The 121,896-nt window shown below is 35.5% G+C and overlaps 2 protein-coding genes and 1 long non-coding RNA gene across 4 annotated transcripts; all 3 read left to right on the plus strand.

Annotated features, from left to right (window-relative positions):
* Positions 1 to 27,094: 27,094 nt before the first annotated feature.
* On the plus strand, positions 27,095 to 99,797 carry LOC113514763 (uncharacterized). The gene is made up of 6 exons (XM_052899633.1): positions 27,095 to 27,356; positions 27,538 to 27,683; positions 68,096 to 68,188; positions 90,629 to 90,779; positions 96,026 to 96,147; positions 96,471 to 99,797. The coding sequence occupies exons 2-6, from the start codon at positions 27,612 to 27,614 to the stop codon at positions 97,620 to 97,622; spliced, it is 1,590 nt and encodes a 529-aa protein (XP_052755593.1). The 5' UTR covers positions 27,095 to 27,356; positions 27,538 to 27,611; the 3' UTR covers positions 97,623 to 99,797.
* Positions 99,798 to 100,386: 589 nt separating this feature from the next.
* On the plus strand, positions 100,387 to 101,986 carry LOC128201767 (uncharacterized). 2 transcript variants are annotated; one of them, XR_008253421.1, is made up of 2 exons: positions 100,387 to 100,664; positions 101,603 to 101,986. It is a non-coding gene; the product is annotated as an uncharacterized LOC128201767 (long non-coding RNA). The 2 variants fall into 2 exon arrangements; XR_008253422.1 differs by lacking the exon at positions 100,387 to 100,664 and adding an exon at positions 100,734 to 101,129.
* A 2,065-nt stretch (positions 101,987 to 104,051) lies between these two features.
* On the plus strand, positions 104,052 to 119,472 carry LOC113518693 (formin-binding protein 4-like). Its single transcript, XM_052899634.1, has 10 exons — positions 104,052 to 104,462; positions 107,496 to 107,630; positions 108,273 to 108,459; positions 109,126 to 109,402; positions 110,681 to 111,577; positions 113,639 to 113,772; positions 115,740 to 115,857; positions 117,510 to 117,632; positions 118,316 to 118,534; positions 119,064 to 119,472. Exons 1-10 carry the CDS (start codon positions 104,276 to 104,278, stop codon positions 119,157 to 119,159), a joined length of 2,373 nt encoding a protein of 790 aa, XP_052755594.1. The 5' UTR covers positions 104,052 to 104,275; the 3' UTR covers positions 119,160 to 119,472.
* The last annotated feature ends 2,424 nt before the right edge of the window (positions 119,473 to 121,896 follow it).

Consider the following 121,896-nt stretch of genomic DNA (forward strand, 5'->3'; position numbering starts at 1 on the left):
CTGGAAGTTGATTCCAAAGAGTGGTTGTGCGTGGGAGAAAGTGCCTTGAAAAACGCACGGTGGAGGACCGCCACTCGTCCAGATGGTTGGTTGGTTGATTATTTGCAAATTGTTCTTAGTCATTTGACGAGTTTTTAGCGAAATAAAAATTATTAATATGCAGAAATGATTTATGTCAGGATTCTAAATATTACGTACGACATATAAATAGTTAATTAATTAGATTGACAGAAATATTGTATTAATTTTTGTATGATCAATATGACATTAAAATTTTTTGAAATTTTTACATTAAGTCGAATGTATTGCATGACAAATATATATAAAAACGAGCAATTATTTGTAAATTTAATTAAATGTAATCTAACATCTCAATTGACATTAATGTATTAGCTACCTATCGTTTAAATTTTGCTACATCCAAATAGCGTTCATGTACTTACTCTTCAAATAACAGGTTACTTTAAGGTTCTTTGACTCAGATTGAACTGGTTAAAAGTATTTTTTTTATACCACTGAGGTGGCAAACAAGCATACGGCCCACCTGATGGTAAGTGGTTACCGTAGCCTATGAACACCTGCAATACCAGAGGTATTACGCGTGCGTTGCCGACCCTGAAGAATCCTCTTAACTCCCCTTTTGAAGAACCCCATGTTGTAGTCTCTTGGGAAAACCTCGGCAGGGAGCTCATTCCACAACCTGAGTGTTCGTGGGAGGAAACATCTCTGTGAGTGAGTAAATCGAATTCTGTACCTAGGTTACATCTAGACTCGTCCAGCAGATGATTACATGGGCCGCAGCCAGCCCCCGAGCCCCGGGCCACCGTCGCGATGATTGCTACGTTGTGTAATCGATTTTTCAGTCATTCACTTTCTAATTACACATTTGGAATAATGCCTGATTGACGGTATTGTTAGTTAACGATACTTCTCGGGGCGCTGCGATGGTATTTTGTGTTGAAACTTTCGTAATATTTGATCTAATTTAGGTATTGTGCAGTTATGTATCTATATTAGTATAAAGGTCGCTGTCTACCTTATCAATAATATAGTATGAAGATAGATTAAATGCATATTATTATTATTACCAGAGGGAGACTTTGTATAAAAGTCGATTGCTTGGGTACCTTTGTCCTATTCGTGTTTCAACTGTAAAACAATTGTGTTTACATGGCTATGTTTCGGTTTGAAGGGTGGGATATGGCGTGAATTTACAGAGTACAGAAAAATAACATCTGAGTCCTCAGGAATGGCAACGCATGGGGGGTATCATGGGCGAAACAGTATGTGTGTGTACTGTTATGTCTATGGTACTGCTCATGTCTATAGGCGACGGTTACCACTTCGCATCAGGTGGGCCGTCAGCTTGTCTGCCATTCTAAGTTGTATAAAAGAAAATTATTTTCGAAGTCGTTTGGAAACAAATCCACGTGTTAAATAGAGCATGAACGTTTAGTTCCGAATGAATTTTATTGCTCATACACGTCCAATATTTTTATATATTTCAAAATAAAGCAAATATTAATATTCGCTGAACATTATTCTTTCGTCAACTATCTAATAGCAGACGGTAAACGATGAAATATATTTCTTAACGTGCACCCAGAATTAAATTAAGAAACCATTTCTTTAGAACGTTTTGCAACCAATAATCTTATAAACAAACTGCATTGTATGTTTGATTGTTCAATATTTACAAATACGTACCACAAACTCGGTATTTGGATGGGACCGGTACACTTTCGTAACGGCCATTGAGTTTAGCAGATCGAACGGTGCAGGGTTGCCGTTCCGTGTTTGTACCTAAGAACAATAACACAGAAGGAATGATAAAATAAAAATTGTAAACCATATGGTTGCCTCCTTTCTTCTTCTGCATATATAATTAGTAAAAAGAGGACGAAAGATACACCATCAGTTGCTATTTTTCTCGATTCATAGCAGGCTAGTGTGTAGAAAATGTTTGATATGTCAATTATTTGTCAATGACAAATTTTACATTACTAGATTATATATTCGACACAGTTTATGTAGAAAGTACGCGAGCGGGTTGTATCTGAATTTGGTAGGGTTATACGGCCGTATAACATTTTCTATACACTAGCCTGGCATGAATTGAAAAAAATAGTTTGAGTTAAAAAGGTCTTGTTCAAATTTTGTTTGAACAAACTTTTTGACCGATAATAATGGATTATTATTTGCCATTTGTTAAGTCACGTAACATCTTTATACATGCTGAAATCCGAGACGAAAGGTATTGTAAAATGAGTGCTAAATTTGTTATGGAAAATGTGACTCTAGTGACGGAGAGTTGTCAGTAAAGTTTTTATAAGAGCGTTATAGTATTTCCGTCATTACTGTATGAGTTAATGACATATTGGTAACGGTCAGTATTATTGTTTGTGGGTCAGTATATCATAGTTTTTTTTATGGGTGAAAATGGTATGGTACCCCGCTTGCGCTAACGGGATACGGTAGCGGAGCACCAGTGAAGGGTGATCGATGAGAATGAAAACAGGCCAGTTAGCCCATCATGATTAATTCATCAGGAATTAACCATGATAGTTTCCAGGGGGAACCGCGGGGAGGTCGACCTGGTTGGGTATATTGCTAGCAATGGGATTCTCAGTCTCCATTACTAACAATCCCTTTCCCCCCAGTAATATCATAGTCATATACAATGATATATTTTAATAACAAAAGTATTTTATATGAGAATGTAAAAAGACATGATGTAAAAAGGTACAAAAATTTATTAAAATATTAGTTTTTTTGTACGTGTGACTGCGATAAGATTTTTTTGTCATTTTTCCACAAATTTTACAGAAAACGAGCAGCCGTATAAATAAAAAGACTATATATGTACAAATGCATACGACGTATAACATTCTTTAACTTGTGGAAGATTGGATCCTAAACTAGATAGAAGATATGCATCTCCAGAACCCAGGCTATGTTCATTGAAACAGAGGTCGCTTTTATATGGAATAAATGTATCTAAATTTGGTAAAAAGGACACAGTTTTTTTTTTATACAACACATGTTCTTTATACCAAATTTCGTAGTGATCGGTAAAGTTCTTAGCATTGTTATTACGTAGTCCTGTTCGTACAGATACAGGTTGCTCTTTTTTCATAAATTTATATTTTATTAGTTTTTCGTTTTTTATAGCCCCATAAACGAGTATTAATATTAGTTTTAAGAAATGGGGGGGTTTAATTATCTTACTGTATTATGAACTTGTAATACAATACTATGCAAGAAACTTACCTATTTGTTAATGGAAAAAAATTTACTTATCTCTAAATTAGGGTTTGTTATTTGGCAATATGACGTTCCATTGCTGCTTTTTTGCTTTCTTTTTTTGTAATCAATTTTCAAATTATATTTTTGAACAAAACATAGTTATTTATCTGAGTTTTTAAATAACTGTTTTTTAAGTTTAAAATTCTACATTCAGACATATCACGTGCTTGTGAATTTTAACATAAAATATATTATATTAAAATTCACAAGCATGTGATGTGTCTAACTACTTTATCTAAGATTATAGTCGACAGCATATTTTTTATACCTAATGATAATTTAACATATAAAAATGTGAGTTGCATTCACAGCTCTATAGTATAGACTAAGGGGGCTCATATATTTCAATGCATTTCTTGCAGGGTTGCATGCATTCTATCAAAGTTTAGGAGTTTTTTGATTATTTAATAATCAAAAGACTTGTAAACTCTGGTAGAATTCTAATAATTATTTATATTTCTCAACAAACAATCGGCTTGTTGGCAACCCTACGGGGTTTGCAGACGCGACCTATTTGCATCGGTACAGATACAACCAAGGTCAATAGATTTCAGCTTTTTCTCCTATTGTATTGGTATTTAAATTGGCGGAAATGAGATGTATTTAACGGTATTGTGGAACGAAAGTCAATTGTGAATTTAAATTAAAGGCAAGGATTTTGTGCTAGTGTTTTGTTGTTCAATGAAATATATAATACAGTTATTTACAGAGTTCCCTTGGACACTGTACTACATCATAATTCTTACTCCGCCGTGTGGTCCCGGCATAGAATGAACCAGCTCTTTCTTTCCCGTGGGTGTCGTAAGAGGCAACTAAGAGATGGACAGCAGTGTCCCTTTTAAAACTGTTAAAGATAGTCTAGTAATTAATATATATATATATATATATATATATATATATATATATATATATATATATATATATATATATATATATATATACTCTATGCTGATAGCTATATATTTCTTATATTACTACTCTGTGGTTAGTTAAAAATAATATACGTATCTAAACCAATGTGTTGTGTTACATTTCATTTAAAATATTGTAAAATTATAAATAATAATAATAAAACAACAGATAAAATATATATATATATATATATATATATATATATATATATATATATATATATATATATATATATATATATATATATATATATATATATACTCTATGCTGATAGCTATATATTTCTTATATTACTACTCTGTGGTTAGTTAAAAATAATATACGTATCTAAACCAATGTGTTGTGTTACATTTCATTTAAAATATTGTAAAATTATAAATAATAATAATAAAACAACAGATAAAATAAGAAAAAAAAGACAGATAAAATAGATATAAAAGATTTAATTCCACCCCTCAATAGCAACATCACCAAAAGCCTAACTGTGGTTGCCAACCCGCCTGCTAAGCGTGGCAACTACTGGTGTAAACCCCCAAGGAACTTTTTTTTCTGTTTACTGTAATAAATAATAATAATTTATTGTATGACTAAGGAAAGGAAATATAATGTAGAATATATATATAAATTTATTATATTGTTAAAAATTTGCACGCCGACATAGAGGCAGAATGTACACGGGAAATATAAACCTCTATCATCTAAAATTACCTGCATTCTAGCAAAATAAATTCATTTCATTTCATTTCATTTCATTTCATTTCATTTCATTTCATTTCATTTCAAGGATATCCGCAAAAGAACTAAAGTAACCAATATAGCCCGAAGGATAAGCAAGCTGAAGTGGCAATGGGCTGGTCATATAGCTCGAAGAATCGACAACCGATGGCGAAGAAAGGTTCTTGAGTGGCGACCGCGTACAGGGAAACGCAGCGTAGGATGACCTCCCATTAGATAAAGTGACGACCTCAAATGCATTGCAGGGAGGCTCAGGACAGTTCCTAATGGCATTCTATGGGGGAGGCCTATATCCAGCAGTGGACGTATAATGGCTGAAATGGTAATGATGGTGTACGTGTGACCAGTAGGTTTTAAGGTGTGTCACATATAAACAATTAGCACATAATAGAAACGAGTAAAACCACAGGTAATAGAAAGTTATTAATAAAGTGATACGAAGATAGACGTGGAGCGATTCATATCAGAAAACATACACGATCGATAAATAAATCGAATCATCGCCAATCGACATCGCACAATACACGATCATCGATCCAATCAACTGGATTGTAATCGAACAACGTGTTTAACTCGAACGATTGCTGCGAACCTGATAAATGTGATGTGTCGAAATTAATGCAACTATATGTATGTATATTATGTTAATGTAACGCCGTGTTTATTACGAAGGCGTCACAGTGTATATAGAGGTCGTAACGTCCGAATCGATTTACGTTTATGACTGGGCTCATGTTTTTTTTATAAATGCTAATGGTCATTTTGCATTTTACAATGTCACAAATATTATGTATATGAATGTAACGAATGTCGTATAGTAAATAAATGATGGTACTGTTGGACTTCGGACACTCTGTGCAGACTGTGCGGGGAGAAATCGGAATCCGTGGAACACTTGATGTGCTACTGCGATTCGTTGGCAAGCATGCGTATGAGTCTACTGGGAACGGCTTATCCAGAGCCAGGGGACTACAGATATCTTAAACCGCGGGATATCGTTAGGGTAACACATAGGATCTATGAAATGATGGTATAAGGCAGGGGGAAGCACAAAAGATCCCGATTGGTCGACGTGCATCGGCTTAGCTGACCCCATATGCGAAAATAAATCATCTGGACGAGTGGCGGTCTTCCACCGTGCGTTTTTCAAGGCACTTTCTTCCACGCACAACCATTCTTTGGAATCAACTTCCAGCAGCAGTATTTCCGAACCGATACGACAACATAACCTTCAAGAAAAGAGTATATTCCTTTTTAAAAGGCCGGCAGCATACCTGCAATGCCGCTGGTGTTGTGGGTGATCATGGGCGGCGGTAGTCACTTACCATCAGGTGAGCCGCATGCTCGTTTGCCCCCTGTGTTGTAAAAAAAAAAAAAAAAAATAAGATAAGATTGTTGGATACGAGGAATGAGCAGCAGCGTCCCTCTTAAACATCTTCAAAGCCTAATTGCAGTTGCTAATCAGCTTGCCAAATGTGGCAATTACTGACAACATCCCCTAGGTTAAGGTTTATATTCAGCAGGGGTCATTTAATGGCTGATAGAATGATTATTTATTATATATGTATTGTGACACATGTGTTATTCCTCTGTACCCTATAAATTCACGTCATATCCCACCCTTCAAACCGAAACACAGCCATGCAAACACAGCTGCTTCACGGTTGAAACACGAATTGGACAGAGGTAGCCAAGCAATCGACTTTTGTACAATGTCTCCCTCTGGTATTAATTAATTTATCAATACCTACCGTTAAAACCTTAATGGAAACAATAACAATGACTCTAATCTAAAATAACTAGGAAATATATAAAGAATTTGATAAATCAAAGAAAAAAAGAGTATAAAAATGTGTGTGTGTATATATATATATATATATATATATATATATATATATATATATATATATATATATATATATATATATTGTTAGCTTTTGTGTAATGTGTTACTAAACAAATTATTTTTCTTTTTTTTTCGATACCGCTCGCAACCCTGAGATCAATGACAATTCTCAAAAAATGTGACATCCGACGTGTCCTTGAATGGCGACCGTGTCACTATACCACTTTATATCGCTCTGCAGCGAAACAAGTAGGCAGGGATCTCAAATATGGATGACATTCTAACACTAATGTGACAACCGGTGGCCGCGTGGGCGAACAGACAATATATAGAGAAATAAAATCAATAGATGATAAATGGAACACCTATTTATTATGTCAAGGACAACATTTGATATTACTCAGTTTTACAATTTCGCGCTGCATATTTTATGTTTTATAGGAGGCGGGAATTAATGCGAACATTCGTGTAAACTATGTATGATAGTTTATTTGAATTATTTAATATAATTAATATTTTATGTTATTATTATTATAACACAAGGGGCAAACGAGCATGCGGCTCACCTGATGGTAAGTGACTACCGCCGCCCATGATCACCCACAACACTAACGGCATTGCAGGTGTGCTGCCGGCCTTTTAAAAAGGAATATGCTCTTCTCTTGAATGTTTTATGTCACGTATATTAAGTATATGTATTATATTAATATATTTTCCAGTATTAATGATAAATTTTGTTTTTAAATTCAATAAGAGGCACTTACAAATATTTTCCATAATGTTTAAGGCTGTTATTTTAAACTTGCTTAATTATACAATACTATCATGCCTACTTGTACAACTATTAGTCCGTTACCCTAAGGTTGTCTTGAAAAGATTGCTCTCAGCAATAAGGCCGCCTTACTGTACTTATGCAACTGTATCGTTACATTTATTGTCTTGCTTATTTTCTATATTGTATAATGCAAATAGAGTATACTCATTCATTCATTTAGCAAAGTAACTTGATATTCACAGTGATAGTCACTCTATATTCATGGCTAAATTAAAATGTTGATGTACCTCCCCATTACATTATATTTATTTATAATTTATAATAATTTAAATACAATTTCCATTATTTATATTATTATTCATTTTGTTAATATCTCATATAATGACATTTAATAATTTAATTCTATTTTAATGTTTATCAAACACAAGGCACGCTGTGGTCGCCTATAAATGTAAGAACAGTTAGATCTAATCTACCAGTGTACTCGTATTGTATTGAAATGTTTCGCTGTATCTTATGTTGGTAATCCTATAAATAAATTAATAAATAAGTACTATGTTCATGGTTCACTGTTAATTACAAAAGTTTATTGGTAGAGAATGCTGCTAGCATTAATTTCTCCTTTTGTACCATATTCCTTATTGGTAAATAAGTTATTTAAATAAATAAATAAATAAAAATTATGTCAACGTTTCGACCAGGTTACAACGACCGCGGTCATGAGTATACTCTTTCCTCGAAAGCGAAGACAGCGCCTCATCAGTCCGTTCGTAACCGCGGCCACAGGGGGGGGGGGAGGAGGAGGGGAGCGGATTTTTAGTAATATGCCCAGTCAAGTAGATCTCCACGTGGTCCGCCCTGGAAATCATCGTGTTGAATTCCAGATGTATTCGTCACGGTGGGCTAACTAACCTGCCTTTTTATCCTCACCTATCATCCCTCACTGGTGCCCCGCCAGCGTATATCGTTAGCACAGGCGGGACTACCATTCTATTATCATACAATAAAAAAAAACCAGGAAAATTATCATAGTTTATCTACATAATCACGTTCATTCCCGTCTCCTCAATATACCTTATTAGGTCGACCTCCACGTGGTTCCCTGGAAACCATCGTGAACAATTCTTGTTGAATTTGTCACGATGGGCTAACTGACCTACGTCATCCTCACCTATCATTCTTCACTGGTGCCCCGCCGGTGTATACTGATAGCGCGGATGGGGTTACCATTCCATTATCATTAATTTAAAAAAAAATATTCCGTCTCCTATAAGACTTTTGATATTATCTTGAAGTGTGGGTAAATTATTTAATTAGCATTTTGTTACATTCCCATGCCGATGATCCTCACAAACAAATCACACCCGTGCGCTAAATACATAATATTCACATGCGTCAAACAGTTTGTTGAGAAAATGTTAATCGGATTATAACTTGAATGAAATACGTATAAAAACAATAAATCTATTTTTATAGGAGTGAAAATGGCAATCAAATAGCTTGATAATTGGTTTAGAGAGCATTAAAAATTTATTTATTTATTTATTACATCCACTGGGTGAGCCTTACAGTCTTCCAATACGCTCACCCAGGAAAGCATGAGTACAATAACATATAAAAAGGAATATTACATATATATAACAAGAATAATATAAAAAAACTTAAACAAAAATGTCTGAACACAAATACTCTGTGGTCACCCGACGAAACTCCAGCAAGTTGGAGGCAAATACATCCAATTGCGGATACTGGCTCAAAATATCATTGAGTAGTTTCAATGCAAGAGATAGAGGATAGATAATCTAAAAACTTATGCATAAATTACATTTGCCATTGCTAAATATTTGATGCCGTTTAATCCTGGCATAGAATGGGTCATCCCTTCTATTCCCGTGGGTGTCGTAAGCGGTGATTTAAAGAACTTAATGGTCGAGGGTTGAGTAGCAACAACCCTTTTAAAACATATCCAAAAGTCTAACTATGGTTGCCAACCCGTTTGCCAAGCGTGGTAACTACTGGTAAAACCCTCCATGAAGGGGAAACCTATATTCAGCAGTAACAGTCGACGGATGATATAATGATGATTATTTTATGCAACTTAGAATGACAAAGCTGACGGCCCGCCTGATGGAAAGTGGTAACCGTCGCCTATAGACATGAGCAGTACCATGGACATAACAGAGTATACTGTTTCGTCCATGATACGTCCCATGCGTTGCTATTCCTGAGGACTCAGGTGTCATTCCTCTGTACCCTGTAAATTCATAGCCATATCCCGCCTTTCAAACCGAAACACAGCTAAGCAACTGCTAAAACTGATGAAGAATCATGTGAGAGCTACACCTTCTGTTAATAGAAGTTTCCAAGTCATTTTAGTAATATACGAAGATCTCTCATGTGACTTACCGTGCGATAGATTACGTCGGGTCTGGCTAATCTGGCCTGTGTCCCCTAGTGTGTTCCTAGTTTCTCATGACAGAAACTAGGCAATCTGGGGACAATAGGGCATCCTAGCTTGAGGCTTGAGGACCAGTAATTGTATGCCACTTATAACAATACATACATTCATACATAATATACATATCTGTCACGCCCGTCTCCCATTAGGGTAGGCAGAAACAATGGAACGCCAAATGCTTCGATTAGAAACAAACCTCTTTCGCTTCTTCCACATTCATCAATCTTTTCATAATAATCTCTAATCAAAAGATTGACGAAAGATTATAACAATAATATTGTTATTATTAAATAACTCTTTTACTAGACATGTGGCAATGTTTGCGTTGCTTATTTAGTTGTAATAACATAAGTTAAATACGCGACACCATCGTGGGCGGCTGTTGGGTAACCGCCGCCGATGCCATAAAGGGACATCTCAGATCATCTCGAGTGTGATACGGCGCACGATAAACACATATGTAGTTGTATGAGTAAATTGAATGACTACATTTGTGTATGAAGGTTTTTAGTATTATATATACTTATTTTTTATTAGACACATATATTTAGACATTTTTGTTATACATATATAAAACTAGAATGAGGTATATACAAGAATTAAAAGGGTGTCACATATATCAGCCCTTAGCTGTCCACTGCTGTACATAAGCCTCCCCTTAGGGTGGTTTTGCCAGTAGTTGCCACGCTTGGCAGGCAGACTGGCAACCGCAGTTGGGCTTTGGAGATGTTTTAAGAGGGACGCTGCTGTACATCCCTCGCCCTCCTTTAGTATCCTCTTACGACTCCCACGGGAAAGGAAGGGGTGGCGTATTTTATGCTGTGACTACACGGTATTAAAAGAGTTTTTTTATATTTTATATTAGTTCCTGGTGAATTGATCATGATAACAACGCTGGCGGTAAGTTGAAGAGTGTGCCACTTTTATAGATAGTTAAGTCCATTGCTATCCATTTTATTTCATTATTATTTAAAAATATCACGTCATTTCATCTAGTGGGAGGGGTCGTCCTATACTGCGTTTGCTCGTATGGAGTCGCAACTCAAGAACCTTTCTTCCCCATCGGTTGTCGATTCTTCGAGCTATGTTACCAGCCTATTGCCACTTCAGCTTGCTTAACCTTCGGGCTATGTTTTTAATAGGTTGATTAGCACCTATTGAAAAACATGTACATATTGTGAAATGTTCAAAGTCTCATCAGAGGGAAACTTTGTACAAAAGTCGTTTGCTTGAGTACCTCTGTCCCATTCGTGTTTCAACCGTAAAGCAGTTGTGTTTGCATGGCTGTGTTTCGGTTTGAGGCGTGGGATATGGCGTGAATTTACTGGGTACAGAGGAATAACACGTGAGTCCTCAGGAATGGCCACGCATGGGGAGTATCATGGGCGAAACAGTATACTCTGTTATGTCCACGTTACTGCTCATGTCTATAGGCGACGGTTACCACTTTCCATCAGGTGGGCCGTTAGCTTGTTTGCCATTCTAAGTTGTATAAAAAAAAAGAGTGGCAAGTAAATTTCAATAACCTGCTAATCTCCTGCGATATCATTACATAATTTTCGTGAACATTATCTGTAAGTGTTACAGATAATGTGGTGTGAACATTTACTCAAATGTCAAGCACGATTCACAGACAGACGAGTTAATGGATTTACATATTTATTATACATTTCACACGCATTAGTTTCACCGCATATTAATATCAGCCGAGCGACCGTCTGAGTGTCTGATTGATTTATCCAATTTAATACAGTCATAAGTTTATAATTTTGTAATCTAACTGATGCACTTTTTTGCAAGTTAGTTAAATAACACTTTTTTATATTGATTGCTTAATTATTGTAGTTGTAGTAGATTTCAGAAGTCGAAAAAACAGGGAAATAGACCACTTTTGGACAGGGGTGAGTAATATAATATATAGTAATATTTATATATTTTAGTTACAATATCTATCTATATACTGGTCTAATAGAAACTATGTTAAAAATCTGTTATCCAAAAAATAATACTTTTAACATAATCGAAAATAGATATCCGACCGATATGCGCGCGCACACATAGTCTGTATTTTGTTTTTTTGTTAACTTTGCCTAAGTTATATACTTGAAATAAGTTTTAATGTTAAGTTTATTCTTGCACTCTATATCTTATTATTGTTATCTGTGTATTATAACACTAATTGGTTGCCTTGTATTTGTGTAGTCCATGGAGATGGGGCACTGGTGACTTGTAACACAGGTTCTTCTAAACCTACCGCAAGCACCAGTCTCTCACAAAACTGGTCTTCATTTCAAATTGTACCTCATGTTGTTACTTTGTTCCACCTTTTGTGAAGAGAAAATAAACGTTCATTCATTCATTCATTCATTCATTCATATGCGCGATATCGAAATGGATGATAACCTTTCGTCCATTATCGATGTCCAAAGGAATCTAATATATAGATATCGGATCGGTATCCATATTATCCACGCCGATATCTGGATAGCATATTAAGAAAAAATATAATACATTTTTAATTATACCTTCAAGAATAAAATTATAGAAACGTCTTTAAATTTGTTGCATTACTTTTCGCGTAAAGTCGGAATAGACATTTTTTTTATGCAACTTAGAATGGCAAATAAGCTGACGGCCCACCTGATGGAAAGTGGTATCCGTCGCCTATAGACATGAGCAGTACCATGGACATAACAAAGTATATTGTTTCGCCCATGATACCCCCCATGCGTTGCCATTCCTGAGGACTCAGGTGTTATTCCTCTGTACTGGTTTGGCATCTACTGGTCATCATCTTGACAACCTTTTTCATCATCTTTTATAACTTTTTTTTTAAATATATCTCATGTACATGCATTGTCTATTTAAAATTTTATTACAATAGTAAGATATTGTATTGGAAGTATTGTGAAGTGACCATCCAAGATGTGTAGTGACCATATCAAAAGCCTTGCAGAGATTTGATGGATGTAATAATGTTTTGTCATTAATAAGTCACAGTCCAAAATGACCATTGACAAAAAACGCTTAGACGTAAATCGACCAAGGACACAATAGCTAAGAGCTATTTAAACATTATTTTCCACACGCAACTAATTTTTTTTCCAAGAGGAATTTATTTTCATTTCCGATGATTTTTAGCTTTACCGGTGTAAATATGAAATTTAGTTTAAAGTTACTCAGTTCTTTAGGCGTAATAGAGTAATTATTATTATTTTAACATTTAAATATTCATATTCTATAAAAAAAAAAAAAAAGAGTAGAAGACTGCGTTCGGAGCACCTCTTGGAAGAGATCTAAAGATTGCAGTGGACTGATGCAATAGTAAAAGAGGATATAGGCTTATGCGGGAGTCACGTAACAATCAAGACTTCTCTGTAATTAAATTTAACGACATAATTATATTTCTTTACTACTTAAGTACTGGGCAAACTTGAAATATCAATAAATGCTGTCAAATGATTAACAAAAACCTATTTGTGAGTCAAGGGCAGCGGACTCGACGTAAGATCTCGAATCATGCACACTTTTGTCTCGAGAGCCATCGTTGTCTATCTTGTCATATCATAGACAAGAGAGTGTGTCAATTTTAACCGTGCCTCTTGACCTGGGGTTAACGATGTCGTTAAAAGTTAATTGTTAATAAAGTTCCTTCAATTGTATAGATTTCTATTCATCTTTTCAATCTGATATTTCTGCAATTCGGATCCGCTATGTATTGTGTTTTTTTTTTTAAACAATAATAGCTTCTAGAATTTTTTTGTTTATGGTCAGTGCCTCTGTGGCGCAGTAATGAGTACATTGCTTTATATAAATAAATGTCTCGGATTTAATTCTCATTCGGGTCAATTAAAGAAATGATCTTATTTGAATTGTTTCGGTTCTGGGTGTTCTGGGCTGTGACCTTAGAAGTTTGTTGCCCAATTCTCTAAAACATAGGGTATCCCAGCCTGAGAAGGGGGCAATTGGTGTGATTATACTTACTACTGTTTTCTCTTTTTTCAGTTACGAGTTTGCTCTTGTCAGTACAACTAATTCATGCATTTTCTTCCAGCCTGCTTTATCCCAGGCCATATCTTTAATCTCCCTATACGATATGACACGTAGTGTTTCCTTTATCTGTCCCATGTAGTTATACCGCGTTATTCCCCTTCTTCTTGTGCCCTCTATTTTCCCTTCAATTATGCACTTTAAAATATCGTCATATCGTATAAGGTGGCCCAGCTCTTCTATTCTCTATTGTTTTTATTAATGTTTTTTTTGTCATTCTTCCTTATCAAGACTTCCTCATTCGTTACTTTTTCTGCCCAGCTTATCCTTTCCATTCTCCTCCATGTCCACATTTCGAATGTCTTAAGCATCTTTCTTTTTTTTGCGTCATTGTCCAATTTTCACATCCATATAATGCTATGCTCCAATTGCTAGTTAGTTATACTATTAAGGTAAGTTTTTACTGTTATATTATTCAAAATGCCCATAATCAAACATTGACATCTGATGGACATGACTCACGGATCACACTCTTCTTCTCTATTAATGAAAATTCCCAAAGAAGACAACAGAACTACCTTACATTTATGTATAGTTTACCAGAAGGACACTTTGTACAAAAGTCGTTTGCTTAGGCACCTCTGTCCTGTTCGTGTTTCTACCGTGAAGCAATTGTGTTTGCACGGCCGTGTTTCGGTTTGAAGGGTGGCATATGACAGTGAATTTATAGGGTACAGAGAAATAATGCCTAAGTCCTATTTCTCTGTACCCTATAAATATACATACTACCTAGTAATACTTACCTCAGGAATAGCAACGCATGGGAGGTATCATGGACGATACAGTATATTTTGTTATGTCCCTGGTACTGCTCATGTCTATAGACTGTTAAGTTGTATAAATAAAAAGTGATTTATTTGTCCAACTTCCTTCTTCTTGAACTCGATAGCAAACAAATAAAGCAAAACTTTAATCTCGTGCGCGTTTAAATATATAAAAAAAGGTTTAGAAAAAAATATAGTAAGTCGCTAATATGATGTAAGTTCATTAGTAAATCCAATTAATAAACTCGTGAGCAATCTGACACTGCAAGGTATAGTTTTTGGGAACCACAATGTTTTTTATTATGTCTAATTTATATTATCGATCGACAGTGCCGTAATCTTGACCTGCTATTTCCAGAAATCTGTCGATTATAAACAAATCGACGTATTTGTCTATGTCTATGAATTTCTTGGTTTTATTCCGTTATTTTCCTGTTAAGGTATATTTATATAACAGATATAAATATAAATGTTTATGTATGTTTGTGTATATATATATATGTATTTATGTATGAAGTGTGGCCATTTTGTATTACTGTGGCACAAGCATGAAGAAAAAAAAATTTTACTAATTTTATACATTCTGATTTTGTTTTTGTTTTTTTTTTATTTTTTGTACATGTATCTTTTTTTTTATCTTTTTTCACTTTGCATTTGTGTCTGTTGCTGTTTGTGTGCTGTAAGTGATGCAAATAAATTATCTATCTATCTATCTTTATCTAGTATATCTAAGACATTAGTTTATGTATACACATATATTTGTTAATGTATGTTATGTCTTTTTATAGGGGATACACTGGGCCTTTGTCGATAAAGGGGGAAGGAATTGTTAGTAATGCGGACTATTAGTCCCATTGCTAGCAATATACCCTATCACATCGACCTCCACGTGGTCCCCAACTGGAAACCATCGTGTTCAATTCCAGTTATATTCTTCACGATGGGCTGCCTTTTCATTCTCACCTATCATGCTTTACTGATGCCCCGCTAGCGTGTATCGTTAGCGCGGGCAAGGTTGCCATTTCATTCTCGTCCCTTATAAAAAACCGTCGATATTTCGTCTAGTAATATGGACTATGGACGACCATATCTGAAACATGCTTGTACACGCAATAATCATGACCTGAAACCAGCTAACGACTCGTGGAGGGTCGAAAGGGATTGTTAGTAATGGGGTCAAATAGCCCCATTACTAACAATACCCTATCAGGTCGACCTCCACGCATGGTTCCCCCTGAAACCATCGTGGCTAATTCTAGTAGAATTCGTCAGGATGGGCTAACTGACCTGTTTTCAATCTCATCAGTCATCTATCACTGGTGCCCCGCCAGTGTATACTATGATAGCGCAGACGGGGTTACCATACCATTATCACACATTAAAAAAAAAATTACTCGTGGAGTGAAGAGCATGCAAACGATTGGTCGTGTTTGCGGTACACTCTGGCGGAAACAGATGCACGAAGGAGGTTAGTAGTAAGAGTGGGTAATATATATATAATATATCTATATATATCAGCTACAATATCTATACATATATTGGCCCAATAATAGATATATTAAATATTAGTTATTCAATATATAATTGCTAAAGTATTTAGTATGTACATATAATAGATTATATTTTTTACATATTTGTATATAATACATACATACTCGTATATATCTGTCACGCCTGTCTCCCATTAGGGTAGGCAGAAACAATGGAACGCCAAATGCTTCGATTCAAACAAACCTCTTTCGCTTCCTCCACATTCATCAATCTTTTCATACACGCTCGCCGGTTACGGGTACTTTTAATTCGGCCCTTTTTCAGCACGTCGCCTATTTGGTCGACATACGTCCGTCTAGGGCGGCCCCTACCGACATCTCCATTCATTCTTGCTCGATAAATCTCTTTCGTAATTCTTCTTTCATCCATCCTCTCCAAATGACCAAACCTACGTTGGTTTGGTTGGTTTGTATATAATGTATGTATAATTTTGTATATAATTAATATATATGAATAATTAATAATATAATTCGTAAAATATGTAATAAAATTTAATATCTCAAGGAAGTAATAAAAAGATATCTGAATGGTTGGGCAATATGGCGCAATGGGTGGTCATTTATGCATCATTTATGTATGTATCTATATAGTACAATTTTATCTTTGGCTGTTAAATTGGCTACACAGGTTACACTCTGGGTTTATTGTAGGCGTCCGTGTAGCTTTACTTCAGGTTGCAGCTGAAAATCAGTGCTTTGCTTTTAAGCAAAACTATCACTGAGCTGTAGCCTATTTAGGTCACTGCGACACACATGGCGAAACCATATTTTCATACTTTATCTTTTATTTTTTATTTAAAAAAGTGTAATTAATTTGATTGTATAAACTCATTTGTAAATTTCCATGTGTCATAAATGGCTCAAAAAAAAAAAGGTTTATTTATTTATACTTTTGCACACATTGAAAAATGTCTACAGGGCGGACTTAATGCCTGATGGCATTCTCTATCAGTCAACCGCCACGCCAAACAGAGCAAATGGCGGTGTAAAAATTTAATAAAATAGTAAATTAACTAAATATTTTAAGAGATAATAATTTATAATAAATAAACATACAAACATATAGAATAATATACTCACAAAAGTTTATCTATCTATCTATCTATTAATGCCTAGAAAACTCAATATATCAAAATATCAGATATGGATAATATCTGATATTCGTAGTCCGTTGTTAACAAAATTAAAATAATATATTTCATATTACATTGCACTAGTTTGTACCCGGAATAATCTCGATACAGTGCGGAACTAAACGCGGCATAACAAAACAATTTTTTTTTTGTTTTTAAATAAATAACACTTTGGGGGCAATAATAATGGCTAATTTACTGGTAGACAATTAAATGGATGCTAACAATTTTATTATTATCCGGTACAATTTATAATTAATTAGTCCTTACTCCGTGCACAGAATTCATGCCCTACATAATACACGCGGTGAAGTCATCTCTTTTAATTAAATAGAGCTTAACATCTTTTGACTTCGATTTATTATAGGTGGAAATATTTTAACATGTATTTATGGAACGGAATGTATATATAAATCACTAATGAATGAAATCGTCTATTTATTACTTAATATCCAAATAACAAGTTTTACAGATGCTTGTATAGGATCGTATAGTTTTTGACATCCTACACACTTTTTTTCTTCATGGCAACACCTGTATCACCTATAAATAGTAATAAAATATTATTTTTTTGTAAAATAAATTTAAATTAAATCCAAAATGGCTTGTTCGTTGTAGATCGAGCTCGTATTATATTGTATGTAGGCAGTTTCGATTCAAATGATAGATACTGTTTTAAGAAGAACGCAGTAGCCCATACTTCGACCATTAAGGTGCCTTAGTCGCCTCTTACGACACCCACGGGAATGGAAAGGTGGAATTCATTTTGTACCGGGACTACACGACGTCAAGTGTGGAATATAGCAGTGAAATTACTAGGCACGAACAGATAACGTCTAGACATGAAGACTTTTTAAAGGGACACGACATACCAGATGGCGTTAGAATCGAGATTTGTGGTTTTTATTGATTATTTTGTAATTAAAGATGACTTAAAGCAAAATTTCTAAATTTGCGGACGGTTATAATAATTTTTCACCAATATAACAATAACTTATCATCGTTTTTATTCTTATTCTCCTGTGTTGTACATTTAAAAAAAATACACACTAGCATGGAATATTGCGAGTGTGTGCGTTATTATTCATTCAAGAATAGGTCGCGTATTATTTGTCATTTCACAGAAGTCCAATTGCTTAACCACTTGAAAGGTGCAAGATAATTTTCAATCGAGAGATAGAATCTGACATTTGTATACCGTGGTGTCAATTTAATAATACACTATGCGCTCTCATATATTCGTAGGACACCACATAACACATGTGCTAGCTTGAGCGCCAGGCGTTTATTGTGATTCTGGGCATTTATTGTGTATGTATTTTAATCTGATTTCTTACCGAGGGGGGAAAGGGATTGTTAGTAATGGGTAATAGCAGCCCTATTGCTAGCAATATACCCTATCAGGTCGTCCCTCAACATGGTCGCTCCGGAAACCATCGTGATTATATCTTCACGATGGGCCAACTGACCTGCCTTCATCTTCATCTATCATCTATCAATGGTGCCCTGCCAGCGTATACCTACAGTGCAGGCAGTTTTAAGGGGGGTAAAGAGGTTTCATCGGGGTCGGCAACGCACGCGTAATACCTCTGGTATTGCAGGCGTTCATGGGCTACGGTAACCGCTTACCATCAGGTGGGCCGTATGCTTGTTTTCCACCTCAGTGGTATAAAAAAAAGGACGGGGTTACCATTCCACTTTCAGCCTTTAAAAAAAGATTCCTTTCCGAATGATCATCGAAACTTCACGACCACAAATACAATGCACGGAGTCAGTGGATGCAGGTGGCTCGCGGCTGTTTCTTAACATGGGAGAGGTCTACATTCGATAGTGAACCGTTGACGACTGGAATGACGATGATGAATAAATCCTTAAAAAGTATGACTTCATTTATAAACTGGGTGGTAAATCAGTAGCTTGTGAAGGGAAACCACTTCAATAATTATGTATTTAAACAGTAAAAACTAACTTGAATAACAACTGAGATGAATAATTAAAACTGACACTGTTTATTACATAAGTGTCTACCAAAGTACTGCTACTGATGTGGAAGATCGAGAGACTATCTGAGATTAGATATCCTCTATGCCAAAGGTGGTCACCTGCCCCATTCGTGTGTCTACCGTGAAGCAGTTGTGTTTGCATAGCTGTGTTTCGGTTTGAAGGGTGGGATGTGGCGTGAATTTACAGACCAACAATTTTTTTGAACAAAATATAGTTGGTCACTTTAAATATATCTAAGCGGGGGGAAAGGGAATTGTTAGTAATGAGATTTAACAGCCCCATTGCTAGCAATACACCAGGTCGACCTCCACGCGGTTCTCCCTGGAAACCATAGTGGTTAATTCTTGTTCAATTGGTCACTATGGGCCAACTGACCTGCCTTCATCTTCACCTGTCACCCTACACTGGTACCCCGCCAGCGTATACCGATAGTGTAGACGGGGTCACCGTTCCATCTTCACTCATTAAAATATGTATGAAAAGATTGATGAATGTGGAAGAAGCGAAAGAGGTTTGTTTGAATCGAAGCATTTGGCGTTCCATTGTTTCTGCGCTACCCTAATGGGAGACAGGCGTGACAGATATGTTTGTATGTATGTATATATATATATATATATATATATATATATATATATATATATATATATATATATATATATATATATATATATATATGCTCTATTGAAATATTTATCTCGTTAAGTTGCTATTGATAAAAATAAAATTATATAATATACATTTTTTTTGTTTAATTAACATATACCTACCTAGATTGTAATAACATACGAATTATCCGTTGACCCCGCAATGTAAACATACAATGTAGTCTGACGTGAAAAACAAGTTGTTTTGATTAATAACACCACTTTAAATTCACAGGAAATACAATTAAAAGTACATTATACATAATATTGCATACCTTGAACCTTCTTTATAAATTAGGCTTAAAGTTAATTAGTGAACAAATTAATCGACTTTTAGATATATGATATATAGATAGATGACCTTTCTTACCATTGGTAAGAAAATAAAAAATTAAAACAACAAAAAGAAAAAAGGAACAATTAATGTTGCTGGTAATAGGAGCCGCCTCAGCTGTTGCTATATATATATACATATATATATATATATATATATATATGCAGCTCCAGCGAGATGTACCTATTAGCGCTGATTTTCAGACGGCCACTTAACTCCTTTACCTTTAGCATGCGTGCGGGCCGCCAATACCTATATGTGAATGAGTTGTGCAAGAAATGGAATAAATCCTTGGCAGGATGCCTTTTTAAATTAAAATTAGCATTAAATAGTTTATTAGGAGCACTATTGAGTTTATAGAGAGCATTTAATTTAACTGAATATTTATTTATTTATTTAAACTTTAACGCACAGTAAAATTATATGTACATTTGGTGGACTTAACATCGGACGGTGTTCTCTACCAGTCAACCATTGGGTAAACCAGAGGGAGACTTTGTACAAAAGTCGATTGCTTGGGTACCTCTGTCCCATTCGTGTTTCGGTTTGAAGGGTGGGATATGGCGTGAATTTACAGGGTACAGAGAAATAACATCTGAGTCCTTAAGAATGGCAACGCATGGGGGGTATCATGGTTGAAACACTATATTCTGTTATGTCCATGGTACTGCTCATGTCTATAGGCAACCGTTACCACTTTCCATTAGGTGGGCCGTCAGCTTGTTTGCCATTCTAAGATGTATAAAAAAAATTCATCATGGTGGGCCGACTAACCTGCATTCATTCTCACCTATCATCTTCCACTGGTGCCTCGTCGATATACCGACATGGCATTTTCACCCATTAAAAAAATGCTTGTAGTATTTGTATTTTACGAGATTTGAACCAGTAACAATCGAGTCGGTTTAACCCATTATTAATCTATGTTCCAAATCGCTAGATGAACAAGGCATATCTAATAAAAGTATGTAAGGCGTGTGATCAATGACATTTTGCTACGTAGATGTAATAGAATAAGCTCGAAAGGAAATAAAACTTGTCTATAAAGAATGTGGAGCAATTTTTATAATGTCAGCAATAAATGGGCTGGCTTGACATTTGCGTGAGCTATATAGATGGTGATATAATGTAAATTTTAAGTTTTTGAACTGTGCGTTTACTTATATCAATTTTTGTTTAACCTCATTTTGTTTACCAGATGAATATTGGAGAATTACGCTCCGTTCATGTTTCTATAACTAAGACTGCCTGATATTGATAAATATTTGAATTGACATATTCATTTGCGTTGCAAAAAAAAATACAGTGACATTTCAAACCATTTCGTAGACATATTGACAAAATATTTGATTTAGAACGAAGAGAATAGTATGTCAAATAGATTTTGATTCGCAACAAACGGTTTTTTTGCTCAACAAAGAAAAGTGGAAGAGTCATTCGTTACACAATTAATATAAAACCAAAACGACAGTAAACTTAATCATGTAAAAAGAAAAAGTGATTTAGAATTTGAAACGTAATTAATTAAAAATTAATGACTAATTAATGACAAATAAAAAAAGCGTTTTATATGTTACATAATAATAACAACGTATCTCTGAAATAAATTCGAAATATTTTTCTATTGTAATATTTCCCATATAAAAAAAAAAAAAAACTAAACAACAGCCCTATCTCTTCAACGTCAATGTTAGTTAAGAATAATTGCTGATACAACATGAGCACAAAGAAAATTGTGATAAATAGCATAGAGAATAAAGTTGAATTTCGGTTGAATATTGAATATGGGAGGTAAGCAACTTGACACCAAAGTATATTTAAATCCAATCAAAATTAATATATAGAAGCCATAATTAACGCCAAAACTGCTAATGACAGTACAATTATGCATTACCATTTGCCACTACTGAAGTAAACGTTAAGGTGGTAATGCTACGGTAAATACTCGTAACTAGGGGGGAAAGAGATTGTTAGTAATGGAGACTGAGAATACCATTGCTAGCAATATACTCAACCAAGTCGACCTCCTCGCGGTTTCCCCTGGAAACTATCATGGTTAATTCCTGATGAATTTATCATGATGGGCTAACTGGTCTGTTTTCATTCTCATCTATCACCCTTCACTGGTGCTTCGCCAGCGTATCCCGTTAGCGCAGGCGGGGTTACCATACCATTTTCACCCATCAAAAAGAAAAAAAAAATACTCGTAACTTCCAGCAGCAGTATTTCCGAACTGATACGACAACATAACCTTCAAGAAAAGAGCATATTCCCTTTTAAAAGGCCGGCAGCACCTGCAATGCCGTTGGTGTTGTGGGTGATCATGGGCGGCGGTAATCACTTACCACCAGGTGAGACGTATGCTCGTTTGCTCCTTGTGTTGTAAAAAAAATCTACAATAACTTGTTCGTCTGACGTTGAGATTAGCACAGTATAATATTTTTGGAAAGTGGTAACCGTCGCCTATATATAGGTCGACCTCCACGCGGTTCCCCCTGGAAACTATCGTGACTAATTTATCGTTGAATTTGTGACGATGGGCTAACTGACCTGCTTTTTCATCCTCACCTATCACCTCTCACTGGTACCTCGCCAGTGTATACCGATAGTGCAGGCGGAGATACCATGCCATTTTCACCCATTAAAAAAAACTTCTATATATATATATATATATATATATATATATATATATATATATTATTTATTTATTACATCCACTGGGTGAGCCTTACAGTCTTCCAATACGCTCCCCCAGGAAAGCATGAGTACAATAACATACAAAAAGGAATATTACACAAAAATAACAAAAAATAAATAATATAAAAAGATTTAACTCAAACAAAAAATGTCTGAACACAAATACTCTGTGGTCACCCGACGAAACTCCAGCAAGTTGGAGGCAAATACATCCAATTGCGGATACTGGCTCAAAATATCATTGAGTAGTTTCAATGCAAGAGATAGGGGAGCTTGCTTAGTCAACTCTGTTCTTCGTAATGGAACATCAATGTATATATACATATGGTCGTACTCCCTCAACTATTTCCTGTCCGTGGAAGTACACGTGGCCTTAAGCTGCCAATATCTTGCTTCCATTGAGTCTGATGGAGTTTTTGTGGCGAGCGCAAGCCATCGGGCTTGTGGGTTATTCTATTGTTTCGTACTCAAATGCTGTGCGAACATGTTGACTTTAATTATGCCACTGCATATAATTGGTAATCAGACATTTTTACCCGACTGTTAGAAAAAGGAGTAATATTTTTCAGGTAACATACTGGTCGGAATAAAAAACGTTTCAGAGAGCTTTAAATAAATAAATCAATACACATAATGAAATCGTAACTGGTCGCTGCACGCTAATCTCAGAAATGGCTTAACCGATTTGAATACGGTTGTCACTAACGCGTTGCAGTTTGCTCCACTTAACATTTAGTGTTTGTTTCATTTCAAACGGTTCATAAATAAAAAAGTTATATCAATCTAAATAATCACATATAAAATGCTATAAAATAACCGATCAGTTAAATTGGCTTGGTTGGTTGGAATTTTTATTCTAACCAACTGTGCGAAGCCGGGTTGATTCACTAGTAATAAATAAAATAAATAAATGTAATTACCGGAAGAGAACTCTTTTTTTATATACAACTTAGAATGGCAAACAAGCTGACGGCCCACCTGATGGAAAGTGGTAATCGACGCCTATAGACATGAGCAGTACCATGGACATAACAGAGTGTACTGTTTCACCCATGATATCCCCCTTGCGTTGCCATTCCTGACGACTCAGGTGTTATTCCTCTGTGCCCTGTAAATTCACGCCATATCCCACCCTTCAAACCGAAACACAGCCATGCAAACACAACTGCTTCACAGTTGAAACACGAATGGGACAGAGATATCCGAGCAAGCGACATTTGTACAAAGTCTCCCTCTGGTAAATAATTATATAAGGTATATAAAGATACTGGTTAAAATTGTATTATTGTTAAGTAAACGCTAACCAAATACGGGAGACGACAGTGATAATCGTCCCCAGCGAGATGGCCACAGGAAGTGCGCCATTAGCCGAGAATGTCACGGTATCACTGCTTCACGTCGGCATCGTGAGAAAATTGCTCTACACATGTCTCGATGTAATAGCGTTTAATTAACATACCTTCAGTCAATGGATGCAGGTGGCTTCCGTTAACATCATCATCATGTTCATCATCAACTGATGTGATGATGAACATAAAACAATGACGGCTTTACACGCGTTTTAAATTCTCGACTAGTTTAAAACTCGATAAAAGCCCTTATTCATGGTACAATAATTACGATGAGTCACAACAGAATAGGTGACTCAGGACTTCTTATGGCGGTCTATGGGGGAGGCCTATGGTCAGCAGTGGACAGATAACGTCTGATATGATAATGATAACTCACGACAGTTATTATTCAAGAAAAACCTTTAGTTTAATTCACTGATAAAACTTTTTACTTTGTTCATTTATACTTTATTATATACACTATGTAATGCGTAACAAATATGACAGAGGTAAGTATATGTACAAAGGCGAGGTTAACTCTAAAAGAACTAAACTAAGAAACAAAAAAAAAAATTACCAGAGGAAGACTTTGTACAAAAGTCGATTGCTTGGGCACCTCTGTCCCATTCGTGTTTCTACCGTGAAATTGTGTTTACATGGCCGCGTTTCGGTTTGAAGGGCGGGATATAGCGTAAATTTACAGGGTACAGAGGAATAACACCTGAGCCCTCAGGAATGGCAACGCATGGGGGGTATCATGGGCGAAACAGTATACTCTGTTATGTTCATGGTACTGCTCATGTCTATAGGCGACGGTTACCACTTTCCATCAGGTGGGCCGTCAGCTTGTTTGCCAATCTAAGTTGTATATATATATATTTACTAATATTATGAATGTGTAAATAAATTTGTTTGTTTGTTATTTCTTAGCATCTTACCGGATTAACTAACTACTAAAAAAGGGGGGAAGGGATTGTTAGTAATGCGGACTACCACTCCCATTGCTAGCAATATACCCTGTCAGGTCGATCTCCTCGTGGTCCTGGAAACCATCTTGCTGAATTCCAGGTGTATTTATCACGATGGGCTAACTGACCTGCCTTTTCTATTCTCACCTATCATCCCTCACTAGTGCTCCGCTAGCGTATACCGTTAGCGCAGGCGGGGTTACTATGCCATTATCATCTATTAAAAAACCTTCATCATTAACGTCTGCTCATGTGGCACTTTCTCCCACGCACAATCACTCTTTCGAATCGAATCGACTTCCAGCAGCAGTATTTCCGAACCGATACGCTAACATAACCTTCAAGAAAAGAGCATATTCCTTTTTAAAAGGCCGGCAGCACACCTGCAATGCCGTTAGTGTTGTGGGTGATCATGGGCGGCGGCAGTCATTTACCACCAGGAGAGCCGCTTGTTTGTTTGCCCCCTGTGTTGTAAAAATCTCCACTTCAACCTGGACACTACTAAGCCGATATCTTTGATTATAGTACGCTTTCAGATTTTTATGTTTGGAATGTGGTCTATGAGCGAGATACCCAACATAGCTCGTTCCATCACTCTGCACAACTTGGAGCTTCCGTACATGCGATGGGGACTAACCTCCCCATTACTAACAATCCCTTCCTTCAATACAAGTTTAGTTATAAGAGTTCAAGTCTACAAGTTATCACAAGGAGAATGTACCATTCATAGGGAGAAAGGGATTGTTAGTAATGGGGTCAAATAGCCCCATTACTAGCAATATACCCTGTCAAGTCGACCTCCACGTGGTTCCCCCTGGAAACCATCGTGACTAATTCTAGTTTAATTCGTCAAGATGGGCTAACTGACCTACTTTCATCTTCATCTGTCATCCTTCGCTGGTGCCCCGCCAGTGTATACCAATAGCGCGTGCGGGGTTACCATCACCTATTAAAAAAAAAATGCACCATTCATATTAAAATTATTATTTTAATAAGAAACATGTTTGCTTTGTAGGGTTTGCTTTACAAATGAAAAGTTTTAAGTGATTCAAACATAAACATTGAGGGGGGAAAGGGATTGTTAGTAATGGAGACTGAGAATCCCATTGCTAGCAATATACCCAACCAGGTCGACCTCCTCGCAATTCCCCTGGAAACTATCATGGTTAATTCCTGATGAATTCATCATGATGTGCTAACTGGCCTGTTTTCATTCTCATCTATCACCCTTCACTGGTGCCCCGCCAGCGTATCCCATTAGCGCAGGCGGGGCTACCGTACCATTTTCATCCAATAAAAAAAACACAAACATTGAAATTTCCGCAGAATTAATAAGTATGCAGATACCTAATATGCATCAGGTAAAAATAGATTGATTGCAAAAACTAAAAGTCATGTTAGCACACTTTATTTGAGCATATAATATTTAAATGCAATGCTCTTAAAATTAGTAATAAATATTCAAAATCAACGTATTAATATATTTAAAACTGTCCGTGTCGAATCTCTAAACAATATACGATCAAGGCCGGTCGCAGGAATCCACGTGGGGTAGGGTCGCGAGCACTAGCGGATCCGCACGAGTTCAAATGCCAGCCAGTATCACGCGAAACGCAGTGCAAACTACTCGTTCACCGCCCGCATGCTTGTGAAACGAACACGAAATTTAAATTACGAACTCGAATTTCATATTTCGAACTTGATGACAGAAAAAAGTTTTGATCGATACCGTAGTGCTGTGCTACTGCTGTTAGCGAGCGAACTTTAATCGATGCACAGTGAAATCGATTAAATAGTGCAGTTGACATTTGCCGCGTGCTGATAATTAAACTGTTAAAGGTTGAATCCAGTAAGTGAATGTCTCATCGATTTGTATATGATCCTTACATGAATTATGGGGGAAAATTTTTTTGTCAAGCACTATAGAGTTTTTATTGGCGAATTTTTTAATGTTTGACTTTTTCCGACAAGTCAGTTGTTGCCAGCAATTAACTTGATTAATTCATTGTTTTTATTGTTTTTTTTTTCAGAAGTTAAGGCGCAGTGTAACAGTGAGTTATGACAATAGAGTTTATGATCCGGTAGTGCGTGAAATAGTGTCGTCATGAGTTTTAAACGTTTTTTGTTGGTGTGTGCAACACTATGGTGTTTTTATTGGGCCGCGGCGCAAGCGCAGGTGAGAACGATTTTATCAGCTTATTATAATTTTTATAGTTACGCTTTTCATAATTATGTACTGATATCTAAATATTAAAAATATTGTCTCATTTTATGTTTTCATTAGCAGTTGTTGTTTTATATATTAATGAAATAACTAAAAATCTATTATTATTTGTTTCTTTTTTTTTTCATACAACTTAGAATGGCAAACAAGCTAACGGCCAACCTGATGGAAAGTGATAACCGTCGCCTATAGACATGAGCAGTACCATGGACATAACAGAGTGTACTGTTTCGCCCATGATACCCCCCATGCGTTGCCATCCCTGAGGACTCAGATGTTATTTCTCTGTACCTAGTAAATTAACGCCTTACTCCACCCTTCAAACCGAAACACAGCCATGCAAACACAACTGCTTCACGGTTGAAACACGAATGGGACAGAGGTACCCAAGCAATCGACTTTTGTACAGTCTCCCTCTGGTAAACAAAGTTGTTGTTTCGGTTAAAACGTATTTCGAAACAGTCAATAACACTGCTCTCTGTGATAACCTCTTGTATCAAGTAAACAATTCTCTTATCATTATTATGTTAGGGTCTTTGCCTTGATTACAGACTTTGCTCTCATTATTTGTCTTCACCGAGGGGCCCTTTTTTTAATTAACAATAATAATATATAAATATAGGTTTTTCCAGGGTCGGCGACGCGCATGTGACAACCCTAGTGTTGCGGGGGGAAGGGATTGTTAGTAATGGAGACTGAGAATTCCATTGCTAGCAATATACCCAACCAGGTCGACCTCCTCGCGGTTCCCCCTGGAAACTGTCATGGTTAATTCCTGGTGAATTCATCATGATGGGCTAACTGGCCTGTTTTCATTCTCATCTATCACCCTTCACTGGTGCTCCGCCAATGTATCCCGTTAGCGCAGGCGGGGTTACCATTCCATTTTCACCCATAAAAAAAATACCCTAGTGTTGCGGGGGGAAAGGGATTGTTAATAATGGGATCTAATAGCCCCATTGCCTTGTCAGGTCGACCTCCACGTGGTTACCCCTGGAAACCATCGTGGTTAATTCTTGTGAAATTCGTCACGATGGTCTAACTGACCTGCTTTCATCCTCACCTGTCATCTATCACTGGTGCCCCGCCAGTGTATACCGATAGCGCAGGCGGGGTTACCATTCCATTATTATTCATAAAAAAAAACTCTTAGTGTTGCGGGGGAAAGGTTTGTTAGTAACGTGAACTACCAATCCCATTGCTAGCAGTGTACCTTGTCAGGTCCACCTCCGCGTGGTCCCAACTGGAAATATATATATAAATATATTCGGACCTGAGTTTGTATTTCGATCTGAGGTAGTATTTGATGTTATAATAGTAAAATTGATACATTATTGCTTGTTGCAATAAGAATAAAGCGAGTCGGTAATTGAGGAAATGTCAGAATCACAAATGGTTTTCGGATTACATATTTTTATGCAACCAAGTAAGTAACTGATCGTTAGATATCCATAAATGGCGGGTTATGGTTTGATCGAACGACGAAAATTGGGTTTTGCTTACTATATTTGTTTACGAACCGTGAAATTTGTCGAAAATGAAGTCGCTGTTTGTTTGTTTGGGGAACATAATGTTGTGTGAAGTTTTGACGAAGTCGACTTCTTTAGTCCTTACTAATCTTACTAATGCAATCATATTATATATATAGTTAAAGGAACACAAGCAGCATATTGCATTATAACATATATAACAAACATTAAATACAATACAATATTAATGCACACGCCTATTATAGGTATTCACAGCATTTACTTTAACATATGTAGTTATACAGTGCGAGAAAATGAAGTAACAATTATAATGAATTAAATAACACTAGACTACAAATATTTTAAAAGTTGCGTTATTAGTTATAGAAATATACATGTAACCTGAGTTGTGAGCAATATCAGAATATATATATATTATATTATAGTGCTTTATATATTATACTAATGAGCTTTACCCGCAACATCGTCTGAATGTAATTTGGCCTATATCCTTCTCATAAAATGGGCCATCTACGAGTATTTCTTTTCCGTTGGCGTCGTAAGAGGCGAATAAAGGAATACACTAAGGTACAGATTTTGATACGGATTTTATTATTTTCATATTTTTTTACAGAAGATTTTTATGCACTTTATATACTTATTAAAGTTCTGTGAGTAGATATATGTTCTTTTTTTTTTTTTAAATGCACTCGTGTGAAGTCGGGGCGGGGAGCTAGTAACCACATAAAGTACAAAGTAACAAATGCATTAGGCAGCGTATATTTAAGAGGGTAGTAAACATAGTAACATAAACGAAGCACCGTTTGTATGAGTAGGTGTATGTATTTAGCATTCAAGTTGTCTTATAAATTGGTTTACCAAACGAAGACTGAAGTTGTATTCGGATTTGAATGGTCTATTAAATCATTAATGTTAGTTTTTTTTTTCTATAAAGCCCCTTTTTTAAGTGTCCCACAGCTGGGCAAAGGCTATCCCTTTATCTTGCCAGAAATCTCTATCCCCAGTCAAAGTGTGCCGTTCCTTTTCAAAGACATCGAAGTCGTCAAACCAGCGTCGGGTTTCCTACGTCATTATCCATTTATGGGGTCCCATATCGCGTAACCTTTGAATTTTGTTTATGGTAATTTAAATTTCCGTCGGTATCTAGTTAACTTTCCGGTGACATTTATTAATAGCCCAATATTATGTTAGAAGTAATGGGCTGGGAATAGGATGTTGAAAGATATCTTAGAATGATAAGACTCCTAAAAAAACTAAGACATGAAGAAGGGAATATAGTAAGAAATTAAATGAATCCGAACGGCGGTCGTTTGTATTGGATTTTAATACACAAACATAAATTTTAGTAGGCAAACAAGCTAACGGCGCACCTGATGGAAAATGGTAAACGTCGCCTATAGACATGAGCAGTACCATGGACATAACAGAGCATACTGTTTCAGCCATGATACCCCTCATGCGTTGACATTCCTGAAGACTCAGGTATTATTCCTCTATACCCAGTAAATTCAGATATCCCACCCACAAAGCTACAACTGTTTCACAGTAGAAACACGAATGGGAAAGAGGTGCCCACGCAAACGTAAGCTTTGTACAAACTCTCCCTATCATGACAATATGGACATTTCGTTTGTTACGTTCACCATAATGTCATAATTCGATAAAAGCTTTCGATTACCCCATTAGAGATTATAATCGTGAGCGTATTTTTATTATAATATTATTTTGCTGCCTGCAAATTAATTCATAAATATGATAACAAATAATAAAATATAAAATCAAATGTCCTACAATCGTATAAATTTACTAGGTCAAGTTTTTTGACAAAAAAAAAAAAAAACAAATATAATATTTAAATTATGTCTAAATTATATCTTATTTTTATCTCAATTTATATTTATATCTTATATATTATAGTTATTATGGATACTTGTGACATTGTGAAATATAAAATTCGAAGTCGTCAAATTTACAATAGATTTACCATAATATATTATTAATTTATAATAATATAATGCTTTTAAAGTTCACTATTAATATAGTAATATTAAAAAAAAAACACAAAGGTTTCTTTTATATAAACAGCAAATTTATATAAAAAAAAACCGTTTAGTAAATATTTTATTTTTATAAAAATAGTTTGTTCATTGTTGCAACAAATATTTGAAGCAAACAATTTTCAAAAATATCAAAAGATGGCGATTCTCAATCAATAATCATTATAATTTTGTATCATTTTTTTAAGGGAATAATAAAGAGATTTCATTCATTCATTCATTCATTCACTGATCCATTCTCAATTCGGTTATATATTTTTTATGTTTGTTACCTCATAACTCCATCAGTTTTTTTTTTCGATGGGTGAAAATGGAATGGTAACCCCGCCTGCGCTAACGGGATACGCTGGCGGAGCACCAGTGAAGGGTGATAGATGAGAATGAAAACAGGCCAGTTAGCACATCATGATGTATTCATCAGGAATTAACCATGATAGTTTCCAGTGAGAACCGCGAGGATGTCGACCTGGTTGGGTATATTTCTAGCAATGGGATTTTCAGTCTCCATTACTAACAATCCATTTCCCCCCAACTCCATCAGTTATACAGTGATTTGGATAGTTGTTATTTTATCAGAAACGATACATTTACAGCTTGGTCTCATTAAAATATTATTAAAATGGCTTTAGTAATCTAGCTTTTAATTCAAAATAACTGGTCTATACTTAGGTCACTATTGATGTTAATTTTTTTAACATAATCTTAAAAAAATTTTGCTTCTGTAATTATTATAAAAGTTACTGTCTTCGTCTTGATCTCGTTAATTACACTAAAATGTATCCTATTTTGTTGATCTGGGATATAATAACTATCTGTATGCCAAATTACATTCAAATCTATTCATTTATTTCGACGTAGTTGTGTAACATACATTTAAGTGTGTTTACAAACTTTCATATTAATTATTTGTATAATATATTGGCGACAGGCCCATGCAAACTCTTTACATTTTATTTAATATATAATAACAATATTTTATTTGCATAAATGTGGTTAAAATAAAAACTTAATTAGTGTTATAGAATCGCATATTTAGCCACATTGTTTTAATGGCGTGCAAAATGGTAAAGTTTTTAATATTTCGGTTTGAAGGGTGGGGTATGGCAGTGAATTTACTGGGTACAGAGGAATAACACCTGAGTCCTTAGGAATGACAACGCGTGAAGGTATCATGGGCGAAACAGTATACTCTGTTACGTCCATGGTACTGCTCATGTGTATAGGCGACGGTTACCACTTTCCATCAGGTGGGCTGTCAGCTTGTTTGCCATTGTAAGTTGTATAAAAAAAGTATTATTTACGTGCATGCGTGCGTGCTTAAATGTGTGTATGTGAGTGCATGTGCGTGTGCGCGTGTGTGTGCGTGTGCGTGTGTGTATGCGTGTGCGTGTGCGCGCTCGCGCGTGTGTGTGTGAGTGTGAGCGAGTTTAACTCCATATTATCTATTGTTTTATGTTTATTAACGCAGTTCTGAATCATAAAACTTAAAATCAAAATTAAGCTACTAGCGTAATCTGTGAAAATCAATAAAACTATAATATTCGCAATTATAACGTTAACCTCGACAGAACTTCTATGTTTAATTAGTTAAACATAGAAGCTTGTTAGATATAATGAGCGGATTTAACTTGTTGTTATTAATATAGGCAGATTTGCTCCAAGTTATTTATAGTATTAATAAATTTTACAGTCACGTACATTCACTTGATATAAATTGATGCTATTAAAAAATATACTTAGCAACAAGTTTTGTATCGCAATTGTAAAATTTTACACGAAACTAGATTTCGTCGTGACTTCGTCGGAGTCATCAGTGGCTATAAGACACCTAGAAGTTTAAAATAATAAAAAAATACATTTATTATTTATTTATTTATACTTTATTTTATTCAATAATAGTGAACAAAAATATGACAGTGGAAATCAAATGTACAAAGGCGTGATTGACTCTAAAAGAGTTCTCTTCCGGCAAATCCAATGTGGAAAGGAGTATGTGGGAGTAGTCAACGGGTAGAGCGGTCATTTTCACATTTAATATAATATTACTAAGGATTTTTTCAATATTTTTGTTTTCAATGATTTCTCAACAATATCACTATGAACCACTTTTACCAGAGGGAGATTTTGTTCAAAAGTCGATTGCTTGGGTGCTTCTGTCCCATTCGTGTTTCTACCGTGAAACAGTTGTGTTTGCATGGCTGTGTTTCGGTTTGAAATTGGTGGGATATGGCGTGAATTTACTGGGTACAGAGGAATAACATCTGAGTCCTTATGAATGGCAACGCATGGGCGGTATCATGGGCGTTGCCATTCCAAACCCAAGCAAACGACTTTATTTTGTTTTATTGAAAGTGGTTCAAATGAGTTGCTAATGTAGAGCGTTCACTGTATTTATTAAACAAGGTTTTTACTATTGAAAGAATTTTTATAAACATACATACATACCTGCTATTAAAGTTAACATAACTTATAAGGTTGTAAACTATTATTTTTGATAAAATCTATTTAGTGACTCCGGCCATTTATTAAACTTGTGTCCATCTATGGGGTCATGAGTCTCGATCTAAATCTCGGATCTCACGATTCTCTTGCCAAATACCAATTATAAAGATTTAGAACAATAGTTTTAGCATTGTTCATTTCACAAGTGCATTATGTTTACATAATTCCGAGTCGTATGGACTTGAAATTCTCTCTGTAGTTTTTTTATTAGTATTTCTTTGTGTTATATACATTAAAAAAACATAAGATTAAAAAATTTAAATGTCATTATATCAGCCGTTAAGTGTCCACTGATTAACATAGGATTCTTCCATATGGGAGGTTTTACCAGCAGTTGCCACGCTTGGCAGGCGGATTAGCAATCGCAGTTAGGTTTTAGTGATATTTTAAAAAAGGCCACTTACGGGAAAGGAAGGGGTGGCCTATTGTATACAGGGACCACACGGCCTATAGTGAATACTATCGACTGGGGGGAAGGTATTGTAGTTCCTATTGCTATCAATATACCCTATCAGGTCGACCTCCACGCGGTTCCCCCTAGAAACCATCGTGACTAATTTATCGCCGAATTCGTCACGAGGGGCTAACTGACCTGCCTTTTCATCCTCACCAATCATTCCTCACTGGTGCCCCGCCAGTGTATACCGATAGCGCAGGCGGGGTTACCATTCCATTGTCATCTATGAAAAGGGTACTATCGACTATTTCTGTACAAAATGTTAATTTTGTACAGAAATAGTCTGTCCAAGATAAATAAAATGATTTGCCTTGCCTTACAAGCTGACAATTAGGTAATTTGGCGTTTAGAGTGTGTAGGTAGAGTTCTATAGAAAAAAAAAACAAGCATCGTTTGTAATATTGCTCAATGCGACAGACCCACACTTACCTGAAGCGCCTGTCACAGGTTAAGAGTATGCAAACAGTCTTGTGGAAAATAAGCATAATAAATATTGATGTACCGTATATATCGATACGATACCGTACGATTTTATCGTCACGATATAGTAGGGGAGCACTGTTCGATATTGGTTCGTGAAAATATTAAAGTATTTATTATTTATTTAACACTTTATTGCACCAACATAACAGGATTTGTTGAACAATTTTCGATAAGTATAGTGTAGTACAAAAGGCGGTCTTATTGCTAAGCAATCTCTTGCAGACAACCTTTGGGTAGAAAGAATTAAAGCATAAATAGGTAGGTGGCGCGTTAAAAAAAAATAGATCTTTAAAAATAATAAATATCTGTAACAGCATAGTCATATACATATACATAAATACATAATATTTATAAATTTTATGGTCGCATATATATTGCTCTCTTAACGGTAATAGCCTAAGATCCCACCGCAAACTTCTGCAGCTTTTTTTATGCAACTTAGAATGGCAAACAAGCTGACGGCCCAACTGATGTAAAGTGGTAACCGTCGCCTATAGACATGACAAAAAAAACCCACAGGAAAGGATGGGGTGGCCTATTGTATGCCAGGATTACACGGGTAATAATGAATAATAATAAGTCAAAATACAATGATGGAAAACTTATAGGAATCATTTTGTTTATATTTATGTTTATTGATGCAGAAAGTGGGGTGTTGTGAGTTAGAAATAATTGTCTTTCCTTTAGTGAAAATTTATTTGATTTTTATATAAATACCATGTCTGTGTACGTATGTAATAGGAATTTAATGAACTTACTGTGGTTTTGTCGTTACCAACAAATTGTTTTCATTTCAGTTCATTAATTTCCCGTTACATATAACTATATATATATATATATAATATAATAAAATAAAAAATAATATAAAAATAATAACGCCCGCGTAATACCTCTGGTATTGCAGGCGTTCATAGGCTACGGTAACCGCTTACCATCAGGTGGGCCGTATGCTTGCTTGCCACCTCAGTGGTATAAAAAAAACTTTTAAAAATATAAATATCATATTTAAATATAGTTAGAGCATTCATTTTTGAAAATTAAATAGTAGTATACCTATTACATAGGATCACACATTTTCCTTATATTAATACGTTTCGTGTATTTACAAAAAAATATGAGATGCAAGTTTGTTTTGTTGTAATATACAAAGAATGCGGTTTGGAGTTATGAATCAATTAATAAAAACAAAAGTAGGATCTGTTATTCAGTCAAATGATGGCCAAGGTTAGATAACAATAATTTAATATATAATATAATAATAATAATAATAAACAGATTTATTTCTCTTCACAATTCATTACAGTGAAATACAATGCTTATATTAAACAAATTATAAATATAACTGTGAGAGACTGGTGCCTGAGATAGGTATATTCCGCAGGGTTACTTACTATGTACTTGTAATATAATAAGTGAATTCAATGTAATAAATATAATTTATAGAAAGAGATATTTAATTATAATTTAATCTGGAAGTTGTGTGTGTGTGTGCACGTGCGTGTGTGTGCGTGGGTGTGTGCACGTGCATGTGTGCGTGGGTGTGTACGCCGCGCGCGAAACAATAGTTTAATATATGCTAAAATAATATTAAAATAGATTTACAATATCTGGACACGTGGTACTGAGTCCAGAAAAAGGAAATGGCGACGCAAAAACACGAATAGGACAGAGGTGCATAAGCAATTTTTGACCTCCATACAATTAGAAACCTATTTTTGTTTTTGCTGGATGATAAAGGAATGGTCACCCTATCTGCGCTAACGTTATACGCTGTCGGGGCACCAGTGAGGAATAGGCGATGATGAAAAGGTAGACCAGTAATAAACTTGTGAAATATTAGAATGTACTTACCAATTTAGTTACCACCGTACTGAAAATTATGAATGGTATATTTTTTTAATGGGTGATAATGCAATAGTAACCCCGCCAGCGGTAACGGTATACGCTGGCGGGCCACCAGTGAGGAATGATAGGTGACGATGAAACCAGACCAGTTAGCCCGTCGTGATGAATTCCACAAGAATTCACCACGGAGGTTTCCAGGAGGGCACATGGAGGTCGATCTCGTAGGGTACATTGCTAACAGTGAGACTGGTAGTTAGACATTTATAACAATCCCTCCCCCCTATTCGAAACCCATTTAAACTACATACATGAAATTTGATACAGTTATTAAAGACCCATAGCTCGTTTTATTTACCAGCCCAAGTGTATCATTATCGGATGAAATGACTTAATCAGAAGATTTCATATCAGATTGTTCATCTCCATGGGTACAGGCTTGCTTGGAGCCTAAATGGTGCCGAATTTTGTTGTCACAAATTATCTTGCGAATGTTTTTGTGAGTCACGAAGTCAATTTCAGCATTGGTAACGTGGTTGAGTATTGGTACCTTGCGTAACTCTCACCTCACGATATACAAATGAAGTGTTTAGATTGGAACAGCATATAATTTTTTTTATACCACTGGGCTGGCAAACAAGCATACGGCCCACCTGATGGTAAGTGGTTACCGTAGCCTATGAACACCTGCAATACCAGAGGTATTACGCGCGCGTTGCCGACCCTGAAGAAATCTCTTTATCCCCCTTTTGAAGAACCCCAATTGCAGTTGAGGCGTGTATCTGAAAGTTATGTTGGCTTTTTATCTATTTCAGGGGTTCTGTAATCGATGATTTTAAATGACATTACTATGGTTATGACATACCATTTGGTCCCGGCATAGAATAGGCCATATTCCTATTCCGTGGATGTCGTAAGAGGCGACTAAGGAAGAGCGAGAAATGGGCAGCAGCGTTCCTCTTAAAATATCTCTAAAGTCTAATTGCGGTCGAATTTGTCTACCAAGCGTGGCACTGGCAAAACCCCCAAAGGGGGACTCTTATGTTTCATCAGTGGATAGTTAGAGGCTAATATGATGACGATGATGGTTACGATGGTGGTGGATGGTGACAATATTTATTTTTGTTTGACCTTACTGTTATCTTAAAGAAGTAGGTTGCTTGCCTATATCATACCATACATTTTTATCATTATTTCTTTTTTTCCTTTCAGATGAATAATAATTTTTCTAACCAGTATCAAATGTAAAAAAAAATAAATAAAAAAAAATACGATCGAATTATGAACTTTCTTCTTCTGGAAGTCGACCGAAAATACGCATCGTGCATCAGTTGGTCGAGGGAGGGGGAGGTTTTTTTGACTATTGACATTCCATCTACATATTTATTATGTAAACATAGACATTTCGATCAGTGACCATCGTGAATCATGAGAGTTCACATAAGGTTTCGTGCGTGACTATCAATTGGAAAGAGCTAACTTGATTAATGGCCTGTCAAAAATACTCTGTTTTTTTATGCAACTTAGAATGGCAAACAAGCTGTCGGCTCTTTTGTTGTAAAATGGTAACCGTCGTCATCAGTTTAAAGGGTGGGATCATCATCATCTCAGCCATTATCTGTCCACTGCTGGGTATAGGCCTCTCCATAGACTGTCATAAGGAACTGTCCTGAGTCACCTGCATCCACTAACTCCCCGCAATGTATTTGAGGTATATCTAGAGGGGGGGGGGGTCGTTCTACATTGCATTTGCCAGTACGGGCTCGTCACTCAAGAACCGTTCTTCTCCATCGATTGTCGGTTCTCTGAGCTATGTAACCAATCTATTACCACTACAGCTTACTTTTCCTTCGTGCTATATCGGTTACTTTAGTTCTTTTGCAGAAAGGTGGGATAATGCAGTGAAATTACAGGATATGGAGCCATAACACCTTAGTCCTCAGAAATGGCAACGCATAAGGGGTAACATAGGCAAAACTTTATACACATTCTGTTATGGTACTGTTCATGTCTATAGGTGACAGTTACCACTTTCCATTAGATGGACCGTCAGCTTAATTGACTTTCTAAATTGTATAAAATACAAATACAAGCAAAACAATGATATTTAACTAAATTTTAACTAAAGGTTGCCTGTAAGAGATACCCCCAGCGATAACACCGCTTTTTGTACTTTTATGTACGTATCTTTGATCTGTATTTTATTCCGCTAGGTTTCATTTGAATTTTAATTACTAATTATTTTTTATGTATATCTTTTATGTTTTTTGGTGAAATAAAGTATTAAATAAATAAATAAGTATGTAGCTATGTAAATATGTAATGGGTATGAGAACTATTTGCAATAGTGATTCCTTGATTTATCATACTAAAGGCCGTCTACCTCTAACGATTAGGGGTCACTGAACACAGAACGCTCGATAGGAACGCAGCGTAACACTTGACTAGGTGCTTTGAAAAACTGTCTAGTATACAGTCTAGGTGATTCATAGCATCGCTGGCGGAACGCTTCGCTTTTTCCCCTTACGCAGGGTTGCCAAATGTCAATTTTTTTTTATTTTATTATAAAAAAATTATTATAAATTTTAATGGTAAATTTAAATTGTGGTAATAAACAAACAAATTCATTTTCAAATTTATAATATTAGTAAAGATTTTAAGATGTATCGAATCGAATTGACTGGAAGATATTAAGAATAAGTCTATCTTGACAATTTCTTCTGTTCTACATTTGTTATGTATAATAGATGTTTATAAACAAACAAACGAACAAATGGTGATATAATTTCTGACCGGCGGTCACTGGCATGCCATAACTCGTCGTGATATTTCGCGACACAATACCAGTCATTAGTCTGAGATGAAAGCACCGTAGTTCTATGTAGTTTTATTGATAGTGATCTAGATAGAGCGATGACCTCAAATGTTTTTCAGGGAATCAACAGAAGAGCTTTAACAGAGGTTTTCTTTTAATTGGTGATAATGGAATGGTAACCCCACCTGTGCTATAGTATACCAGTGTATACACACTGGTAGGACACCAGGGAGGTGAGGATAAAACAGGTCTTATCGTGAAGAAATCATATAGAATTAATCAATTTCCATGGTTCCAGGAGGAATCGCGTGGAGGTCGATCTGATAGGGTATATTGTTAGCAATGGGGCTGTTAGATTCCCAACACTAGAAATCCCTTTCCTTCCTTCGACAGATGACAGAGCTAAGTAATGGCTGAAATGATGTTGATGTTATTTATCAAGAAATATAAGTAACAATATAATTTAAAATCGTTCATTTTGAACATATCTGTTGCAGTGTTTATGTCATTATACCTAAATGCAAAAAAGATTAGCTAAAAATTATATATTGATAAAGAGAAATGAATACTTATTGAATGAACATAATTAAAAATGAAGCAATTGACGTAATTTGTATAACTGAACACAATATGATGAAAAGTGATACAAGCCTATTAAAAATACCCAATTATACATTAGTCACTCACTATTCTAGAGGTAACAGACATGGCGGATCGTGTATCTTGGTACGTAAGAATCACAGATACAAGGTGATGAATGAAATAGAGAGCTTAAGTATCAGTAATATTATCGAATGTACAGGGATGGAATTGACAGATTATAATATTTTAATTATATGCATTTACAGACCTCCAAAATTGACCCAGGAATCTTATGAAACTTTCTTTGAAACTTTAAACAATTTATTAAGCATGTATTGCTTCAAAAAAAGAAAGATAGTGTTATGTGGAGACTTTAATATTGACATGTTGAAAGCCGATAAATATTCTTTCAAATTTAAACAGTTATTACAAGGATTCAACTTAAAGTTAGCAATCAACGATCCAACGCGTCTATGTAGTGGTACATGTATTGATAATTTTGGACATAATATGAAAGACTGTAAAACTCGAATACTTGAATTGGCTCTCTCAGACCACACAGCGCAATTATTGATGTGTCCGGTCTCAGAGAAGTTTGGTAACCCATATTGTTTAAATGGTTACATTAAATTGAGTAAAAGGGTAGACTTTTTTGTGTTTATAATGAAGCGTGATTATAGTAAAGAAAATATAGAAAAATTTAAGCATTGTCTAATGGCCATCCATTTCAAAGACGTATATAATACTAACAATCCAAATACTGCATTTAATAGTTTTTTTGATGAATTTAAGTTATTTTATGACATGTGTTTCCCATTGATGAGAATCAGAATGCGTTCTTATCAACGACCTAAATGGATTACAAATGGTATTATATATATACTCTAGACAGAAAAGAAAACTGCTTTGGAAATACAGAAAAGATCCAAATCTTCTCAATAAAAAGTGCTTCAAAACCTATTCAAGTAGACTAAAAAATATAATGAAATTAACAAAAAAAGCACAAAACAATTACTTTATTAAGACATCTAAAAACAAAACGAAGGCCACCTGGACAATAATTAATGAATATAAAAATAAAACTAAGAATTATATAACACAAATTATATATATATATATATATATATATATATATATATATATATACGGAATTATTTAATAATTTTTTTATTGAGCAAGTTAAACTGTGATAATTTACAAAAATATGACATCGAATAATGTAAGTTATATTATATAGACCTACAAATAATGAAATTTTGACAATAATAAGATCTTTAAAAGTTTACTTTTAGCACTGGTTACGATGATATTACAACAAAAATTGTAAAAGAAGTAGCTACTCAGATAAAATTTTGAGCTATATTATAAAAAATGTATTGAAAATGGAATTTTTTTTATATATTAAAAATTTTTTATAAAACCTCTATATAAAAAAGCAGATCGCGAATGTATGTCATCGTATAGGCCAGTAGCACTTATATATATTTTCTAAAATAATTGAAAAGGTAATTTATAAAGCTATTTATAATTTTCTAGAAAAATATAATTTATTGGTAGAGGAACAAGTTGGATTTAGAAAGAATAAAAATATAACTCTCTCTGGCTATATATAAATTTTTGAAAAAAATTGTAGACCACGTTGATAATAGGAAACCCGTCTGTGCTTTATATATATATCAAAAGCATTTGACCATGTAGATCATACCTTAATTGAGAAAACACACATATGGTATCAGAGGGATTATATATATATTTCATTAAGTCATACCTAAGTGGTAGAACGCAAGCAACGCAAATCAACAGAATATGTCCAAAATCAAAAGTTGAAATTAATTTTATATCAGATTTCAAAGAAGTAAAATATGGCGTACCACAAGGGAGTATTTTGGGCCCATTATTGTTTCTGATATATATAAATGATATCCCAAATATAACTACTAACCCTATGATATTATTTGCAGATGTTAGTACCGTAATATGTAGTGATGAGAATTCGAATGAACTTGAAATAAATATTAACAATACAATAAAAATATTAATAGACTGGCTAAAGGAAAATAATTTAAAGATAAACTTAGATAAAACACATTTTATGAATTTTAGTAATCGTCAAAATAATTTGACATCTTTTAATATCGATTTTAATGGAAAAAAAAATAAATGAAGTAAAAATTACGAAATTTTTGGGATTAACGATTGATAATAACCTGACATGGAAACATCATATAGAAAATATTAATAGCAAAATAAACCAATTTTCATACGCATTACGCATGTTGTCTAAGATTGTTAATCAGACAGCGGTATTGACTGCATATCATGCATATGTTGAATCCTTACTAAGGTATGGTGTCATATTTTGGGGCAATTCGACATATAGAGATATAGTCTTCAAGACTCAGAAAAGGTGTCTTAGATCTATGTGCAATTTGAAAAGAACTGATACATGTACGACTTCATTCAAAAGACTGAATATCCTGACTTTTCCAAGCCTTTATATTCTTGAAACAATGTTGTTATGAAAAAGAATAAACTTTTATTTGAAAAGTTAAAAAGTGACCGTAATACCGATAAAATTCGCGTTCAGCCTCACGTCACAGCATTATTTGATAAAAGTTTTTTCGGTATGGTCTCTAAAATATATAATAAATTCCCGAAAGCATTTAAGGAAATAAACAGTTTAAACTGTATTTAAGAAAAAAGCAAAAGAATATTTGACAGCCAAATGTTACTATACGTTGCATGACTACTACAGTGATAAATATTAGACATGCAATTTAATTATTTTTATTGACATTTTTTACATTTTATTATTATTATTGACATTATTTTTATTATTATAAGTTATTATTACTATAATTTTATATTGTACATGCCGATATGGTAGAATATGGAATAATGGACATGTAATTATTTTTTTCAACTAATGTATGTACCCATATTCGTGCAATAAATGATTTGATTTGATTTGATTTGATTTGATTTGATTTGAAATGTATTTAATAGCTTAGTTTACTTGTATTTAGTGGAATTCAGCGAAATATATTAAATTTATTCATGTAATCTAATCAAAGAAGAGTAGAGTGGGGGGAGGGGGTTTAATAAAAAAAAAATACCAGGAATAAAAAAAATAGAGGACACTCATTGATTTTTCTAATAATGGACAAAGTTCTAAGTAAATAAAAACATAAAATATGGAAAATGTCATATTAATTGGGGATCAGGAAATTAGGAGTAATATTTCTGATGTAACAGTGGACACATGAATCGTGTTTCAACCGTGAAGCAGTTGTGTTTGCATGGCTGTGTTTCGGTTTGAAGGGTGGGATATGGCGTGAATTTACTGGGTACAGAGGAATAACACCTGAGTCCTCAGGAATGGCAACGCATTGGGGGTAACATGGCCGAAACAGTATACTCTGTTATGTCCATGGTACTGCTCATGTCTATAGGCGACGGTTACCACTTTCCATCAGGTGGACCGTCAGCATGTTTGCCATTCTAAGTTGCAAAAAAAAAATATTTTTTTATTTCTTAGAAAAGCATTTGTGACCACAGCTTGGCCACAGACTGTAGTTTATAAAACGGTATCTCAAATTAATTTCGATGTAAGCAAATTCCATTCAGGCTATATCCTTTTAAATAAGAAGACGTCTCTTAATTTTGAGATAAATCGGCAATAACGAATTCCGTGAGGCATTTCAATTATCCGATTTTTCTCACGGAATTTTTCCGCAAACTTATGTATGTATATAAATTGATTATTGTCGCGTGCTTTTGTCTGCAGTGCGTAAAGGCTCATTTAACTTCCATTCGTTACATAATGGAATATGCGGAAAAAAAAATTGCAAAGGTTACAACCTACAAACCGAAATTTCGAAGTATACATATTTTTTTTTTCTAATCGTACTTTGAAAGTTACTTAAATATGAAAGTTATGATATTTGTTACTCACTTATGTTTAAATGGTTACATTAAATTGAGTAAAAGGGTAGACTTTTTTGTGCAATTTCCCGTGGTTGTTGTAAGTGGCGACTACAGGTATCTAATAGTCGAGGGATTGGCAGCGACGTTCTTTTTAAAACGTCAAAGCCAATTGGCAACTACTGACATAATCCCTCTTTTTGGAGAGGTCTATTTTTAGCAATAGACATAGTTAATGTTCGATATGATGATTCTTTATATATACCAGAGGGAGACGTTTTACAAAAGTCGATTGCTTGGGCACCTCTGTCCCATTCGTGTTTCAAACGTAAAGCAGTTGTGTTTGCATGGCTGTGTTTCGATTTGAAGGGTGGGATATGGCGTGAATTTACTGGGTACAGAGGAATAACACCTGAGTCCTCAGGAATGGCAACGCATGGGGGGTATCATGGGCGAAACAGTATACTCTGTTATGTCCATGGTACTGCTCATGTCTATAGGCGACCGTTACGTGTATATATATATATATATATATATATATATATATATATATATATACAGGTATTAATGGAAAATTATAACCTGTTAATTACGTGAATAAAACCTGTTAATTTACAAAACATGTTCATCTTAGTTATATTATATAAACGTTAAAATAATATTAAACAATGTAGATTAGGTTTATTTTTTTTTTCAGTAATAATGTTATTAGACCACAAACATAATGTGTTACCTTCACAACCAAATAAAATCGTTTGTACTATCACTTTTTACGAGAAAAACCTTCGAAGATGATGTCACGATATTTTTTTTTTACATATTAATAATTTTTTTTAACATACCATATTGGTCCGCTAATTAACCTGGTCGGTTTTCGCCTGTAATTTTTTGATATAGACGTTTTGTCAAAAAATTGTATTTCGTGTATTTTTGATTATCAAATGTATATGTTGCAAGGTAAAACACCGCTGTCAATGACATAACGACATCACAATAACTCTCTCTGGTTTGTCAATTTGTGGTGAGATAATACTCACCAATGTTTGTTATATACATTTATCAACTTTATAATATATGTCAACTTTTATAATATAATTAAGTTTTAAAAACAAGCAGACAATCGAACATTTTGTTATATATATATTTATAACATGGCGCTTGGTCACGGGACTCACTCGCAAGATGCGCGCGCAGGCCGCGCAGGCGCTTTGTGATTGTTGGCTGCGCGCGCATGCCGCGCACGGGCCAGCGACCAGAGAGTGTGTTTTGTTAACTTGGACAATTTAAAAATTTGTTTGTTTATTGTAAAATAATTATTGTTTTTGATATATATTGATTAAATTTATTTACAAGATGAACCCTACTATCAATCTTACAAATTTATAACAGTGACGGCTCCTTAAATACATTTAATTAATTTTATTAATTGTCATGTTATTAATTATCCAATATATATACAATACAGTTTATTAAACAACCGCAGTGGAACCGTTTTATAAGGGAAAGATTCTATCTGTCGAGGAGGACTAACCTGGCATCGGCTTCGTGAGTTTTCTCTGCTATAGGTGATCGACACTTCTCCCTCAAATTGTATATGTATGCACACACAAATTCTAATAGGTCCTAACAGGGCACATACAGTTTAAAATACACAAATAACATTTCACAGGAGCAAGCGTCCGCGCACACGCCTCCATTCGGTCGGTGCTTTTTATTTTTTAAACTAAGGTGCGAGGAAAATAATGTTTACGAACTCCAATATTGTAAACAATTTGTGTTTTAATTACAAAGGTATTAAGGTTTCATTTTGAACAGTTACTGTATATCAAACTGTGTATAATCAGAGGGAGACTTTATACAAGTCATCTTGGGCACCTCTGTCCCATTCGTGTTTCTACTGTGAAGCAGTTGTGTTTGCATGGCCGTGTTTCGGTTTGAAAGATGGGATATGGCTTGAATTTACAGGGTACAGAAGAATAACACCTGAGTCCTCAGGAATGGCAACGCATGGGGGGTATCACGGGCGAAACAGTATACTCTGTTATGTCCATGGTACTGCTCATGTCTATAGGCGACGGTTACCAATTTTCATCGGGTGGGCCGTAAGCTTGTTTGCCATTCTAAGTTGTATAAAAAAAAATATATTAAACATATATAACTTACATAACATCATAACCAATTCGCTATTATTAAAATAAATTAAACATCATAATCACAACTCTGTTGTAAATTAATTGAATGAATTTAACGATTTATTACCATAATTTTTCTATAATAATTAAAAGAAACATAGTTGCCATTTTAATATAATATATGTTGTTATTTGCCCAGTAGTGGGACATTAATTCACTGTTACTTAACACCGAATGAAAGCCGAGTAGAAACAGGCGTTACGTCACAGCGCTTAGTATGCATCTGTTGGGTGCAACAATAATGCAATGCCGCATCACAATTTGTACATTTATTGGTATTTACGTAACTGATTTTTTTTTATCTATATTCGAGGAGAATTCAAAGAGAGGTGACGTCAGGCAGGTAGCCGGTCGTAAAACTAAGTCAAATCTTTAAGTGATATGGATAAAAACATATGGGGTCCGCGTACCCCAAATAATAATTGAGATAAAGGTAGGAAGATGGTGATTTGTGGAGACTCCACTTGATTAATTCATTAATTGATCTTAAAAAAAAAAAAATATTAATTATGATAAGGTACTTGGTAATTCTTTATGGGGAATGATTTATTAAAAATAGATAATTTTATTAATTACATAAACGAGTTAATTATATGTATTTTAATATAATATTATTTAATAATAAAGAATGGGGAAAGAATATTAATAAAAACAATAGAGTATAAAGAGGTGTTCAAAATTAACCATTGTATATAATACAATGACAATTGTAGTTTTTTTATAAAAAAGAAAATTTATAAACAATTGAAATGAGAACAAAAATATATATACAACAGACGGCAATTTTATTTTACAATTAATATAAATAATAATATATAATAACAAGGACCAGCATATTTTACAGACAAGAGGCAAATTACTGGGTCACCTTATACGACATGATGGTTTTTTAAAGAGCTACTATAAAAGGGAAAATAGAGGCAAAAGAAGAAGGGGAAGACCGAGAAATAACTACATGGGACAAATAAAGGAAACTCAAGGTGTCATGTCGTATAGGGAGATCAAAGATATGATCTGGAATACAGCTGGTTAGAAGAGAATGCATGAAGTAGTTGCCCCGGCAAGAGAAAACTCTTAAATAAGACACGAGAGAAAGAGAGATAATAATACAGGGAATTTGTTAGACTTATTTTGTAATCGTATTAACAAATATATTAATGTGATAAGAAAGACTGAATATACGAACGCACGAGAGCACGTAGTTAATAAAAAAAAGAACTTATTTGTCATAGAATTACTCAAATAAAATATCTTGAAAAAATATTTTATGTAGAATTTATTTATTTATGTTACATCTCGTATTGAGATTATGTGTAACGTGGATTCCATTCTTTTCATATTTCCATTTGCATATTCTCTAAATGACGCTTAATACTTTTCCAGCGTTAATTAGTTAGTCGAACCCGGAAACATTACATTGCATATGTACAATACTCTAAATATATACTTACCTACTTTTCACTGACTATATTTGTCACAGTAAACACCTAATTGGATAATCTCAGACTATTTATTTGCCTTTAGTTATTATTGCCTATTTGCAAAGAACAAGAGAGTCATTGTATGGCGTCATTGTTTTCTTTTGTAAAGTTTATTTAAAAGAGTCATTACAATGATCTTTGTGTTTGATAATTTACGATTTATCTTCTCTATTATGGATTAAGAGGGAAAGTTGTTATACAGTGTTATTGACGGATCAAATTTAGATTTTGAAACAGGTATTAGGTAACTTTGGTTCTTCTGCGGTTATCCTCTTTTCAGATTCTATTACACAAAAAACTCCGAACACAACCTTCTCTATAGTTCACTGAGCGACTTGAAATTTTTACATACGGCCAACCGCAAGACAGAGGGGGAAAAGGCTTGTTAGTGATGGAGACTGAGAATGCCATTGCTTACAATATACCCAACCAGGTGGAACTCGCGGTTCTCCCTGAAAACTATCATGGTTAATTCCAGATCAATTCATCATGATGGGCTAACTGGCCTGTTTTCATTCTTATCTGTCACCCTTTACTGGTGCTCCGCCAGCGTATCCCGTTAGTACAGGCGGAGTTACCATTTTCATCCAATAAAAAAAAACCTCAAGACAAAAATGGTAGAAAAACCAAAGTGATCAACATAGCCCGAAGCATAACAAGCAAAGTGGCAATAGGCTGGTCACATAGCTCGAAGAACCGACAACCGATGGGGAAGAATCGATCTAGAGTGGAGATCTCGTACAGGCATATGCAATGTAGGACGACGCTCCTAGATGGAGTGACGACCTCAAATGCATCGCAGGGAGTCAGTGGATGCAGGTGGCTCAGGACCGTTCTTTATGGCGGCCTATGGGGGAAGCTTATGTCGAGCAGTAGACGGATAATGGCTGAAATGATGATTAAGAAACGTAATTGGGTAAATACAGGCATTGATCTTGATCAATTAAAATTATTACACAATGTATGAGCAAACGCAGATGAAGCGAGTGTTTTTTCATGTACTCTCTTCCATTAGGTAACAGTTTTGACTCCAAAATGTTTCCGAATATTTGCGCATTTGACCGCAATCTTTATTCGCGGCTCGCAAATATATGTATAGATGTAAAACGCGTCAAGTATTTACTAAGTTTACATGAGTTCCTAGGAGAGTTGGGGTCACTAACTCATCTCTGACCTCGGAGATCGGAGAGACATGATAAACGAACCTGTCGGTAAATATGTTATCGCTACTGACTGCATTAGATTGAACGTAAGAGCAACGACTGTTTTGTTCTTTTTTTTTTTATTTGTAGTAATGGAAACATATCATCTGATATATTGTAGCGATGCGTGAATTTAGTAATACGATTACTAATTATTCGACCGAGCAATTTATTCGAATGATTTTAAATTCATTTGACTACAAATTTGATTCATTCTTTTACTAATTTCATTCGATATATTGTACTACTAATCGATAAAATCATTCATTAGTATTTTTTTATTTGTTTGATGACCCGAATGTTTTTTTTTTTGTAATAATATAATAATAATTGTAACTTGATATAAAAACCATAATTACCTATATATAAACCTAACATGCTTATAATGGGGGGAAAGGGATTATTAGGAATGGAGATTGACACCCCTATTGTTAGCAATATACCTTATTAGGTCGACCTCCACGTGGTCCCCCCTGGAAAGCATCGTGAACAATTCTTATTGAATTTGTCACGATGGGCTAACTGACGCGCTATCGGTATACATCATGCGCCGCAGGTGTATACCGATAGCGCGAGTGGGGTTACCATTCCATTATCACCTATTAAAAAAAAAACATGCTTATAATTTGTTATGTGTGCCTCATTAAAATAAATAAATAAATAAATAAATATACCGCAAACAATGATATTACATAAGACATAATGTACTTACAGTTATGTATTAAATACATGTAAATATTGCGTAGTGTGCTCTGTACACGAGCGTAAGTTTGAAAGAATAATGCATTCATGAATACTAGATAAGTTTTAAAAACATTCGGGTACATATCTGTGTTCGTTTCGTAAAATGGGTACCTGCTTAATGTGACATAATAACTTGTATATACTGTGCCGCCTATAGCCGGTAGTGACTGTAACTTTCAAATACACTGTGACAGTTACTAGCTAACGTTTAATCCGCTTAAGACCTTTGATATAATTTTCGGGGTTCCGTACAGAAATAGCACAAAGGAACGCTTGATAAGACGTTGAGTGTCACAGCGTTATATCTCTGTAAATATTGATGCTATCGATTCGCAGTTTGGAATAGTTTTAGATGTTATATTCATATTTGAATCGAAATAATGGCGCCCCGTCAGTGTATACTATTTTTTTATGGGTGAAAATTGTATGGTAACCCCGCCTGCGCTAATGGGATACGCTGGCGGGGCACCAGTGAAGGGTGATAGATGAGAATGAAAACAGGCCAGTTAGCCCATCATGATGAATTCATCAGGAATTAACAATGATAGTTTCCAGGGAGAACCGCGAGGAGGTCGAACTGGTTGGGTATAATGCTAGCAATGGGATTCTCAGTCTCCATTACTAACAATCCCTTTCCCTCTTACATATAATGCATTATCAACCATTATAAGTAAAGACCTGTTTTCACTTATCACCCCTTACTAGTGACTCATCAACATATATACAGCGCAGATGGCATTACTATTTCCTTTTCACCAGAGGGAGACTTTGTACAAAAGTCGATTGCTTGGGTACCTCCATGTCCCATTCGTGTTTCAACCGTGAAGCAGTTGTGTTTGCATGGCTGTGTTTCGGTTTGAAGGGTGGGATATGGCGTGAGTTTACACGGTACAGAGGAATAACACCTGAGTCCTCAGGAATGGCAACGCATGGGGGGTATCATAGGTGAAACAGTACACTCTGTTATGTCCATGGTACTGCTCATGTCTATAAGCGACGGTTACCACTTTTCATCAGGTGGGCCGTCAGCTTGTTTGCCATTCGAAGTTGTATAAAAAAAAAAACATTACGGGTATAAAGAAACAATCATTGGACTATTCATCAATACCGGAACGCAATCATTCAATCCGTTATATCTATTTAAATGTTATCAAACATTTATCTTCTAATGTACCTATTATTCAATGCCAATAACGACCGACCTTTATTAAAATTCCTGTGACAATGCAAAAAAAAAATTGTCAAAACAGCCTTGCGATAACAGAACAACTAAGAATGAGCCATTGTATATTATATATATATATATATATATATATATATATATATATATATATATATATATATATATATATATATATATATATATATATATATATATATATATATATATATATATATATATATTTACTTACATTTTTTGCATCAGCTTGATGCATCGAATTCTTCAGAATCCTTTGTTCTGACGGTCTACCTGCCTAGCAATTTTAGATACTTATTGGTAAAATAAGTTGTAAACTTCATTTTTTATTAATCAATTACTGTTTATATTTCGATTTTTTGATCAAATACGAAATTTTAATAAAAAATTTTAAACAACTTAGAATAGCAAACAAGCTGACGGACCACCTGATGGAAAGTGGTAACCGTCGCCTATAGACATGAGCAGTACCGTGGACATAACAGAGTATACTGTTTCGCCCATGATACCCCCCATGCGTTGCCATTCCTGAGGACTCAGGTGTTATTCTACTGTACCGTGTAAATTCACGCCACATTCATAGAAGTCTTCCCTCTATATAGAAAGTGGATTTCCAAACAGCGAAGTGAACGGCTCATGATTTTCATTGTTTATTTTAAGCAATGACTAATCTGTAAAGTCACATATAGTCACGTATATTTAGTTTACAAAATGCTCACTCAATCTTACCATATATAGTTAACCTCGTGATTAAAATCCTCCGAGAATCCGACGCCAAGGTCGGAATAGTTTCAATAACTTGTTTCAACGTCAAAATGTTAATTAGGTCACATATACACTTATATGCAATTAGGAGCCGGTAATTTAGCCTAATTATATTCGTATTAAACAACATTTTTATGGTAACAAACGAGAGGACCTTTGTACCTCTGTCCCATTTATGTTTCCGTCATGCAGCAGTTTTGTTTGTAAGGCTGTGTTTCGGTTTAAAAGATATGACAATGAAATTACTGGGTATATAAAGACATAAAACTTTAGTCCTGGGGGAAAGGGATTGTTAGTAATGGGGAGGTTAGTCCCTATTGTTTTCAAGATACCCTATCAGGTCAACGTCCACACGGTTTCCCCTGTAAACCATCGTAACTAATTTATCGTTGAATTCGCCATGATAATGACGATGATGTTTCGTATAATGTCCCATATTAATTTTGCCACAATTTACGTTACTTTTTTTTTTATTGGATGAAAATAGAGTGGTAACCCCGCCTGCGCTAATGGGATACGCTGGCGGGGCACCAGTGAAGGGTGATTGATGAGGATGAAAACAGGCCAGTTAGCCCATCATGATGAATTCATCAGGAATTAACCATGATAGTTTCCAGGGGTAACCGCGAGGAGCTCGACCTGGTTGGATATATTGCTAGCAATGGGATTCTTTGTCTCCATTACTAACAATCCCTTTTCCCCCCAATTTACGTTACTTGTTTTTTGTGTGAGTGCAACAAATTTTTTAATTTATCATCACTATAAATACACGTTAATAATGACTAATTATAATAAAATGTGTATAATTATTTTATATATGTGTTTATAATTATAATTCTCAAGTGCCACACCACCAAAATAAATAAAGATGGACCAGTTAGTTCCTAGTCGTCCACAATTCAAATGTATGTATGTATGTTAATTTTTGGAGTGCGATATAAATAGGGAGTGATTCAAACGTTATTAATAGATATATTGGATAGATAAAATGAACTGTCCCATCCTAAAATATTGAGTGGGACAGGTTATCAATGTAAGAGCGTTATGACCGCTCATTTACTAACATAGGTTAAGTCAATTTGTAACTAACAAAATGGGCCTTATGTAGTCTAATTAAATAAATATTATTATTATTATTATAGATATATAGTATTGAGATTTTGAGTACGTAATGCCTGTGTTTTTTTTAATTTTTTTTTATACGTCTTAGAATGGCAAACAAGCTAACGGCCCACCTGGCACGTGTTGCATTATACTCTCATGAGAAAGAGATAAAACATCCCACTTAATCTTGTCTAACTCTAATATTCGTAAATATAATGCATATTTACGAACTAACTACATTTCTATTGTTATTAATATATTTATTTATGTATTGGCGATTATAAAATTTCAATAGCTTGCAATACGATTAGCAGAGAGACACCTACGCCATAAACAACTGTGTATTTGTATATATATCACATACCAGGAAACTCAGAAAGTATTGCGAGAAAAAGTTTTTATGTATGTGAGACTGGCCAGTCATAATTTATTTAAAAATATGATTACTTATAAGTAAAAATAGGTACGTTCTAAATTCAAAAATTCCCTCCACATTTTTTGCGAGCTAATTAAAATTACCGTGTCTCATTGAAAAATGGATTTGCGTCGAGAACATTTTCGCGCTATGATTTTTAACGATTTTAAGTGTCACCTGAACGAACACGTATATATGTATGTATGTATATGTAACGGATTTCAACGAGGTCTCGCAATAGCACTCGGATTATGTTGGATAATACATATTTACGAATATTAGAGTTAGACAAGATTAAGTGGGATGTTTTATCTCTTTCTCATGAGAGTATAATGCAACACGTGCCTTTTGTGGTTTACTGATTTGCATGAGTAATCTGCAAGGTGGGTATTTCGAATGGTCTCCAAAGTCGATTTCGTTCGTGTTAGTGAATCGATTTTGAGTCATACAATTCGTAGTGTAATATTATCTCGTCAGTGAGTTGGATGATACATTGTTCGGCAATTAAAATAGGTGAAACATTTATTTACAAAAACAGCTAGTCGGATATTACAGCTTTTATCAATTCGTAAAATAAGGCTTTATACAAATTATTTCATTTAATGTACAATAAATAATGTTTAATGTTAAGTAATTAATTTGAATTTATTAAGCAAATTAATTATAATTTTTTATGCATTACTTAAAATGACAAACAAGCTGACGACCCACCTAATGGAAAGTGGTAACCGTCGCCTGTAGATATGCGCAGTACCATGGACATAACAGAGTATACTGTTTCGCCCATGATACCCCCCATGCGTTGCCATTCCTGAGGACTCAGATGTTATTCCTGTGCACCCTATAAATTTACTGCCATATCCCACCCTTCAAACCGAAACACAGCCATGCAAACACAACTGCTTCACGGTAGAAACACTAATGGGACGGAGGTGCTCAAGCAAACTATATATAACCAATGGTAAAGCATATTTTAGTCATATAATAAGTATCTAACGGTTATCAGTGGGCATTGTTAATGCTGTCGCCGACACAACTTGTTCATTGCAGTTGCAGTAACAAAGAAAGCTTGCAGCTTGCAGCTGGACTAAATATAATAAGCTAATAAGCGGTCAACTGTTGCAACAAGTAAAATGAAATGTATTTTGTAGATAAGAGCTTATAGGCTATAGATAGTGGCTTATAGGGGAGAAAGGGATTGTTAGCAATAGGGTTTGAAAGCCCCATTGCTAGCAATATGTCTTATCAGGTCAATCTCCACGTGGTTCCCCCTGGAAACCATCGTGAACAATTCTTGTTGAATTCGTCACGATGGGCTAACTGACCTGCTTCATCCTTACCTATCATCCTTCACTGGTGCCCCGCCGGTGTATACCGATAGCGCGGGTGGGGTTACCATTCCATTATCATCCATTAAAAAAAAATAGTGGCTTATAGTTCGTACTACTTATACTATATAACTCTTTCACAATAATATTATTGTTAACACTTTAATTAATTCTTAGAATGGTTGAATACGTATAGGGAGGATAGGAGAATACATAAATCCATTATCTTGAAGGTTCGTTGCACGCGTCCTTGTAGCCTAATTTCAAACTGCAGTTGAAAATCAGTGTTTTGCTTTTAAGCAAAACTATCACTGAGCTGTAGCCTATTTGGGTCACTGCGACACACATGGCGAAAACATATTTTTGTATTTTATCTTTTGTTTTATTTATTTTTTTTATAATTATTTATTTATTTATTCATTAGTACAAATATGTGTACATGGCGGACTTAATGCTAAAAGCATTCTCTCCCAGTCAACCATAGGGAATTATGTAATTAATTTGAATGTATGAATTCAGTTGTTAATTTACGTGTGTCATAGGTGACACAAATAAAGTGTTTGTCTGTCTATCTATCTAGCGCGGCTTCCGTCAAAGATAGCATGGGGTTCTTTAATAAAATAGGTAAAGATTTTTCAAGGTCAGTAACGCGCGCGTAATGCTTCTAGTATTACAGGCGTTCATGAGGTGCGGTAACAGTTTATCATCGGGTGGGCCGTATGCCTGTTTGCCACCTCAGTGGTAAGAAAAACAAACAAGGCGATCTATAAACTCTCAATGTTAGGGGTGTCATCTTCGTACTAGTATTGATTGGTATTAACTTCCACTAATCTAGTGTATTTATTTAAATCCATTAATCCAGAGTAATTTTCCTCAGAGAACATGGGGTTGGGTCATGGACCATATACATTTTACTTTTTCCTTTTGCTTAAATTGGTCATAAGACCGCGTGGCTTTTTTCCTGAAAAAAAGTATGCGTTTTATGAATATTGTTTGATAGATTTTGTATAAACTCATTGATCAATCGAAAAAGGGGGTTGGGGGGGGGGAGAGAAACTATTAGTAATTGGGTCTAACAGTCCCATTGCTAGTCACCTCCATGCGATTCTCTAAACTATCATGTTTGATTTTTGTAGAATTGTATAATTAAACCTGTTTTCATCCTCACCTAGTAGCCTGCGAGTTACCTCTATGTTCCATTTGTCTGCTAGATAAACTGCCATATCTGTCTGTTTACTGTACATCTATCTATTTATTGTACGGATAATCTGGTAGTATTGTTATATTGTTACCCTATTCCCTTTGGCCGCAACAGAATATCAGTGCTTTGTTCTTTTGAGGGCGAAGCAATAAACTGAGTTGTGGCCATATTGTATTGCTATGGCACACGCACAAACGAAAATTGTATTTAGCTTTGTGTATTTTTTTTTATCATTTATGTTATCTCGCTTTTTTTTTGTATATGTATGTTTTAATTTGTGTGCTGTAAGTAATGCAAATAAATTATCTATCTATCTGTCTACCTATCACCACTCACTGGTGCTTCACCAACGTATACCGATAGTGTAAGTACGGTTAACATTTTATTCTCACCCATTAAAAAAAATCGATTTAAAATCATATACTTACTATTACAGTAGGTACTAACTAACCAACCAAACTTAGACATAAGACATAGGTTTAAAATGCTAGCGAAATATAACTGAAGTGGTACTTGCGACATGAACACGATGTTAGCGTTGAACAGACTCATTCACTTCAGGAATTTGAATTCTAACGCATAGATAATAAGGGATACTTTTAGATGCCATGCCGCAAGATGTCAACTAGGATGCGTAGGAACAAGATAATAATGTATTTGAGTTCAAACTGGTCTCAAGATCCATTCGCTTGATCGATTTATTAGGCTGTTTTCACCTTTATGATGGGTACCTATGAAAGGTGCTCTATGCATACTCTATTAGTTATTTTATTGAAAATATTTGGATGTCATTTCATCATCATCATCATATCCATTGCTGAACATAGGCCTCCTCCATTGACTTTTTTTTTATACAACTTAGAATGGTAAACAAGCTGATGGCCCACCTGATGGAAAGTGGTAACCGTCGCCTATAGACATGAGCAGTACCATGGACGTAACAGAGTATACTGTTTCGCCAATGATAACCCAATGTGTTGCCATTCCTGAAGACTCAGGTGTTATTCCTCCGTACCCAGTAAATTCACGTCATATCCCACCCTTAAATCGAATGGGACAGAGGTATCCAAGCAATCGACTTTTGTACAAAGTCTCCCTCTGGTAAATATAATGACTGGTGATAAATGATAAACTGCCATAGGAACGTTTCTGTTTATTATAGCAGTTTACCAGTGGGGAACTTTGACAGTAGTTTCTACGTTTGGTAGGCAGTTTGACAATCGCAGTTTGGCTTTTGGCGATGTTTTAAGAGGACCAAGTCATATATATATATTTTTAATTTATATTATCTAGAATGTTCTAAGTATCTCTCTCTCTCCCTTTTTTTAATTTAAAAGAATTAAAAGGATTTTACTTTCTTTAGGTATATCAGCCCTATTGTACCTTGAACTGATATCTCAAATAAAATTTTATCTATTTTCCCTAAACGCGAAAAGAGAGGAAATTATAAGTATAAATAATTTACAATATTTAAAAATTTCTGATTTGGATTCAGCTAATATTGAATTTATTTGGGTTAAAGTAACGCATGAATTCATTTCTTTCCTTCTAGTTCATATTACACTCTAACACTATATAGCACATTATCGATGGTATCACAAACTGGACAATGAGTCACCTTATTGTCTAGTTTATGATACATAATATTGTAGTTTATAGCAGTAACCAGAGGAAGACTTTGTACAAAAGTCGATTGCTTGAGTACCTCTGTCCCATTCGTAATTCAACCGTGAAGTAGTTGTGTTTGCATGGCTGTGTTTCGGTTTGAAGGTTTTTTTTTTTAAATGGATGATAATGGAATGGTAACCCCATCTGCGCTATCGGTATACATCGGCGGGGCACCAGTGAAGAATAATAGGTGAGGATGAAGTAGGTCAGTTAGCTCATCGTGACGAATTCAACAAGGATTGTTCACGATAGTTTCCAGGGGGAACCACCTGGAGGTTGACCTAATAAGGCATGTTGCTAGCAATGGGGCAGTCAAACTCCATTGCTAACAATCCCTTTTCCCCCCTCGGTTTGAAAGGTGGGATATGGTGTGAATTTACTGGGTACAGAGGAATAACACCTGAGTCCTCAGGAATGACAACGCATGGGGGGTATCATGGGCGAAACAGTATACTCTGTTACGTCCATGGTACTGCTCATGTATATAGGCGACGGTTACCACTTTCCATCAGGTGGGCCGTCAGCTTGTTTGCCATTCTAAGTTGTATAAAAAAAGTAACATAGTAAATAGAATACATAACAATATTACAACAAACATCGGACAATTACACCATAACATCAAATTAAACATTACGTCTCTTCGAGTGTGAACAGTTTAATTCATCAAGTCCCCAGTCCAGTTGGTATTATTTCCTCTACAAGACAAAAGGTGACGAAATATACACAGAGAGCAGCGAGCCGAGAATTCCCAAGGAGGGTTTCTGTGCAATGCTCTAGAACAATCGTGGCGAGTAACTGACCCACAATGGTGTTATCTGAACATCTCTATCGGCAGGTACTACGCCTTACTGACTTATTTACAATAACAACTGGAAACGTAACACAAATTTTGATTGTACCAATTCCAATCGCAGTTTTTTTTTTTATACAACTTATAATGGCAAACAAGCTGACGGCCCACCTGATGGTAAGTGGTAACCGTCGCCTATAGACATGAGCAGTACCATGGACGTAACAGAGTATACTGTTTCGCCCATGATACCCCCCATGCGTTGCCATTCCTGAGGACTCAGGTGTTATTCCTCTGTACCCAATAAATTCACGCCATATCCCACCCTTCAAAGCGAAACACAGCCATGCAAACACAACTGCTTCACGGTTGAAACACGAATGGGACAGAGGTACCGAAGCAATCGACTTTTGTACAAAGTCTCCCTCTGGTAAAGTTTAGTTTTTACATCAAAATAACTAATTTTGTCACAATTGAAGTCACCTTTTTTATAAGATACAATTTTTTATTATTTCCTATAGATAAACTTGTATGAACAAAGACAACAAATAGCATACTTTACACTTTCAACTAGATATTTCAATCTTTCTCGTAACTTTTCTTCCGTCTATCCTTTCCAAACACTTCACTGCAACGTCCTCTTTTTAATCCTATCACCACATCTTTCATTCACGCTTCCCTAAACGGTATTACAACAGTCTATTTGTTGGGGGGAAAGGGATTGTTAGTAATGGAGACTGAGAATCCCATTGTTAGCAATATACCCAACCAAATCGACCTCGCGGTTCCCCCTGGAAACTATCATGGTTAATTCCTGATGAATTCATCATAATGGGCTAACTGGCCTGTTTTCATTCTCATCTATCACCCTTCACTGGTGCTCCGCCAGCGTATCCCGTTAGCGCAGGGTTACCATACCGTTTTCACCCACCAAAAAAAAAACACTTCACTGCAACGTACTCTTTTCAATCTTATCACCACGTCTTTCATTCACGCTCCCTTAAACGGTATTACAACAGTCTTTTTGCAAAAATCTAATACAAATACACTATACGAACAAAGAGATAATAATAATAATAATATTATCATTATTATCTTATCAATAATCTTCACATGACTAATGACTGGTTAAAGTAAAATAAATAGAAACAATAAAGAAAATAGCGAGCATTCATCACCGCCGTTCAACAAGTCGCGCTTGGTCATAAGCTTGTCAGTTGTAACCTCAATACAGCACTTTGTACGCCATTTGTTATTTTGACAAATGGCTGAAAGAGAATTGTTTGTTTTATGTGTTCTTTGTTTTTAACATGGTTTTTGTTTATTCACCGTATTTTTTTTTTGTGATAAGACTGATACATACGTACATACATATCTGTCACGTCTGTCTCCCATTAGGGTAGGCAGAAACAATGGAACCCCAAATGCTCCGATTAGAAACAAACCTCTTTCGCTTCTTCCACATTCATCAATCTTTTCATACACGCTCGCCGGTTACGGGTACTTTTAATTTGGCCCTTCTTCAGCACGTCGCCTATTTGGTCGACATATGTCCGTCTAGGGCGACCCCTACCGACATCTCCATTCATTCTTGCTCGATAAATCTCTTTCGTAATTCTTCTTTCATCCATCCTCTCCAAATGACCAAACCAACGCAACATTCCTTTTTCGATTTTTGTCACTACATTGTTAAGACTGATTTTATTATAATTACTAGCTGTTGCCTGCGACTTCGTCTGCGTTTCCGTCGTTTTTCATAAAATAAGTAGCCTATGTCCTTCCTCGCGGTTCAGTGGTTTTGATGTAACAGACACATTTCCCTTCACCGCTCTGCTCCTATTGATCGTAGCGTGATGAAAAGTATACTATAACCTGCCCAAGCGTATGAAGAGTAATTGTACCAAGTTTCGTTAAAATCCGTCGAGTAGTTTTTGTTTCTATAACGTACAGAGAGACAGACAAAAATTTTACTGATTGCATTTTTGGCATCAGTATCGATCACTAATCACCGCCTGATAGTTATTTTGGAAATATATTTCATGTACAGAATTGACCTCTCTACAGATTTATTATAAGTATAGATTAATTAATGCTCTTATTTATCTTACGTATGTATCTATTTATTTTATTTTTATTTTAATTACAATAATAAAGGGTTAATACCTAATAATGTTTTGTAATGGGTGAAAATGGAATGGTTACCCCGCCTGCGCTATTGGTATACGCTGTCGGGGCACCAGTTACTAATGATTAGTGAGGATGACAGCAAGTTAATCGATCCAAAGAATTAATCACGACAGTTTCCAGGAGAAACCGCGTGGAGGTCGACCTGATAGGGTATATTGCTAGCAATGGGATAGTTGGAAGTTACTGACAATCCCTTTTCCCCCAACCTAATGTTGTTGGCAATTTGGCCAACCAGTTTATATATTTGTTTTTTTATAATATTTTTTCGGATTTGATATGTTTTCTTTGACACTTCTTTCTGTACGTTTTAAAAATATACGTTCACCAACATGTATGCTATTGTTCCTTGCACATACTTAAAATAAAATAAATTAATTAATAAGCATTTCCACTCTGTAACAAATAAATAACTTTCCACTACTAGGTATTGGCAGGAGGACCCAATGACGAAGAAAGACTAGAGGGAGACTTTGTACAAAAGTCGATTTTTTTTTTTTTTATGCAACTTAGAATGGCAAACAAGCTGACGGCCCACCTGATGGAAAGTGGTAACCGTCGCCTATAGACATGAGCAATGCCATGGACATAACAGAGTATACTGTTTCGCCCATGATACCCCCCATGCGTTGCCATTCCTGAGGACTAAGGTGTTATTCCTCTGTACCCTGTAAATTCACGCCATATCCCTTTTGCTTGGGTACCTCTGTCCCATTCGTGTTTCAACTGTGAAGCAGTTGTGTTTGCATGGCTGTGTTTCGGTTTAAAGGGTGGGATATGGCGTGAATTTACAGGGTACAGAGGAATAACATCTGAGTTCTCAGGAATAGCAACGCATGGAGTGTATCATGGGCGAAACAGTATACTCTGTTATGTCCACGGTACTGCTCATGTCTATAGGCGACGATTACCACTTTTCATCAGGTGGGCCGTCAGCTTGTTTGCCATTCTAAGTTGTATAAAAAAAAAAATTTACCGAACGAAAAATATACAACCATAGAATGGATAAAAGTTCGGGGGAAAGGGATCGTTAGTAATGGAGACTAAAAATCCCATTGCTAGCAATATATCCTTATGACAGTCTATGGGGGAGGCTTATACCCAGCAATGGACGAATAATGGCTGAAATGATGATGGTAACAAACGGAATGGAGACTGAGAATCCCATTGCTAGCAATATACCCAACCAGGTCGACCTCCTCGCTTTCTCCCTGGAAACTATCATGGTTAATTCCTGTTGTATTCATCATGATGGGCTAACTGGCCTGTTTTAATTCTCATCGATCACCCTTTACTGGTGGCTCCGTCAGCGTATCCCGTTAGTGCAGGCGGGGTAACCATTCCATTTTGCTCCACCAAAAAATAAAAATGGATAAAAGTAATTCATAAATTTAATACAACATTTACACCAGCACTTAGTGGGGGGTGTTCACAATGAAAAGACAAATCAAACACTTTTTTTGCTGTAATTAAGTAAAACAACCTTCGTCTCGACGGTGATCAAATTGAAATTCTTTAACAACCGTAAAGGCCGACTAATATGACACACTGACAGACAAATCGAGCCGAGAGACACCAGCCGTAATGGATGGACGACACGAATCGTCGTTAATATTACCTAAACGCTTTGTTTTAACCAATTTCGACACAAAACATGACGGGACCTATTATAGCCAAGGTTTGTCTGAGCATATTATGTTTTTTTAAACAAATACTAATACAAATACGTTGCAAATTACGAGAATTGCTGAATCTGCGTGTTGCAATATATTCCTGTTGGGGGAAAGGGATTCTTAGTAATGGAGACTAGGAATCCCATTGCTGGCAATATACCCAACCAGGTCGATCTCCTCGCGGTTCTCCCTGGAAACTATCATGGTTAATTACTGATGAATTCATCATGATGGGCCAACTGGCCTGTTTTCATTCTCATCTATCACCCTTCACTGGTGCTCCGCCAGCGTATCCCGTTAGCGCAGGCGGGGTTACCATACCATTTTGACCCAGCAAAAAAAAAAACATATCCAGTGTTACAGGAAACCTACAAATTAGAAAATGTGTATATCGGAGCACAAATAGATAAAGTCCGGAAAAATAGTATTATTTATATCAGTGAAAATTATTTCAGAAATTTTCAGTGGAATGATAGATAGATAGATATACACTTTATTTGAGCCATTTATGACACACGTAAATTAACAAATAAGTTTATATACAATCAGATTATTTACACTTTTTTAAATATAAAACAAAAGATAAAGTATGGAAATATGGTTTCTACTGATCATTCTACTGATGCATTCTCTAGAGACTACAGCATGAGGTTTTTAAAAAAGAACGTATTAAACTTTTTAAGGGTTGGGTAACGCAAGCGTGACACTCCTGGTGTGACAGGCGTTCATGAGCTACAATAACCCTGTTTACTATCAGTCGGGCCGTATGTTTGTTTATTACCATCATCATCATCATCATTTCAGCCATTATTCGTCCACTGCTGGGCATAAGCCTCCCCCCCTAGACTGCCATAAGGAATGGTCCTAGCCACCGGCATCTACTGTCTCCCTGCAATGCATTTCAGGTCGTCACTCCATCTAGTGCAGGGGTTTCCAAACTTATTTTGTCTACTGCCCACTTTGAGAATAAATTATTTTTAGCGTCCCCATTTTTTCACCCACTTAAAAACCACTGTAACTTCAAGATCAACAAATCACCCCCCAAGCCTCTACCACAACGCCCCCATTTTTTTCTGGGTCTCTTACCGCCCCTCTTTAGGCCTGCAGCATCCATAAGGGGGCGTTATCGCCCACTTTGGAGAAGGCTGATCTAGTGGGTGGTCGTCCTGCACTGCGTTTACCCGTACGCGGTCACCACTCGAAAACCATACCATACCATTTGTTGCCATAATTAATTAATTGCGTAACCTCTAACGTGAGCAAGTAAGAGACTCTGATAATATCCCAATACTCTCCAGCGCCTCATCATCGCGGCCGGCGAACGATGTTATCACTATAACTAGGTCAGGCCGTTCATTAGGGATGTTGTTTTATCCACCAGAGATCAATTCGACTTGTCAGCCTTGACTCATGATGGATGACATACTGATATCTACACATATATTTATAGACTAGCTATCGCCCGCGGCTTCGCCCGCGTGGATCTTGGTTATCGCAATATGCAATTTTTGGCAATAACTCGATAGATTTATTTGAATAAGGATTAATACTGGAGTATGAAAATACCACCCAGACGATACGACCAGCGTGGTTATTCGTAATTTTAGAAAGAAAAGTTATTATTGTGACCTAACCGAAAATAGTTAGACATATGCTATCGCGGACTTATTTGTAGATCTCAATGAGTACTTTAAAAACGTATAACATTGTTTTTCATTATAAGCAACTATTTAGTCAGTGCGCGCAAGATAAGCGAATTTTATAAAATTTTTCTTCAGACTTACTCGACATAAATGGTCACAGTTCGGTAAATATAACATATATGTAGATATAATATATAGCCTATGGCACTTACAAAGGATGCAGCTATCGATTGGTGAAAGAATTTTTTAAATCGGTCCAGTAGTTTCGGAGCCTATTTGTTACAAACAAATAAACAAATGTTTCCTCTTTATAATAAGAGTCTTTATTATTAATATATATATATATATATATATATATATATATATATATATATATATATATATATATATATATATATATATAATTAAATTACAATTGTAGGGTAGTGTACGATAACAGCCACATTAGTTAAAATAACTGTGATTAAATTAATCCTCTATATCTGAAGAGAATGAGTGTAATATAATAAGTTTCGTTTAGGTTTAAGATTTTTTTGTAAAACGTAAGTAAATAAGATAGTATTTCTTAAAATAATAATTAAGTTCCCATTAGAGAGATGACAGTCTTTGTGCAAAGTTCATAGAAAATAACTGATAATACATATATATATATATATATATATGTTTGCTCAATACTTTATATGTATATTGTGACCTACCAGGAATGTATTGGAAAAGGTAATTGAAGGTCTCACAATAGGTTTTGCATTATATTAGATACTAGCGGCCCGTCCCGGCGTCGCACGGGTGGACATTTATACATTTTAAAAAGTGGCCACTAAGGCTGCACACGCGATGGAAGCTTAAAAATGGAGTAACTACTCCCGTTTTATCAACATTTCCCTTCACTGCTCTGCTCCTATTGATCGTAGCGTAATGAAAGGATATACTATAACCTGCCCAGGAGTATGAAGAATAATTGTACCAAGTTTCGTTAAAATTCGTCGAGTAGTTTTTATTTCTATAACGAACATACAGACAGGCAGACAAAAATTTTACTGATTGCATTTTTGGCATCAGTATTGATCACTAATCACCCCCTGATAGTTATTTTGGAAATGTATTTCATGTACAGAATTGACCTCTCTACAGATTTATTATAAGTATAGATATAGATGTACAGGACTGGTGAAGTTATTTACAATATATATATATAAACATCCATAGCGTAATGCTTGATGTGATCATATAAATAACTATGGTATGTTAAATACAGCTTATTTCTTTTATTATGCCCCGATATGTGAGCACTCCATCTTGAGCGAATACAGAGACGACATGGTCCATGACTATGATTAACAGAAGAGAGAGGGGGGAAGGGATCGTTAGTAATGCGTGCTACCAGTCCCATTGCTAGCAATATACCCTGTCAGGTCGACCTCCACGCGGTTCCCCCTGGAAACCATCGTGCTGAGTTCCAGGTGTATTCATCACGATGGGCTGACTGACCTGCCTTTTTTATTATTCACCTATCACCCCTCACTGGTGCCCCGCCAGCGTATACCGTTAGCGCAGGCGGGGTTACCATTCCAATAAAAAAAAAAAAAACAGAAGAGAGAATTATTCACTTTAATGCTTGGCAGCTCACTAAGTGTGTAATTTAGCTGTATTTCGATTTGAAAGGTGAGATATGGCAGTGAATTTACAGGGTACAGAGGAATAACACCTGAGTCCTCAAGAACGGTAACGCATGGGAGGTATGGTGGGCGAAACAGTATACTCTGTTATGTACTGCTCATGTCTGTGACGGTTACCACTTTCCATTAGGTGGGTCGTCAGCTTGTTTGCCATTCTAAGTTGTATATAAAAATAAATTTATAGTACTGCTCATGTCTATAGGCGACGGTTACCACTTTCCATCAGGTGGGCCGTCAGCTTTGTTGCCATTCTAAAAAAAAATAATTAATGAATTTCTTTATTATGTTTTTGTACTTTGTGTCTTTTGTAAATCACCTTTTGAGAACTTGCGATCTATCGTAGCTTTTTCATTACATCCTTCAAAGGTGAAGGGACAAAGGACATATGTTACATTAGTAACAAAACAACTCTCTAATTACTGTGTCGAGTATTACAACATTAGTATAATTACATAGTGAGTACATTGCGTGCCCACGAACACGGCTGTAACAGTGTGAAGCGACACTATAGCATTTTTTAACAACAAGTCCACCTACCATATTACAATAAGGCCCGTGATCTTGTACTTCATACCATGGGAATGCTCCCATGGTACATTTAATACGGATTACAACACAATTTACAACGTGTTTGTTCTATGTTTGTATTTTTATGGCGTCTCTAAACGATTTTAAATAAGAAGTGTTTTAAAAATTATTACTATTGTTTTTTTTGTTTGTTAATTTTGATTAATTACTTTCATTTGTGTCGATTTTAATGATTTTTTTTAAACGAAATTTCCGTTATTAATGACGTTACCAAAATTGAATATTTAAAAAAATGTGTGATGCAGAAATGTAAAAGATAATACTTCAAGTGACGTGGGGAAAGGGTTGTTAGTAATGGAGAGGTTAGTCCCCATTGTTGATAATATACCCTATCAGGTCGACCCCCACGCGGTTTCTTCTGAAAACCATCCTGACTAATTTATCGGTGAATTCGTCACGATGTGCCAACTGACTTGCTTATTTATTCTCACCAATCATCTCTCACTGGTGTCCCGCCAGTGTATACCGATAGCGCAGGCGGGGTTACTTACCTACCAGAGGAAGGCTTTGTACAAAAGTCGTTTACTTGGGCACCTCTGTCCCATTCATGTTTCTAACGTGAAGTAGTTGTGTTTGCATGGCTGTGTTTCGGTTTGAAGGGTGGGATATGGCATTGAATTTACAGGTTCAATCCAGTCCATCAATGCCTAGTTATGGCCAAGGCTAGTATATAGTACTTTTCTCAAACAATGCGCGGAAATCAAAAACACAATTTTACTTTTTAAGTTCAATGACGAATAACGAACAATAATAATTTTTCAGGCGCCATAATGTTTCTTTGTTTTTTTTTTCAATAAACATCTTTCTATTTGCAAGCCAGTTCGAAATTTAAATAAAACCTTTTATTAGTTACCTCCTTGGTAGCCATGTATCGAAATAAAAGGTCATTCCATTTTTAAATTACAGGACAGATATGAGTTTACATAGTAATTTATCTGGCCGCAAAACACGACAGATATGGGTTTTCATACAAATTTTGGCGGCCGCTGCCCGCATGTATCTGGCCAGTACGGCAATTTTGATTTATCTCTAAGAAGATTGTCAAAATAATGCTCACATTTCCAAGCATGTTTGAGAAAAATATATGTTATTTTTTTAAATGTTTATATATCAAATGACATGACTCGAGCATTTTATATTCGATAAATTATCAGATATATTTCAACGCATTAGGCAATTGTTAACAAGTCACTATGCGTAATGCTATTTATACCACAATACATTTACATACAATATTTCGCAAACGGCATTACCTAAAGGTCTCAAATTACCAGCTCATCATTAATAGATTTGTTTATATTAAAAATAATTTATATTCTCTTAGTTATTATATTTAGTTATATTGTAATACATCATTCTAGCTGTCTGTTTGTAAATACATAGATTAATGATCGAATTCTAGCAGTATGGATGTGGTGGTCAAAATTTAAACGTTAAGACTTCGTAGAAAGATACGTTCACAGGTTTTTATTTCATTGTCATCATTATCTCAGCTATGCCCAGTCATGCCCACTGTTGGACATAGACCTCCCCCATAGACTGTCATAAGGAACGATCCTGAGCCAAACAAGCTGACGGTCCACCTGATGGAAAGTGATAACCGTCGCCTATAGACATGAGCAATACTATGGACATAACAAAGTATACTGTTTCGCCCATGATACCCCCCATGCGTTGCCATTCCTGAGGACTCAGATGTTATTCCTCTGTACCCTGTAAATTCACGCCATATCCCACCCTTCAAACTGAAACACAGCCATGCAAACACAACTGCTTCACGGTTGAAACACGAATGGGACAGAGGTGCCCAAGCGATCGACTTTTGTACAAAGTCTCCCTCTGTTACTCTTATATCTTTGTTAGTTGTAAACCCATTAAGAGAATTATTATCTTTATTTGAAAGAATATTATTACAAAAGATACCATAGAAATTTTATCAAAACCGGATCAGTAGTTTAATTTTGAAATAAAAAAAAAAATATTTTGGTTGAAACACAATCTTTATTTATCATATTTTCCAAATAATTACAGTAGCACGTCAAGTGGTCCCATAGATTTTGATTCTTTGAATTATAATAATACTTATATTTTTCTTAATAGATGATAATGGAATGGTAACCCCACCCGCGCTATCGGTATACACCGGAAGGGCACCAGTGAAGGATGATAGATGAGGATGAAGTAGGTCAGTTAGCCCATCGTGACGAATTCAACAAGAATTGTTCACGGTGGTTTCCAGGGGGAACCACGTGGAGGTCGACCTAATAGCACATTGCTAGCAATGGGGCTGTCAAACTCCATTGCTAACAATCCCTTTCCACCCTAATACTTATGTTAATAATGTATTTTGTTTGCTCCAGGCCGGTTCTCCATCATCACAGATACCCAGGACTCGGTTCACGTGCCACGGGCGAGCGGCCGGTTATTATGCTGACGTAGAGACGGGCTGCCAGGTTTGTACAGTATTTATTTATAATTCTCAAACTAGATATTCAAGTATTTTAAATTTTGCCTGCCTAGTTGTAGCAAAATATGTGGACTTAGTATTATTTTAACACCTGTATATATATCATATTTCTTGCAAATATTCATTCATTCATTCATTCTATCATGCATTTATTCATTAATTCATTTATTCTATCATTCATTAATTCATTCATTCATTCATTCTATCATTAATTAATTAATTAATTCATTCATTTTTCTATAATTAATTAATTCATTCATTAATTAATTCATTCATTCATTCTATGATTCATTCATTCATTCATTCTATCATTAATTAATTAATTCATTCATTCATTCATTTGTTAATTTACGTGTGTTATCAATGACTCAAATAAAGTGTTCATCTATCTATCTATCTATAAATAATGCTAACTTGTCATATTTCATGTAATTGTAGCGAAAATGTATCTACATAACATATCTATGTTGGCACGCGCTCTCCCAGACAAATAGCAAACGAATCAGTCTAGATTTGAGCAGGTGTTATAAAAATTAATTCAACTGGTCTCGGGTTATAATTATGATAATTTATTTAGTTCCTCAATACTCTAATATTAGTCATACAAATTAGTCATGAGAATATATCATAGAACATATATTTTTAGTTTATAAGTATAGTAAAAATATATTGTCGTTTCCCAGTTGTAAAAAAAAAAAAATTAATGTCAATACAGTATTTAAGTAACATATAATAAATGTATTTGCTCGCTACTCATCACCTTCTTCATCTTATTACGATTTTTTTTAATGGGTGAAAATGGTATGTTAGCCCCGCCTACGCTAACGGGATACGCTGGCGGAGCACCAGTGAAGGGTGATAGATGAGAATGAAAACAGGCCAGTTGGACCATCATGATGAATTCATCAGGAGTTAACCATGATAGTTACCAGGGGGATCCGTGAGGAGGTCGACCTGGTTGGGTATATTGTTAGCAATGGGATTCTCAGTCTCCGTTACTAATAATCCCTTTCCCCCCTCCTTATTACAATTATATAATAATTGTAGAGATTATTTTTGTAATGGCGAGACACCATTGAGGGATGACAAGTGAGAATGGAAAAGCTGATCAGTTAGTCCATCGTGATGAATACATCTGGAATTTAGCACGATGGTTTCCTGGGGATCACGTGGAGGCAGATCTGATAGGGTATATTATTGCTAGTTATGGGTCTGGTAGCCTGTATTGCTAACAATCCCTTCCCGCCATATTTGCAGCGTTTGGTAGGCGGGTTGGCAACCGCAGTTAGTCTTTGGTGATGTTTTAAGAAAGACGCTGCTATGAGCAGCAAGAATGGGTTCTCGAGCATTAATTTTTGTTGTTATCTCTTATGACACCTATGGGAAAGGAAGGGGTGGCCTATTCTATGCCGGAACGACATGGCTATACATGGCAATACAGTACATATACCCGGGGGAAGGGATTGTTAGCAATGGAGTTTGACAGCCCCATTGCTAGCAATATGCCCTATCAGGTCAACCTCCACGTGGTTCCCCCTGGAAACCATCGTGAACAATTCTTGTTGAATTCGTCACGATGGGCTAACTGACCTGCCTTCATCCTCACCTATCATCCTTCACTGGTGCCCCGCCGGTGTATACCGATAGCGCAGGTGGGGTTACTATTTCATTATCACCTATAAAAAAAAAAGTACATATACCTTGATTATTAAATAACCCAAATTGATTATTAAACATATGTAAAATCAATTAACGTCATTAAAACGCACGAGTAACTGTCAACAGCCGGCAACTGACCCTGAGATGAATTACTATATCCAATATCTGTGCGACGGCCATAAAGTTACATTATGTAAAACTCATCAGACAAAATGTCATCGTGTATCGGAATATAAATGTATGTATGTATGTATGGATCACGATGCACGCGTGCCGAGACGAACCGCACCTTTTTTTCAACCACCTTCAAAAAAAGGAGGCTATTTTTTCGTTTTTTTTTATGTTTGCTACCTCATAACTCCGTTAATTGTAAATCGATTTGGAAAAATTCTTTATTTGCAAGGATATACTTGCACATTGGTCTCGTACAAATTTTTTATCAATATCGGTTCAGCAGTTTAGTTTTTAAATTAAAATATCTGATTTTTTTGTGGGACATAAACTAATTATTAATGGGTAGTATTGGAATGGTAATCCCGCCTGCGCTAACGGTATACACTGGTGAGGCGAAAGTCAGAGATGACAGGTGAGTTCGGAAAGGCAGGTCAGTTAGTGTGGGCTCTGAATTCAATTAGAATTAAGCACAATGGTTTCTAAACCATCAAAATAGTTCTAATCAAAAAACCAGTAATATGAGCTTATATTTAGTAAAATAAATATTTTAGAAAGTTTTGGAATGATAAATAAATAAAGTAAATATAAAATAAAAATAAAGTGTTACAAGAGTGTTACATAGTTTTTAAAAAATTACGGTACAGATACATAAATAAATATGGTTTCCTTTATTAATTTGTGTACCAACTGAGCAATGGAAAAAAATACGACCAAGCGTAAATAAATCGATGACAAAAGATTTCATGGTTATTGATAGCTTTTTAAATAAACACGGTATAAATTTTTGGTTACACAACCGTAAACATTGGCTGTACGGAGCATGTCTTTGCATTTAAAAAATTAAGCCAATATGGCGGTTCGCGCTCTTTTGCGATTTATTGCCGCCGACCGATAAAAACGTCTTACGTAATCGTACGTTGATGAGAATCATTTTAAAAAAATCACCACGGAGGTATGTTAAACTTTTAAAGTTACTTCACGAATTGTAAATTGATGTGTTTTACTGAAAACGTTGCATTTTACGTTATAAATATGTGCACGGTGTAGTCTGGTGTAGGTGTAGTGTGTCCTGTTACAATTTATAACTCCGGTATTACGACATATTTGTGTAAATATCTTGAATTACATATGTATTTACTTACTCAATTTCACTAATCCTATAGAATAATGTGAAACTCTGTAAAGATGTATTGATATTTTATTTTATAGATAACCTAAGTTTGTTACTTACTCTATTACACTTAAAAAGTGGATTTGATTGAAGTTTGATACACAGATGGGCCTTATTTGAAATATAAGAAATGAATAGACAAATTATTAGTCTGCAAGCAAAATCCGGTATTGAAAAACACTGTTAGAAAATCAAATGAATACGAGACACTCTGGTAGGCTCGCTCCGAGCCACGTCGAATTGAAATAGGCTCGTAAAATATATAGGCATGTCGAGTTCAGCACTTCTGACTATCAACCAACGGTTATAGTCTTGTGTACATTTTTTATATGCAGAAAAAGTTGAATGTTGTTTGACAATTTACCAGAGGGAGACTTTGTACAAAAGCCGATTGCTTGGGTACCTCTGTTCCATTCGTGTTTCAACCGTGAAGCAGTTGTGTTTCGATTTGAAGGGTGGGATATGGCGTGAATTTACTGGGTACAGAGGAATAACACTTGAGGCCTCAGGAATGGCAACGCATGGGGGGTATCATGGGCGAAACAGTATACTCTGTTATGTCAATGGTACTGCTCATGTCTATAGACGACGGTTACCACTTTCCATCAGGTGGGCCGTCAGCTTGTTCGCCATTCTAAGTTGTATAAAAAAAAAGTTTATTATTGGCTTATTAATAATGTTGTTTTAGAATATAAAGCCTTTTATTTAGAGCAATCGTCTAACAAACTTTATAAACAATCAGATCAAGGGCTCCTCTTACGCACTTGACCTTTTGCAGTTCAATATAACCGTTATAACCAGTTTAGATACTTTTAGATGCAAAAATACGTGATCGTTTAAAACTCTTTATGCACGGTAACTGTTGCAAATTGGTAATGATAACTTAAGATTTTTTCCACAAGCTGATTTCAATCGCTACGATATTACTGTGCAAACATTATATGACTAAACATTGTCAAAATAATCATCGAAATCAGCAGAAAATTGGCGAAAATATCATGTAATATACGTATATATAACGTTAAAGTGTAATGACTTATGTTTTTTAATTTTATGTAACTTAGAATGGCAAACAAGCCGACGGAAAGGGATTGTTAGCAATGGAATTTGACAGCCCCATTACTAGCAATATGCCCTATTAGGTCGACCTCCATGTGGTTCCTCCTAGAAACCATCGTGAACAATTCTTGTTGAATTCGTCACGATGGGCTAACTGACCTGCTTCATCCTCACCTATCATCCTTCACTGGTGCCCCGCCGGTGTATACCGATAGCGCGGGTGGGGTTACCATTCTATTATCACTAATTAAAAAAAAGCTCTTTATTTGCATCAACAAATATACAAATATTGTAAAAATAAAAACAAAAGAAAAACAGTTAACATAAGGCAGAGGGAGACTTTGTACAAAAGTCGATTGCTTGGGTACCTCCGTCCCATTCGTGTTTCAACCGTAAAGCAGTTGTGTTTGTATGGCTGTGTTTCGGTTTGAAGGGTGAGATATGGCGTGAATTTACTGGGTACAAAGGAATAACACCTGAGTCCTCAGGAATGGCAACGCATGGGGGGGGGGGTGTATCATGGGCGAAACAGTATACTCTGTTGTGTCCATGGTACTGCTCATGTGTATAGGCCACGGTTACCACTTTTCATCAGGTGGGCCGTCAGTTTGTTTGCCATTCTAAGTTATTGTTTTAATTAGTACTTTTGCCTATGCATTGATAGCCAGTAAGGACTATGATTTTATAAACATAAATGTATACGTTCTATAAATCTTAGAATAGGCTCTAAAAACGTCAGTAGTGTCGCAAGCCAGGCCGTTGACACTATGGTGTCTACCTGTGCCTACATATTGCCACCAAGGCGTAGATTGCACCATCCTTTTGTTGGTTGACAATTAAATTATCAATAGGCTAACCTTTAGTATGTTGTAGAAATATAATACTGAGGTATTACTCTATACTTGTGCGTTGTAGAATGGTGCAAATGACAGGTGACATTTATTTTAAAAAAATATTAAGTTTAAAAAAAAAAAAACAACTGTATCGAATGAAATTTTTCGTGTGGAAACCAATTGAATAACTAGGCTAATGTTAGTTATAACAAAAAAAAAATGTGTTCTCCTTTACATTGATAAGTTTGTATGGAAATTAAGATTCTTTTTTTTTATACCACAAAGATGGCAAATAAGCATACAGCCTACCAGAGGGAGACTTTGTACAAAAGTCGATTGCTTGGGTACCTCTGTCCTATTCGTATTACTACCGTGAAGCAGTTGTGTTTGCATGGCTATGTTTCGGTTTGAAGGGTGGGATATGGCGTGAATTTACAGGGTACAGAGGAATAACACCTGAGTCCTCAGGAATGGCAACGCATGGGGGGTGTCATGGGCGAAACAGTATACTCTGTTATGTCCATGGTACTGCTCATGTGTATAGGCGACGGTTACCACTTTCCATCAGGTGGACCGTCAGCTTGTTTGCCATTCTAAGTTGTATAAAAAAAAAGCCTGTCGGGTAGTAAACAATCACTGTAGATTGTGGACGCCTGCTACACTAGGGGCACAGATAATATAATACTATACTAGTAGGTGTCACGTGCGCGTTGGCGATCCTGAAGAAACCTTAAAATACCGTTTTTGTAGAACCCCATACTGTTGTCTCTAGGGGAATACTTCAAATTTTCGAAAGCACCTATCCACTAAAGATATTTTTTTTAATATAAATTTATCGACGTAAACCTGTAGGTACTATATGAGGTACTATATATAACTACATACCTCATTATTGTATAGGTTTGTATACACACATTTTGTAATTTTTTGCCTTTTTAAAAAAATCTAGTTAAATCCCACTACCTATCCTTATAATCACTTAGTCCTCCTTATTTCGTACCAGATTCATGTGTGTTATATATGTTTGTTGGTGTTATGTATATATATATATATATATATTTATAATTGAGCTTATTTACACAGATATTTATTATTTTATATACCTACTATACACCTACCTATTTATTCTTTACTTCTTTACACCCAAAGGTTGTCTGCAAGAGATTGCTTAGCAATAAGACCACCGTTTGTACTACATTATACTTATCGAAAATTCTTGAACAAATCCTGTAATTTCGTTGCAATAAAGTGTTCAATATTGCATTGCAAGAGTCAGTAGATGCAAGTGGCTCAGGACCGATCTTTATGGCAGTCTATGGGGGAGGCTTATGTCCAGCAGTGGACGGATAATGGCTGAAATGATGATGATAATGAGAGTGTTCAATAAATAAATAATTTAAAAAAGAAACAGATAATCGAGAATTCATAACTTTAAACGTAGCCAAATGTAAGTAACAATAACTCTTTATTGCGCACAGTAGAGATGTATACAAGGAGTATTTATACAGAATGTGCACATACAAAAGGCGGCCTTATCGCTAAAAGCAATCTCTTACAGACAACCTGGCATAAAGAATGGATAAGTACAGTGAGAAAGGTAGATGGCGCTAGTCAGACAGAGTAAATACAAAGAAAGAATCAAACAAAACGCAAAATATTCTAAATATAAAAATAAGGTTACAATACATAAACATACATATATAATATAAATAATAATACATAAACATACATATACTAAATAGATCAAGATAAATCACATATAGTAAACGTCAAAGCAAATTAGAGAGATAGGTAAGCTAATGTTATGAGAGCTCTTAATTCTCTTTGTTTTTTTTTTTAATTAACTACCTAATACATACATGCATATCTGTCACGCCTGTCCCCCATTAGGGTAGTCAGAAACAATGGAACGCCAAATGCTTCGATTCAAACAAACCTCTTTCGCTTCTTCCACATTCATCAATCTTTTCATACACGCTCGCCGGTTACGGGTACTTTTAATTTGGCCCTTCTTCAGCACGTCGCCTATTTGGTCGACATACGTCCGTCTAGGGCGGCCCCTACCGACATCTCCTAATTTCGTTTGATAACTATCGACTAACAAAGTAGTCAAATATATCTTGTAAAAAAACTAAACCTTGCTTTTAATTTCAGATTCAAGTCTGGACTAAAATAATTTCGCGAGTCCTCGCGTGATTCGATTGTAAATATTATAATCACACACACAACTAGTTACAATGTATGTATGTATGTGTATAATAACGCCAATTATATTGTATAGAATAACATATGTAATATATCGCTTAAAAACTGAAGTAACTGTTTGTAAAATATGCTGGTTCTTGTTTTGTATTATTTATAGAATAGAATAGAGTAGAAACATTTATTGCCAGTAAACTTACAATAACATTATACAAAAAGTGTCCCATACTAGGCAAAAGGAACCGGCTCAGCGGATGCTGTGAGTGTCCCAGCGCAATGTGAACAGCTGCACAGCGCTGGTTTTCAGCCAGTCCCTCTCTTAACAAAACATTTATTAATTATATTATTTATAATTGAAAATGCCGTCTGTTGACTTGATGTATTGTATATGTATTTTGTTCTATTTCAATTGTTTATAAATATTCTTTTTTCTAAAAAAAACTATAATTGTCAGTATATTTAAAAAATGTTAATTTTGAACAGTAACTATTATTAAAAAAAAAAAACGATTATGTTTAAATATCTAATATTTTGGTTTTGTATCACGACAAGGCTACATCATCATACCAGCCTTTAACTGTCCACTGTTAAACATAAGTCTCCCTCTAGGGAGGTTTTGCCAGTAGTTGACACGCTTGGTAAGCGGGTTGGCAACCGCAGTTAGGTTTTAGAGATGTTTTAAGAGGGACGCTGCTGTTTTCTCTCGCCCTCTCTTAGTCGATTCTTACGACACCCACGAGAAAGTATGGTGTGGCCTATTCTACGCCGGGACCATACGGCAATGACAGAGCAAGGCTATACTAGTATATTACTGCTGAAGTTGAAATATTTAATACTTCTGTAAACCAGAGGGAGACTTTGTACAAAAGTCGATTAAATAACACTTGTTATTTAATAACAGCTATTGATTGTTATTATTGCGTAACAGTAACAGTTATAACAGTTATTATGTTTGTCCTGTTATAACGTCTAGTTGCGTATACAACCAAACAAGTCGCTAGTTACCTCGTATATAAAGAAAACAATACATGCCTCTTTTACGCTTGAATAAAACCACTTGCGTTTTTCATTTACACCAGTAATTGATACGTCGCAGTACGATTCACTGAACCAGTTAAATTACCTTGAACTTTGGTTAAGATAACTTTACGTCAGCAATCGGCGTCAATCTTCGAACGCGTACGTTGTGGATCGGCTCATACTGATGGTTTTTTTATGTCATTTACTATATCAAAGAATTTCTTTACTCTGACTGTATGTACCATTTAATATATGACCTTGACATTCGGTTAACATAAATGTAGGAGTGTCAATGATTTTATGTGTATATTATTAATAATTTAAAATAATATTTATAAACAAAATAAAAAAAAATTGTAATAAATGAATATGCTGTAGATTATATCAAGTATTGCTTTATATTTCCTCTATTCAATAATGCATCGCCTACTTATTTCTCTGTTCGCCCAATGGTTGATTGGTAAAGAACACCGTCCGGTGTTAAGTCCGCCAAATGTACATAGAATTTTACTGTGCATTAAAGTTTAAATAAATAAATAAATTATATAGATTTGAAGGTAAAATTGGTTTCTTTGAATACAAAAAAAGAGGTTCTATTGAATTTGCGAAAGTGCTTCTTTTTAAAGTTCAATAACTAAAAAAACCGAACTTAAAAATACTGGCTGAAAACAATCGATTTTTTTTTTTATTTTTGACTCATAAATAATAAGCTAAACTTCAGACGGGATATAATAAAATCGAGAAGCAGTATATATATATAAAACATGTCATTTACATTAAACAGATTCAGTAGTAAAACACGACAAACAGACAGAAACAATCACTACAAATTTAATGAGAGCGATCACTGTACACATCACTAATTGTGGTTTACTTTTCACCTCTCTAAAACTATAGTTCGTGACAGAAACCGCCTCACTAATCCACTAAACTCGTTCCACGGCGACCTTGACCTTAACTCGATTTACATAAGCGTTCTTCTCGACCGCGTTTGGCGCCAACGAAGAAAGTGGCGCGCCTCTGTATTATGCAACCCACTTTCGATTTCGTTCATTCGCTCATCGTTCACCGTACGGTTGTAACTCATTATAGGTAAATGTGTTTTTACGTTCTAAGAGGGAGTTTCCCAATTTGTTTTTTGTGTATTTTTTTTGTCTACTTTATTTAATTATTGACTAACTTAAAAATAATAATAAATACAGTAAATTTGTAATGCGAATTAAGCTTTATCGCTAAGCAATCTCTTCCAAACAATCTTTGGGTAGAAGACGTTATAATATATTTGCCATATTTTTAATAAATTTCAAAATCGATAGGGTTTACTTCTTTATTAATTCTTTTATTGCTGAAGATGCTATTTTTAGCAAAATACCGTTTGTCATATTTGCATTTCTTTACACATTTCGAACATTCGAACACACCATTTCGCGAATGAATGAATGAATGAATATTTATTTGCAAGAAACATGGTAAATATACAGGTGTTAAAATAATATTAAGTCCACATATCTCGCCACAATTAGACATGCAAAATTTACGAATAAAATACTTAAATATTTAATTTACAATTCTTAAAAAAAAACAATATGTCAAATACAATTTCATGTCAATTAACGTACTTCGTCTCATTTGATATTAATACGTATTAGTAGGTCTGTGATTAGTGTCAACAATATTAAGTTATAATATTAATTAATTACTCATTTCACTTTTAATTTCATAAATTCATTAATTGAATAGAAACAATGGTCAATAAGCCATTTTTGTAATTGGGATTTAAAATAATTAGTTGGTAATTTTTCGAAGTGCTGGGGAATTTTATTACATTTTAATAGACATTATTATATTTTAATAGACATAAAATATTTTTAATTGTGAATTAATTATATTTTAAATTGAAATTTATTAAAAACTATGAAAAACACAATAACAATGATTTGATTAACAAACAATTGAGTTAGTAAAAAGAACAGTGGTGTGTTGAGAGAAGAAGAACCTATATACTTGGGGGGAAAGGGATTGTTAGTAATGGAAACTAAGATTCCCATTGCTAGCAATACACCCAACCAGGGCGACCTCCTCGTGGTTCCCCCTGGAGACTATCATGGTTAATTCCTGATGAATTCATCATGATGGGCTAACTGGCCTGTTTTCATTAATGTTTGTTGTTAATGGATGATAATGGAATGGTAATCCCGCCTGCGCTATCGGTATACGTTGGCGAGGCACCGGTGATGGATGATATGTGACGATGAAAGCAGGTCAGTTTTTTTGTAATGGATGATAATGGAATGGTAACCCCGTCTGCGCTATCGGTATACGCTGGCGGGGCACCAGTGAGGGATGACAGGTGACGATGAAAGCAGGTCAGTTTTTTTGTAATGGATGATAATGGAATGGTTACCCCGCCTGCGCTCTCGGTATTCGCTGGCGAGACACCGGTGATGGATGATAGGTGACGATGAAGCAGGTCAGTTTTTTTGTATTGGATGATAATGGAATGGTTACCCCGCCTGCGCTATCGGTATACATTGACACCAGTGTGAAATGATCGGTGAGGATGAAAAGGCAGATCAGTTAGCCCATCGCGATGAATTCAACGATAAATTAGTCATGATGGTTTCCAGGGGGAACCGCGTAGAGGTTAACTTGATAGGGTATATTGCTAGCAATGGGGCTGTTAGAACCCATTACTAAAAATCTCTCTCCCCCAAGCAGGTCAGTTAGCCCATGGTGACTAATTCCACTAGAATTAACCACGATGGTTTCTAGGAGGTCGATCTGATAGGGTAGGTGTATTGCTAGTAATGGGCCAGTTTGACTCTATTACTAACAATCCCTTTCCCCCCTGACTAACACGATTAGGTAAGCTATAGATAACCTGTGCTATTAATAACAAAAATTAGAATTTAACGAATGAATGACACCGCATAGATAAACACTTGCGTACTGCAAAGGTCAGGGGCGTCGCCAAACTTGTTCGGTGGATCGCGTCGCGGCGACGTGATGAATGGGATCGACAGTGTGTTTTGTACTGTTACGTACTGTTACCACACCGCGAACACGGCATATACGAATTTTCGTATGAAATGTCCGCTTATACCAGTGTTTCCCCACTTGAACATTTCTCAAATTTTTATACCCCCCATACATAATTTTTCCCGACAAAGTTTACTTGACGACTCTAATCGCCCACTTGATATTTCGGTACCGTCAAATGAAATTATATCTAATAAATATTTACAGCATTTTTTTAATTTACTTTTTTTTTTTTGTTAAATTTGGCACCGATATCTACTCGATATCATTTAAATAGCCAGTAAGTGGGTTACAATCTCTTCTAATCCATTTTTAATTGCTCCCCCTTAACTATCAAATTGCCCCCCTGTGGGGTGTAGTCCCACGTTGGGAAACACCGGCTTGTACTGTTAAATATTATATTTATAAAATATTATAATATTATATAGCTTATGCTATAAAAATCATGGTTTTTTTATACCACTAAGGTGGCAAATAAGCATACGGCCTACCGGATGGTAAGCGGTTACCGTAGCCTATGAACGCCTGCAATACCAGAGGTATTACGCGCGCGTAATTTAGTTTGAACCATGATTTTTGTAAGTATAAGCTATATGGTATAAGTATACTCTGTTATGTCCATGGTACTGCTCATGTCTATAGGCGACGGTTACCACTTTACATCAGGTGGGCCGTCAGCTTGTTTGACATTCTAAGTTGTATAAAAAAAAGTAAGCTGAAGTGTCAATGGGCCGGTTACGAATCTTTCTTCCGCATCAGTTGTCGATTCTTTGAGCAATTTGAAATAGCATGTATCACCCCTGCCTCTTCAAATTGCTTATTCTTCGAATTAGATTTAAAATATTTTAATTCAGAACGCGTTATCGTGTGTTCATTATTTCAATATTGACAGCGCAAATAAGATAAGAAGCAGGATTTTGCTCAGAAAAAGTAGCGCATCCAATCGTGACAATATTAATAAGGGAACAGCCACAAAAAGAAACATCAAAATCGGTTAAAATTTGTGGAAAATATCTTACATGACGTATACACGAAATAGAAGCGAATTGGAAAAATCCTCCACTTATTGTAACTCAAACAATTATACAATTATCGTTAGTATATACTGATGTACATATATCCTCATATATTCCTATTTTCCTAATATAAAACCGAGAGAGAATCTGAGGGAAAGGGATGGTTAGTAATGCGGACTACTAGTCCCATTGCCAGCGATCTCCACGTGGTCCCCTCGAAAATTCATCACAGTGAATTAACTAACCTACCCTTTCAGGGGGGAAGGGATTGTTAACAATGGAGTTTGACAGCCCCATTGCTAGCAATATGCCTTATTAGGTCGACCTCCACGTGGTTCCCCTAGAAACCATCGTGAACAATTCTTGTTGAATTCGTCACGATGGGCTAACTGACCTGCTTCATCCTCATCTGTCATCCTCCACTGGTGCCCCGCCGGTGTATACCGATGGCGCGGGTGGGGCTACCATTCCATTATCATCCATTTAAAAAAAAAAACTACCTTTTCATTCTCGCCTATTCTCTCACTGATGCCTTGACAGCGTATACCGTTAGCGCAGGCGGGGTTACCATTCCATTATCATCCATTAAAAAAAAAGAGAGAATCTTAATAAAGATTATCTAATAGTGATCGCATAGAGTCGACAAGGTCACATGACAAATTTTATTCGTCTCGAATAAAATTAACATAGACAAATGTGGATCATGCATGGAACGTGTTTTTTTTACGTATGCCATGATAAAAATGACGATTTAAATAGTTTTAAGTCTACTCTACGTGTTCAAAGTTTTGTGTAGGTATGAGGAAGTTGTAAAAGACATAAATATAAGGTCTGCTATATTTAGCTGATGTTAATCATTATTATTTATAAGACTGGAGTTACTAGATAATAAAACCTGGAAGACGAATGTTTATATTTGCAGAACTAAAGCGATAAAGATAGTTTGAAATATCTGTAAGAAACTTTCTTGTTCGAATGGTGATCCCGTGCAGGATAATGTCCCGTCGGGCGACATAACACGCATAGACGGGGGAAAGGGACTGTTAGTAATGGGGTCTAACTGCCCCATTGTTAGCAATACACCCTAACAGATCTACCTTGACGTGGTTCCCCCTGGAAACCATCGTGAACAATTCTTGTTGAATTCGTCACGATGGGCTCACTGACCTGCTTCATCCTCACCTATCATCACTCACTGGTGCCCCGCCGGTGTATACCGATAGCGCAGGCGGAGTTACCATTCCATTATTACCCATTAAAAAAAAAAAACACGCATAGACAGACACGAAGTTTTAAAAAAATATTGTTTTGGCTTCTTTTAACTCTAACTAAGACTCCTCATGTATTTTTTTTTTCTTAAATATCTCCCAAATACAAATATTGTCTAGTTACAAAAAATAAGATAAATATGCTTATAAAAATAAGATTTAAGAAAAAGTTTATTGAGTTTGGAGTTTGATTATCTATAAGAATGTGTTTCTTTGTACTAACACATTGTTTATCATAAAAATTGTTATGAATTTACTCTGTAGATACGTTTTTTTTTTATGCAACTTAGAATGGCAAGCAAGCTGAATGCCCACCTGATGAAAAGTGGTAACCGTCGCCTATAGACATAAGCAGTACTATGGACATAACAGAGTATACTGTTTCGTCCATGATACCTCCCATGCGTTGCCATTCCTGAGCACTCAGGTGTTATTCCTCTTTACCCTGTAAATTCACTGTCATATCCCACCCTTCAAACCGAAACACAGTCATGCAAACACAACTGCTTCACAGTATAAACACGAATGGGACAGATGTACCTAAGCAAACGACTTTTGTACGAAGTCTCCCTCTGGTGATTTTAGCTTATATTTAGTTTAAATTTAGCTATAATTAATATCAGTAAATTTCGAGCAAAATGTATTAGACCTCTATTTGAGTGACCAGACTGAGCCTCTTTCTTATTTTTTATAAAAAAAAAAACCTGACCATAGACAATATAATGGTTGTACTCAAAGACAAAAAAATAATGACTTGTTTTTCTTGTTTTTGTTCTATTTCACATAATAGAGTCACAGTTCGTAATACGATAAAAAAAACCTCATAAAGGCAATCTAATTATTACTTATTCATATGAATTTAAAATATAAAAATTTCGTTCCAATAAAAAAGACATAGCTGAGGGAAAAAAACTATTTCAATTACGTTTAATTTGGAAATTTCTCTCCATAGTTTTTTTATATCTTTAGTAAAAAAAATACTAAACATTAACATACATAGATACATACATACATATCTGTCACGCCTGTCTCCCATTAGGGCAGGCAGAAACAATGGAACGCCAAATGCTTCGATTCAAACAAACCTCTTTCGCTTCCTCCACATTCATTAATCTTTTTATACACGCTCGCCGGTAACGGGTACTTTTAATTTGGCCCTTCTTCAGCATTAACTGTCTGTAATTAAAAAAAAACAACTAATTACTAATTAAATGCTCCTTTTTACAAAAAAGTTATAGTTATATAGTTTTGTGACAAAAACTTATATTTTTGCAGTTGTTGTGTTTAAATTTTTGTTATTCGATTGTGTATAAAAAGCTTAGCTCGACAGATTGAAAATAAATGTAATATTGAGATGCAATTGCGATAGATTAATTTGAAATAATTCAAATTGCGTACAACTTTGAATCACAAATATATTTTTTTGCGTAATTATATGTATACCTACGTCTATCTATTCTATTTAAGAGCTGCGCTCTTGTCGGTGGAGCTCTTGCCGCTCACTACGATTTTCAGTGAGTCGCTTCACTTCTTGATACGACACGACACCAACACCTTCCTTGATCTGCCTGATGTAACTATGCCTCGGTCTCCCTCTTAACTCCTAATATTCAGTATTTTCACTATCATAACCTTATCATTTGCCATGTGGTCTCGAAATAAAATGGGCTATCCCGTGGGTGTCGTAAGAGACGGTTAAAAGAACTTAATGGTCGAGGAATGGGAAGCAGCGTCCCTCTTAAAACATCACCAAAGCTTAACTACAGTTGGCAACCTGCCTGCCAAGAGTGGCAACTACTGACAAAACTTACGGAGGAGGCTTTTTTTTAATAGATGATATGGAATGATGACTCCGCCTGCGCTATCGGTATACACTGGCGGGGCACCAGTGAGGGATGATAGGTGAAGATGAAAAGGCAGGTCAGTTAGCACATCGTGACGAATTCAACGATAAATTAGTTACGATGGTTTCCAGGTGGAACCGCGTGGAGGTCGACCTGGTAGGGTATATTGATAACAATAGTGACTAACCTCCCCATTACTAACAATCCCTTCCCCCTCCCCGAGAGGCTTGTGTTCAGCAGTTGACAGTTAAAAGCTGACACCGCAATGGCGACCTTACTATACATAGTTAACATATCTATGTATACTACTTTGAACAAAATCCCATAACATGTCTCATGCCATATGCAATCGTGACAACACTTTGGACTCGTCTTTGCTTGGAATGAGGAAGTAGGTATAAAGTCCTTGATCTTCTGACATAGTACTATTCCTATATAGAGCCGATCGTGATATCGTGGGTTTTGATTGATAGGTTTGTTTATACGTCAGTTTATTTTTGGAAGATGTCAAAACGGAAGTGTTTATCAATGCACTTGTTTATTTTTCGTTTGTATATATGAATAGTAATTTTATTTTCTCAAACATGCTTGGAAATGTGAGCATTATTTTGACAATCTTCTTCGAGATAAATTAAAATTGCCGTACTGGCCAGTTACATGCGGGCAGCGGGCGGCAAAAGTTGTATGAAAATCCATATCTGTCGTGTTTTGCGGCCAGATATATTACTATGTAAACTCATATCTGTCCTGTAATTTAAAAATGGAATGACCTTTTACTTCGAGATATGGCTACCAAGGAGATAACTAATAAAAGGTTTTATTTAAATTTCGAACTGGCTTGCAAATCAAAAGCTGTTTATTGAAAAAAAAAACGAAGGAACATTATGGCGCGTGAAAAATTATTATTGTTTGTTATTCGTCATTGACTTAAAAAGTAAAATTGTGTTTTTGATTTCCGCGCATTGTTTGAGAAAAGTACTATACAAACCTTGGCCACAACTAGGCATTGATGGACTCACATTCGTCCATCAATGTCTCAGTTGCTGGCCGCTGCAGTAATGTACTATTTTTATTTATTTATTCATTAGTACAAATATGTGTATATGGCGGACTTAATGCTAAAAGCATTGTCTCCCAGTCAACCGTAGGGAAGTGTCAGAATACTCGAATGGGGTACTAGTAATTATTGTATATTATTATATTAAAATAATATATCAATAATTACTAGTAGTAATATTTATACTAAACTTACATATATAAACGAATAAATATATACGAATAAGAAATATACTTACATATATATGACATATACTATATTATACACGAAATTGAGTATAATATAAAGTACTTACTATTCAAATAAATATATATAATAGGTTTTAACAATTTTGAAATGATTTAGAATGATGAAAGTTTGTTATGTTGTGTGTGTGTGTGTGTATTGTTGTGTTGTGTAGACTGTGTACAAAGATATGTAATGTATATTATACATTATACGTCTCTGTTGGTGACGTATTGCATGCAATTTCTCATGCATTGATCACTTCGCATGACATGCACGAGAAATTGCATCAATTACATATTGTTGACAATTTAATTCACCTGTCACCTTATAATAACTACATTCGTCTTGACAATACGATGTTGAATTGATTGATGTACGACTGTGATGAATTAAGAAACCAAAGCTCCATTGACAGGTTTGTGCAAACGTACTCTTGAAGTTTGCTGTCAAATTTTGACCTGTCCATTTGTTTTTATTAAGATTTGCGGTTTGCTGTTTGACAGGCAGGCAAACTGACTAATTATTTAAAGTTTTATTTATATATATATTTTATTTATATATATATATATATATATATATATATATATATATATATATATATTAGTATTTTATAATAATTTGAACACACAGATTTTTGATACCTTGGGCTACATTATTGTGATTTTCGTAAAAATCTCTTACCTTTTTTATAATAAAGTATATAGGGGGGCATCCAATAATTACGTGAGCTCTTTTTCGATTAGTTGAGACTCCTCCCCTCCCTTAGGTGAGATTGACGCAAAAAATATTTTAACCTTAATTTATATTTATTATTCGGGAAAATAATAAATCGTTCAGGTATACTATAATTTATTTATTTAAATTAAATAAAATTCAAAGTAAAAACATAAAAACAACACTTTCTTTTAAATTTTTACTCAATCCATGGAGACTCGTGTATTTTTTCAATCGAAATAATTGGACACATATCATCTGGGATTTCTAGTAGTGCAGGAAGACAATCACTGGAAACGTCTACGTTTATCTTTAATATTTTAGTAATATCTTTAATATTTTATATTTTTTGAAGTTGACGTGAGATTTTTGATTATCCCCCCTCTCGGTTTAAATGAGATTTGGTGAGAATTCATTAGACCCCTCCCCCCCTATTCTGAGCTCATGTAATTAATGCCCCCTAGCCTAAGTTATACACTGATAACGTAGCTTTCTGTAGATAGAAGAATTTTTAAAATTAGTTGAGTAAGTTTTGAGTTTATTCATTACGAGTACATATTAAAAAAAAACATAGAAATCATTAGAAACCGTGCTCCAAAGTAAACCAACTTCAAAAAGAAACTATGTCACTGTCAGCTCTAAACCATCACCATCATCTTCATACCCTTATCCCAATTATTATTTGTGGTCGGCGTAATACGGTTTTATCCATATTACTAAAGGATTTGGCTTATAGTGTTACGACCGGCCGCCTGCCTTTGCGACGATTTCTTAAGTTCAGTTTTAAATTATATTGGATCTGCCTTTTTACAAGTTTAAAACTTTTATTAAAAAAACATTTACTAAACAAAGCCTTTACACTAAATGATTACTTGAATAACAAATGTGCATGGTGTTAGTCGATCATATACGGGCTTATAACGACCATATAATTTTAGACATAGTACATTTAAATAAATACACATAATGTTAACTAAGATTTAAAAGAGTAACTGTTGAGTTTCTTACGGGCTCTTCTTAACCTTTCGAACCCTGATTAAAAAATGATGATTTAAAAATGCATGTAAACAAGATTATTTGTAAAAAAAAAAATTTTTATGCAACTTAGAATGGCAAACAAGCTGACGGTCCACTTGATGAAAAGTGCTAACAGTCGCCTATAGACATGAGCAGTACCATGAACATAACAGAGTATACTGTTTCACCCATGATATCCCCTATGCGTTGCCATTCCTGAGGACTAGGTGTTATTCCTCTGTAAATCTGATTTGATGATTTGAATTTAGATCTTACTTTTTTTTTAATGGATGATAATGGAATGGTAACCCCACTCGCGCTATCGGTATACACCGGCGGGGTACCAGTGAAGGATGATAGGTGAGTATGAAACAAGTCAGTTAGCCCATCGTGACGAATTCAACAAGAATTGTTCACGATGGTTTCCAGGGGGAACCACGTGGACGTCGACCTGATAGGGCATATTGCTAGCAATGGGGCTGTCAAAAACCATTGCTAACAATCCAATTACCCCCTGGATCTTAATTTGATAAAATTGTACAATATATCATCGGTTAAAAAGCTGCATTATGCAAATGATGACGTTATGCAATTCGACATTGATCTTTGTTTTGTAACACCCACGTCTCATTATAGGCATATTACTGTTAGATAATTAAAACACTTGGACAATTAACATAATGTAAACACTATAAAACAAACATACAATGCCATACATATACTGTGAATAGGTAGATGAGATATAACTCTTAATAATAATGTAAATATAAAACATATATATATATATTTTTATACAACTTAGAATGGCAAACAAGCTGACGGCCCACCTGATGGAAAGTGGTAACCGTCGCCTATAGACATGAGCAGTACCATGGACATAACAGGGTATACTGTTTCGCCCATGATATCCCTCATGCGTTGCCATCCCTGAGGACTCAGGTGTTATTCCTCTGTACCCAGTAAATTCACGCCAAATTACGATCATAATTATCGTAAACAAAAAGGCAAACGCAGTGTAGTACGACCCCTGCACTAGATGGAGTGAGGACCTGAAAGGCGTTGCAGGGAGTCAGTGGATGTCGGTGGCTCAGACCCGTTCTTTATGGCAGTCTATGGGGGAGGCTTATGTCCAGCAGTGGACGGATAATGGCTGAAATGATGGTCGTAAAAAGAAACAAATTTATTGTTTTATTTTATTTATTTGTCTATTTACTACTTGGAGCTTTAATAGCTTAACTAATTGGCATGAAATTGGCACACATAGAAGTATATACAGTATTAACTTAGAAGAACATAAGTTACTTTCATCCCAGACTAGTATTCGGCCCAGCTTCACACGGATAGATAGAATTTTTGACAATAATAATATACATATAATATGTTACTGGCTGATAATGTAACTCTTTTTTTTATACAACTTAGAATGGCAAACAAGCTGACGGCCCACCTGATGGAAAGTGCTAACCGTCGCCTATAGACATGAGCAGTACCATGGACATAACAGGGTATACTGTTTTGCCCATGATACCCCCCATGCGTTGCCATCCCTGAGGACTCAGGTGTTATTCCTCTGTACCCAGTAAATTCACGCCGTATCCCATCCTTCAAACCGAAACACAGCCATGGGACAGAAGTACCTAAGCAATCGATTTTTGTACAAAGTCTCCCTCTGATAAAGCTTTTTATAAGTGAAACGATTTTTAAAATTAGTTGAGTAAAAGTTAATTAGATGTGAATTTTTGGAAAAATAGTAATTGTGCCTAGCAAAACGAAGTCGTATACGAGTAAGCAAGTGAAGAAATAATTACTTTGCAAATGTCGTATAACAATAATTTTAGTCAAAGATTATTTACACGCGTGACAAAAACATTACCTAACATAGATAATTGAACAGTATGTCCCAATGTCGAGTTACTGTCGCAGATGCGTCTAATAATGATTTTTATGCAACTTAGAATGGCAAACAAGCCTACGTACAAGTGGGAAACATCGCTTATAGACTTGAACGATACTACGAACATCACACAGTATACTGTGATGCTTATAATATCTTTCATTGGGGGGGGGGGGGGGATTGTTAATAATGGAGACTAAGGGCCCCATTGCTAGCAATATAGCCAACCAGGTCGACCTCCACGTGGTCCCACCTGGAAACCATCGTGCTGAATTCCAAGTGTATTCGTCACGATGTTCTAACTGACCTGTCTTTTCATCCTCACTTGTCACCCCTCACTGGTGCCCCGCCAGTGTATACCGTTAGCGCAGGCGGTGTTACTATACCATCGTCACCCATTAAAAAAAAATCTTTCATTTATTTATTCATTAAAAATAATTACAACATTATAACAGCAAAAGCCAAATCAATGTCATAAATCTAGTGTGCTAACATACAAAGTTATAAATGTATTGAACCCGACTCTAGATATGTCTGAGCCGCTTCTAATATCTTTGGCAGGCTACTACTAAATATATCAATGATGTTTATAATATATTATTTAATAACCGTACTGCGCGAGTTAAGGGAGCGTGCTGAAGTAGGTTAGTTCTTACTGGCGGGACATTAAACGTAACCGGTTAACGGCGCGCGCTAACATAACCATTCGGTACTCGCAATTGGACCGTCTCTAGCACTTATGGGTGATGCACCCATCCGCGTAACATACTCACAACACATTTTACGAGAGCCAGATCTCTCCTCACCGCCAGTCTGCTGTATCATAAGTGATAATAGCTGAGAACTTAGGTGTTTTTTTTTAATAGATAAAAATGTAATAGCAAAACTAAACGACTCGACCGATTTTTATAAAATTTCTATGGATCTAATTTATAAATATATACTTTCAGATAAAAAAAGGAATTTTCTAATTTGATTTACAACTGACGGAGTTATGAGGTTAACTAACAAATAGAAATATACAACCGAATTGATAACCTCCTTTATGAAGTCGGTTAAAAAATACTTTTGGAGAGAGACCTAACTCCCACGGTGGGACTGCTGTTTAAAACAATAACAAATATTGTTTTAACGTTCTTTTACGTATCTACTTTTTATACCATCATTTCCTGTTATCATTATGGAATATAGCCCCGTAATGATTCTGAGAATGATTTTGTAATTTATTTTCGGTTCACACTAGTACTTACAGCGGATGGTTATTTTGGAAATGACACTCTAATTATATGTCCAATACGCGACCATTATAGACTTTTTGCTCTATTATTCTACAGCTGTGAGTTGTTTCAATTGTTTTTCAAATAAAAAACTAAACAATTGACCATGCTACATAATTGTAATAGGCTAATAATGAGTTATTTATACACATATATATATATATATATATATATATATATATATATATATATATGTATATATATATATATATATATAGGTATTACAGCAAAAAAGGTGCAGTTAAATTTCAAGTAACATTTGAATATTAAAAAAAAAGGAGATAGCAAACAAACAAGCTGACGACCCACCTGATGAACCGTCGCCTACAGATATGAGCAGTACCATGGACATAATAGAGTACACTGAGTTTAACAGAGTAGGCTGTGTTTTGGTAGTGGAGTAGGTTGGATTTTGGTTGGCAATCACAGGCTTTTGGTGATGTTTAAGAGAGACGCCGCTATCCATCCGTCGACAATTATGTTTCCTTAGTCGCTTCTTACGATATCCACGGAAAAGGAAGATTTTTGCCATTCCATGTTGAGACCACACGGTGTAAATAAGAAAATACATTTATTAATATTTATAATATATGTATGTAAGTTGTTATTTTCAATGTAATAATTAAATGAAATCATTTAATTAAAATTTATTTATTTAATTATAATTATTTAACTATTGTAATTAATTAAAATTAGTAGTTAAATAAAATTAGTAACTAAGTTTAATTAATGATTAAAAAAGGTAATTATTAATTAAAATTAATTATTAATTAAAATTAATTATTAATTATAATTAAGAATTAACTAAAATTAACAATTAATTAAAATTAATGATTAATTGTAATTAATGATTAATTAAAATTAATGATTAATTATAATTAATGATTAATTAAAATTAATAATTAAATTAAATTAAGTACTAAATAACTAATAATGTTACGTGTTTGTTGGCAGGTGTACCACATGTGCGACGGCCTCGGCCGCCAGTTCAGCTACACGTGCCCCAACACGACGCTGTTCCAGCAGCGGATGCTCATCTGCGACCACTGGTACATGGTCAATTGCTCCAAGTCCGAGAGCGACTATGACGCCAACCTACTCATAGGTGAGAGCCAATTCATATACATTTCCACCATTGTACAGCTCGCCATCCTCAAACCTTAGAACCAGTATCGTCACGGATAGTGTAGTTTCAGAGGAGCTTCCTCCTGCGAACACTCAGGTTGTGGAATGAACTTTTTACCAAGGCTTAACCTAGAGACTAGCAGTTCTTAAAAAAGGGCATATAAGGTTTCTTATAGGTCGACAACGCGTGCGTGACATCCTTGGTGTTACAGGCGTCCATACGCTACGGTAACTTCCTTTATCATGAGATAGATAGACCGTATACTTGTTTGCCTTCATAGTAGTATAAAAAAAAAACATACTAAATCCTGATCTTCAGGTTTTTTTATACAACTTAGAATGGCAAACAAGCTGACGGCCCACCTGATGGAAAGTGGTAACCGTCGCCTATAGACATGAGCAGTACCGTGGACATAACAGAGTATACTGTTTCGCCCATGATACCGCCCATGCCTTGCCATTCCTGAGGACTCAGGTGTTTTCCTCCGTACCCAGTAAATTCAGGGTAAAATATCCTGTGTTATGAGGAACCAGGCAACCAACGTACAAGAGCACGAACCAGAATATCCTGACTTAATTTAGAATAGTTCTTTTTTTAAATTAGCCCGGAATCGAATCAAAGACTTCATTTACTCAAAGCAACATCTGAGGTCATAGTCACTAGCTTTCATTATGACTTCGTACGTGACAAATAGTAGCCTGTATCCTTCCTTCTCTATTTCAAATACATCTGTCATGTTGTTTGGTCGAGCAGTTAAGGCACTAAGAGATAGCACTCAGAATAATATTTTTTTACTAAATCCACTTTATAACATAAAAAGTATTCATACCACTAATTATATAACCAGCAAACGATTTATCTTTTACTGAACTCTAAAATGGTGAACTATATTTTATGCCAATGCATTTTGTTTTTTCTACTTTCGCCGTATCGTGTCTGATGTAACAAGACAAAGTAAACGCTATCTTAATGACCTCATTCTGTTTCCTGGCTATAAATCTACCTAGATAGGATAGAGAATTGCATTAATAATCACTGCAAATAGATCCAACGGCCTCATCTTACATAACGTAGGTCAACCACCTAACAGGCCGAGGAATTGGCTCAATACAGCCGAAAAGCATATTATCTTATCCTCCGCTTGATCTGTGACCACGAAGATAATCAATTCACGATTCGATTGTGTATTCGCATTCATTTCTAGATGCACAAAGCTTCGCGTAGGCGATTAATCGAGTCGTGATGGACAGTGCGTTTCGATAAACGATGTGCACTGTCCATCAAATCTCATCAGGCTTTATTGAGTCGACGTTCTACATTCCGATGTCACGGCAGGAAATAAATTTATTATTCGATTGTTAAGTGTGCAATAGTGGATTGATTATTTAAAGCAATATCGAATATCATATACTTATTATAGGTAGCTACGTCGTACATTATCCATAAAATATTATGCCAACTCTAAATCCAGTAATAGTGTTCTAGAACCTTTTCCTAAAGAAAGATTGATATATAAAAATATTTTTTATACTTTTTAAATGAAATTTTAAAGGTGTATAGGCATTTAACTTAAAAACTAGTGTAATTATGTTCTATTAGAATCGGTTCAGCAAATCATGAGTTACAAAAATTTTGCAGTATCAAGTAGGTAACTATTTAAGTTTTTATGATATTGATATTTAAAGACAAAGGCATGCTATAAATATTTATACAATATAATAAATATTATTTTATTGTGTTGATACTTAAGTAGTACGCAAAAGAAGAAGAGGAAGACCGAGAAATAACTACATGGAACAGATAAATGCAAAAAGACTGATTACTTGGCTTAAAACTAAATATTACGATTAAGTAGAAAATATAGTCTGGAATTAAAAATAACCATATAAATAATAAATAAAGAGTACAAAAAAATAAAAAACACAAACTATATTATTATATATATATCTATACCGCACACACACACATACACGCGCGCGCGCGCGCACACATACACGAGCACATTTATTGTCATAAATAGACACTTTTTCTTTTTTATATGTATTTTTTTTTAGTATTATTGTATCAAAAATGAAAAAGAAAATAATTAAAGCTAATTAAAATAAAAGTAAATTGTAATGATTGAAATTTAATTATTGTTATGAAAGAACGGTTTCTCCTAACACAAGCAATCTTTGCTTAACAGGAGATACCAAACCCTGTAATGTAATTAACTACCTTTGTATAAAGAAATAAATATATTATATTATATAATAAAAAAATACTAGGCGTCATGTCGTATAGGGAGGGAGGATATGGCCTGTGATAGAGTTGTCTGAAAGAAGATGCATGAATTAGTTGCACCGACAGGAGGAAACTCTTAAATGAAAAGAAAAAAGATCTTAGTAGTTAGGTACATAGATTCATTTTCCAATTACATGTGTATGATTATAAGGGCAGTGCCGACTCTTTATGTGACATAGTGATTACTTACTCTATGCCTCATTCTATGTTATCTAGGTAACTCATAGATTAAGGATAGTATCCTAAGAACTGTATCTGCATACTTATTGCTATAGATTCTTTTTTTTTATTTATACCATGAAGGTGACAAGCAAGCATATAGCCTGTCTGTAGGTAAACGGTTATTGTAGCCTGTAGATGCTGCAACACTAGGGATGTCACGTGCGCGTTGCTGACTGAAGAAACATTTAAGGTTTCTTCAAACTCTACAGTATATTATATACGCTTTTTGAAAAATCCTATACAATAATCTCTAGGAAAAATCACATTAGAGAGCTCAAAGAAAGTTCCTTTAGAACTGCACTGTATGTGAACCATTTAGGTTCAAGCGTGTGAGTTTGAATTCTTTGTCGATGGCGAGCGGTGCGATGAAGGCAGGCAGGTGGCTGTAGGCATCATTTCCTAACACACTACCCATTATATAAGTGGTAAAATACACAAAACGAGGTATTGCTATTGCTCTTTGAGTTACAATTGTTGTATAAATAGACGTAATTAAATATTTGTTTGTTGTCCTTGACAGCTTGTTTGGCCATGCTTCCGAAGAAGATATGCCTATAATTGGTCGTGATTGGATCAAACATTGGATTTGGGGAATTAGTGATGCGTGACCCATACTAATTACATGTTTTGTTGAAGATACATAATGCAAATAAATATTTCCTTGTTAATTTAGGAAGCTTTTAGCGGTCGTGAACTTGTTGGTTTTGACCATTATAAATTATAACTAATTCTGTATAAAAAAGTGTACATTTTAGATTGACAGGTATTTAATTAGTAACAAAAAATGGTAACATAAGAAATATTATTTTGCCAGAGGGAGATTTTGTACAAAAGTCGTTTGTTTGGGTACCTGTCCTATTCGTGTTTCAACTGTGAATCAGTTGTGTTTGCATGGCTGTGTTTTTGTTTTTTTTTTTTTGTTGGATGAAAATGGATTGGTAACTCCGCCTGCGTTAACGGGATACGCTGACGGAGTACCAGTGAAGGGTGATCGATGAGAATGAAAACAGGCCAGTTAGCCCATCATGATGAATTCATCAGGAATTAACCATGATAGTTTCCAGGAATAACCGCGAGGAGGTCGACCTGGTTGGGTATATTACTAGCAATAGGATTCTCAGTCTCCATTACTAACAATCCCTTCCCCCCCCCCCCGCTGTGTTTTGGTTTGAAGGGCAGTGGATTTACAGAGAACAGAGGAATAACACCTGAGTCCTCAGGAATGGCAACTCATGGGGGGTATCATGGGCGAAACAGTATACTCTGTTACGTCCATGGTACTGCTCATGTTTATAGGCGACAGTTACCTCTTTCCATCAGGTGGGCCGTCAGTTTGTTCGCCATTCTAAGTTGATTAAAAAAAATTATTAATACACTCATGCACAGAAATATTTACTAAATTCAACAGAATTCGAAATACCATTTTATACTTAGCATTATGGTGAAATTTGGTGTACAGATAACATATGGGATGAAAAAGGACATAGGCTACGGATGAATGGTCGCAAGTAAATGCTAGTCTACCATGAAAGGTATTATTATAGTTAAAAATCCCTTGGTAATGGGATACTAGTATACTTGACCTTCCCTATCAGTTACAAGTATCAAGGATGAACAAATACCCACTTAGTGTCTAGTAACTTGATACTAATTGTCATTGATATTTGTATATATTTTTTTTATACGACGGTCCACCTGATGGAAAGTGGTAACCGTCGCCTATAGACATGAGCAGTACCGTGGACATAACAGAGTATACTGTTTTGCCCATGATACCCCCCATGCGTTGCCATTCTTGAGGACTCAGGACTTGAGCGTTCGCGGGAGAAGACATCTTTGAAACTGCATTGTACGCGACCATCTAGGGTATGAAGGTTAACTCTTCGTCAATGGCGAGCTGTACGACGACAGAAAATGGCCGTGGGCATCATATTGAACAATTTCTCTGAGCACAATCCGTTGTACAAGCGGTAGAATATGCAGCATGAGGCAAAATCCCTCCTAAGACTTATTTGTATTGGACAGCATTTGGACAACAATTACAAGATGGAACGGTATTTAGGCAACCGTACTTAATTCAACGATATATGTAATAGATTACTTTTCGTTTTTGGTTCCATTCTTATGCGCCTAATAGCGTTTAAGGAAAAATCATAAAAAGTTAGAGCTGCGGATTCTAAGAAAGCTCCAAATTTATTATGTAATGTAAATTGAACCAATTTAACTCTGTAGTAATTTATTTATCAATATGGCTGAGGAATACCAATATGATTTATTTTTTAAAAAGGACATGGGATTATAACTCAGTTGACGCTATCGGTATATACTGGCGAAGCTCCAGTGAGAGATAATAGGTGAGCATGGAGTCAAGCCAGTTAGCTCATCATGATTAATTATTCTTTATTGTACACAATGTTGTACGCGGCGTTGCATGTTCGGTGTACTTTGAGGCCGCCCACCCTATACCATACAAGCAAACGCATCCTCTGACAATGTTCGTCAGACCCAGGCTTTCAATAGCCAGTGCTGGAGGCCCAATGAGGCCTAACCCAATTCGAATAATTATCCAGGTATTCACCAAGATAGTTTCTAGGGAGGACAGCATGAAGGTCTACCTGACATTGACGTTACTACATCCATTGCCTTCTAATCCTTTTACTCCTGACAATAAGTTATTTAAGAAAGAAAAAATATTACGTATGGTGTTTGTCCTGTTTCAGGTCAACGCGACAAACCGTTCGTGTCAGAAGAGGAGATGCGCCTGCGCACGCCACGGCCTGACATCTTATCCGTGCCTCCGAATAATAACTACTACGATGGACTGAAACAGGCCGAGTCTAAGGTAAACGTATCTATACCAGTTTAGCAAAGGCGAACTTTTCTCTAAAAGAGGTTTCTTCCAGTCAGTGGCATAGGAAGTAGTGATAATATTGTTATGTAAGAAACAATACCTATACATATATAGGTATACAATACCTATACAATTAATCAATCTCGAACTGTTTCTATTGACCATACCGAGATCGGACCGAGATCGAACCCAGAACGGCATTACGAATATAGTGTCGATTCAACCTAATTCAAGCTGTTATTATCTGCATTCGTAAAATATTGTTGTATTTAATTACAAGTGATAATAAATTCTATTGTTATTCGCTTTTTCAGTTCCCGGTTCACCCAGGAAACAGCATTGTGGGCATCGCAGACACAATATCGAATGTGAACAATAATGATTTAGACAGCGGGAAGAACTACAGACCCCCTACATCTTGGTCTACTGGCGTCGGAGACAGAGGCCAATCGCCTAATTACAATACAGGAATAAATCAAGAAGTGACTCACGATAACATCGCAGGTGCCGCATCACAAGCGGCTACACCAACCTTCAGACCGACTGCTCAGGATAATGAAGTGACGAATTCGATACCAACAAGAACGCCAAATGTTAAACTTCCATCACAAGAGCTAAATCCACCGTTCCCACCAGTTACAACGACCACCGAAGCCACCTCTGAAGAGTTCGACATCGATGTCAGAATGAGAACAGATTCTTCAGAAGATCCAGTGTACAACTTCATTAAACGCTTCGATCCAAATTCGCCCAGTTCTCACAAAACAGCTATGACGAGATCTGAAATCATAAATATAAATGAACATCTGCCAGCAGGACAAGTGAGCTCTGAAGATGAGAGGACCCCAAGGAAGAATAAAAATGAAGGAAACTTCAATAGCGTTCAGCAAGGCAACGATAAAAGCTTTACGGAAAGATCGAGGTTTGACTCCGTTAACATAAAGCCTACATTCACAACGGAGCCAACTGTTGCCTTTTCAGATAGTCAACCAAGAGCGAATCAAGTGCCAGTTCCGGAGAAGGAGTTATTGCCACCAAAAACGGATTTCTCGGAACAGCCTTCAACAACGATGGGTCCTCCGATTTACTATGAATGGAAATGGGCAGTGCCCGCTTTCGATTTGGACCCTCCGAAACAGAAAAACGTGTCAGATGATGAAGGAGAGAACACCAAAGTGGTTCAAGGGCGTAGTCCCTTCAGTAGCGTCACCCGACCGACTCCGGTGACGGTAGACCCAACTCCAAGCAACACAGAATATAATATCAGTTCATACTTCGTGCCTGATTACGTTTTTCCTCTAGACAAAGCGCATCCAGGATATGACGACGACAATGCTGAGACGTCCTTCCAGGTGAAAGTTGCGAGGCCAGGGAGAGCGAGTTATGGGGAGAACCCCAACTGCCCGCATTGCCACCCCGCTTACCTGAACCCAGGCTCTTGTGAGCCTTGTATTGTGAAGCGGTAACACCCATTTGTGTGTAATAGAGGAAGCCTTATGATACCTACTATTTAAGTGAAAAAGCCATAGTACTAAGTATTTTTGTATACAGTAAACTGTAAATAGACCTCTTTGCAGATATTTGGAGCACTGAAACAAAGACCATACCTGTTTGTCATAACAATAGCAATAAAATAATATAATATTTGAATAATTAAGAGTCGACCTTCGGTATAACTTTATTGTATCCTAATTTTTATGTGATAAATCAGGAGTCTACGTAATATGTTATGGCCCATCTATATACCCACTAATTTTAGGTAAATTAATATAAATATTACAGATTTTCATATTACCTAAATACCATTTGTTCTTTATCACAGTGCAGGAATTTATAGAATCCATGCCCTCTTGAACAGCACGACCCTTCCTGAGCTGGGGTTCAATTTACCAAAAGTTAAAATTGTGTACCTCACAACTTTTTTAAGGAAATATTTCTAAAAAACGATAGCCATTAGCTACTTGTAAATCTATTTAATATTAAATTAGTATTGTCACAGAAAAATTTTGACTTTTCCCTTTTGATTAGACAGTTAACTCTAAAAGAAATATAATTAACTGTTTTTTTTATATTGTAACAAACAGTTTTATGTAAATTATTAGTTATAAAATAACCAATTTATTTTATAATTAACAATAATTACTTACTATATAAGTAGATACATATAACATTCATGTCCAGAAAATAGATCAACGCTTATAGTTTTATATTACCCAAATATTTGTTACCCAAATGTTGACATTTGGGTAACAAACATGAACCCAAATACCTAATAAAAATAATGTGTACGAAATACAATTATTTAAAGCATTTATTAATAATTGTATAGTAAATTTTATATTTGTTGTATATTTTCAAATGCACTTTCTTCCACGCACAACCTCTCTTTGGAATCAACTTCCAGCAGCAGTATTTCCGAACCGATATGACAACATAACCTTCTAGAAAAGAGTATATTCCTTTTTAAAAGGCCGGCAGCACACCTGCAATGCCGCTGGTGTTGTGGGTGATCATGGGCAGCGGTAGTCACTTACCATCAGGTGAGCCGCATGCTCGTTTGCCCATTGTGTTGTAATATATATATATATATATATATATATATATATATATATATATATATATATATATATATATATATATATATGCTGTTAGGAGTTTTGCCAATAATTGCCACGTTTGGTAGACGGGTTGGCAACCGCAATTAGACTTAGAGTGGTATTTTAAGAAGGACGCTGCTGCCCTCTCCGTCAACCAGCAAATTCCCTTAATCGCTTCTTAAGACATTCATGGGAAAGGAAAGGGTGGCCCATTCTATGTCAGGACTACTCGACCAATAGGATATCTTCTATGTATATAATTATTTTGAACAAGTTTTGATGATTTTTTCGGTTTCGTTGTTAATTAAAATGAACACAAGATCAATTCTATAAGAAACTCATTAATTTCTATATTAACTTATAAATTATAAATAAATTTCGAGTTTTTACATCAACAAATTAAGCTCGAGTCTGGTATCGAACCTGGGAACTTCATAGGACAATGTATCGATACTATTACTGAAGTGTTACAAAAGTTGAACTTTAATATATTATTCTATAGAGTCGAATTTGCCATTATTAAAATTGTATATTAGCTCTTATATTTGTGTAAGGATTTATCAAAATACCATGACATACTAATACTTAATACAATATTAATAAGGTTTAATTTCCACTGAGGCAATATGTACCTATGCTGAGTGTTTATAGAAATATGTACTTTAATAATTAATAGGAATAAGTGCTATATTACCACTTTTAGATTACTACATTAGTAATTACATACTTAGCACTGGATATCATAAAGGACATTGTCACCCATGATAAGCTTTCATGGGTATTTATTCTAAACCAGAGAAGTAGTGTTACGCTTATGCCTCGCTGTACCCATTAATTGTAAAAAAAAAAATAGATTATTGTATACTTTGCCTACCGAAAGATAAAAAAAAAAAACTAGATAGAGTAATAATGTATGTCACATTAACCTACTTCCAATAACTAGCTCATAATTTATTTATATGTTTTTATAATATGTTTTTGTACAATTTTACAATGTATGTAGATAGTGATATAAACAATAAATTGTTTTAAAATTATAATCAAGATCACTGTTTTATTTCACGACTAACTGGTGCCCGCGACTTTGTTCCCGTAGTATTTGTTCCTCCTTTGATTCTAACCTTCTTATTGCATTGAACTATGTCTGGGGAAACTGGACCAAAATAAACAAATGACGTGTCGTACTCACTCTTAGCCTTAGGTCAAAATGATTTTACTTAAGTAGGTTGTGTACTAACCTGTATAAGTTACTATCCCACGGGAACTCTTTAATTTTCCTATGATAATAAGTTTCTGGGTCGTGGTACAATGCAAGCGTATGGGAGGAAGAGGATTGTGAACTTAATAATGGGATCTAGGGAGCCCAATGCTAACAATTTACCCTATAATGTTTTTTATAAATCGCCATCGTGGATAATTCGTAGTCAGGGCCGTAGCTAGACCCCAAGTTTAAGATAGGGCTAAAGAGCTTTTTGATAGGGTAAAAGCCATAATTGGTAGGACATTACCCCTCAATGCCTTCTCTCTAGCTACGACCATGTTCATAGTAAATTCATCACAATGAAATAATTGACACAACTTAATCTTCTTTCAATAATTCATTGGTACTGGACTAGTACTCCGTCAATGAATGTATACCGGTAGTGGTGATGTTTCTACACTATTTATATTTCTAAAAAATGCACGCATTTATGTGATTGACATTGCAACACGTATCTAAAATTTACGCAGTTCTGTAATAGTTACTTTTGGGCCATTGACAATTAGGAAGGCAGGCAATTATTAATTTGAAATTTTAGTGACTATAATAAAAAAAATATAATTTCGCTTTAACATTGTTATGTAAGTGTAGATATTTTCATTTATTGTGACTTTGGCGAAAGCCATCAGCCAAAAAGTAACAATTACAAGGTAACAATATAAAATTACAAGACAAATTACAAAAATTATTATAGTTATAAATTAATTATAATATACTAAGAAAGTAAGTTAAGTAGAAAAGTATAAGTTACAATTACATATTTAAATTTCACCAATTGATGAAAAATTTCTTGGTACAAAATGGTATGTTTTAGTAGATCCTGCACTGAAGTAGGAATATTTTGACATTTTATTAAATCTTGACATTGACAAATAAAAAGTAACCGTTGAAGTGAGAATTTAGGACAAACAAAAAAAAAAATATGATCCAAATTAGAAAAAATGTTTTGGCAGTATTTACAGATAGAATTATCCAATAAATTAATACGTTGCAAATGTGCAGGAAATTTACAATGACCTATCTGCAATCTACTTAATATAGTATAACCAGACAATTTACAGATTTTGTTAGAATCAAGCCAAGTTTCATTTAGTAAAATGATATCAAAATGTGATGTAAAGTTGTAAATAAAGTTTTTAAATTGAAATATTTTAGACAGAAAGCGTCTTGAGTTTCAATGAACAATATTAATTTCATTTAAAGATGTAATGGTCATGTTGAAAAATTAGATATGAGTATTTCCTTAATTAATTTAGATGAAATTGTATCAGAATTAGTTTGAGCTTTCTTAACTAGCTCAATAACAGTCTTAGTAATTGTGTTGAGTACAATGTCTGAGTTAATGATGTCAATAACTAATGCCCTTTTTTGAGGAGATTTATTTTGCGTTGGGCTGTTAATAGACACAGGGGTATTTGAATTAATTACAGAGTTAACCGATTTTGAAGTCACTGATGCATAAGATGTTTTGCCTAGAATTTTATCTTTGATTTGAGACAATTTCATCGATTTAGTGGGACAGCTATTAGATACTGCTACATGTTGTCCATTACAATTAACACATTTAGGATTGTCTTTGTTGATACAGGATCTATAATCATGGGCACCGGCACATATGGAACAAACTTGCTTACTTCTGCAGGAACTGCTTCCATGACCAAATTTGTAACAAGTGAAGCATTGGAGTAGAGGTCTAATGAATTCACGCACATCCAGCCAAATATGATCATACGTTACGTGATCAGGTCGCTGCGTAGAGAGGAAAGTTACTAAAACTGTAGGAAGAGGATGAAAACTTCCATCTTCTTTCTTTTTTTGAAACGTTTAACACCGATGATATCTACAGTAGATTTTAAGTTATTTAAGAGATCTTCCTCAGATATTTCAGTAGGAGCTCTTATAACTCCCTGAGATTCCAGCTGATTATTGGGTATCCTAGCCTGAAGTTTATGTTTCTCTAATAAATCTTTATTTAATAAAAATTCGTTAGCCTGTTTCATTGATCGAAAACATATTTTGAATGCAGTAGAACCCATAGTACGAATATAGAATACACCAGGTACAGTCCTCAGAATAGAATTGACTTGCAATAAGTTTACATTGTTGCCCTCAATAGGAGACAACAGGATAAAATATTCATTTTTAGTAGTGTCAGAATATAGGTAATTTTGATCTTTAAACAGTCCTCTTTTTGAGTGAGTAAATTTAATACTCATCTTAGCATCTGGCTCTTCATCAGATATGGAAGTATTTTTTTTTCTTCTTGCCTCCGCTTGACTCGCACATATCCTCTAACAACACACGAGAGCTTAAATTGGAGAAATAAGTAAAAGAAACTAGGAGAAGCAACAAATATTAAACAAATAAAATGAATTTAAAATTTCCGCCCTCGCGTTACAAGTTTTCCCGCCTTTTTCCGTAAGTGTAGATAATAACAAACCATTAATATTATCTATTCTGAATGTAGAAAGAGGTTATATTTTTAATCTAATTCACTAAAATGTTTTGGTCTCAATGGGGTCAATCCTAAAATATCATTTCCCTAAAAATAAAATTTTAATTTGATATTACAACAAAATTTTTATACCAATGACCAATACAAATTAAATTTTTAATAGATTAATAATCAAAATTATATTAGTTTATGATGATCCATAAAACAATAATTTCACCAAATTATTAAATTAAAATGTTAGATTAAGAGGTAGATTGAGAGAGATGACGCCATAGAATAAAGCCCACTAATTCATATTATTCTGCCATCTGTTTAACTGCAAGATATTAACTGACGGCGACTTACATCAGTCAACGTCATTCAGTTCTTTAATCCGAACATAGATACGAGTCGACTGCAACAAACATTGCCAGAGTAGGTATTTTTTCACATTTTAGGGTGAAAATATATTTGCTCGCGAAATTATGCATATGAAATTTTTGAAGAAAAATAAAATGTGCGTGGAGGAATTTGCGTAATTTCTTTTAGTAAATTTCAGCTTTATTACTTGTAAACTCTGTACAAGTAATTAAGATACTTAATTACAATAAAATATATGATTAATAGTACATTACTGCAGCGGCCAGCAACTGAGGCATTGATGGATAAACGTGCAAATGTGGGCCGAGGCGTAGCTGAGACACACATACGTGAGTTCATCTATGCTTAGTTGTGTCCAAGGCTTGTATAGTACTTTTCTCAAACAATACGCGGAAATCAAAAACACAATTTTATTTTTTAAGTTCAATGACGAATAACGAACAATAATAATTTTTCACGCGCCATAATGTTCCTTTGTTTTTTTTTTCGATAAACAGATTTTTATTTGCAAGCCAGTTCGAAATTTAAATAAAACCTTTTATTAGTTACCTTTTTGGTAACCATGTTTCGAAGTAAAAGGTCTATTAATTTTTAAATTACAGGACAGATATGAATTTAGATAGTAATTTATCTGGCCACAAAACACGACAGATATGGATTTTCATACGACTTTTGCTGGCAGCTGCCCGCATGTATCTGACCAGTATGGCAATTTTGATTTATCTCGAAAAAGATTGTTAAAATAATGCTCTTACATTTTCAAGCATGTTTGAAAAAAGGTACATTATGGAGGGAAAAGTAAAAAATAGAAGGAGTAAACTTTTTTTTATGTTTATTTTGTTGCACGTAGCAATATGTAATTAAAATTGATATAACTTTGCGATAGGGTATAAAATCTAAAAATTATGCATGGATATTATCAGAACCATTCCGATAATTATATATTGGATTTCTTTAAACATTGATGACGGAAAAAAGTAAGATTACCCATGTTAGTAGCGTTCATACTAGTCGGATATCAATAATAATTTCGATCTGGTTCTTCATTTCGATATTACGTATTTAATAGCCGACACTTAATATATCCGTTAATTAGTAATATACAGATATATGGCATTTATTATCCTAAAAATAATTTCGATTTGGATTTAAAATCATATTTGAGGTTGGGGTAAAAATTTAAATTCACATCTGGCAACTCTGACTCCGACTTCAACTTCAGTTCAGTAATGGCTGCCAATGATAAATATCATTGTGCGTGGTATTTTTCATAGAATTGTATTTATTTATATCATTAATTTCCACTTTAAACAGTATTTACGATATTTAATTTTTACTAAAGTTAAAATCTTTTGTTTGCCGTTTTAGCTGTATCCATTAAACATTATTAGAAAAGTTATTCTCATATGAAGTGTGCATTGTGTCGTGTGTAATTTAATTCTCAAAATGAGTAAGATTAATCCTTTGGCCGGTTTAATTGGTAACTATGGAGACTCTGATGACGATTCCGACGATAATGTGTCTCCAGTGAAGTCGAGAAATGATTCGAAAGTCAAGAATTCAGCTATACAAGGTCCTACTATGGTTTCCCAAACATCGGCGTCCATTCACCCTGCACCCGTACCGTATTGTCGTGAGTAGAAACGTGATATTTTTATTGTTTACAGATAATTATTACTTTATCAATAGGAATTTAGATTTCCATTTCATGTTCTGACGTATTGTGTCTAGTTCCTTATTATATTTTTGGATCATAGCATGTTTTGTTGAAAGGTTTTTATAACCTAAGAAAATCATTAACCGCCTCTAAGAGTACCCTTGGACAATCACTCCCCGATTGTTAGTAATGTAGGCTGCTAGTCCCATTGCTAGCAATATACCCTGTCAGGTCAAACTCCATGTCTTCTTCCCTGAAAACCATTGTGTTGAATTCCAGGTGAATTCATCATGATGGACTAACTGACCTGCTTTTTCATTCTCACCTATCATCTCTCACTGATGCCTTGCTGACATATACAGTTGGCGTGGGCAGGGTTACCATTCTATTATTAATCATTCCAAAAAAAAAATGATCATATAATCTTTATGAAACATTTTAAAGAAGTTACTGAAATGTAATTTATGGCTTTAAACAAAACAATAAATGATAAAAAAGTGTCAATAATGCTTCTTATTTGGTTAACTTCCATTCAATACACTTATTTCATAGTAAAAAATGCCAGAACTATGTTACAACACAATATAGCCCTTGCAACATATGATGAAAATTACTTGTAATTTTTTTTTTATACAACTTAGAATGGCAAACAAGCTGACGGCCCACCTGATGGAAAGTGGTAACCGTCGCCTATAGACATGAGCAATACCATGGACATAACAGAGTATACTGTTTCGCCTATGATACTCCCCATGCGTTGCGCTTCCTGAGGACTCAGGTGTTACTCCTCTGTACCCAATAAATTTATGCCATATCTGATCTTTCAAACCGAAACACAGCCAGCTGTGTTTGCACACAACTGCTTCACGGTAGAAACACAAATGGGACAGAGGTACCCAAGTAATCAACTTATTTTCTAAATTAGACTAGTTGATTATTTTTTAGTTTTGCTACAATTACCATTTACTAACAATTTACTGTTCAGTTCTTAGACTGTGAATGGTCAGAAATGCTCAGAGTAGCAATCTATTAATAGCTTGAAGATGCTTATTTAGAGGTTTTTTATAAATGGGTGATAATGAAATGGTAACCCTGCCTGCGCTATTAGCATATGCTGGCAGGGCACCAGTGAGGGATGATAGATGACAATGAAAGCAGGTCAGTTAGCCCATTGTGATGAATTACACTAGAATTAACCATGATGGTTTCCAGGGGGAACCATGTGGAGGTCGACTTGATAGGGTGTATCACTAATAATGGATCAGTTAAACCCCATTATTAACAATCCCTTACCTCCGCCTATTTAGAGGTTTTTTTTTAATGGGTGATAATGGAATGGTAACCCCGCCTGTACTATCAGTATACACTGGCAGGGCTCCAGTGAGGGATGATAGGTGAGGATGAAGCAGGTCAGTTAGCCCATCGTGATGAATTCAACAAGAATTGTTCACAATGGTTTAGACCCCATCACTAACAATGGGGCTGTCAAACTCCATTGCTTCCCCCACACGTTTAGAGGTGAAATACATGGCACAACATGTGCATAGAAGGAATAATGGTCAGAGATTAATAACTTATAAGGAATTAACTAATACTATTAGGGAATGTTGTAGAACTTCTACCAATAATAATAGTAAACCTTCGAATGTTGGCAGTCACATGCAATACTAATGGTAGCAGAATAAAATAAAATAAATGTAAGTAACCTGTGATATGAAGGCCATATAATAACACCATACAGTAAAATATATTTTTAATCTGTGACCACTCAGATTTGAATCCTCTCCTTAAATACTCTTAATTTAACTGTTATGGTCAGTGGGTATCTTTAGGAGCAGTTAGTGGTTTTCTTGCAAAAATAATTATTTTTTTCTCAAAGGTTGACTGTAAGAGATCACTGTATGGGATATTGTCACTATTGTATGTTAAATCTTTTTAATGTGTTTAAATAAAAGTATACAATGTAAAGAATTTATAATACAATAATTTGAAATAATACCGTAATTAACAGAGTTCATTTCTTTAGTTGGTGTAATAATATTTATTTGAAATATTCTTTCCTCAAAATGTATAAATTATTAAAATATTTTTTTTTTATTTTCTCTTTATATGTATTAATAAACAATTGTATAATATATAACTTGAATACATGAATATTTGTACATAATAAATACCATTATCATCAATCATACCAGAGGGAGACTTTGTACAAAAGTCGATTGCTTGGTTACCTCTGTCCCATACGTGTTTCAACCGTGAACCAGTTGTGTTTGCATGGCTGTGTTTCGGTTTGAAGGGTGGGATATGGCATGAATTTACTGGGTACAGAGGACTAACACCTGAGTCCTCAGAAATGGCAACGCATGGGGGGTATCATGGGCGAAACAGTATACTCTGTTATGTCCATGGTACTACTCATGTCTATAGGCGACGGTTACCACTTTCCATCAGGTGGGCCCTTAGCTTGTTTGCCATTCTAAGTTGTATAGAAAAAAAAAACCATTATCCTCTAATTACTATTTACAAAAATAAAAATATGGTTGTATAAATAAATGTGATGGTAAATTTATTACTATAAATATCTTTTAGTTCTAATAAGACTGGCTTTCTTTTGTTAAGACATAAATAGGTGTTAACAGATACCCTTTTGTAGTAAAACATCTAAAGTTATTTAGTACCTATTTATTGTAAATTTAACTTTTTATAGTAAGTGTTATGTATTTTCTTGCATCCCTAATAGTGTTTCAATGTAATATTAAAAAAAACTGGACTACTCAATCACGATCCTTTATTCAAACAACTCATATGGAATACATAAGTGTGAGACAAGAGATGTCACAAAACAAACATTCAAAATGACAATACTTGAGATCATTTCCGAAGCAAGGAATGAAGGATCCTAAACTATAATTTCCTAAATTACTTATAATTTAGGACTATTTTTACAAAATATATAAGAACATGTTGCCAAGTTTGATATTTATATTTTTTTTTTCTTATAATTCACAGCATGGTCAGCGTGCTACGACGAGAGCAGTGGCTTTACCTACTACTGGAACCAGCAAACAAATGTGGTGACATGGGAGGCGCCTCCGGAGTATCTTCTTGCACTCAAGTTAGCACAACAGCACATTAATACTGCAGGTAAACTCATCAGTTTAACTATTTTTTTTTTTATTAGTCCTTACCTGCAACTGGGAAGTGAGATTGTGATATGTTCAAATTATGTGTGTACCAAATTTTATACTGATTGTTTAAGCTGTTAATGTAGTAAGAAACAGCATATAAACCCACTTTTACATCTTACTAATTAAAATAAATCATCATCATCATCCATTATCCGTTTCATCCCTTTCAGCCATTATCCGTCCACTGCTAGACATAAGCCCATAGACTCCCCCATAGACTGCCATAAAGAACGGTCCGGAGTCACCTACATCCACTGACTCCCTGCAATGCATTTCAGGTCGTCACTCCATCTAATGAAGAATCATTCTACATTGAGTTTACCCATACGCGGTCACCACTCAAAAACCTTTCTTCCCCATCGGTTGTCGATTCTTTGAGTTATGTGACCAGTCCATTGCCACTTCAGCTAGTTTATTCTTCAGGCTATATCGGTTATTTTGATTCTATTGCGAATATCCTCATTTTGGATTCTATCATGCACAGACACCGAGCATAGCCCTCCTCATAACCCGCTGAGTAACTTGTAGCTTTTGTCTATGGGCAATCGTGCAGGACCATCTTTCGATTCTTTATCTTATATTTTAATCATGATTTCAGGGTCAGCCGAGGTATCAGCAGAAGAATGGCAACTGTACCAGCAGGCGTTAGCAGAGAAGCAAAGAGCACAGAGTAGAGGTGTAGCAAAAGGCCCAACTCCCAAAGTTATGCCGAAAACTGATACAACTACAAATAAAGAGAAAAATTCTAAAGCAATAAAACGAAAGCTGTCTGTCAATGATGATGAGTAAGTGATTATTTGTTAGTATTAATTTGTCATGTTTATTAATTAAGGTTTTTAGGATTTCAAAGGAAAAGGTGGAACTTTTTTTTTAATGGATGATAATGGAATGGTAACCCCGCCTGTGCTAACTTTATATGGTACGCTGGCGGGGCACCAGTGAGGGGTGATAGGTGACGATGAAAGCAGGTCAGTTAGCCCATCGTGATGAATTGCACTAGAATTAACCACGATGGTTTCCAGGGGGAACCACGTGGACGTCGACCTGATAGGGTATATTGCTAGCAATGGGGCAGTTTAGACCCCATTGCTAACAATTCCTTTCCCTCTTTGTAGGTGGAACCCTTGTCATGTAGCAAAAGTAGAGGGGAAAATCCGAAAACTGTAACTTGCCTACCTTGCTTTAGAATTATAATTAATAGTACCGCATTCGAGTATTCTGACACTTCCCTATGGTTGACTGGGAGAGAATGCTTTTAGCATTAAGTCCGCCATGTACACATATTTGTACTAATGAATAAATAAATAAATAAATTTTCTTTTGTATAGTTAAAATCCATTATTGGCTGTATTTATTGAGACTTAGCATGTAAGTTGTTTTTTAAGAGCTGTGTATTTTTGTATTAAATAAATAATAAAAATAAAATATTTATAAAGTCCTATTTGTTACAGGAAAATAGAGTTAATAACTTCATACCATAACTCGGATTCGGACTCCAATGACGAAGAAAGTCCCGTCAAGAAACCACCAATGCAACCTAGCAAGGTGTCAAAGAGTCAACCCAAGAAGCAGAAATCTAAACCACAAGTGGTAGAGTATGGACCAAGTTTACCCCCAAATCAGAACTATATTGTTCCCATCGGGCCTGAGCTTCCATCGGAACTACCTTATGAAAATAAACAGAAGTCTCCTGATAGTAAAGCCAGAAAGTCTCCAATTACTGATGAGGTAATTTTTTGTGTATATTTTAAAAGGTACAAAAAATTTTTGATTGGCAACTCTGTTAAGGTATTGTGTAGTTTGATTCCTCTATAAATGGAGCGACCATGTGGTCCCGGCATAGAATAGGCCACCTTTCCCGTGGGTGTCGTAAAAGTCGACTAAATAACGGCGAGGGATGGGCAGCAATGTTCCTCTTCTTCTCTAAAGCCTAACTGCAGTTGCCAATCTGTCTGCCAAGCGTGACAACTACTGGAAAAACTCCCTAAGGGGGAGGCTTATGTTCAGCAGTGGACAGTTAAAAGCTGATATGATGAGATAGGGAGACTGTACAAAAGTCGATTGCTTGGGTACATCTGTCCCATTCGTTTTTCAATCGTGAAGCAGCTGTGTTTACATGGCTGTATTTTGAAGGTTTTGCTTTTGGTTTGAAGGGTCCCACCCTTCTCCATTTATCATAATTTTTTTTTATACAACTTAGAATGGTAAACAAGCTGACGGCCCACCTGATGGAAAGTGGTAACCGTCGCCTATAGACATGAGCAGTACCATGGACATAACAGAGTATACTGTTTCGCCCATGATACCTCCCATGCGTTACCATTCCTGAGGAATCAGGTGTTATTCCTCTGTACCCAGTAAATTCACGCCGTATCCCACCCTTCAAACCGAAACACAGCCATGCAAACACACCTGCTTCACGGTTGAAACACGAATGGGACAGAGGTACCCAAGCAAACGACTTTTGTACAAAGTCTCCCTCTGGTGAATGAGTGTTTTATCATTATATAATTTCAATTTAGTAGAAATAAAGCCTCGTAAGTATAGGTAGGCTTATGTCCAGCGGTGGACGGATAATGGCTGAAATGATGATGATGATGATGATGATCACAGTGCACCAATGATGAGAGATGCGTCTGACATTTTGCTTAAAATATGAACACTAAATTTATTGACATCATACTTTTTTATTTTAATTATCATTTCTTTTGTCCATATATTGCCAATTCCATTTAATTATATGCTTTTGTTAGAAATCATAATCTTTATGGTTTCTAACATTTGTTACTAGTTTTATAGTTTCAATGTAATTTTTTATGTCAATGAATTTAGATCAAGCATTATGATGGTTAAGTTTTCAATCTGAGGTGCATGGGGTAATAGTGATCTATGAATTGATCCCAGGGGTAATAGTGACTTCATATACAAATTAATTATAGACATTCAAAGATCAATAAAAGATTTCTAGATTTATTCACAAACAATTTTTCTATATATATTATACAGGTCAATAAAGCAAAACCAAACGAGTATGAGAGTCAAGATGAAAAGGCTTTATTAATTAAATTGAAAGACAAAGCAAAATTATTGGAAAGACTTGGTGGCGAGATACCGAGTGAACTCCAAAAAATTATTTCCGACGAAACAAAGTCTGTGTCCTCTCCGAAATATACAGAAGAAAATAGCAGAGATAGCAAAAGTACAGTGGACACGAATATAGATGATTTATTGGAAGAAATTGAGAAAAAAGAGTTGCCAAAAGTGAAGTCCAAGTCTGGAGCAATTGATATTTTTGATGCGGATTCATCTTCTCAAGTTAACAGTAGAAGAAATTCGCCAAAGAGTGGCGAGTGTACACCCCCATTAGAAGAAATCAAACCGTTATTCCCAAGTGCTAAAGCTATAGCTGCAGAAATTACACCCTTATTTCCTAGTGCTGTGAATATACAAGAGAATGGAGTCGAGAAAGAAGTGAAACCAGATAGCCCAGTGCCAACTGAAAAGAAATCGACAAATCTGTATTTGATGGATTCAAATGAACCAATCGAAAATACGAGTAGAAAGAAATTAAGAATCTCAAACTCAGTACTTCCAGAACGCAAAAAAACAGTCGTTTCTGAAACTCCCGCGTACACAACAAAATATTCAGAATATATTGAAGGATTTTCAAACGAGAGGACTGGCTTGGGATTTAGTAAAGAGGAAGAAAGTGAAAATAGTACAAAGAGTACAATCAGTTATGGCAATGGCTTGGTATTCACGAAAGGGGAGACATTGAATGAGGACAAGAAAGATGATGACCTGGATGATCTGACGGAGCTGGTGGAGGCTAAGCTCAAATACTTGAATCAAGTGCAGCCCGGTCAGGTGACTCCAGTGCAAGAAATGTTGATACAAATGCAGGTAATTTTGTAATTTTTTTATTTGATTATATTTAATTGTTATTAAATTCAATTTTGGCTATGTGGTCCCGGCATAGTATAGGCTGCCCCTTATCGCGTGAGTGTCATAAGAGCCGACTAAGGGGGAGCGAGGGATGGGCAACAGCGTCCCTTTTAAAACATCTCTAAAGCCTAACTGCGGTTTCCAATCTGTCTGCCAAGCGTGGCAACTACTGGCAAAACTCTTCAAGGGGGAGGCTTATGTTCAGCAGTGGATAGTTAAAGGCTGATATGATGATGATGAATTCAGTCATTTAATATTTAATTTAGTCATTCACAGAATCAGTGGTTACAGGTGATTCAGAACCGTTTTTTATGGCAGTCTATGGGGGAGGTCTATGTTTAATAGTGGACAGATAATGACTGAGATGATGGTGATATTAATTATATATTTAATTAATTAATTAATGATATTTATTGATGTTATTTATTATATTCAATTGTTTATAGTACATGCAGAGGCAAACATACTGATAGTTCATTTAATGCCAAATAGCAATTGTTGCCAATAAACATGAACAATATGATGAATATCACAGCTTTTTTTTATGCAACCTAGAATGGCAAATAAGCTGACGGTCCACCTGATGGAAAGTGGCAACCGTCGCCTATAGACATGAGCAGTACCATGGACATAACAGAGTATATTGTTTCGATCATGATACCCCCTATGCTTTGCAATTCCTAAGGACTCAATTGCAGGTAGAAATATATATTGATTTCCCACTTTGTTTTGAGTTTTTTATTATGTTTCAATTAACAATTTTAATTGAAACAATACTTTTAAAGCAGTCATCATTCTGATTTTTATTTGTTGATATCTAATTATATTTACGGTCTGTTTGGATGTACAAAGCGAGAATGCATTGTGTTATGGATAACATTCACCTTCAGTGCATCCCTAGAGGAGATGAGGGGTCATAATTTATTTACACTATAGCAATATCAGTACTAGGGGAACAGCACTGACTATACGAGGATTATACTGGGTCAGCGCTCTGTAAAATAGAAAATTAATCTTGAATCAACCGTTAACTGTCCACTGTTAAACATAGCCTCTATTCTTAGATTATATAGATAGAGAGAGAGTATCGTGCCTCAAAAACGGGTCAATTTTTTGTCAGCTAATTGTCAATTTAGTTTACTCTTTTTTTTTATCAGTATTCTATATATTTGCATAAAATGTATTTTGACATATTATTTAATAAATAAAATGAAGCGTTTACGCATTAAAAACATGCAGAATTTATAGACAAAATAAATATAGAAGTTGTAAAGGAATCACACATAACTATTTATCACACACAATTGTATGAAAAAATTGAGTCGAGTCTATTATATATGTATATACGAATAAATGTATGTACGTAAGTGTGACGTGTGCGGCGGCGCGGTTTCAGACGCTTTAATGTATGATAATGGAATGATAACCCCACTTGCGCTAATGGTATACGCTGCCAGCGTATACCATTAGCGCAGGTGGGGTACCAGTGAACGATGATATGTGAGGATGAAGCAGGTCAGTTAGCCCATCGTGACGAATTCAACAAGAATTATTGACGATGGTTTCCAGGGGGAATTACTTGGAGGTTGACTTGACAGGGTATATTGCTAGCAATGGGCCTGTTAAACTCCATCGCTAACAATCCCTTTACCCTCATGACAGGGTATATTAACTAAAATTTCATCCCAACCATCTGGACGAGTGGCGGTCCTCCACCGTGCGTTTTTCAAGGCACTTTCTCCCACGCACAACCACTCTTTGGAATCAACTTCCAGCAGCAGTATTTCCGAACCGATACGACAACATAACCTTCAAGAAAAGAGCATATTCCTTTTTAGAAGGCCGGCAGCACACCTGCAATACCGTAGGTGTTGTGGGTGACCATGGGCGGCGGTAGTCACTTACCATTAGGTGAGCCGCATGCTCGTTTGCCCCCTGTGTGTGTGTAAAAAAAAAAATATTGGTAGCAGTGGGAGTGGTAGTCCGCATTACTAACAATCCGTCTCCCCCGTGCTGCAGACGCTGGCGCCGGCGTTCCGCGCGGGGGCGCTGGCGGCGGCGTACTGGCGGCGCTGGGCGCGCGGCGCGGCGGCCGCGCTGGCGGCGCTGGAGGCGGGCGCCGCGCCGCCCGGCTGGACCTGCTGCTTCCTGAGGTACGGCCCCGCACTCGCACCCGCTCGGGGGAACAGTGATCCCTTACCTATGTACGGGGGGAACAAGTGCTATCTACGGTGTTTCGAATCTATACCGTCGAGACAATTTTCTCCATTCTCCCTCCATAGACATTCCTCTTCGACGCATACGGCTTTTACCAATTGGGTAATCACGCGTTCGAAGTCTATTTTAGTGACTTGACAATTATCGTCAGGGGTAAGTCGACGAGTCCACGGTTCTTAATACTCGCATAAAAGTATCATATTTCGATCCCACAATCGATTTACAATTGTAAATCTGACACAAAAATATAAGTTTTATCATGTAAAAACTATACCACAAAAGGTATGATTCATACATAAATCGAGTGGACTCGAAAGTATACAAATAGACAAATCGAAAGAAATACTAGTTTATTTGTATATTTAGCGATCATCAAATATCGGCAAATTAAACATCACCGTGAATATTACGGTACTTTGTTTAATTACATTACAAATGTTAAATTTTATTACACATGATTTTTCATGACATTTTCATGCTCTCTTATTTACTGTGATATTGTATTGTTTGTAAATAATTGCAATTAAAAAGTCTAATATCAAGTGTATGTTATAAAAAATTATTAATTAATTAATTGTGATATAGAAAGCTTTTACCTTGATGTTAGATGAATTAATGTGTTGTTATTGAAATGAGTTAATTATTCTGTAATCTGTGATATAATTGTGACCAAAGTACCTGATAGAAATAAAAGTTTTCACAATGAAACTTGAGTTTCTTTACATTCTTGGTTTTTTTTTTTTTACTTTTAATTTTTATGTAAGGTCCTAATTACATAAAATATTGTTCAATACTGGTTTAACACCATGCATCAACATCCATAACTTTAGTTGTAAGACGTGAAGGAACATGAAGATCAAGGTTACCCTTCAGCGCCGAGCAGGCTTCGCGCCGAGGATTGTTGGTGAGAGAAATTATTTCCATTTATTTATTTTCTAAAATTCGTGATGTTATGCTTTGATTTTTCCAGAATGCCGCGTTTGTGCATACTGGAGTTGGTTTGCTCTCAAGTCAACTCTTGTATGCGGGTCCAGACAGCGATGTAGGAGGTACACGATCGTGGCCGCTTTCTTTCGAATATCATTTTATTTTATACAAAGAAGGCTCACGTCGTGAACAAGGGTTTAAGTATACACAGAAATATACAGTTCATTAGTTCTTAAGCGAGCCTCGTGTTATTAGTTTTCTATGGAAATTTCAAATGTTACTTGTTATAAAAATTAAGTACATTTTATTTTTTATACTAGTTTTTCGTGATTACATCGGCGTATAATTTGTAATACATATAGATACTATATTTATACTATGTATTTGTAGTCAGCTTTTTAATATCACGGTCGAATTAATGTATAATGCAATATTTAAGCATATGTTTATTAAACCGTGTGTGGACTAAACGAATCATAAAGTGACTGAAAATGTCTTATTTATTTGAAAATTTTTAAAGTTTGATAGCAATTATTAACGATTACATTATGTATATTTAAATATTAGTATTCGTATTAAACAAAACCTTATATTACAATTTGTATATGTAATATTAGCTAAATAAGAAACTACCTATTCAATAAGAACTTTTTCATCACCTATTTAAAGCATATAAAGTATTCTATTTGACAGCATGTGAGTTTTGAAGTGGATATAATCTCCCAATCGAAACCATCTCACAAGTTTTTTATGCTTTTTTTAAGTTATTAAGGAATTCTATAAAGAAACCCCAATATTTTATTACTTCAAGATCTCTATGTAAAATTGCATGTTGGCTAAGTTTTTCTTAAAAATTTTAAATATGTTGTTCACAAATACATTATTGAAATTTCCAGACTTTAACTAACGACACTGGGCGTTTATTTTTTCATTCATTTCACGACCGTTATTTGTACGTGTGTTTATCGCGTCGCAGGTCTGAGGGTCGCTACCGCTACCGGCGCGAGGCAGACGGTCTGGTGCAATGGGAATACCCGGCTACCGCCAATATGGACATGGAGATTTGCACTACGCCGCCACATCCCGGACCAGAGGTAGGATATTCAATTTTACACTTAAATCTGACCTAAATTTAATGTGGGGTAACAATGAACACGGGGTGAATTGAATGGGGTAATTGTGAACATTGGGGTAATTAGAATAGTATATTAATACTAAAGATATACTTACAATTGGAGACTAAAAAGTAATGAAAGCAATGAACATCTAACAAGTTTTATTGTGAAATATTTAGGATATTTTATTTTTATAAATTTTGTAAAATTATATTATAGTTTACAGTGGAAGTCTGTACGAAAGTCTTGGTAGCTGAGTTTCGGTTACTATTGTGATATAGCAGTGAAATTAAGAGGTATGGAGGCGTAAAATCTTCGTTCTCAGGAATAGTATACCCCATGAGTGGTAGTTTTAATGGGTGAGAATGCAGTGGTAACCCCGCCTGCGCTATCGGTATACGTTGGCGGGGCACCAGTGGGGGATGATAGGTGACGATGAAAGCAGGTCAATTAGCCCATCGTGACGAATTCAACTAGAATTAGCCACGATGGTTTCCAGGGGAACCGCGTGGAGGTCGACCTGACAGGGTATATTGCCAGTAATGGGGCTATTTGACCCCATTACTAATCCCTTTTCTCCCATGAGGGGTAGTATACCCCAATACATGAGGGGTACCCCATGTCTGTAGATGACAGTTACCTTTTTCCATCAAATGGATCGTTAGCTGGTTTGTAATAAAGATACAGCGCTCCCAGTAGCTAATTTATATAGCTTTCCTATAAAATCTTGAATTTTTTATCATATTTTGACTCGAGTTTTTTGGTAGAAATTTAAATTCAGTGTAAGTATTCATACTAACTCCCTTAAAATAACACAAATGATTTCGACTAGGGCTCGCTTAATGTAAACATTTAAAAATTTTACAGGTTTATGTCGTATCACCAGAGGAAGACTTTGTACAAAAGTCGATTGCTTGGGTACCTCTGTCCCATTCGTGTTTCAATCGTGAAGCAGCTGTGTTTGCATGGCTGTGTTTCGATTTGAAGGGTGGGATATGGCGTGAATTTACAGGGTACAGAGGAATAACATCGGAGTCCTCAGGAATGGCAACGCATAGGGGGTATCATGGGCGAAACAGTATACTCTGTTATGTCCATGGTACTGCTCATGTCTATAAGCGACGGTTACCACTTTCCATCACGTGGACTGTCAGCTTATTTGCCATTCTAAGCAGTATAAAAAAAAAAAACTTCAAACTAACCTATTTTGTCTATGATTTTTTATGACAATACAGAAGGTAGTCCAATTTAATCTGTAAAACTATTGGATTTTAAGCGCCTATAGCTATTTTATTTTTTTATTTTTATGAATTTATTTATTTATTTATTTTTTTGGAAAACGTACAGCTGAATTACAGTCAATACATAATCAAATTTATATCTATGTTAAGCCATGAATCGTTTTCACATTTGCGATGCGAATTATACTGTATAAAATGGTAAATAAACTAACGGCCCATCTTAAGGCAAAAATGTGATTGTCTCCTGTAATGAACAATACCATGAACGTCACAGAACGTTCTACTGCCTCATGGTACCCTTCTTATTTGAGAGCTACCTTAGGGTATCTCCCCTTAAGCTATACAGGGGGTATAAGATTGTCCGCAAGTTTCTGTGAGTGTCTCTGTTAGGAGGAGCCGCCGCTGCCGCAGACGCCGCCTCCGCCGCCGCCGCCCGCGTGGCCCGACCCGCCGCCGCCGGGCTGCGACGAGCTGCCGCCGCCGCCGCCTCCGCTGCCGCCTCCGCCGCCGCCTGTCAGTTGCGCTCGCATACATACCTATACATATAAAACTACAAAATGAGATCACTTGCACAGAAACCGTACTTTTTTAACCCTTCTTTACATGATTTTTCTTTATTGATGAAATAAATTAAGGTAATATAATTCATGTTCAAAATTAAAGGAAAATATGCTTTTTTTCTGCAATGGACATTAAAAAGGTTATCCAGACACGATCAACTTAAAGTGAACTTGTTCTTTTATATAATTTTTGAGTATTCAATGTTACGATGGAAATTTCCACCATTATGCAAAGAAGGGTTAAGTGATTTGAAATTATGTACCTATTGTAATTTCGAATTTATAATCATTGTTGACTTAAAGAGAGCGTTGTGGTAGAGATTTGAACTCAAGATTGCAACGGTTGTGAGTTCCGATTTCTTGTGGCCATCTTAACTAAATTTGATGTGAAAATAAACACATTTTATCCTTACGATTTTTTCTAATATATAAAAATCGGTCTTCAAAACCGTTCAACCGATTTTAATTGTTATTTGCAATTGGTTATTGTTTGCTACAATTTACATCCTAGGATAGGATAGCTTTTACCCCAATAAAAAATAGAGCTGGGTAGGTGGCGATAGGAGGGAAATGTGCCCCAGGTCTGTCACTGTTATACATTATTAAATTTTTTTATTTATTTCTCGAACTCTCCAGGATTCGAAACAAGAGATGGGCGACGAATTACAGTCATTTTACAACGATATAGCGGAATTGGAGAAAGCGCCAGTGCATCCGAAAACGCCACCACCACCGCCACTACCGCCGCTACCGCCTGCTGAAAGAGATAAGGACAGAGAGAGGGAAAAGGAGAGGGAGAGAGACAAGGACAGAAATAAGGATAAGGACTCAAAGGTTGTTAAGAAGAAATCAAAGGTATGACCATAATAAAATTTTTGACCACAGATTACATATTAAAACCTTCAAGCATAGAGCGTATATTCCTTCATCAAAGGTGGGCAACACACCTGCAATATCTCTGATGTTGCAGGTATGGGCGGCGGTAATCACTTACCATCAGGTGAGCTGCTCGTTTGCTCTTGTGTTATAAAAAAAAACTTGGCGTTGTAGTCGCCACACCCTTGACTCCCATCTTTTCTTATGTATTTTCTATTTTAGGCCGAATTTCAAAAAGAAGTCCCGCTGTATTTTTTTGTTTGTTACCTAATAACTTCGTCAGTCAAAATTGCTGGTGTTGCCACAATTGAAATTTAGGTTTTTTTTTTTGGAACCCAATCTTGAATCATGAACAGTTTCCTGTGCATTACGTGTATGTTTACAAAAAAAGTACAGTTGTCTGGCACTAGTAGTACAAACTGCCTATTTTGGTACCAGATGACTTTGTACAATACATATCTCCAATGGCATATAAATTATATTAAATGTAAAAACTTACTTGTTACAGGTCAAAATATCGTCTTCAATAGGAATGAAACACAAGTCCGTGTCGAGTTTAGTGGCGAAATGGCAACAAGTAGCCGAAGAAATCAACTCGGACTAGCGTACGAAATAGTCATAGAATAACACATTTGTACTTTACCATAGACAAAAAGGAAACGGCTGGAAATTTATGAACGGAAGGAAACTATTGTTTCCTTTCAAAGAATGATAAAGATTAACAATATGTAATACTTGTTTATATTTATTGTTTTGTTTAAAATAATAAAAAACATGTTATTTATTGTACAAGCAAGCGAAGTTACGAGTACATTTTTGTACAAGTCACAAATTGTATAGGATTTGAAATTATGTGCTTTATTATTATGTAAGATAAGTTGTAAATATTTAGCCTTTTATAATAAAGATCTCGCAATCATTTATTACTTTTATTATGTATGTGCGATTGTTGCACTGAGGTTGCTAGACGTCACCAGTTCGAATCGATATGTGGACTGTATGTATATGTGGATTGAATGAGTGTAGATCCTTGTCCAAATTAGTAATATAAGCTCCACCAACCTTAAGGCTCACGTTCACCACGGATGTACGAAGCACTGCTGGTAAATACGCACGGCGATTCACTAGTAGTTGAAGCAACAGCCTCTCAATAACGGACAGGAGAACACTCTTATTTAATAGCGAACACGGCAAGCACGGCTTCCGGAAGGCTATCAGTTTGACTTGAATGTCAACTTCACTTGGATTAGTGGAGGAGGCGCTCACGGGCGCTCTGCCAGGCGTTCACCGAACAAGTGTCAACGCAATATCCATTGATGACAGCTAACCACAAAATTGATGGAACACAAAATGTGTGATTACCCACCAATATTGGATAAGGATCGAACAATGTTGGTAATTCACCAGACAGAGACTGTATGTCTGTCTAACCATGCTTGTATGACAGATTGATATCGACTTTATCATATCAGGCCTTAGCCCTTAAATACCTGAAGTTTCAAATTTGATACCGGGGTTTGCATTTTTTTTTATACAACTTAGAATGGCAAACAAGCTGACGGCCCACCTGATGGAAAGTGGTAACCGTCGCCTATAGACATGAGCAGTGCCATGGACGTAACAGAGAATACTGCTTCGCCCATGATACCCTCCATTCGTTGCCATTCAGATATTATTCCTCTGTACCCAGTAAATTCACGTCATATCCCACCCTTCAAACCGAAACACAGCCATGCAAACACAACTGCTTCACGGTTGAAACACGAATGGGACAGAGGTACCCACGCAATCGACTTTTGTACAAAGTCTCCCTCTTTCATTATTAAATAAATTTAAATATTTTGATTACCGTAATGTCTAAAGTATCAAAAATGATACCAAATGTTTTTTTCAAAATAAATATATAAAAATATCGTTTTGATTTTTTTTACTATTTTTCCCCATTAGTAAACACAGTAAAGGGTACACTTATATATTTTTTTATTTGATTTAAAAAATTAGGCTTTTAAGGGTTAATTGTCCCCTAAGGGGGAACATAAGTCTCCCCCTTAGGGGATTTTGCCAGTAGTTTCCAAGCTTGGCAGGTGGAATAGAAACCGCAGTCAAACTTTAGAGATGTTTTAAGAGGGACGCTGTTGCCCATCCTCCGCCGTTCTTTAGTCTATTACGACACCCACGGGAAAGGAAGGGTTGGTCTATTCTATGCCGGGACCACACGGCCAGTTTGATATGAGAGACAATATTTATTTATTTCTTATTGCATTCCATAATATTATATAATTAGCAGTAAGTTATGCTGATTATGTGATTATTATAGTGAGCAAACACTCGACATATCTACATTTCAAAGAGCACATTAGAAGTCAACGTGGCGGCATAGGGACTCTATTGTCGAGTCTCATATTTTTTTTAATGGACGATAATGGAATAGCAACCCCGCCTACGCTAACGGTATACGCTGACGGGCCACCAGTGAGAGATGACAGGCGAGAATGAAAAGGCAGGTCAGTTATCCCATCGTGATGAATACACCTGGGATTCAGCACGATGGTTTCCAGGGGGAACCACGTGGAGGTCGACCTGACAAGGTATATTGCTAGCAATGGGACTGGTAGTAACCATCCCTTCCCCTTTCCTGTCTCATTCTTTACCGGAGAGTTATGGAGGATTTAATTTGATACGGTATTTTGATCGGTTCGGAAATATTGCTGCTGGAAGTTTTTTGTTTTTTGTTGATTCCAAAAAGTTATTTTAATTTCAAAATAAAACAAATTTCTGTGTGACTAATCTGTAAAAAAATAAATATACTATTTATTTTTTTATTTATTTAAACTTTAATGCACTGTAAAATTCTATGTACATTTGGCGGACTTAACACCGGACAGTGTTCTCTACCAGTCAACCATTGGGCGAACAGAGAAATACGTAGGCGGTGCATTATGGAATAGAGGAAATATAAAGCAATACTTGATATATTCATATACAATAAACATATAAATAGACTAATACAAACGTACACTCTCTCTCTCTTCGTCCTCTTCATCACTAGAGGTCGTGTCCTTGAAAGGTGTCCGTTGCCTCTGTCATGATGTTACTCCATATCGCACGGTCTTCAGCCTCTCGCAGGGCAGCTGCAATTGACAGTCCCGTAACGGCGGTTACTTGGTCGGACCATCGATTAGGCGATCGTCCGCGTGGTCTTTTCCCCTCTATCTTGCCAACATATCAAATATACATATAATATGCCAAATAAATAAATAAATTGATGTAATAAATATATACACAAATATATAAAACATTACTGTATTACACAACTAACTGTATTAGAAATAACAAGCAAA

This window comes from Galleria mellonella, unplaced genomic scaffold, assembly GCF_026898425.1.
Source record: "Galleria mellonella isolate WM207_F2 unplaced genomic scaffold, CSIRO_AGI_GalMel_v1 utg606, whole genome shotgun sequence".
Lineage (NCBI taxonomy): Eukaryota > Metazoa > Arthropoda > Insecta > Lepidoptera > Pyralidae > Galleria > Galleria mellonella.

Bases quoted from the DNA above. Each gene is read 5' to 3' on its own strand.
- LOC113514763 (XM_052899633.1), top strand. From the start codon at position 27,612: ATGAGTTTTAAACGTTTTTTGTTGGTGTGTGCAACACTATGGTGTTTT. The intron at 27,684-68,095 runs GTGAGAACGATT...TGTTTGCTCCAG, and splicing joins GGGCCGCGGCGCAAGCGCAG to GCCGGTTCTCCATCATCACA. The intron at 90,780-96,025 runs GTGAGAGCCAAT...GTCCTGTTTCAG, and splicing joins TGACGCCAACCTACTCATAG to GTCAACGCGACAAACCGTTC.
- LOC113518693 (XM_052899634.1), top strand. From the start codon at position 104,276: ATGAGTAAGATTAATCCTTTGGCCGGTTTAATTGGTAACTATGGAGAC. The intron at 109,403-110,680 runs GTAATTTTTTGT...TATATTATACAG, and splicing joins AGTCTCCAATTACTGATGAG to GTCAATAAAGCAAAACCAAA. The intron at 113,773-115,739 runs GTACGGCCCCGC...ATCGCGTCGCAG, and splicing joins TGGACCTGCTGCTTCCTGAG to GTCTGAGGGTCGCTACCGCT.